This window comes from Dermacentor silvarum, chromosome 1 (assembly GCF_013339745.2).
Source record: "Dermacentor silvarum isolate Dsil-2018 chromosome 1, BIME_Dsil_1.4, whole genome shotgun sequence".
NCBI classification, from domain to species: domain Eukaryota; kingdom Metazoa; phylum Arthropoda; class Arachnida; order Ixodida; family Ixodidae; genus Dermacentor; species Dermacentor silvarum.
In genome coordinates, this window is record NC_051154.1 from 60628683 (window position 1) to 60772861 (window position 144179).

Sequence of the window (144179 nt, forward strand, 5' to 3'; positions counted from 1 at the left end):
GAAAAGCAGAAGATACCATCAATTTGATGATGTTGCAGTTAAGCATGCACTTGCGTAAACGTTTTGTGCCATGCGCGGTGAGCCCTTAGGTTGCGCCTTATCGCTGCTAATAGGCATTTCTAATTGAAAGCCACCCGTGGAATATGCTCAACGTTATATTGTTTTACTGCTGAACACGAGGTTGCAGGTTCTATTGTCAGCCGCGGTGGCCGTATTCCTTTGGGGCCGGCACGCAGGAAAGTTCCAATGTTTAGATTTATGTGAACGTTAAAGACGCTCGGGTCTGCCCACTATACAACGTATCCCACCGCCCAGATGTTGTTTCGGGGCGTGAAACCTTATTAATCTACCAATACAATTCACAACTCGTCTTTGCAGATCATCAGTGATATTGTTCCGACAATGAAGAAGTACAGCCGTAAGCAGGCATGTATTCACAGTAGCAATTGCTGCATTAGATAGTAAAACAGCCTCGCGAGCGATGATGGTTTCGACGTCGTCTCATCGTCTTCGTTCTCTTTGCAACACCCACCCTCTCGGTGGGGCAGGTTCCTCCCGGTGCAAGCTTATGGTGGAAGCCGTGCGGCGGGAACGTAGGGTTTGAGTCTGGGCGTGAACACAATTGCTTTTTGTGTTGAGATTCGGGGAACTATCGCAGGCCGGAGCCGTCTCGTAGGCCACGTCATAAAATTGACACAAAATCTCGTATAGGACCAGAGTAACATAGAAGCAGTTTTTCGGACAGGCCGACACAACGCGAGGGAGTTTACAGGAACGCAAGGAGTTAGGCCGAGAAATGGGCGTCCCGGTGCGGGCGGTCGTAAAGAGACTTTTTGGAATCTTGCGAGGCAGTGACACGATCGCTTGCTTCTCGCATCAATAGTTTGATATTCCGCGGAGTCACTACGCTGGTTATCGTGCGATACTCCAGGAGATAAGGATGCACGTCGTTGAAGCATGAATGCTGAGGTATGAATTGAAGACATCAGCGCAGCCTGCGTATGCTGTCCGCCGTCAACGAAATGATATTCTGTGCTCTTCCTGTCATTCGATTCTATTCCTTTCTAAACATTTTATCACATCCGGCCATCAGGGAAATTGCAATAAGTCATCAGGGTGCGCGAGCATCGGTAACACAGGTTGCCACCTGAATCGTGCCATATCAAAGTAGTGTCCTCAGATTGCTTTGATGCTGTACATGTGTGTAAGCACTTGCTTTTGTCTAAGTGGAGTACGGTACATGCGCCCTGTCAATAAAAATTGCTAATGCCCATTCTTACAAACTTATCTGAAGCGCCCTGCTACAGCACGTTATTTTTAAAATGATCAGGAACAAATAATTTGTTTTCATACGCGAAAAATAGGCGCGTCGAAAAGAAAAAAAAAAAAAAAGAGAAATCGCAACCTCTCTTTAACCACCGCCAACTGCTTGGGAAAATTAATCTGCACAGTTATTGGCAAGAAAAAACAGAAATGGAATGGCTTGATTTATATTAGAAAAAGAGAAAGAGAGGGAAATACAAGGAGGTTGATTTGGTGGCACCTGGTTTGTCACCCTACAATGGGGGAGGGTAAGCGAAAAAAAAAGAAGAAAAAAAAAGAAAGGGATAAAAAAAAAACGATCCACGTGCACGCACAACAGAATATCCTGTGCGTTCAAAGGGGGTCGCAGAGCCCAGTCTATTTAAAAAGAGAGAGAGAGAGAAAAAAAGAAAGAAACACAAAACTGGCTTAAGAAAGAAGGATAAGTTGCAGCACAGTGACAAGAAAAACATCCCGACACTTGATTTAAGGTTACGATGCAAAAATAAAATCAACGATGAGGAATAACACGACTAGATGAACTATTTGGCACATATTTGGGAGGAAATAGTGACAAACGGATGACAAAGAACTGGAAGACACATGACAGGCGTTCTTTTGGCCCAACACGCCCAACATTTCTGCAAGTGTAATTCCGCTAGCTCTAACAGTATTTTAAATAAAATTTTGCCGACATTTGGAGCAGAAATTCACCACATCTATATTAGCAAAAACAGCATGGCTGCAAAATACTACAGTCAAACACGAAGAGGGATTTGTTAAAGCATGTGAAGGAAAAGTGCTCCATGTCGAAGAAATTAGCCCCAATAACTTGACTAGATGGGCTAATTAGAAAATATATGGGCAATTCTACTAGTACAATTTTAAAAAAAGAAAAGAAAAAATAAGAACGTAGAGTCTTGTATGTTCTCATTCTTTGTTCCGAGTTTAGCGTTGTTTGCTAAAAAAATGTATATGCTGCAGCCCGCTGTTTGTACAGCTTTTACGCCGACACCGGAGGCGTTAAATGCGAGGCTACTTACTTAACATTCTGAAATTATTACTTCTGGATCATAAATGTAATTTCAACGGTTGATACCTGATGAGGGTTACTGTATATACGTATTTAAAAGTTTCAAGCGGAAATGTTACGCCATTTGTTTACAGCAGCCATTATAAAACAGTTTACTGCTCGAAGAAGTGTTTTAAAGGCACTGGAGGCATTTTGGAAACTTGCTATGGCAGCGTCAATATATCTACAACTTTGAAATTTCACCAGCGTATTTCTCTTGTGCGCTTTTCCCAGCGCACAGTATTGATACGAAATTTCATTTTTATCTGCATATAGCATTTAGCCAACGGCAAATGTTTTAGTCCCTCGGCGGGCACCAAGAAGAACCCTATAGTGTAAGGTGAAACTTGATAACTTCCTACGGCATCCTCAAACTACCCAGAGCCTTGATAGTTTCTCATAATGTTAGTCCTAAAACACACTGAATTTATACGTATACCAAGTTTCATCCTGATGAGCCCAATATTTTTTTAACGACGCAATGTCGAACATTCCATGGAGCTCCAAAGAGTGCAATGAACAGTATTTTGTTAATCTCCCATCGCGCGCATAGTTACGCGACATACTGCTAAAATTCTCCACCGATCTCCCTTAACAGGCCCAACATTTCTGCAAGTGTAATTCCGCTAGCTCTAACAGTATATTAAATAAAATTTTGCCGATATTCACCACATCTATATTAGCAAAAACATAATGGCTGCAAACTACTTTTAGCTTTCTTATTTGCAAATGAAAACTAAGGCATCTTGAATGCAGCCAGACGATGGCCGTGATTTGACAGACGCAGCAGGTCTTTCCGTGAACATCCAAAATTAAGCTGCTAGAATATATACAGAGAGGGAAAAACGTTCAGTGAGAGGAAAAATGGCGACGTTGATCAGAAGATATTTGTAAATGGCGTGCAATCCTATCAGAGGACCCTCACATTTTTCTGAAGTTCCGTACTTCAAAAACGTGCCATTCCAGAATTTTTCAAGTTAAGCTGTATAAGCTTCAAATTTTGTATGGAAGAGTTCATAAAGCCTTTGACCAGGGACGCCGCTTCTCATCACGTCAAAAAAAGGTGAGTTACTGCTACATCCATCTGCGGCAATTTAGACGTCTACTCAACAAATTATTCGGTCGAAGCAGTGATTTCTGCTCTGCCGACAAGACGGCCAATTGCTGAAGCATGGTGTAACATAATATTAAGGCCGATCTACCGACCCACAAATTTTGCGCTAAACAAAGAACACATCGGTGCATCGGAGAAAAACACGGAATGTTTTGTTTCTTTCTCCTTTGGAGAGCAGGTATGCATAGTTATTTATTCATAACATTAGAAAGTGTCTTTTGCAGATACATGGTTTTTTATATATATAAATTGTGGACTGCACTTCCTCCGCTCTTTGAAAGCTTTGTATAGCAAGCAGCTACGTTAGGTGTTCACAAAAAAAAAAAAAAAAAAAAAAAAAAAAAACATCAACACTACTGCACAGGGCCACTGCTAACAACGAAAGATGAAGAGGCGAAAAAATCTGCCAGTTGTTTCCATCAGGAGTAATCAAAAACGCTTGTGCTTTGCACTCACCACCGGTTAATTAAAAAAAAAAAAGCTCGAACGGTGCAAACGCCATCGCGAAACATGCCATTGACCCTTTTTGCACGGAAGAATAGGAATTTGGTTCAGGAAAGTTAGATTCATATTTCTCCGTACCGGCTTTCATGAACCTCCGGCTCTATCGTTTCAGCCGTCACAGAACCCTCTGCATATGACAACTTCAATTAACAACTTTACTTGACAACTTTACTTCAATTAAAGATAGTCATACATGAAAAAAAAAAGACAGCGGCACAGCAACGACAATAAACAACAAATGATATTTTTTCTATACCTGTGCAAAGCTTCGGAGCTTCTCCAGCAGTGTTATATAGAATCCAAAACACGACCTGACAGCATGCAACTCTCTTATTAAATAAAGTTGTCCATGCTCTTTACTGTGCGTCGGTAAATTACTGTCATGACGTATCACTGGCCAACTCATCTCCGTCGCGGGCCCCTTCTCATCTTGAACAAGAAGGGCATTAGCAGAAGGAACAAAATTTCTCAGCAAATTCTGATAATGCGTCGAATGACCATCTTCGCAATCGCGAGAGTGCAATTAATTGCAGACATCGTTTATTTATTGATCTACCCAAAGTACCTGGTCCATAAGGACACCAAAAGGGAGAACAGTAAGGTGAGTATGCTCGTTAAGGTGTTTATCGGAAGCATAGTGTCGGGCATATTTCGTCTAGCTAACCTCCAAATTTGCTCTGACGCTGTCGAAAGGAAAGATAGAAGAATCGAAGAAAGCGTGGAGTTTAAACAGATGTGGATTCGGTTTACCACTTTGCACGTAGGCAAGGGTAGGCAAGGCAGAAAGAAGACGTGGATATAATTAAAACGGTACAGACGTCTGTGATAACGGACGCGAACGAGAGGAGGCATGCCGCACTGTCAAAACCTATCTCGCAACTCTGTAAACCGCGCGAAATGGTATAGCATATTAACAGTCTTCAGCGCATACGTTCATCTGTACTACTGTCATATGACGTTTTTGTTTTGAAAGATGGCGACGGTCTGGTTGAACGAGTTTGGTACACGGCACCTTCCTCTTTGCTTCGACGTGGACACACGCAAATAAATTGCGTGACTGCCTCATCAAAGTCGCAGCTGTCCCGGGCAGGGATGTCGAACATTCCTACAAAACATTAGGTAAACCCGCAAACAAAAAACTGTTCTTTGTTCAGTGCGTGGCAATCCACGCAGAGGGCGGAGCAGTAGGGCAGGGGCCAGGAAACGTAGGCGAGAGCATATAAAAGCGTTTCAGTTGCGCAAGGTCAGTGCATGCTCACGTAGCTTCACGCGAAGTCTGTACTGAGTCCGTCCTCGAAAGTGGAACGGAAACACAGAAGTATAATAGGGCTTATGAACAGTCGTGTGTAAATGGCAGCGTGTAGGCCAGTTTGTTCACTTTCCAGACAGTGCGTTACGTTGTCGGAGCAGACTTCGTTCTCATTTATCTCTACGACAACGTTGAGGACTAAAAGAGGCATCGGGGCGAACCTGCTCAACATTTACAATTAAATAGTTCCGTCTACCTAAGTGCCCGCCGCTTAACATTAGCACATCCCACTTCGTTGTCTCGAATGCAGTCCAAGCTATGTATACACCGTAATACTCGCATCACGGATCGGTGAACGCGCGCAGGTAAAGCAAATACGACCAGTTTTCCAAGCTCAAACTGGGTGAGATTGGATTACGCATAACTTGGAGTGTACCAGGAGGGATTTCCCTAACGCCTGGCTGTACACTCTTTCCTCTTCGTAACTACATTTCTGCCTCACTCGCCCTTCTCCCATGCTGTCGCAGGGCGTCGCCTGCGTGCAACGGGAAAGTACGCTTTCGTTCGTTCCTTTCCTAACTCCGCGCAGCGGTTCTCATTACCCGGGCGCAGTACCGCGAGGTGGGGATCACGGGCGCAGCAGTGTGGTTGCCCATCGAATTAATTCTCCCGCTCGCTCCTCTTCCACGCAACTCGGCGAGGCAACAGAAAGTCCTACTATCGATTACAATAAGCTGCTGCGCATCCGGAATCCACACCGCTGAAGGCTCAGGAAGGAGAGAGGGAGGCTGACTGGGAGGGATAGAGGATCAGAGGGAGCCAGACCACACCACCAGCAACAGAGGATCAAGAAAACCACCGCGTCAAGCACGATGAAAAGGAAATGATCCCCGACGCCTCCGGGCTTTGATAGAGGGAGGAAGGTGGGGACAACCGTCGAAGAGGGCGGGGGAATCCTGCGGGGGATCGATGATGTCCCGGCGCGCTCGGCCAATCAGAGATGTGGCATGACGCAAGGAGGGGGAACGCGGGCGCATCCCAGGCTTCCCGAAGAGCCCAATCCCCATGGTTGCCGCGGGAGAAGAAGCGCGATGTGGGGCCACAATGGGACGCGCCTCGTCATCAGTGGCGCCCGGCCCACCCTGCGTTCGTTCGGCCGAGAAGGTGGGACTTGGGTCCCCGCGGCCGCACTGCCTTGCACTGAACATTCTTCGATCCATTCTTCTCGTGCACCACCACTGCAGCTTTTTATTTCCTTTTTTTTCTCGTTGTACCTCTTCTTCTTGCCTCTCCACATCCTGCTCTTCAACTCCCCGCTCCGAACCCAGGCACGCCGGAGCCCTCGAAGACGTCGACTCCCTTCTGAAAACTGCAGAAATAAATTCAGGGAAGGACGCTAAATCTAATAGAGTGCTAGAGAAGGGGGAGCAATTCGAGGGGGAGACGGAGGAAAAACAGGGGAAAAAAGACGTCAGGGGAAGGATAGAGGGGAGGGGGGGGGGCGGCATCCCACATGCCCGGAGCTGCACTCGAGCCCGGTGCACGTGTCACTTTTTTTTTTTCTTCGTCCCTTCTGCCTTTCTTCACTTATGCGTCCACTGCTTCTCTCATTGCCGGCGCTTCGTGACCGACTTCCATGTTTGCTTTTGTTCGGTGGTAGGCGCTGTCACGTCCCCAGAGAATTGTGCAAGGGAGGGCCTCTGACCACCACTGCCAATGCAAATCTTATCAGCGACCAGCAGAGTTTGCGCGCGGGCGATCGGGCAGCTGTAGAGTTATAAGTTATTCTTGAGCCGTCTATTTAGAAATACCAAGAAGATTCCTGCACAACTACTTCCAGGCGAGGGACACGTTCCAACGGCACGGCCAGCGAGAAAGTATAATGAAGCGCTTGCTGACCAACTTTCAGGATGATTTTGACTCCTAGCGAAAGTTGGGCTTTATGCGTACATATGAAGGGGAGGGTCAGGAATGCTGGCAAAAGTACAACATCGCAGTCGTTTTTCTCACTCACCGTAATCTTACGTTTTTACCTACGGCAATTTAGATAATACATTTTTGTTGCTTTCATCATAGAGTAGCCAACCGGCTATTAGCTCTGGTCATCCTCTTTGTCTTTCCTATTTATTCCCTTTGTTATTTCTATCGGTAGAGTTTTAAATAATTCAACGCACCTCTTATTCCCTGTATACTACAAGGTTTACAACACGTATGCATGACAGGAGAATACATAAATGAAAAAAAAAGTTGGCAGTTCAATATCAAATAAGGTCAATATACCTTTGTTTAGCGCGCAAGGAGGAAAACGTCGGAAGCAAGCGATAGGGTCTATTACGTGGAAGGCATAATTAGGTAAGCGGTGATTCTACGCCGTTAACAATACGACTTCATGCGAGCATAATGTCAAGACAAAAGAGCTTCACAGGCATCAGTAGTGTGTTGACCAGCCTCTCTGCTGAAAATCTTCTTAGTTGGCTAATGACTCTATTTCAAGTGATGAAACATCTTCAGGAAGCGTTTGTTCCATTTGGAAAGACGTTTAGCACTATGTGTCATTATATCCTTGGATGTGACATTCCCAAATGACTAACGACATGGCTCACAATTCTAGTATACAACTTGTGAGCCGATATATACATGCACTATTCACAAAATTAGGTGCTTGAAATCGGTAACAATGATCTTACAGATAAGTACAGGCTCGCAAATATTTGACAGATGTTAAATGAACGCAGCTGAACGGTCGTAAATGAAAAGCAGCGGAAAGCTAGCACACCATCACAATCGCTTTTCTCAGCCGCCCAGTCTTTTAATGGCATATTAGATGGAAGGTTTGCCACTCAGATTTGTGGACTATATACCTCCCCTGAAGAAAATTAGGCTAACACTTAAGAAACAAACATAGACGAATAATTCAGTGCATTTTTGCGCTGATCGGTACAGGTAGCCGCTTGCAGTGATAACGTCAAGCCATGCCTGTCCGTATAATACTCCACTATGGCTGCCCATAGCCATCGGCAGGCATCAACTACTTGGACGACTCGCCCTCCGTAGCTGCAGTGTATTGTTTAGTTTTCTCCCAAGTGCTGCTTCTGCGCGTTCCGCCCACTCATTGTACTTTCGTGCTCAATGCAGCGAACACAACATGTAATGCCCGGAATAGGCGGCGCAGAACATGGATCAGGGTTCGCAGCCATCGCGTCCGAGCTATAGTTTTCTTTTAAGAGGAAATTTGTTTGACCTTTTGAACTTTCTGGTTTACTTAATGCGGGTGTATTCGAACTATGTGCATTTTGTAAGAATTGTGGACGAGTATGTTTTACCCAGAATGGACTCAGTCTGCGTACGTCCCCAGAATTATCGTCATGTACGGGAAGCACTTCCGTTCGCCACGTGCATTGGGAGCTTGCTGGCAAGCATTTGCAGAAGCAAATGCAAAATACTTTCCATTTCAGAATGAGACGAGCATGACGCGGTGACCTGCATTTGAAAGCACGCACTTATCGTCCACGTGATTTCTTAAATGACATGACGACATAACCATGGTCCACCAGTATAGCAACGCATCCAGGTGCGGGATCATAAAAATTAAAAAAAAAAAACAGCAACACAGTAATAAAGTCAGGAGAAGTACAGCTACATTTGCGGTTAATCTTCTTTTCCGAGCGTAATGACAGTGGTTTGATCAAGTTTATTTTAGGATTTTTATTCAGTAGCCCTTCAAAATTTAACAGCTTGGCAAAAAAAGAAAAAGAAAAATGTCCGATTAACTTTGTCAGATAGCCGTTTTTTTTTTCTTGAGCCCATCTTGGGCAGAATTTTTCAAAGAAAAAGTTCGGTTGGCACGCATGGGCGTTTCCTTTTGTGCATATGGAAAATTGTCTGTGCATCTATATATATATATATATATATATATATATATATATATATATATATATATATATATATAGAAAACGTCTTATGCTAGAATTTCTCACAAGAAAAATAAATTAGGCAATCCTGATGCTGGACGTAATATTAGGGAAGGCAGCTGGCCAATCACAACGAGCACTTACGAACGCAAAGCTTTTTGCATTCGGCCCCTGTTTTTTTCTTTTCTGTTTTTTCTGCGCATCCATCCTGCTACACTTGGGCGCCTAGCCAGTTAGACTTGTCACAGTCTTCTTAGCAGTGGCCACGTCACTTTCAGAGGTGTCCCAGGCGGCCTGATTCATAGTCTGTCACCAAACTTCCCATTTATCTTGGGACAAGACGGAGTGTGCAATCCATATCCTCTCCGCTTTGAGACAGGGCAGCCGCCCGCGAAAGCGCTTTTCACACAAAACTGGGAACCCTTGACATACGTTATTGCGTTGTGTGCTGCGATTGTTAGCACTCCCACACGTGTCTTACCTACCGTTTCTCAGCGGCCAAACGCTGCTGAAGCCGTCAGGAAGACCGACCGTTTTTGTTTGTTCGTTCGCGTTTTGATACACCCCGCCCCCCTTTTCCCTCCACAAATTAATCTAGAACTTGAATACAGCTTGAGCCTGACGTGAAGAAATTGTTTCCGGAAAGTTTCCTGAAATTGTTTCATGAAAGTAGGACTGAATTCGTTTAGGTATAGGTGAAATGAATAAGCACCTTGTTTCGCCATAATATTTAGCAGAACAAGGAGACGAATCTATACGTTTTCAAATTACAAACTAATACATCGCGTACAATTATCGGGAGCCGATGCGATGGTAAGCAGCGGGGCATTTGCTTGTCAAACATTTAGGAAGCTTGGATTCTCGATGCAACGATTCTACTGGACTTTTTGATTTCGTGCTCCTTTGGAACAAATAGGAATCGGGGTAATTCCAAGGAAGTGCTTCACTGATGCGAAACTTGGCCACATTTTTGTTAAGCGAACCTTTATTTAGCCTAACCTACTGGATATATATATATATATATATATATATATATATATATATATATATATATATATGCGCCCAATGCTAGTACCAGCAAATGGGCCTATATAAAACCTTGTATGCTGACCGACAAAGTAGCTCGAGAAAGCGCACGTCGGTTCTGCGTAATACAAAACTAATTTCATTAATAAAACCTGCACATATAATGTCGGCACAGAGGTATCTCTAAAGCACACCGACCCCTTAATGTAATGACGCAATATAGTCGCCACAATCTTTTACTTGATTTTCCTTGATTTAGCCATTCGGTATGTGCCACTGCGTGTTCGTGGTCAATCCTCCGGAACGGATATGTGCCACTGTGGCACAAGAAGTACTCAATCCTTAAATGCAGCGACATACGTGTCGTACTTCTCTCTCTCTCTCTCTGCATCACCATTGCTCCCTCGACAAGTGTCATGCACAAGTTTTCGTCCTCGTGACATCGCTGCGCAGACGTCTGACAGCAGCTGCGCATCCACCTGATTTTGTAGTTTCAATTCGGCGCAACTTGTGAGCAGTGTAGCGCATGATGATGATAAAATGCTCTTATTGAGGAATGGCTCGAAGGCCTATTATGTGGGATAGGAAGGAGATAAAAAACAAAAATTGCACGAGATTAAAGTTGTGACCTTTGCGCTAGATAAACATTAACTTTGCGTGAGGCTGCGCACTGCGTAGGATGAAAGTAAACACAATTGTACGCATCGCCGTTAGTTGTGCAGAATTTAACGCACAACGTCTCACATGGTTCCCTACGTGTGCGTTGAATCAGCATATATATATATATATATATATATATATATATATTGTAAAGGCGAAATGAACTTGGCCGCGCGCGCTCGATCGCAAGGCGGGCGCTAGAAGAGAAGAAAGACGACGGGGAGAGAATAGAACCGCCGGCCCAGGAACGCGTGCTTCCTGTGTCTCCATTATTGTATTACAATGGCGCAGTCGATGAACGCCAAGTCTTAAGGGGCTTCAGCCTTAAGCACCTTCCTGCGGAGGCCTTGCGTCCTCCGGTATCTCGCCGTTCAGGGTCCTTCCGGCGAGGGAACGCCGTCAACGCTTCCCTTCGCATAGATGCCGCGCCTGGGACTACGTCAAGGTCCGATCCGCCAAGGCATGCCGTCCAGGCTGCCTTAGACATGAATCCTCGCCGTCGTACATTCCTTCTGCGGCCAGGGAACGCCGTCCACGCTTCCCATGCCCTTTATCCCAGCCCCATGATATCATCGACATCTCAGCCAGCTAGGGATGCTGTTCACGCTCCCCTGACCATGCTTCCGGCTGCAGTGAGTGCCACATACGCCACCAGTTCTGGCTCAACGGATGCCGTTCAGGCTCCCTTGGCCACTGGTCCGGCTGGTCCGAGTGCTGCGGACGCTGCCGCCGCCTCAGGGTACGTGGATTCCGCCCCTGGCTCTACGGGCGGCTCAGCCGGCAGCTTGACCGACGCCATGCGAGCCATCTCGCTGCTGCTGACACAACAGCTCGAGGTTATGACGAACACCTTCGCATCCCTCAGCGGTTTTGCGGTTGCACCTCACATTGAGACAGCGCTTCGGCCCCTCCGTCATGGACCCGTCCTGCCTGGGAACGCCGTCCACGCTTCCTTGGCGAGACTGTCATGCCCGGCACTACTTCGACTCCTCAGCCAACAAGGTATGCCGTCCCAGCTTCCTTGGTGGTAGAACCGGCTGTCGCTCCTACAACGACCGCAGTGTCCGTGGACACCGGCCCTAGTTCCACGGGAAGCTGGACAAGCAACCTGGCGGAGACGAGGCGCTGCGACTTCCAGCAGCCGGCTTGCGTAAGAATACCGCCGTTTCGCGGCTTTGAAGATGACGTCACCCTTTGGGTTCGCACCATCAATGCCTTGGGTGATCGGCATGCTTGGCCAGACCACAAAAGATGGCTGGTTGCAGCCAAACGACTTTTTGGTGCCGCAAAGGCATGGGACACCTACGAAGGCGTCAAGCAGCAGTCCTGGCCTGAATGGAGCGCAGCGCTGATAGCTGCTTTCGGCCGGCATCCTTGTGCCTGCGTTAAGTCCGACCAGCCCATTTCTGCACATGGCGCTCCTGCGAGCTACCGCTTTGACGCTGCGGCAGGTGTGCCCTGCAGCAGCCCTCAGGCAGAGTGGTGCGCCGCAGACACCGGCTCATCGGGTGTCGCCGTCGGCTCTACCGAAGACAGTGGGAAGCGCATGGCGACCACCTCTCCTACTTTGACATGGTTATCTACGCCAGCCGAGATTCTGCGACTTCAGCCCCACGAAGCTCGGGAGCAACACCAAATCGCCGCTGTCGACAAAGTTTTGACATATGGGATCATGGCCTGCCCAGCTGTAGACCCCGGTTGCCAGCTACTTTTGCCACCGCGGGTCTCGGACTCTGCTTCGGCATCAGGCACCACACCATCACTTCCAGAGCCCGCAATAACATGCTATCCACAGCAGTCGGTGACGCGGTCTCCAAGCTCGCTGTTGGATGTGCACATGAAGGTGCCGTCTCACCGGGTGACACCGTCGGCTCCATCCGAATTAGTGGGAAACGCCGGGCGCACCTGCGCTTCCGCTACCATCCCGCTTCCGCTAGATCCACCTAGTATCCCGGCCTCGAACTTGGACAGCTCAACTGCACACGACGTGGCATCGAACACCTTGAGGACCCTTGTTCCGTCAGTGGCAACTCTGCAAAAGCGCAAGTTGCGTCCCATGCGAGCACGGATGCTCATCTACTCAATTAAGAAGCCGCGTCGTAGACCACATCGATGCGTTGCGACCGACCGCGATCAATGCGACCATGCGCGTTCAGTGCTACAAACTGTGGTTTGGCGTCAAGAATTTCCTGTCGTATTTTTTCAAGAGCGACGGGATAATCGTCGGCGAAACCTGCGACCAGCGCGCTGCAGTCAGTGCCGCCCACCAGAGAAGCTGGTTGCGCGCTGGACGCATCACCAACGACGACCTGAAACCCTGGACAAGTTGCTTAGTTGTAAGCGCACCGGAAACTTGCAGCGTGGCCGAGTGTAAAGGCGAAGTGAACTTGGCCGCGCGCGCTCGCAAGACGGGCGCTAGAAGAGAAGAAAGACGACGGGGAGAGAATAGAACAGCCGGCCCAGGAACGGGTGCTGTCTCTGTGTCTCCATTATTGCATTACAATATATATATTCTAATTAAATGTGTGTGTAAGAGAGGTTGACAGTTATCGGTAATATCAGATACTTCTTTTCGCTGAGCCAAACATACCTACCAAACAGTTGGCTGCTCAAAAATAAATAAGAATCTTATTATTATTATTATTATTCGTTAGTTCGTGGCGGAGGTATTCGTCACTTCTCTCCAGGAGAATTTTAAGAGCGTGACAGCGTGTTCATTTGGGCTGGTTAGAACATCTTGCCACACCGCAGATTACTTCAACACTGCGACACACAACGCAGGAAAGAGGCACAGGAGAGAGCGCTGATGTGAAAATTTTAACTTACGTGCCGTAACCACGAGACTAAAGTTTACCGATAAACTCGAATTACACCTGCCGGTTGACGGAGAAACAAGATCCTTGGCCATATAAGGGGGGAGAGAGAGAGAGAAATTTATTTACAGAAAGGCAGAGAGGTCGGCCTGAGCTGTAACTTGCTCTGGCCTGCTACTCTATACTTGGGAAAAGGGACGGGGAGGAAAAGGGTTAATGAATGATGATGATGATGATAAGAGGAGGAGATGTGTATATACAAGTTTACAACGTTGTGGCATGTCTAAAGCCGTGCGTCCACTCCAGTGGGGTTTATTAACAAATGTAATGTAATGTAACAAATTATAATGTAAGGATTCTTTTTGATCGATTCTATTCCTTTTTTATCATCCACATTTCCGGTGATAACGTGGCCGGAGTGCCACTCGGACCACTGACGAAGCGCGAAAAGGAATAGCATCGGAATAAAATCGTTACATTATCCCAGTCCAGGAAACAGGACGGTAGAGGCAGACTAGAGGCAGACCTGGGCCATGTTTTCGTAGGAGCCATTTGATTTCACATTATTCTCGCCCCTCGAATCACACGCCGCAGCGGCGCCGTTATCGCTTGGATCGGCCACTCACCACGACGCACAATTAAAAAATAAGAATGGAGAATGAAATTGAACGTTACAAAATACGGTTCAGAAAGGCCAGAAATATGCGACAATTTTATTGCAATTTCTTTCGGCTCTTCGTCAGCGATCCGAGCGGCGCTCCACTATACTTCGTCACTGTAGGATCGGCTGCTCGTAAACGGTGGATGATAAGAAAGCAATAGATTTCCGCGAAAGGAACCTTTACATTATGCGCCGGCCCTGTTTTGTGAATTGTGTGGCATTTGTTAATAACTAGTGCATGCACTAACTTCCGCGCATTTGGCCGGATTACCGGGCCCTCAACGTCTGTATCTTTCGCATTGTGATGTTGTAATAAAGTGATTTGATTTGATTTGATTTGATTTGTTGATTTGTGGCCAGCAGGATGCGTTTAGCCACTTGATCTATGTCTCTCTGTATCGCCATTCCAATCAATAGCGATGGCGGCAGGTGTCCGACAACTTGTCACTCCTTACCAGCCATGTAATATAAAGCCCGCGGCGACGCTGGTAAATTTGGGCTACGTATGACACAGTAGCGTACAGTGAAACTGATTCATTGCAGCAAGCGACTGTGGAACACAGAAATGAGTACAGTGGTAAATCATTTCATTCCTTTTAACGAGTGTTTTCTTTTAAGGTGAAGCTTTCTGGGCGAGCCCTCCCGGACTTTGCTGACCGTGGCTTCTGGGCGCTGCTGCTGCTGCTGCTGCTGCTGCTTTTCCGAATAACTCGCACACAGGACAGCCCTCATATTACGAATCAGCTTGTATGTAGCCTCACCTATAATACCACTGCAGATGTTCCCTTGGTCGGCTGTGTTCTGTACGGAATTAAGGAATGAAAAAAAAAAGGGTATCTCGCATTGTTATTATTAACAGGCACTCTTGATTACATGTTTATTGTGTCTTCGTGTTCATGTATTATTTGTGTCTTCGTACATGACTGTTGCATTTAGAGTGCGGCATTCAAGAGGGACCTAATTCGCAAGTGCCCAACATCTACTGTGTGAACATCTTAGTTTTGTGAACATTTATGCTGTGTGAACTCATGCGTTGCGTGTGAACACTTCGGTCTTGCGAGTATTTATGCTATGTGAACTCTTCTCTTGCGCGAACAGTTATTTATATTGCAGTACTGAGACTTAGTACGTTAATTTTCGTCCGTGTGTTTATTTGTCCAGTTCTGTGATTGTTGACAACTTTCCGACGACAACTATCATGTAAGCGAAGAGGAGTAGCCAGCGCCACGCATAGGCACCAACCTCTCCTTAAATACGTTGAATAAAAAAAAGGGTACCTAAATATCCTGAGTTAAACAAGCACGCCCTTCGCGCGCATAATTCTTTTATTAAAGTGAAGCTTTTCATACCTTCTTGCTCAGGGTTTGGCGCATCTGTTCTCTCCGGCAACGGTGGACCGGTCCTGGAAAATGTGCAATAGTAAATTGGGCTGATCCCGGAAATGGCGTGATGAAAAGAGGGCCGATCCCCGAGACTGTAATTCGGGGTCGTGTGAGTGACGTAGGTGGGTCACGTGGTGGGGGTTTCCGCGTCTGGCTGATTTGCCGGGCAAGCACGTAATCGCTATGCTGAAAAACGCATTGCAGAAGATGAAAAGTTTTACAGCATTTAATTATCCGTTTCACGAAAGCTTCGCTTCGCGTAGGTTTCAAAATGTGGGTTCGTCCTGCGCAATTTTTTTTTTTACTTTGTAATGTATCGCATCATTTTAGCACAATTAAGAGAGACTCCGGAAAGGTTTGCGGTGCACTGAAACCACATTTAAAACCCCGTGCTATGGCCCGTCTTATGATTTTCTTAATTTATACATGACTATGTCAAAAATTTTATTATGGTAACTTACCATCACTGATGTAACTAAAAGTACATATATAATCTCCATTCATTGTTTTTTTTCCTTCCCATAACAAGTTCATGAAAGCAATTTGAATTGCTATCAGTATCTTATATGGATGTGAGAATATTCGAAAATTTTAATACGAATCAAATACCTAGTCATTTCTACTAGATGCGCATTCGAATCGATGATTTACTATTTAAAGTCAAATATTCTCTTTTGTTCGAATACTAAGAAGAAAAGAGCGAAATATAGTAAGCAAGGAGAGGAAAGGCAGGGAAATGAACCCTACGAGTGTCCGGTTTGCTACCCTACACTGGGGGTAAGGGGGAATAGAAAGAGGAAACAAGGAGAGATTGAACATTGTGTGTGCACAAAGAGCCGTGACACCAAAGTTCAGTCTAAGCAGCTGCTATATGTTGTGTATGACAGTTACCTTGGGCTGCCGTAATTCAAACAGCACATATCATGGTCCGCGGCAAAGGACGCAGTCAATCTTGGTACTTCCCCATAGCTGGTGATGTGCATTGAAGACACATGGGATGACCCAGTGGTCAGTGGTCGATAGCTTTATGTCTCAGTATGTCGCAGTATGTCGTTAGCAGTAAATCGCGGCCTTTTTGACTTCAGTGCGAAAAGAAGGCCGTGGGCGAGCCATGGGGCTAACTCGAGATTTTCAAGCACTAGATTAAGACCATCCAGCACTTTCACAGCACTTAGCGCTGACGAATTACGAAGCATACTCAAAAGTATGCCAAGGTTATTCATGAGAGATAGAAGCATCGCAACCACTTGCTGGTCTTCTTCTGGCAATTTGCCGGGAGCAGCCGCTGTGCGCCAGCACAGCGGCGCAACCGCGGAGCGCTGTGTCACTTGAACTGGCTTCGGCTGTGGCTTCGGCTGTAGCTTTGATAGCGCGGGACAAGCTTCAGTATTTATTCTGTATTCTTTATTCAAACAAATCCCGCAGCGCCAACAGGTATTACTGTGGGGGGGCTTAGAGCATGTGTAAAACAAATCGGCAGAATTTCGGCTCACGACTTCGTCCTGCAACAAATTCATTTCTGTTATATTCCTAAGAAAGAAAGAAAATTGAAAATTATATGTCCTGTGGATGTACTCCTTAACCTTACAAACATGGTCTCTGCGTCCAGATATGTAACGTGGAGGACGTAAGTATATGACAATGCCCCAATTCCAGTTTGGTTATTATAAATTGAATAAAAAAGCTTTAAACGAAGATATTTTGCGGCGTTCGCTTAGGGGAGCCCATCCTAATACCTTTTTAAAATTACTTGCACTATCAGACCGGTTGTACCGCCCCAGGACATACCTAGCACCGCTGGGCTGGGTGCGTTCCAGCCCTTTAATTCGCACAGAATTGGACATATTCCATGCAGGGCATGCTCTCTAACACGACCTTGTTCGCAGATTTATGCTTGGCTCAATCAGGCCTAGGGGGCAGAGAAGGAGGTGGCGTCGGATGTGGCGTATGTGTCTCGTTGTGGCTGCCGTTAAAAAGCGGCGCTCTCGATGCCGTCGGACTTAAAGGAACACCACGGGGGATAAGAACAGTTGCTTCAGTATACAGAGAGAAAGGCACATGCAAGTGGAGACTCGCTTGAATGATTCAGCTGTAGGATAACCGTGGTTATTGCTCACACGCCTCAGCTTCTGGTGAGTGATCGCATAGAGGAGATCAATTTTGCAGAATAGCTTCTAGCCGTGAAATAAGTGTGCCTTGCCTTAGACGCCCTATGAATTTGTTGTCCCACCTTTAACAAGGCAATTTATTATTTCACCAAACTCACCATGTTTGGATTCCACATAAAAACGATTTGCGCTGCTGTAGTATTACACTTAGCTCCTACATCGATCACAACACTACATGTCTGGAGACGTATCGCAAATGCTGACGCGCCTTTGTCATTGTCATGATGCACCAGCTAGGTACGATCACCTTTCAGTTGTTTTTGAAATGGCTTCTGAAACGTTGGATTTGATTTGGCAAAGCAAGGAGTCCTTGAAAGAGCAGACTGTCCGGATTTGGCTGACAAGAGTAGCAAATTATTTCATGCATTGGGGTTGTTATCAAGCCAACAACTTCTGCAAGCCAGTCGGTGTATGTTCACAGGTTGATCTCCGGGGCCCGTGTTCACAGAACCTAAGGACATCGCCTCATTTAGTATTGTTCGGGCATCTGCCACTCATGATAGCCATAGGAGTGACAGCGAGATGGCCGATATTTGGAGTGTGTGTGCAGCAACGTACCACGTGACGGAGACGCGCTGTCTGTATACAAAGAGAGCATGACATCCTGAGGTTGCCATAAGATGAGAGCCACCGTGTGTCAGCAGGGTTACGACATTACACCCTATATTAATCCCGGGCTCAAAGCTGCACTTACGAAGAAAATCACCCCCGCAGCTCGCGGCGCCCTTGGTTGTTATGCCTTGCGCATCTGACAGCCTCGAAGAAGCCGGAAGGAAGCCGGGAGAATCTTTTCGTCTATACGGAGCGGGCTTAGCGGCGAAATCCAGGAAGAAGACCGTGCTATATACTTGCAAGCTTGCACGCTCCCTCGTTTTAATTCGATAGGATTATACAAATAGAAACTGGGCCGTCACTGTTGTATCCGGATTTGTAACGCCGGCCGATCCTGGAGGCAGCGTAAAAATGGGGATGGACCGATCCTGATGAAAATTAACGATCTGTATCTACGCAAACATTTTAATCCGATAGTATCCGACAATGACGCGATATAAGGAGGTACGTCCTCGACGAAGCAACTGACCAGGTGAGAGCGATAGAGTGGGGAAGGAGGAGCAGCCCGAGTGTTTTGCCGAGGAGAGCGGAGGTAGGTGCGTGGGTGTGCGGCGGGCGCGCAGAATTGCGGAGTGCTTTTTAGAGGTGGTTGTAATGAAACGATAGCTGTGGTTCACATAGATGTATGAATGCGTGGTTAATAATAGGGATAGGTATGTAGAGTGAGTAGTGTGTTCTACAGCGAAAACCCCTGCACAGTATGTTATGTAAGGATATAGTTATGGTAACAACAACAAACAGTCGTGCTGTTGCGTTTCTGTTGACCCTAGGTTACGATGTAGACTAGTAGAAGGCAGCAAGTAGACAGCGAGCTGTAGATCATATACATGCTGTAATAACTCACTGATAACGCGTAAGGAATACATCATGAAAATGTCGATAGATAATCACAGTGGTAGGATCTCAAAACGCCATTGCGTTACGGTCACCCGAGGGAAGCATGAGGATCTGTGCGTTTTTGCGCATGGCTGCTCCTTGAGGAGGCGAAGACTTTATTTAATTTTTCATTGGCAAGACGTATACGTCACGTGACGGCGCAGCCGGGAAAGAACAACACGGACAGATCACCTGACTGTGCCGGACAGGTGACATGACGATGCCATCGAGGGACAAGAAAACAACTGATATAACGGCACGACGTGTCGCAAAATACGATGGCTGTCATCCGTTATTATCTGACTGGAACTTATGCTTGCTTAATATGCTTTTCTTTTTCTTGCTTTCTATATTTGCCTTAACACGGAAATAAAATTTCAATTGAATTTGCCGACGAGAGCGTCACTCCTTCGTGCTTGGCTACCAACACGGGACAGCGGCGACCTCTGAACACCGGCGTGGCAGAGAGACGTGGAGGCGTCCTGTGCCGTCCAAGGCCTGCTTATCTTGTCCACCGCCAAGACAATGGCCAATTTGCGGGCGGCACTTCCATAAGAGAAGTTTTGTGAGTCTATGCCCAGAATTTTCACCTCAGCACCAAACGTTGAGGGCCTGGACACCGTTTTGTCCCCTGCTATTTAATCGCCAAAATGTAAGATAGAACATGTGCTTGCCTTCAGCGCGCACGGAAGCAGACCTTTTAATGCGATTAACATTCTTTGACTACCTAAGGCACTTTTAGATCTGTCGGTGTACCTCTTTCACGGCGCTCTTCAACTGCTGCGAGCGCACTCCACTGATGCGTGTCCGATTGATATAAGTGAAAATGCCGGCCTGCCTAGGTGACAACGAATAAAAATATTACGCCTAAAATAGACGCCTACGCAATCGCGTCGTAGTTCATTCGAAGTCAGATAAGCTGAGCCCTATTTATACAGTGCCAGTGGGACAAAAGTGCCATGGCTGCCTTTAGGAGGCCACGGCTGCGGGACAAAACTTGATGCTGTTAGGAGGCCGTGTTTAGTGAAGGTTTCTTTGTAGCGTTAGAATGTGTAGATGCTATGGTCTGGCCAGCGAGACAGAACTGGCTGTAGTTGAGATGCCGCGTTTAGTGAAGCTTTCTTTGTCGCGTCTGAAAGTGTGCACGCTGTGGTCTGTGGTGGCACTGTGGCGCATGCGTGTACTAATGCGAATAACATTCTTAGCGCACTTCGTCCACTATATATTGTAAATAAAGGTGTCTTCAGCAATACGGTTTGCCACTACATTACTTGAATGCTAATCGCATTAACGTCGACAATCATCGAAAGATGGGTTCTGCCGGATTTTTTCGCTGTTAAAATGAAAGCCCACTATAAATAATTAAATTTAAAGGTCTCTCATTCTTCTGGTTAGGTTGTCAGGAGCTTTGTTTGCATTCACGTAGCAAAAAATGGCCAACCCTTCCCCTACCGAAAAATGGGGGTAAGCGAAGCTTGTCGTGTGTTTCTTCGGTGTTCCTCGGAACGAATTGCACTGACGAGTATCACGTTGTGCTTGAACCACAAACGGTCACATGCACTGCAACTGGCTCCGAAGTTGCGGTTGAGAAACTCGCATTGAAACATGGCCGTCGCACCGGGGAAGTTGGCGCTAGCGTTGCCGAGGCGTGCACCACCGTTGTCGGGTTCGTGGAGTGTAAGACGATGCTGACGTTTGGCCTCTGCTCTTCACTGCTCTTCGCTGACGTTTCGCCTGGGCTTCGGAAGCCCTCACGCTAGAATTGGCACGTCAACGACGAGCCCTTTCCCGAGCGAGTTCGCGGCGCCGTTGCTCAAACGCAGCCAGCTCCTCGGCGGAATGCACCACGCGGGGCCTTCCCAACCGGGTGCCGAGACTGATCTCAGGCGAGGAAAGCTCGGAGGAGCGCGCACCAACCCCCTCTCCTTCCCTTTCCCTCCCCGCGACACACTAAACGACCATGATCGGCCGCACGCGTCACGTGATCCGGCGCCGGCGCAGCTGGAACAGCTGCTCTACTCTGAGAGCAGCCGGATTTTTTTTCGTGACCACAACGCCACCGAAACTTGTCAGCCAATACAAGCTTCGCTTGAAAATGTGTCGCTTGTTCAACTAAAACCGACTGGCTCAGAGCACAGGGCGAAAGCTCTTGTGCACTGAGTTATTCAATGAGGGGTGAATATGCACCAACTCGCCTACCTTCCAAAACTTTAGTTTCGATTGTAACGTGGAGGTGATGTTCGCACGTAATTATTCCCTCTTCACTGAAATGGCGCTCACATCCCCTCTATGCATTAACTTTCAATATTTTGCTCTCTTTTTTCGTACGCTGGGTAGCGAATCTTTTGGTTAATGTCCCGTCTTTTACATTTTGTCGCTTTCTCTGTATTTCAATCCAGGCAGTTACTAGTATGACGTCTATGAACGCAGGAAACATGAGGCACTTCGAGAGGAGAAAGTTACCCCATCCTCGTCATACATAATTTGGGAGGGATTTATACTGCTGACAGCAATGATACGTTCACCAATACGGTCTAATGATGAGTCACTTCACAATGCACCTGCGTGGTCTTGTAACAGTTCTTTTATGTGACTTTGACGGAAAACGAGAGTACAATCGCAGTCTAAAGTACCGTTTACTATGGGTGCCGTGAAAAAGAAACATAAAAAAAAGCAAAAAAAAAGAGAGAGATTTTTTTCCGCAGCCCAGGCATGTAGTTTTCTGCTAGTATCCCAACGCACATGTCCATGCTTAACCAAAGTAGTACATGCCTCAATTCTACGCCTCCAACCCCCCCCCCCCCCCCCCCCGCCCACACCGGAACAAAATTAGAAATTTTCGCGGATGCTCTGGTCCCCTAACATTTTGCTCGCTCTACGTAGTACCAACCCTAGGCCGTGGCGTGTGTTCTGTTGGTTAAGAACTGAACTCGTTAGCGATGCGCTTACATCTATACAAATATTTACATTTGCCAGGAATCTTTGTAGCTGGTGGTGAAGCCAGCGAACGCACAAGGATAAACGTCGGACACAAAGGGCCGTCTATGAAAGACGCCGCGGGATCTCAACATGCAGCACGCTACACGGACACAATCTCTATATACGGCGGAGAACGCCGCGTAGAGGAAGCAGCACGGGTTCTCACCCGACGGCGCTCGCATTGCACAAGCACATGTACGTACGTAGATGTGGAATGGTGGCGAGTAGATCTAGCGACGAGTCACGCAACCTGTACTTCATCTTTAATGTATGTGGCCTTCGGCCGTCCTCAAGAACACTTTTATCTCCAAATATATCCCTAGTATATGTGCTCTGCGAATTATGTTTTCAGTCATCCCATCCATGTGACCGTGCGATCATTCGTATTATACTCACAGAAGTTTAACACCGACGGTTGCCAGGGAAAATAAAGAAGCGCCTGGTTGTTCTCGTCAATTGGGTATATTATTCGTATATCGGACTTAAATGTACAAACCGTACCTTGTTGTACTGCCACCGCTTAGAGGTCTCTAATTTGCTGAATCTAGAAGTCAGGGGGCGGTTATTTTAGATAAAATTGACAAGGCCACTTGTTCTTGACAATACGGCTGCTATATCTTGTCTGAAAGGTTGTGTGTTCATTGCTGGCAGCCGCAGTTTCTTATCACGGTTGTCACAGAGTTTAACACTCGACAAGAGTTAACCGTATACGACAAAGCATTCTATTAGACGTGCTTCTGCAGCAGTCTTTTGCTCTTTGCTGCTATTCCTGCAGCCAAAAATATTCCCTTTCTCGCTCTCTCTCCAAGAAGAGGCAATGAATGCCTTAATTGAAAAAGGAGAGAAGGAAAGATAGGGATGATAACAGACAAGGTTGCATCCAGTCTACCTTACGCTTGAAAAGGAAGAGAGGTGGCAGAAAGACAAGAAGATAGAAAAGAGTGCCAGTGCGTTGACACCTGCAGATAAACGTTCGCTGACCTAGTCGAAGACGGTACTGCAATCCACTTGCCTTGAAGAAGAGCAGTAGTGCTGTAGTGTCTCTGTGCGTATACATGAGCGCATAATTCACGATAATTTCTTCCGAGAACGTTCTGTCGTCCAAGCGGCTGAAACAGTGCGCAGAGAAGGAAGGGCATAGTGGCAGAGAAGGTGCTGCACAGCTTCCTCACATCCTCAAGAGCTCAATGCGGCTTTGTTTGTGCATGGCGATGACCTAAGCACACGCAACACAATCAAAATCTTTCGGTACGGTAAGCCTAGATGCCGCACGGCAACTTCACTCCCCTGCTCGTTGCATCACGCTTCGGCAACCGCATTCAGCGAGTTTCGCCAGCTCTCGCTTGCATTCACTACAGTATACCCTCACTTGCGACTTCACCATATTGTCAAGTTGATTGACTGTGATCGCACTGAAGATGAACTGCTCAGAATCTACGTGAGAAGAGAATCGACGATGAACTTGCTCACGTGGATAATCACCTAACGCTGCAATAGAAGTTTCATTGAGTGCTTCTACAAGATGGCAATGGAATAACCCGAATTTTCGCTTTAGGATTGCGCGTTGCATTGCAGCCCTGGGACAAAAGACGGGCCGGGAAATGTTTGGCGGCCCAGATAACTGCTCCCTGCGTGGTATAGCACACACCATATAGGTTACGCATTGCTTTCCTCTGGGCGTTCAGGAACGCGCTGCAGGGACATTCGAAAGCTACATCGCTTGCGCGTGCCGAGACAGCGCTTCCAAGTGCAGGTTAATACAGGGCTAGTGATGTGCGCTTGCTGTACGTCGGTCGCGACGCGTGGCTCGGTGGCGAGCGGTCAGAACCGAGGTCGAGCGGTGGGTGTGCGCGGAGCCGCCCGGTCATCGTCGGCGGATTTCGGCGGCGCGCAATTGGTCGCCGGTGGCCGGCGGCGCGCGCCCGCCGACGACGGCGCGCGCATGCGTTGGCCGGCGCTGTGCGAGGTCCCCCGTCCTTTCTCCCCGCCGCTTCCGGCAGCCGCCGCGCGCTCCGCGACGGGCCAATGTTATTCCTGCTTGCTCCTCATCCGGATTAGCGGAAGCCCTACCTGGGGGATTGGACCACGGAAAAAGCCGGTTTTCTTTTCTTTTTCTTTTTTTTTCTTCTCTCTCTTTCCTCGCCATGCTAAAACCTAATCCGCAAAAGGAAAACAAGCGCCAGGGCGCATAACCAAAAGGGGCGCCTGTGTCCGTCTGGCGCGCCCTCCTCTCGCCCGCGCTGCGCGAAGCACGGGGGAAGAGAAAGAGTTTTCGAGAAGCAGCCGGAGGAAGCGCGCTTTTGGGGACTTTTGTTTGTTGTAATAACAAACTTATTTATTTATATGGATCCCTCGCAGGAACACATACACAGGCACACGTATATATATTTATATATATATAAAAAGATATATAAATATCAGACGCAAGAAGAAAGCTGTTACGGGTGGTCTTTCCAGCAGAAGACCTCATGAGGAAAAAAATCGGCGGCGGCAGAGCTTACCGCGACTTCGAGCCATGCAGCCGCCTATTCGGAAGCCCTTCTCGCCCGAGCAGCGAACGCGGCCAGGACCGCGTCGTCAATCGGCCGCCGGCATTTGGAGCCGTCCTGTCGACGCTGTCGGGCCGCGCGCACGCCGGCGCGTGCCACGGAAGAGCCGCCGGTGGCCGCCTCCTCGCCGATACTCACGGCAGGTCAGTGACGCTTTTCTTGCTCGAGACCCGAATTTGACGGGGCCGTGCTCGAGCGTCCTGTTGCGCTCAAGTGCATGCCACGAGGGCAGGTTGCTTACACGTGTGCAGTGGGCCGACAACCAAAAGATAACTGCGGTGCCAAACAAGGGGCTGTGCGTGCGTGTGCGCGTACTCACGTGATTCCATTGCTGGTATTGACGGCTCATGTTGCGCTTAATTGAGACACAAGACGAGAGACGAGAGGGGTGCACAGCGTCTTCGGGAGTACGTACCGGTCCCGTCTTTTCTTCTTGTGTTCTGCATCAGCTGCATCTTTCCAGTTGACAGCTACCAAACAGGTATCCCGGGGCACAACATGATATAATTGTGACGTTTTAACTGACTTAAAGGAAGCGTACCCGTACGTGCATCATGGTCAAGTCGATTCCGCCGCATGACTGCACTCGTTGGAGCTCGGAAAAAAAAAAAAAAACTACAGAACATAAAAAAAGAGCGGGAATAATTCAGAAATGGGCGCGCACTTGGGATGTCACTCCGCATCTGTCTTGCGTACCCTGCAGCGCATTGACGGTCTTTCGTTGCCTGTGCGTTAACGGTCCTAGCGTTAACGCTAACATTACATAAAACGAGTCTTATTACGTGCACGTAAAGTTTTGTAGTGCCATATTTGTAAAACTGCGTACCAAACCTAAGGTATTAGACTACCCGTTTCTGTACAATGTGATGTGTGCCGTAAATGCATGTCCGCGCACCAGCGTGAGGCGGTCGGGTGATGCATGCGCGTGTGAGTGTTCCCGCATTAATAAAACCTGTCGGGTGCATCGTAAAGTCAATTTATGTCTCAGTGCATCCAGTCAATGTATTTCTCCGCCGTAGCATTTTCCCATTTTCGAGATGTTTTTGCGCGTCGCGCAGTATTGAAAGTAATGTCGGGTGACAAGTGGTTGGTTAAAGAGCCATGCTCGGCTACAATTTGTGGCGTACAGAAAGAGTGGTGCTCACTTGTCCCTTCATGATGGTCATGTGCGTCAAGTCATTCGCTTCTCCAAGAAAGTGAACGTTGCAAGGAAGCGGTATTTAAAATATTCAAACCTGCAATGCGCAAAAAAAAAAAAAAAAAAAAAAACAGAAAGGGATGATTGTGAATAGGCCGACATTTACGCTGCGCGTAAACAAAAACCGTCTAGCAGGTTTTTCACAATTTTCCTACCAACTGCGGAGCAGCTATTGCTTTCCAAATATTTCCATTCCTATAAATAAAAACGTGTTTGTTCTTTGTATGTCTCCTGAATTTATTCGCTGCAGAAATAACGTTTCATTCTACCTCACCCACAAGGAAGGCTTCTGCACATCTTGACTTAAGTTTACTTAGATCATTTCAACGATTCCGAAGCAATTGATTGTTTCAGCAAAAGGCACGTATTAGCATGTTTAGATGCTATCGGAAATACATTCCTCAGTTCTTTTTTTATATTTCTTTTTTTTCTTTTTTTCCTTTTTTTGTGCGAGCAAAGCGAGTGACGTTCGCTTACCCATAATTTGCTTCCTTTCAGCAGGAGGACGAGGTACCAGGACTCATGCTATTGCTTTTGTCTATTGAGTTTTCCGCGTTATTCAGCGTATTTCTTATCCAGGATAGCTGCGCAGATGGCATTGCGATTAAACGCCGTTTTGCGTGTGTCTATAACGTGGCGGTCAATAGTCCTCGAATTACGTTATTCTTTATCCATCCACGTCGCCTCGTGACACAGTCTATTTTGTAAAGTGACAAATTACGCTTAACCAATAGCTAATTAGGAAATTGATGTCATGACAAGTTTTCCTGGCGCTCTTAGGTGGAAATTTGAATTCACCGATAAAGAGGAGCCGTGTTTTCATACAGATCTACTAAATTTTTTCCCGTATACCAGCGTAACAATAATCATTATTCTCATACTTATGCGTACAAAATGGCATCTTTCTGGCATTTTTTGTGACATTACGATACATCCTGGGTTCATTCAGCGTCTGTATTACCTTAACTTTTTTTTTTAACGGACACATAAACGGCAAGCTTTTATGAGCGTAACGTGTTAGAACCAGGATCTCACGTGTTACGTTAAATAATAATTATGGGCTCACATTACAGAACTGTACGTCTGGACAATCAAAAGTGCCGTAATGTAGAGCACCGACACTCGCTTTCGGATATATCGTGCTAGATAGAGCACGCACCAGCACACATACTTAGATTAAACATCTGGAAAATTTTGAGCTTTCGAGTTACGGATCAAGAGCCGAATTCACAAAGCTTTTCGTCCGCATGTGTTTTTCGTCATAGGCCGGCCTCCTTCGATAATAATGTGCCCACCATCAGGATTGCCTGAAATTATCTCTTATTGAAATTATCTCTTATTCTATCGTAAGAGTTCTTTGTGAATACGGGTCCGGATCGCAAGGAGTGAGGTGAAATAGCGAAGAAAACGCTGAAGGCGAAATAAAAATAAAAGCCGCCCTTTTAATAGTGAGGGCAACTCCGCTTCCCGTTAGTGGGCTTAAAAAGAAATTATATTACTGCCTCAGCTCATTCTCACAACAGAACTCCATCGACTTCAGCAGCTGCTACAAGCACGTGTGCCTGGGAGTTCAACAAGCAGCGTCCAGTTCACTAACACTAACAGAAGCACAGCAACCCCCTTTGTTGTGGTTCGTAGCGTGTAGAGATGTTGCCACTTTTTTTTTACTTGTCATCCAGCACTGTTCACAACCACTTGTTTTCCGAAGTGAGAGTTATCCCAGAACGCGGATACGGGGTCTGTCCAATGTAGACTATCTAGCACCCTGATCTAACCCTCCCTCCCCTCCCCCCACTCCCCCGGAACTTCCCCCTTCCTTCCCGACTTCAGGAACTATCATCAACTGAAACGTCAATTCTAGACGTTCGCATGAAAAAAAAAAAAAAAAAAACACGTCCCAACAGTTGCAGTGACGCAGTTGGCCTCATGTCATATGTTTAACAGATATGAAGACTTTATTCACGTGTACACTGAGGACTTCGTCACTTAAGAAAGATCAACACCGGCATATGTCATCACAACTATGCAAGAAGAATGCGCATGCCGGCATGAACATCTCTCATCGTCAACAATATTGGAGCTAGTAGCAATTTTATTAGCCGTCGCTTCCATCAAAATATCAAACAGGCCATGAAAGTGGGTCGTCATAAATTCTTTTGGGGCTTCCACTTGTATTTAAAATACCACTCAAGGACAAATAGAAGCACGTGTGACTTACGCTGTAGTATAATAACTTAATCAAGCTGCAGCATTAAAAAAATTCGTGGGACCGCAACATTCATATGGGGACGGATTAGCTGCGAAGTTGTTTAGGCTGCCTACATGGGTTGCATACATTATGAAATCATACATTTTTTTATTGCGATGGCAATTATATGGACACTCCAGGCGCATTTCTGCCACCGTCGTCGCCATCACCGTCGCCGTGAGGTTCCGTGTAAAGTCCAAGGGCGATCAAATCGTTGCCGCGCGGTACGCTGTATGTGCAATAAAAAGCGTGCGAGGGTGAGCCGGCGATCGCGGATGAATCTCGCCCGCGCTAAAGGGAGGAAAGTTGGCAGGAAGTGCGCCATTTTCCGTCAAGCGCGAGGCATCCATCGTTGCGAGGCACCGGGGGAAAGGGAGGGATTGGGGGCGGCGTTTTACTGCGGCTGCAACTGCGTATGTGGCGTCTGCGCGCGGCGCGGCCTTTATCTCGAGAGCGATCTGCGTTGAGGGCGCAGTAGGTGCGTCGGTGGCTCGTAGCTTTGTGCGTGCTGTGTGTCCTCGGCGCTCAGTTTGCGTTGAAGCGATAGACCGCACGAAGGTCACTTCGCTCGCTGCTGCTGCTGCCGCGTTTCCTCACGCCAGCGTTTTGACAGCGAGTGTCCGCGGTCATCGAGCGTGATGTGTTCATGTTTGCTGTGCGCGCTGACACCATGCTTCATAATTTAGTTAGCAAGCGAACGTTTACAAGTTGATACGGCCGACAAAAGTACTATCGTTAATTCGTATGGCTCTCTGCTAATTTGCTATCGCAATCGATGCTTCGTCTTTCGGGCGAAACTGCGACTTCTTTCATACGGCACCACACTACGCCGACACAAGCGCCGTCGCGGTAACCGCACCTCCCATGCATCTGCCGCAACTGCTGCCGCAGTGGCGCCGACACCTCCGATGCTCGTGACGTTATAACCACAGAAGCGCAGGCCATGGGCACTGCAGGCGCCGTCGCCACACTCTATCCCCCTCTCATTATTCGTCACACAGGATTTAAAACAACTAAAGCGCATGAAAGCCAGCTTGCTACACTAAGTGCACTTTTATATATAAATATATAATTTTACAACGCCGAATTTATGTGATTCTTTTGGATCCATGATATTAAACTTTTTTTTGGAAGTTGTCGGAGTGCTTGAAGCCTGCTTCATTGTCGCCGCGGGTCGGCCCGGAATTGCACTATATCCGGGATTAGCAAACGCATTCCTGTCCACGCACCGTTATAGGGACGTAAGCCAGCCAGGATACCCCCCCCCCCCCCCCCCCTCCTGGGATCGCATGCGGGGGATGCATACGGGGGCTAGAGGTAAACAGCTTCGCTGTAAAAAACACATGGTATTTCAGCGGGTTCCAAATCACTGCAGAATCAAAACAAATGAAACAGCGTGTCTATTGGCTAAAGCAGCTCATGACTCCTCGGAAACCTTCAATATTCCCCTCTCCAATTTGGACACATGGTGCGTATTACGCGCCCTCATGAAAGGATGCTGTTTGCCGATCTGGTTTACAGAGAGTACAAAGGAATCTACCTGCTGCACCTTGATTACCAGATAGATCCTCAGCTTCCACGACGCCCCGACACCCTCTCGCGTCGTCTGTGCCTCGGAGCTGCCTACACCAAGCACACTCTATTTCTAACTAAGCGTGCGTCCTCTCCAGCATGCATGTCCAGGAATGTTAAAAAATGACCCTTCGGCTATCTGTCAAACTTCACCGCAGTACACCAGAGCAACTCAGTGGGGAGGGGGGGGGGGGGCATTAAAAAAAATGATATTTCAGAATGCCGCCCGAACTTCAGCAACGTTGACTTAGGAACGCTGAGAGGGTAAGATCTTTGATTAACATGTGTATTCACAGAACTTAGTCGTTGCGTGTTTGCTGTGTTACAGCAGAACATTGGTCAGGATTAAATCACTGCCATAACACTGCAGGAAAATTACCAAGTGCCGTAAATAGGCATGTTATTGGAAGGGCGTACCCTCTCGACGTTGCTATCTGGACGTCGTCAGAACTCGGGCGGCCTTTTTCGAAATATCATTTTTTAGAACGCTGCCCATTGATTTACGTTGGTGTATTGCTGTGAACTTTGACAGATTGCCGCAGGGGCAGTGTCCAAAACTCCTGGGTATGTTCGCGCAGCTACGAAGACAAGAGCGCGTATGCGACCAGTTTCTCGAATGCCCCAAGCACACTACACATAAACAGCGCCTTGAATAAGAATTGCATTTACTTGACACTTATCGGCCTTTTTCACTTGCCATGTGTTGGATCCATGACCATCAAAAGCAGTGGATCGCAAAGCAGTGAGCGCACTTTAACGCATCTTTGAAAAGATTAATGTAATTGATGAACATTGATTATAGCTATTCTGGGTGCCAAATTTGTGTGCCTGCGTGAAAAGTACTCGTCTGCATCCGACATCTGCGGACTCTGTTTTAACTACAACTTTTCGCGGACGACTTCTACTCGTTGAGCCGCTAAATTTTATTTTACCGTATTTGAGTATTAACTAGTGCACGAAGTTATACATTTCCTTTTCGTGGTGCATCGTTGTGTTTTAATATTATTATAATAACTTAATGACAAGGAATAGCCGTCGTCAGATAGGCCGACAAACATTTATAAATGTATTTTCATCTCAATAATAAAAAAAATGAAGTTTGTCTGTTAAAACGTTATTCAGCAGTGCATCTTATAATTTCTTAATCATTCGCGCTAATGCTATTGAAAGATTTCGCATCACAAGAAAGTCAGTCTGGTACTAGTAATTGGGGAATAGAAATTTCGGGTGGCGTACATTTTTTGATTGTGCGTTTGCCCAGTGATCACAACAGTGGATAAGTGGGTTTCCCCATTATTGATGGGCAGATTGAATAATTGATACATCGATTGACTAACTGAATAATTGGGAATAATGGAAACTTGTCTCCCTGTTTATTCCGAAACAGATTATTTTCGTATGGTAAGACAAAAATTTATTGAGACATACAGAGAAAGAATGGCAAGCACGTAATCGCGGGCGCTCTTAAAACAATATATTTAAGCAGGAATATATTAAAAAACATTTAAATTCTGCGCTTTTAGACGCCAAAACCACGATATAATTATGAGACCCGCGTACTGCAGGCGACTCCGGATTAAGTTCGACCACTTGGGGGTCTTCAACGTGCACCAGTGCACGTCCGCGTCCGCGACCGCGGCAGCACAACGCCATAATAGAGAGTTTTAGATTAGGGGGACGCAAGCGTAGGGGCCCGCTAGCGCTTGAGGCCGCGGTACTGCGCACGCGCAGACTGGTCTGCGCGTGCGCAGTACCGCGGCCCCAAGCGCTATCGGGCCCCTACGCTTGCGTCCCCCTAATCTAAAACTCTCTAGTAACTACGACACCAAGGCGAAAGAGTCCGAAAGAGCTCCTTTGGGTGAAAGAGTCCTCCATGTACTAACGTGGATGGAAGGTTCAAACGCACCACTCAGTTAGAGCAATAGTAACAGTACAGAAAATACCATGCATCATTACATATATTGTTATCCAAAACCACTAATCGCAAGGCTTATTTTGCCCTGTTGTCCCCTGAGATTTCTTCTAAGATATGAGTATTTTGCTGCAGTTTACTCATCGAGCTCCTATCTCGCGTCCAAAAGTTTGTGTAACTTTGACACGAGTATTTTTCTGTACCGCCACACATTTATATATGTTTTTGAACACTTTATAGTGCATATCTGCGTCTCGAAGTATTCATTTCCCATCTTCGTAGTCATTAAATCTACATAGGGTTTCACCCTGCTCATCTCCTACAGTGTAGAATAGTGTAGAACTTACGCTATACTATCAGTATGTACCTGTAAATTCCACTTCAATTTGCAGTACTTGCATATTGTGGCAAGGAACACGCGATCAATTGTATCCCCTCCTTAATATAGGCTTACCCTTCGCAGTCGGAGGCTCACGCGTCACGAGACAGAGTGTTAACACAAACGCAAAGTGATATATTGGCCAGAGCCAGTTTGCTTAACAGGTGAGGGGTAAAGACAGATGCGCTAAACCACGCGCAAACTGTCAATTCTTGCATGTTGATGAAAGTATAGCGCATAGTTTTTTGTCTCTAGAGTCAGATACAGCCGAGTACCATGACCTGGTATCAGGGTGTCGAACCGAACCGGAACTGAACCGAAAACCGCAGCTGAACCGTTATTTTCAGCTGAATCGGAACCGAACTGAACCGTTATTTTCACACCATCTTGGAACTGAACCAGAACCGGACTTTACTGGAGGAACCGTTCTAAACCAGTTCGACAAACGGTTCATAAGGCCCTGTAGACCAGTGTTGCCGTAGCGATTTGGTCACTAGATTTAGCGACTTTGGTGTCTGCTGAGTCCCAAATTTTTCTATTAGGCGACAGGCGACATTTTTCGCCACTTCAAAATTAGAGAAGTTTCGAAAAGGGCCTTTTAGAATGCACTTCATTATTCAAAAGCTACTTGTAAGCGGCAGAAATTAACTGTACGACGCGTGGGCTCTCTAGCCATGATGAAGCAACACTTGCTTTCACATCGGTGGTCTTCACACTGTGTTTTAAAGCATGGTGGCCTTCACATGATTCACATTGGGCTCACAAAATGAATGTGTTTTTTTTATTATTTTCAAAAGACATTTGAATGGGTCTTAACGTGACGGGTACAGCACATTCACTAAATACGTTTGAGTGGTATATATTTGTAAGCGTAGCCGCAATAAACTTAGAAAAAGGTATTGTAATAATTTTATGGTGAAATTTAGAATGCGGTATATGTGTATAATAGGACAGATCGACTTTATGAAGATGTAGGTATCGGAGCGGCTTGGTTCGTTTATGCCAGACTGAGCACACTGCTTCCACTGCTCATGACTTCTAGACATATCAATACTGCCTGGAACTTTCCGGTATATCAAGGGGTGGCAAATACTCAACACGTATTCATCATTGACGACATTATGTAGAATTGCCATCGAAATTAAAAATAATTGATGAATCACAATTTCATCAGTGTTACCGTTGTTCTAGCTTTGCGTGTAACTCGAGGGACTTTGCAGAATGATGCAGGCGTAGGTGATCGCTGCGTCCTAACTACTGATGAGACTTGCACTTTGTTAGAACTTGCCCTTCCAGCCTCTACTTCTCATTCAAAGGACCAGATGCACGAGAAAAACATCTGTGGTTCCTTAAATTTCAGTCATTGTGGCATCTCTTGTTACGTCAACGCAGAAAACGAAGGACGGGACAAGCGTAACATTTCTTGTTACGGAACATATTCAGTAACGGGCCGTCTTCACTTTCCCAGTGCAACTGATGTTTGTCCGTTTTGTGGACGATTACTTGTACGTTGTCTAGCAGTCCCAGCCAAACAGTTTCCTGTGGCACCTGAATTAAATGGAGCCGACCATAACGTTTACAGGCGAGTATGGGAAAGACAGCTTTCTTCTTTTCTTGGGCGACATTATAGTAACAAGAATAAACCATGAACTACGCTTTTCTATGCGTAGGAAGCAGACCCACAGAGAGCGCTATATCTTCATATTGATTCAAATAATCCGACTTACCGCGAAGCATCAGTCGTCACATTTTTAATCAACAGTTCAAGAAGAATTCGTTCAACCAATAAAACACGGTAAACTGAACGGAAGGACAGAGAGAGAGAGAGAAAGAGTTGCTGTCTTTAATAAAATGCGGGGTATTTTTACCTGGCTGATGGCCCGGCATGCTACTCCAGCCGTTGAGGGAAAAATATGATTTACACAGTGATCACACAAACACCTGACACGCACGCATACTCAAACTGTTCATAAAGGCTAATTAAGGCTAGTAGTTTTCAAAGATACCCGAAGTGCTTTCATTGAGCGATATCCACTAGCAGTGTTTTGGCACGGGCCAATAATGTCCAGGACTTTCAAGCTTTAGTCGCAGTACAAGTGCAACACAGCCTTTTGGGATTATCTGTCTGGTTAGTCGTGCAGTCACATAAACAAGCTGTAAGCCATCATGAACATTGCAAAATTAACACATCGGCGAGTCTAACGACAAATGTTTTCATTAAAAGTAGCTGGTATATTCCACGTTGAGCCTGATGCGGTAAAGGGATGCTTGGTATTGCCTACTGAGGCCTCGCGGCGTGTTAAACTCACAAGACGGATCAATTTTAATAAAAGGTCTACGGCAATGCGATCAGCATGAACATTGCCTTGTATGCCACGGTGGCTATGTAACCACTGCAACGCAATGCTGTGGCGCAGTTGACACAGGTGGCTGGTGCCTTCGACAAGATGCTCTTGTGTGCATTGCGACTTCAGCAACTGCAGGACCGCTCGTAAGTCGGTAAAGATGACCCATGGTTGAGCTCTTTAATATAGCATATAAAGAGCAGTTGCCGCAGTGCAGCTAGTTCAGTGGCACTAGCTAAAGTTCGGTAGCTAAGTGGGGTATTGATGGTCGTGGAACATTCACGCCACCACCGGGACACTCAACCGGCCGGTGGGTGCTTTGCCACTCGCTTACACGTATATAGGGTCTTCGCAAGAACGCCTCCCGCAAAAACACAGCCAGGGTCGCAAGGCGGATCAATGAAAATCCGCTGCAGCTTACTGAATCCACGCCTTATGAAGGGGTCAGAAGTGGTCCAAAACACTTGGTTAAATTTAATAAACCTATAGTTGGTTGGCAACCCCCGTGGTCCTGTAGTGACTTTGGCGTTGCGCTGCAACGCCAAAATGCAAGAAATGCAAGAACGCCCATGTACCATGCACTGGGGGATCGTTAAAGAACCCCACGGGGGGTCCGCGGAATAATTTTAAATACGCGCTGTTCTTTAACGTATAAAGAGCGGGCATATAGTAACGATTCCATCCCGTTCCTTTTCGCGCTACGTCAGTGGTCCGAGCAGCGCTCCGTCTTCCCAATCACCAGGATCTGCCGGTCCTGATCGGTGGATGATAAAAAAGGGATGGCATCGAGCGAAAGGATGATAAGAAAGGGATATGGCATCGAGCGAAAGGAATCATTATATTATATACAGACCCAGGAGATGTTACCAGTTTGCCACCACTTTTCCCTATTGAGCTATGTTTCTTGTCTATTTCGCGTGCCGATCCCGGAGATAGTGCAGCATAATTTGACCCTATATATATATATATATATATATATATATATATATATATATATATATATATATATATATATATATATATATATATATATATATATATATATATGAACATAATGTTTGCCGGCGCGATCCACACCATCCGCTCCGCTACATCCGCTACACTACACTTGAGGCATGCCTCAAGAGGCTGAATAGAAGATCCGTAAATTTCCGGCATGCAAGCCAGCGAGTGGAAACGCTTGGCGCGTTTTACGAACGCCGACGGTTTCGCGTCGGCTTCACTTCGTACGCCGTCGATGTGCTATGCTTGCAACACCACTGGCGGCTCTCTTCATCACGCCGGCGTTGTCAGACGTTTCGTGGCTGACAGGGCGCTGTGACTTCTATCTAGCAGGAACCACCGTAAGTGCTGCGTCGCGCTAAGATGTCGCACCCGCGTATACGTTGAACACCGTCCGAGGAGTCCTAGCACAACTCAGAAACTTACTATCGCTGTCAATGGTTCGCTGTGTAGGCGAAACTGCCAGTTTTTTAAAATAAAACGCCACGGATCCTTCTCCACAACAACGGCGTGCCTCATATCAGGTCGTAGCTGTGGCATGTAAAACATAGGAAATTACTTAAATTAATTCACACGTCAACGTATGTCAAAATGTGGACCGATCCCGAAAATAGTGCAGTCTAAAAATGCAAGCCGATCCCGCATGTTGTGCTGTCTATAAATCTGTGCTGATCGCTAAGATAGTGCAGTAAACAAATTTAACAGTCCAACGTTCCTCCTACTCTCCTCACGTGAGGGGTGACGCGATACAATGCCGTGCGCAGTGACTCCAGCCCTATCTCACCACCAACTCACTCAGGAAGACTTTTTCTGTAATCGACTTCAACTCAAGGTTGAATCGCCCTTCAACTTTTTCTTTTTTCTTTTTTATATTCTTCCTCCGTAGGAACGTCGCCACCGAAGGAGGAAATTGAACGCCCGACTTGCTCAGCAGCAGAACGCCATGATGATGACGATGATGACCTTAACCCCACAAAGCTTAAAGGCTCATACTTGACACGCCGACTTTGATACCTCGAAATTCTGATTTAAGAGCGAGGAATTTCAAAACAAACGATATAGAAGCATTTATCACACGCTAGAGCGAACCTTCAGTTGTAAATAACTCAGCAAAAGGACCACTAATTAATTTACAACTCAAATAACATTTGATTTATTTAACAGCGGAGCTGTTTAAGCCGACTGTTATTCCGTTAGTCGTCCACAAAAAATGTGGGCCGATCCTGGTGGTAGTGCAGAAAGGGTGCAAGCGCAATGGCACGTATACCCCTGTGAACTAGCGAAGCTGGGCCTGACTAAGTCTAGCTAAGCATGGTTGGGACTACTAAAGCTTAGTCAGTCATCGATAGCCAATAGATAGCTAATCAATAGTTAATCGATAATCGATCAATAGCCAATTATGAATTCCGAAAAATGCTGGGGATCACTTGGTAGTGCTTAGCCTAGCCCAAATACGTGGCCAATATCTTGCGATAGCCAATCGATAGCCAATCAATAGGTAAACAATAATCTATCAAAAATCAAGAAATTCCGGAAAATGCTGGGGATGACCTGGTAGTGCTTGGCCTAGCCCAAATACGTGACCAATACATTGCGATAGCCAGTCGATAGCCAATCAATAGATAATTGATTATCGAACAATAATCAATAAATGCCGGGAAATGCTGGGGATGACTTGGTGGTGCTTAGCCTAGCCCAAAAGCCAGGACTAGCTAGGTGCCCATCAGCTCCGCTCTCTAGCATTGTGCCTCCAGTGCAAGCTACGATAGTATTTAGTGCGAATGTACTCTCCATGGCCATAAATAAACGGTGATCAAGTTGTTACAATTTTCCTCTATGTGGAATGGTGTTTGGGCTTTGTGGGGTTATAGGCAGTGGCACCATCCCGCTCAAGGGGACTGGCTAAGAGTGGCGTGGACTTCATAAATAAGTATGAGGGATGAATTAAAAACGTATAGCGACATTAATTATACTTAAGCGAATAGCAAGAATAATATATTTTATTTGAACAGTCAGCCTGAATGAACAGCGATGCACGTATCTAAAAAAAAATAGAGGACCAAATGAACAAATGACCAATAAGATTAGCAATGAAATCGGTGTCGAAAAGAAACTTCGCTATGACGACGCATATATATATATATATATATATATATATATATATATATATATATATATATAGGGGTGACTCAGAACGAAATCCTTGAAAGACAGCAGAACAGGAGTGTCCAACGAAGGCCAACCTGTCGCAGTGTGATTTTCAAAGTCATTTTCCTCAGCGAGGAGAAACGACGATGGTTCATCCACTCAGACACTGCTGCGGGCATTTTTGGCTTTTACATCGAGGCATCGTCCACACATGTCTTTCGAGGAATTAATATAGCTGAGTAGGATTGTGGCGATCACTCCAACTATTAGGCACATCATTTGTCCGTCCTTTATTACGCGCACTGCGAAATATTTGCTGGTTACGGGAATTTTCCATACATTATGTTTATTTTTCACTCATGTGCTCAAGCATGGTAAGAGACACGCGAACATTTTTATAGTTTTATAAATTATTTTATTTCTCAGTAGCAGGCAAAAAAAAAAGCGTGGGTCGCTATGCAATGTTTTCATTAGGGAGCTCCAACACATTAAAGTAGCATGACCAGGCTATTATATTCAGCAACATTTTAAAAACATGACGACACTTGCATTATCTGTCAGGTAAGGATGAAATTGCTGAGAAAAAAAAGGATAGGAAAATGTTGGCGGTTAACTGTGTGTAACTAGAAGAATGCTATCGAGAGGCATTGATGTATTTAACTCGCATGGCCCGTGCTTTTCTCGCCTTGTGGTTTTTCTTGCACGAGAAGTCGATTAATGTAGTTTATTTGCAACAGCTCGTATTATAGTGCGTGGTGCACGGTTGCAGGTCGTTTAAAACAAGATGTTGACAAAATACGCATTTCACAAGGCTTGATTTGAACTCTATTCTGGGGGTTTACGTGCCAAAACCACGATTTGATTACGAGGCACGCCGTAGTGGAAGACTCCGGATTAATTTTGACCACCAGGGGATCTTTGACGTGCCCCCAATGCACGGCCGCGACACGGGTGTTTTTGCATTTGCTTGACAACTAGCGCTTGACAATGTAGCGCACCACATTAAGCAATTATTGAAGAAATTATAAATAATATATTTTATGTTGGCTTTTCATTCTCATTGAATGTCCTCGAAATGACCAAGTAGGCGAGAAAAAAGGTGGATGGGGCGGGGGGGGGGATGCAATATAGTTTGCCTCCCCCCCCTGATGAAAAGCCCTTCGCACGCCTATGTTGCTAACCTTATTAACACAAAGAAAGAAACGAAGGAGACAAAGTTATAGCGACGGGTTTAATATAGATAATTGGCAGCGACGTCGGGCGGCGTCGCCGCAGCCGTACCCAAGGAAGTATGTTCAGGTGGCGCCACGGTGCGCCATTTTGCTGTCCTAGAAGCTTATCTAGCTTATCCCCGGAAGCAGAGCTTCCATTGTGCTTCTAGAGATAAGCGGATCGAGAAAGAGAGCAGCTTTTGACCGTGTTGGCTGTACAACTAAATGGCGGCCTCGATGACGTCAGTGCCTTCATATCGTCATCAGCTATGAATATACCAATAAATTATAGGTAGAAAGTTAGGCGCCAAGCTAGATTGAAGCCTACGCTCTTCGCTGTGGGAAGTAACGCTCCAACTGAGGCGTGCTACCCTGGAGGCTATTAAATTCCGTCATCTTGTCTTCACTGGCCAACAGGGCTGCGATGGCCTCTCTGACTGGCTCAAAACGCCAAGGTGGCGGAATCCGACAACATACTGGAATGCGACAATGTCTTGAATAGCCCTCCTGACTGGCAGGAAGCCGGCCCCACCTTTGCCGGTGTCTTGGTAGCGGCAAATTGATTTTTCATAGATGTGCGTTTATTTGACCTCTACAAGCGGTCGAAAAAAATTGCGCGTAAGAGCAGCAAATTCTCGCGGTGCTGCCGCTGCGGGGCGAACTACGAGGCACGAGGCAGAAGTGAAACCAGCACGAAGTAGTTCAAAGTAAGGATTGTGCCACTTGGTACAACGCAGGATGGGAAAGAGGGGGAAGCAAGAGGAGCGGTTCTCCAGGAGATGAGCAAACGGTATGGTTGCATCGGAGAACATACAAACAGAGAGAGAGAGACAAAACGGGTAAATGAACTAAGTTGCATCTAGTTTGCTGAACATATACTGGCGGAGGGGGAACCGGAAAAAAAGAATAAGAAAAGGGAGAAGAAAAGGGAATAACAAGCGATGCGCGCGCGCATACAATAAAAGAGCGTAGTCGTTCTTACAAAAGTGCCGCAGTGTTCTGGTGGCTTTCAGTGAGGATGACGGTCGAGTGCACGGTCCCGATATCTTTTTTTTTTCGTGAACTCTCTGCCGTCCAGACAGCTTAAAGCGCACGCCCACTTAAAGCGTTGCACACATGCGCGTAAGAGGAAACGGCGTTGTCACGTGGGACCTTGTCGCTTTCTTTTCTCTGCATTGCACACCCCTGCATTAACCCTGGCCACGCGATTCTCCTTCGTCTCGGTCCCATGGACGGTTCTCAAATGGTGTCGAAATGAAGTATATTTGGCTGGGCTCGTCTTCAAACGGACAGCGAAGGGCGGGTTCGTGCGCAATTGCAAATGTTTTCTGCAACCGACATTGCGTGAAACACTGCGAGTCCTTACTGCTTACATTGCGCTAGCTATATTGCCATGAAAGCCTCGGCCTTTGGGCGAAACAATGTAGATTGTCTCAGAACAGACATAGCAGCATAAAAAAAAAAAAATCAGTGACCGTCCTTTTTCTAAGCATAAAATATAGCCCAGTGCTTCGGTCTGACCCCAGAGAAAATTGCTCTAGTTTATGCTAAAAGGGCTGTTCTGTGACAAACGAATGGGTCGACTTTCAGTACGCTGGCTCACCCACCTACTTCACCCAAGCTGACTTGAGATACACTGGACGTAGTGAATGAGGCTACATAATTTCATCAACAATAGCACCACGAAACGCATCTGTATTTGTCGCTTGTTGCTCGGCCCCGCTCCACTCACCTGCCTGCCCACCTGCAAGTGCTGCGTGCTTAGATGTGGCCATGAACACGATGTACCAGGCTCCGAATTCACAAAGCTTTTTGGTCGTAAATGCTGTTTGCCAGGGGCCAGCTACCTTACCTAATAATATGCCCGTCACCACGAATCTACTCTTGCAAACAGTTCTAGTTTAAGAACATTTTTGTCAATACGGACCCAGACTATTGTGAGAAATAAAGTTCAGATTATTATTATTATTACTTTAAAGAAGTTACATTGAGACAGATTATGCGTTAACGCAGAAAGCACTGACGTCTAGACTGCCGGTGTTCGAGTGTTGCGTGCGATGTTGGTAAAGCGAGTAGACAAACTTTCATCGCTGTGATAAACGTTTTACTAGACGTGTATTGTAGATGCAATACTTTCCTTTATCGATTCCCAAACTTATTGCTTTTTCTCAACAGCCTATCCAGACTCATACCCTGCCATGTCCAGGAATTAGGGGCATTGCCCTCTTCGGCTATCTGTTGAACTTCGCCGCAGTGCACCAGCGTAACTGAATGGACAGCATTAAAAAAATAAAATGATATTTCCCAGAAGGCCGCCCGAATTTCAACAACCTTTAGTTAGCAACGTCCAGAGGGTACGCCCTTTTATTAACGTGTGTATTTACGGTACTTAGTCGTAACGTCTTTGCTGTATTATAGCAGAATTTTGTACAGGGTTAGAAGACTGCTATAACTCAACAGGACAGCTATGAATAAGTGCCCTAAATACGCATGTCATTAGATGGGCGTACTCTCTCGACGTTGCTAACTGAACGTTGTTGAAATTCGGGTGGCCTTCCGAAATGTCATCAAAAAAATGCTGTTCATTGAGTTACGTTGGTGCATTGCGGTGAAGTTTTGCAGATGACCGCAGGGACAATTACGAAATTTCCTGTGTATGGCCATATAAAAAAGCGTGTTTCACCCAAAGCGCGACAGCACCGACAGCTATAAATAGCGCGTTATTGCACCTTAGAACTCGAGTTGTTCAGGACTGCATCCCTTGCAGAAAACATTCGCGACCTGCCTTGAAGAGCCATGTGTTTCGCTCTTCTTCTATTTTATAATTTATCTGACTTGCCACCGCCGGCTTTGCGTAATTTCTTTGAACACAATGATGGTTTGTTATTGTCTTGTGCCCCATAGTGTGCAGCGCAATCACTGCCTCACGAAGCAATGCTGCTCTGAGCACTCGCGCTTCGGCGATGACATGAAAAAAAAAAAAAAAGTTTAGGTGGCGCAGCTGGTTGGAGCGTCACTTTTCGGAATGGATGTGCCCAAGCTCGATGCTGGCCTCAATCTTTCGCAAACAGCTGACTTTATGATTCCCATAATGGCATCATAATATGCGGCGATGCCGCGTGTGTAGCTGGAAAGCTATAGTAATCGCTATAACACGGAGTCGATACAACCCATTTTATAACCAGAGGTGAAGCGTACGATATTTCGCGATAAAGTCTCATGCGCGCGATAAGGGCGGGGGATGTGCGTGTCAGATATGCAACACAGCTCGTTTACCCACCACGACGTATGACGTACAGTGTTCAGCGGTTGAAACGCGATACTCGGAACGCATGGCTGCCCGGCGCTTTTTGCTCCAACCGCGGGCGCCTGGGACATCGAGCTGATGCATCGTGGGATACGATGAAAGCGAGTGCATTTGTGACGCATTGTGGCTGCATTTGGTACTATAGCGAGGGAATAAAATGTTCACCACGCACTTACTCGTGGCGCAATATAATAATAATAATAATAATAATAATAATAATAATAATAATAATAATAATAATAATAATAATAATAATAATAATAATAATAATAAATAAAAAAAAAAGCATAGGCACTCACGCGCTTCGAGTACCGCGTTTCGATCACTGAGCAGGGAGCACTACACGCAGAATGTCTTGTGCTTCGTGCGAAACATTTTGGAGGAAACTTGCTTGCGGGGGCTCAGTTTGAAGAAACTTGACATTGCTAATTCCCAATTTAATAATATCAGCGTTTCCGCACGCCTGTAGTTTGCCTCAGTGAGAGCTAATTGTGTAAAAGCGCAAGTAAATTAACGTCATTCAAAAGTGAGGTGTAAATCATGAAGTCCACAATCATAAACATTATCGCAAAGTTCTGTTATTACAAGCTCGATCTGAAGACAAGGCTAGCTCGTTCGAACAAGCTGTCCCCGGCCTCACAGACTCAGCTTGTTGTTTGCATCGACTTAGTCCAAAGAGCAAAATGCCACTGCAATATTACGAAGATTCTAAATATGACACAATGCTTATTGAGAACTGATCCTTATCGTAGTAAGTTGCTTGTACACATAGGGAACATAATTAAATACGTGTAAATAACATGTAAATACGAGCCTCTTGCGACGGGAAGCCTCCGTCGATAGTCAGCATTCAGCCTCTGCCTTTTTTGTGATGTTGTAATTACATTACAGATTGTTTAAACTTAATCGAAATGAATCAATCAGCTTAGAAACAGCCACTTTTGTAATATTGCTGCTTTTATGCCACAATTCGCGCCTCAAGCTGGATGCGTGCTTGCGCGTGTTTCTGTCTGTATATTTGCGTGCTTGCGCATGTGTGTACTTGCGTTTATATGTACTTACTTTTACACTCACTCACTCACTCACTCACTCACTCACTCACTCACTCACTCACTCACTCACTCACTCACTCACTCACTCACTCACTCAATCAATCAATCAATCAATCAATCAATCAATCAATCAATCCTGACTGAATCAAGAAGCCACTCAGCAGCCGAAAGATGGCGACAGTTTTCGACGTCCCATATTTCTGGGCATGCTTATCTTGACATTTGCTCATTGATATGTTACAGTGTTTTACCCAGAAGTCCCCTTGAAAAAAATTTCACTTGAACCATCTTTCTTCTCTGCCGGAGTTATTCTGTGTACCTGAATTTGATTGGTTTGAGCGAAACACTGACCTACAAGCAATAATGTCACAATGATGGAATCAATGAATGTAGCAAAAATGTCCCGAGAGAGAGAGAAAGCACTTTATTTGCACCCGTCAGAGAGTATGGGTGATCGGGGTGAGACGCAGCTCCCCCTTTCACCGTCTACCTCCCCCCTAGACGTCGGCCGGAATCAGTTGACTTCCGGCGGCGGCCTGGGCTTGACAGATGGCTTGTTTTTAGGCTTGTTCTTCCTGGCTATGAAGGGAGGATTCCCATGACTCTTTGTTCCCATGTAGACCATTTAGCGCTGGGCAAGCCCAGATCATGTGATTTAGGGTCGCTATGCCTTCACAGTTTTTGCATTTCGAAGAGTGCACCTCAGGATGCCATTTGTGTAGGACATACGGGTTTGGGAAGGTACCCGTCTGCAGTTTTCGTCAGATTACTTCTTCTTTCTTTCTGAGAGATCTATGGGGGGGGGGGGGGGGGGGGGGGGAAGGGTTCTCCTGCCCATTCTATAGTGTTGTAGAATTTCTCTGTATGTGGTTAAGACTCGCTTTTTGGACAGGGAGTAGCATGCCTGCGCTGGGGCCCGGTGTGTAAGTCCTCGGACGACCTCGTTGGCGATCTCGATCCCGGTGAGTCCACTATGAGCGGGCGCCCATATTATTCTAATTAGGTCATTGGGTACGTTCTCCTTGCCAGCTTGCAGAATTTTGGCGGCCTCTTTGGACACCTTACCAGTGTCATAGGCTTTGATTGCAGTTTTAGAATCGGTGATGATTATTCTGGTTGATAGGTTTATGATTGTCAATCGCCGCCATCTCTGCTTCCTCTGGTGAAGAGTGTCTCACGCTACAGCTCGAGATTAGCTCGCCTTTGTCGCTCACTACTACTGCAGCGTAGTGCCCTTCTCAGTACTCTGCCGCATCGGTGTACACTACTCCTTGTTTTTGGAGGATGGAGCTTTGGAGTCTTTGGACTCTGCTTCTCCTGCGTTACTCGTTGTGTATTGGGTGCATGTTTCTTGGGATGGGGGGTATTCTTAACCTGTTGGCAAATAAAATGTCCCGAAGAAATCCTTCGACTGGTTTCGGTGGAAAATAGAAGTGGCAGACAATTAGTGAAAAACTTTTCATGGTCAAAATAAACTATTAAATGCACTCATGAATCCACAAACGCCCATAAAATCTGAATCCATGATGATCCAAAAATTGCTAGACCATTTGCAACGAGATGACCATACTGAAATTATTAGGCTATGGATATCACTCAACGAAAGCAGCAGTGCGGGCTGGCGTTCTAACTCTAGGTGACCATGAGCTGAAAACAAGCGTTATACGTACGATGAGTGATACTTTAGTGAGGCTTCGCTGTGCTTCCCGTCTGACGAGAAAATCACACGCCTGCACTGCTGCTTTAAAGGGACACTAAAGAGAAACAGGAAGTTCAGCTGGAATAAAAGAGGGACCTTCAGGAATGCATGCAGTTTTTGTTGGGTGCAAAAATATGAGTTATTAGCGGAGATATTCGTAAACAAAGACCAAATATCTCTTCCTCAATTTCTCTCACCCCAGATTTGGCGCTGAAGCAGTGTCGTCACAGATTTCATTGCTCTCAGCGAATCAGAATGCGCCATGATACGTCACCGCTTGCGTAAACGGCCGAGGCGCTGGATGCATCATGGCTGCATGCATGGTCGCTGCGTTTGCGTTCGCCGCGATGGATACCGTTGCTGTCGCTGAACCTTGCAACGAAGAGATCGCCAGGGAAGCAGGACTGCATTTTAGCGATATTCAGTGAAACGGAACGCGAAATGATCCTCCGTGCTCGAGCGGTAGGTGCTTCCGCGTGCGATGGGGGTGAGCCGCCGGCCGCGCCGGCGGAAAGCAGAGCTTCGTTTTCGTCGACGGAGGCGAAGCGACGAGTCGACGGAGGCGACGTTTTCGTCCACCAGGCGACGATGTTCCCGACAGAACAAGCGTAGAAAGTTGCGCATGTACTCGGTATGGTTATTTCGTGGCTTTATTTAATGACATTCAGCACTCACCGACCCGCCAGTTTGCTGCTGCAGGGGCACCGGTAAAGGGTTTGATGAAGGCCGCATTGAGGGAACAGCTACTCGAGAAAGGACTGGCCTCTGGGGCACGCCAAGATACTTTCCGAGGGCAAGATTATACACATAATCTGAGGGCGAGAAATGCACAGAGCACACCATCGGTTTCTCTGGCTCTTTTGCCGTTTTATCATCGGCAGAGCACTGAGCCATTGCGAACGCCGGGGAGCCGGGGCTCTCCGCGCGACACCACATGAAAGGACACAATCGAGTCAACACTGCCGCTGCCCCTGAGCAAGCGCCTTGGGACATTTATACAGCCCTCAACACTACACACACGAGGCATTTTCTGGCTGTTTCCCGCGAAGTCAACGTTTTTCGAGCCACGCAACACGCAACCAAACACCATAGAGCGGAACAGGCGCGCGCAACGATGCATTGACCAAAAACGAAACTACGAAACTATCACGGCCCTATGTATCTCCATGCCATTTTTTCTTACTTATTTAATTTTGTGCTAAACTTGTACTTCCTCGCTTGAAACGGTTTAAAAAGTTGGCAAAAGCTGTTTATATACGTTTAAGGTGTATTTCATTTTGCGTTTTATTAACAGCGATAAATTGCTCTCGACCAATCACGACCGGCCTGCATTTGTAATCTCCGACGTCATGAACGTGTAGTGCGGGAATTTCGAAGGGGCGTCAGCACCTATCCTTCAGTTTTTCGCTATTTTCTCGCTTATTAAACATCGGTTTGCAGTAAGAATGGTATGGCTGTGATCGTGAAAGGATAATCTACCATTTAAGCTCCACTTCCGGTTTCTCTTTAGTGTCCCTTTAAGCGCGTCTTAAACTTAACACGTCGATATATGAGGTGGTTGATTGACCGGTGAAACACTCTTTGAATATTATTTCCTGCTTTAAAACCAATGTTTTAGGCACCAGACCAGGTATAGCAGAGTGAAGAATAAGAACAGATCGTCTATGCGTCGCACAATGTGCGCTTGACCAAAGTATACATTGTTAGAGAGTGCACTGCGCATCCGCTCTGATATGACAACAACGCTCATCCGCTATTGGAACAGCCGCTTTGACGGTCACTACTTCAAAGAGAAGCTTTCATCTGCCTCCCCCCCCCTTGCCTCCGCTCGCCCCAGATTCGCAGTATATACGCTTCGCAGCTTGAGTTATCCCCTCTGGTTCGGAAGTTATATCGCTACAAACCCAGGATCGAACATCGCTACTATAATTAGAGAAAATGTGCAGGCGCCTGCTGAACGCGGAGAAGAAATAGGCCCCGCTGCGGGCGCAGTCTGCCCGAAGCGCGCGGTTCGGTGCCCAGCCGGCGTCCCTCGCGCAAATATTGGCGGCGGCCAGCGCGGGGGCTATTTTGCCCGGGACAGGCGCGTGCCGCTTGCGCCGCGCGCTGGGCGCATCGGGCCGTCGACTTCCGGCGTTGCGGCGCGAGCACGGATCCAGGTCGTCTGCTCACTGTCGTGCGCGCCAGAGGGCCGCCCTGTTTGGATGCAAGCGCCGGAAATATCCGCCACCAGACGGATCGAGCGGCTCCCGATCCTCCGCGCCGCGCGCGGTGAATTATTGCTCTGCTGAGGCAGAAAACTCCGCGGATGGATCAACCGCGCCCCTTTCCCCACTCGGAAAGAGCACCCGAGGGAGATAAGGGCGAGAGCGGTGGCTCGCTTCCAAATGGGCTGCCGGGCTGCCGTCGATAGCCTGCTGGCGAAGATCCGGGCCCCCATGACGTGCAAAGGGTTCGCTCCTTGAGCGGTCCCTGGAAGACGGTCGCCCGCCGACATCCCCCCCTCCACCATTCACGCGCGGCCAACGGTCGCGCGGCCGGAAATGGAAATGGCCCGCGCACTAGACGCCTCGCTGGGCGCGTGCGCCTTCGTCGTCGTGATCGTCGCCGCCGTACCCGAGCCGCGACGTCGGCTCGTTTCCCATACAGGCGCGGCCTCAATGAAACGAAGCCGTGAACAGGAGTGGGCTGAGTGCCATGACCTGCACGCTACTGAGGAACCGGCACTTTGCAAGATGTAGCTCTGACTTAACATCCAAGTGGCTTTATTTTCGTGTGACGTGTAACTGGACTCCTTTAAGAAGTCATCTAACGGTTAGCGACGTGGTCGAGTGTAGGACGAGTTTGTTTTTTTAGTCACTTTATCCAGAAACAAGTGAACATATTGTGCAGTCAACTAGGGTTGCAATGCAGGCTTGTTGGTGTGCCATCTTGGAGTACTAGTGCAGTACAAACAAGACGAGTACACGGCAAAAGCACATGAACACATGGAGACAATGTAACAAGGTGAAAGAAAAGGACACCTGAAGGTATTTGGCCTGTTATTGCCTGAAATGCAGCTGCTGTCACAGTTTTGAAGATATAAATATTCTAGACAGGTATTGTGCGAGTTGGCTCGTCTGATTGTGGAACCTGAGTGGATTGCCAAAGTTGGTGATGCGTGTGTTAGTAAGCCTTCCCTTGCCTTGTCGAATAAAGAACTGCAAATCCTGCACGTCAGCTGAGATCAAACTATGAGTTTCAACATTTTCATTGGTTATTTATGTTGCTGTTTAAGTGATTACGCTTTTACACGTGTTCTGTGACGCGCGAGGCAGTATAGTATAAATACGGTGTGGTTCCAGAAAATAAAGATGTTGTTGGAAGTTAGCGCCTTGTATGTGTGTTCATGCGCTTCTCTCATGTCCTCGTCTTGGTGGTCAAAATTTCCGGAGTCCCCCACTACGGCGTGCCTCATAATCAGATCGTGGTTTTGGCACGTAAAACCATATAATTTAATTTTTCGATTTTTCGTCTTGTTCACAATACACAAGTATTCCGAGATATCATGCAGAGCAGCCACCAGGGATAAGTTGGTAAGTTTAGTGTCTAAATAGAAATGGCGCATAAAAAATTATATGACGTTATGAAATGTAAGTATAACAACATGAGAACTGCATTTTGTGCGTACAATAAAAACAGATTTTTTATTCGTTGTATAACTGCAGTGTTTTGATGCTAAAGTGTAGCCATGGCAGGGTACGAGTTTCACATCCCTGCATTTTCGTTGTTCCGAATCACAAATTTTATTCCCTGCCCGATTGTTCCAACTGCTGTCCATTCCAGACCCGAATTGTCTGCCCTGGTGTCGCATCATCAAACGATATCAGGCGCACACTTTATTCTTGGGAAACAAATCCGAAAACACGGCATACGCGGCCATTCATTTTCAATCCTTTAGTTGACCAATACGTGTTGTGTATGAAGGGCCTATTCCATAATCCAAATAACACACGCTGTGTACCTGTGGTTTGAGGGAACTACGTAATGAACAAGTGAAAACACTAAAGTTAACATTCACAAAGCTTGTCGATAAAGTGACCATTCATCATCACTCCCTGACTACAACGTCCAAAGTACGAAGGTCGCTACGGCTAAATTATACCTACTCCCCTCGCTATGACGCCTATCGTCATTAAGTAGAAGATGTGTGTGTATGTCTGCTTACTGTGACTCACGTGATCATCCCAGCCGCATTAGCATTTTCTTTTTTGCTATGTGATCATGGGTCAGTTTATAGACTGAAGAGTAGTATTGTCCTTATACAGTTCTTCTCCTCCTTCTTCGCCTCCTACATCTTTTATGGCACCCGCTCCAGCACATGTTGTTATTCTTTGAAGGTAGCATAAATAGCAAAATAAATTAGTTTAGTCTGGTGAAGAATTTTTTTCAAGACTCGATTTGCATTTAGTTTGAAGGAAAAAGGTTGCATGCTGGAAAAAATGAAGGAGGAATATTGTTGAATTTCGGGCCACGACTGCAGCACCGGTTCGTGTATGATGCCACGGATTTCAAAGTATTTCAACTTGTTTTGGCCGTCTTTGTCGACATCATCATCTGCCTATTTATGTCTTCTGCACGACGCAGGTTCTCTACCAGCGATCTCCAATCACCCCTTTCTTGCGCCATTTGCACCCATCTTATGCCTGCAGATTTCCTAATTTCATCACACCAAGTACTTCTATGTCGTCCTCAACTTTGCTTCCATTCTCTCGGAAGCCATTCTGTAATTCTAATAGGCCACCTGGTATCTGTCATACGTATTACATGACATGCCCAACTTCATCTCTTCCTCTTAATGTCAACTAGAATATGGGCTACTCCCGTTTGCTCTCTAATCCACGCCGCTGTCTTCCTGTCTCACAAAAGATTCACGAAAGGTTCGCGAAACCACCTTTATGAGTTTGGTTCTTAGTTCCTTAAGGATCCAAGGCAATTCATGCTGACAAAAAGCTGTTCCGAGCAAACGCTTTCTAAATCACGTGACGTCACGAGGAACTAATGCGGGAACAAGCCTGTATTTCTTTATTGGATCTTTTCTGTCTTACCAAACTCCAAGTCACGTAAAAGTGGACATTTCTGGTGTTCCATAAGTGTAGTCTAGCCAATCCAGCTTAATAAAGCATTCCCTAATTTAGTGTCCCCTTATACAGGATTAACAAAGGAAGGCGAAGTAACGGCTTTATATCGCGACCGAGCTGTCACATTTCCATATTTCAGCCTGAATTTGTTCAATTTAAATGTTAGGAACGCCACCATATACCGTCCTCACGTATAGTCCGTAATTTAATGCGCATGCTTTATCACCGTCGATAAGCCCGCATCTCTTGAAGTGAAGCTCTCTAGGTGAACCAACCCGGGCTTTGTTGACCGTGATTGCTGCTGCCGTCTTGCCGAATAGCTCACACACAGGGCAGCACTTAATTAACAAGTCGGCTTACATGAAGCCCCATATGAACTATAGCCTTACAGATGTGCCGGTGGTCGGCTCTGTTCTCTACGTAATTCTACGGTGAAGCAACAAATTGAACCTAAATATCCTCCAGTGCAAGAAACATACGCCTTCAGGCGCATAATTCATTTAATAAAGCGAAGTTTTCTATGCCTTCTTTCCCGGGGTTGGTGCATCTGCTTGGTTGGATTCTTGCCGCGTAAGATGGCCCGATCCAAGAAAGAGAGAAAGAGAGATAAACTTTATTGTTGTATAAACTGGCACCCGGAATTCACCGCCGGGAGGCCTCGGTTTTAGGTGCAGCTCTCAGCCCGGGACCCCATGTGCCGCAGCCGCCCAGCGCGCTCTCCTGACCAGATCGAGCTAGTCCGGGGAGTCGACGCTGGAAAGATTCCCACTGTTGAGCTTGGTATTGACTTAGCCAGCTAGCACTTTCATGCGGCGTGATAAAGCTTGGCCGGTGGGCTGCAGTCGGGACAAGTATATGAATATTGCTACACGCGTGTGGTATTTGATTGTTTGACCGAGGCGCGCGGGCGCCATCACTCGAGAAAAGAAGAGGTAGAACGAGCTGGGCTCGCGCTGTGAACCTAACCGGTCAGCGCTGCAACCGCTGTTGTAAATACATCTTGTAAATAGTTGCCCGTCTTACTGACTCGTTCTTCGCGTAACAATATTGTGTGGGACACATTGCGTGATATCGAGTGTGGTGTGGGAATTTGTTCGTCTGTAATTGCCTCCACGACACCGCCTGGTCGCGCGCGAGTGATGCGTGGGGCGGGGGAATTTCCGTCTTTGAAGTTTGAAGTGTTGGAAGATGGCGTGAAACTGTTTGGGGATCGGTTCTAGCCTCTATCCTTCACTGTCATCTCGCTGAGAGGCTCCGCGGACGTGCGCTCGAGCCGAAGCATAGGCCTTCAGATTCCCACGCGATATTTGTTACCGGGGGTCCAGATGATCGTAGTGGTTGTCGGAAGGGTAACCGTTCTGAGGACGAAAAGCGCTACCTGAGAGATCCTACTTCTAGCGTAATTTCTGCAAGTCGCTTGTGAGTCGATGCGCACGATGACCTGATCTCTGCCGAAGTTTGTGCCAATGGCCAACGGAATGGCCGCTTCTACCGCGCCAGTGCCTGTGTGCGACACTGTCGTCGCGACGATCTCCCGCCGGTCTTGGTTCACAACGCCAATGGTGTGAGCGTCTTAATCCAATAGTAAACTGGGTTGATCCCAAAGGTGGCGTGATGAAATGGGGGGTCGATCCTGCCATGGAGGCAGTGTAATCGGTGGTTGCGTGGATCACGTGGGTCGCGTGGTGGTGGTTTCCGCGTTTTGCTGATTTGTCGAGCAGGCACGTAAGATAGACTCCAATGTGTACGTTAAATCTGCATAATCTCTTTTTATCATCTGCTGATGGTAGCTGCACATGCCTATACCGCGCGCGAAAACATGTGGCCCGCTGCATGAGCAAATTCGCAACAAGCACGTCGAGGAAAATATTCGCAAGCTGCATGGTGACTGATAAACAGCTAAAAAAAGACGTGGACTACGAAGAGATATGAATGTAACAGGCACTGACCTCAAACCATGGTTTATTCAGAAGCATACACGTCTTTTATGCACATCCTATCACAGTGATCTCACCTAAGCAAACCGAAAGAACAAAAACAAACAAACAAACAAACGAACAAAAACTCAGAAAAGAATAACACTCTAAACCACAGCGTTGTTCAGCGCAGGCGCGCATTTTAGGGTCAACTAACAATGAGCATTATCAACACCATGCGTGAGAACAAAATAACCAGCCTCCCCTCAACTTTTATTATCTATTGTATAGGTATGCCATTTCATTTTCTAAGTGCATGGAACGTTGGCTCAGGCACGTGGCGCCCTGCACTCTTTAGGAGAGGAGCTTCAAGCTTCGTCTTTTTTTTTTTTTTTTTTTTTTGCACTGCATGTTTAACCGTCGCCATGCAACTTTACCAACTGGCCCAACTCGCCGCACTTGTCATATCGACAAGTATACTGTCGTCATAAAAACGAACACTGCCACACTTACAATATTTAATTAAATTCTATGTTCTTACGTGCCAAAACCACGATATAACTATTTGCCGCACCGTAGTGTGGGAACCTAAATCTAATAACACGAGTATGTTTGCATTTTGCCCCCAAATAAAACAGGGCCGCCACGGCCGAACCTGTAGCTCAGCAGCGCAATGCCGTAGCCCTGCACTGGGCTACCGCGGTTGGTAACACTGCCCCTGTTAATACAGAGAGCACTCACCGCGCTGTGAGACAACCCAAGTCCGCCGCTAAAGACAAGAATCGAAATGTCTTAGATCCCGCAACATGGGAATGAGTCATGCATAGTAGAGCACTGCACGGGCCGATCAAAACTTTTATGGCGAGACCCGGGCCCGGCCCGGGCCCGGGCCCGGAAATAATCTACGTTACCCGCCCGGCCCGGCCCGCCACCCCTTTACCTTAAGCCCGAGCCCGGCCCGAGCCCTGCTCGAAACCGGCCCGAACCTGGCCCGAGACCGAAAATACATGTTTTTCAGAGTTGAGAAGCCCGAGAATAACTCGCAGAAAGCCCGAGCCCGGCCCGGGCCCGCGTCAAAAAGCACACGCCATGCCCGAGCCCGGCCCGAGCCCGTGAAAAAACTGCTCTACCCGGCCCGGCCCGGCCCACGGGCCGGGCCGGCCCCGGGCTTTCGGGTAAGCCCGAGCCCGTGCAGTGCTCTAATGCATAGCAAGTTAATGTGACGGATGGGCCGCGCGATGCGGTCTTTCCAAAATTCATTTTTATTCCGGCGTGTGAACTCGGCCATAAATATTGCCACGGGGATGAGAGCAGCAAAAAGGGATAGGAAAATTATATTTACAAGATATATACAGAGAGAGACGGCTGCAGATAAGATGGCAGAACAAGAACACGAGCGCTGCCCAGATCGTCGTCTTCACCGTCTTTCTGGCGCTTCTTCCATGCTCGGCATAGCGCGTAACAATATGATCGCTAACTTTTTCAGTGCGAAAATTGCACAAGGACTAATGAGACGGCACGACACGAGCGCCGACTATCAAGTGAACGTTTCTATTGAAATAAAGGTTAAAGAAAACAACAATACCAACAAATGCACACTTGTATTGCGCACAAGGGATTTCAGTGGGAGGGATTAAGTTGTGTTAGGGAGGTAAAAACACGAAAAACAGTATTTGCGGGGAATAAATATCATGCATTAAGTTGTATAGTATATACTCTAGCTGTCGCTATAAATAATTGACGTAGACGCAAGACGCCAACACACAAGTAATTCGCTCAAGAGACCAATCCTTATCGGTAGCTCAGCGCTAGGTAACCAGCTTCCGGAATCTTTGAACATGAAGCAATGCTAGATTGTGTGTGTGCCCAAGAAAAAGAAAGAGACAAGACAGGCAATACAACTCACGTCTGGTAAAAGCACACTATACATTTGCGGCACCGCTGGCACCGCTTCAAAAAGCGATACAACGTCCAATTAACTGCCTGCATCACTTTCACGTGGCACGATCACGTGCCTGCGGCCTTATACTTAAACCAGAGGTGAGACAAAGATACTGCCACACAAAGTCAAGCCGCTTCCACGCTCGACATGGCCGAGGGAGGACAAACTGCCGAGACCGATACGCCCCTGCAATCAACGCCCATCATCGGTAGACAGCGCGGCGGCCGGCAGACGCAACGCTCGTGCTCCGACAGCTTCTGGGCGAGCCCCGTGTTCCACGTGCAGGTGCGCAACGCGTACGGCGCGCCGGCTGACGACGACGAAGAGGATGCTGTCCCGCTCTCGCCGATCCTGGCGGCCAACGTGACGACGAGCAGCGGACCCATCTGCCGCATCTGCCACGAGGGCGACCACGGGCTACCGTTGCTCTCGATCTGCCGGTGTTCGGGCACCATGGGGCTGGTGCACCTGCTGTGCCTCGAGCACTGGCTTAGCGCCAGCGGTAGCGAGGCCTGCGAGATCTGCCACTACCGCTTCAACGTAGAGCGCCGACCCCGGAGCTTCTGCGAGTGGGTGCACAGCGCCAGCGTGCGCCGCGGCTTCTTCGGGGACCTGCTGTGCTTCGGCCTGCTCTCGCCACTGGCCTTCCTCTGCGGCGTGCTCTGCCTGCACGGCGCCGCCCAGCAGGTACTTCAACGACGGTTCTGGGAGTCCATCGGCCTCGCCTCGCTTGCCTTCATGCTCTTCACCGTGTACAGCGCGTGGACCGTGCTCACTTTCCGCTACCACTACCGCGGCTGGTGTAAGTGGCGCTTGGCCAATCCTTACGTCAAGGTGGTCGACCCGCCGCGTAATCCGCACCTGGCTGTCGAACCTGACTGCAAGTGGCCGCAGGACCGCGGTCGCAACGCCACCATCCCCGTCACCCTCGTGTTGCCGCAGACCGGCACGGGCAGCTTGGCCTCGGCATCGGGTCTCGATTCGTCGTTCGAGATCTGCTCTCCAAACACCGTGGCTTCCGGCAGCACTGTGTGGGAGTACCGCACGACACGCCTTTGAGACGAGTGCTGCGCACTTTTAATGTAAATTTTATTATTTTTATTTTCATCACTCAGTTGTGTGCTTTTATTCTTGTCACATGGTGCCTGAACATCACATATATGGAAAAGCGTGTGTGTGTGTTCTATGCAATAAATCAATGCGCCGTGAAGTAATCTCGTTTTCGGGGCGGCTCATTCATATTGAAGCAAGGCCAACCACTCGGTATATTCTCCAAGGTCGGCATTTTCTAATCCCGCTTCATTTTCCCTTTTTCCTTTCGCCCCACCCCCGTTATTCACTCGTACGGGGCGCGGACACCGTCGTTATTGCTGGGATGAATGACAACATGGAAGGTTTCAAGTTACAGCCCCTAGGGCCATGTTTTCCAACTGTCCTTGGTTTTTTTTTCCCCTATTCTTCTCGGACTTCGTCATTAGTTTTGACGCCTCTCAACCACCGTCCCAGCTGGGATCAGCCGAGACGCATGCTACGAATGAATAAAAGAATTGTTACAAAAAGTTGCACCACTGATTTCGTACCGCAAGAATACGGTGCGCAGCTCACGTATACCGGGGCTGCTTCACATAGTCATGTCTTACGCTGTTTTAGAGCAGCCCTGTGGCACTTCAGCATCTTTTAGAACCCCTTTGTGAAAACGTCAGCAAAATATTAGTTGACCCACAGAAGATGCACTATAACTGGATATATCCCCCGTACTTCCCTGCTGCCCCATTTAATCCGCGCTACCATTCGTTTATACTATTAATTACCTGGCGGCCGGTAAAGGTTCCTCGCTTAATAATTCCCGAGTACGACCAGTCATTCCCAGTCCACAGACAGGTGCCACGTACAGCGATGAAAGAACTCTCGTTAAGGACGATCTACTCGAATCCACTGTATAAACCTCGCTAAGGGCGCGCTAAGTTATTATACGGTGTCTTAACACTCATGGGCAAAGGCAACTGCTAAGTAAAGATTAAAGAGAATGCGTGCATAATTTCTTTTTGTGTGTCTCAAGGTCTCTGTGGGTTGCTCATAAACTCTACAGCGACCGAGCTCGTGTAGTTCTACCTGCAATGCTTGCATCACCCATTGAGCATTGTCCTGTACAGCGTGAAGCATTTTGTTTATCGGGACTTTTTACCAGAAACTTGCTGTGTACTGTCCTGCTGCGGAATACCTAGTCCACTTTGAGCGACAGCTACGGGCCGGTGGCGACCACTACTCTTCAAAAACATTTTCCTTCTCCTCCTCATTGCACGTTTCTTTATCTGCTATGAATGAATGAGCACACGTAAATGTTAATTGCAAATCGCTTCTTAAGCGCGCCTACTTTACTGTCCGTTTTCGTGCTGGCGTCGGTAATTGCTCATAAGGATCTACAGTGTCCGAGTTAAGAACGTGGAACATTGCTCTTGGAACGGAAAGAACAATCCGGGAGTTATGACAACTGCCATGAGCAGCAGAGCTCGTGAGGTTTCAGAGCTGTCGTCACCTGCACGCGAGCGCGGACGACACGGTTGTGCCATCCCCGCTCAGCCAAGACTCGACGCAAGTACGAACTTATTGCTGCCTTTCGACATCCATATGCGCAGACGTCAAGCCCCCGAAAGCGCAAGTAAGAGTAAGCAGGAACGTGTCAAACTGAAATGCGCGGGAGGCGCAGGAATAAAAACGTAGAAAAGAGTGAAGGGGGGGGGGCTCGTGCGCGGAAAAGTCCGCGACGACTCGCGTGAAGCAAGTGAAAAAGACGCAACGGGGTGCCATGCGAGCGCGCGGCGTCGGCGACCCGTTTTGTCCAGTTGCCACCGCGAGGAGTGCGGCGCGCACTTCCGCGCAGAAAAGCGCGGAGACTCGGTTATTTAGGGACGTACACTTTCTGACAAGGCTTTCAGGCTTCCCAATATTTGCGGCCGGTGCATCGCGCGGCCGGCGGATGCCCTGGAAGGCACTCGCCGCGGCGTCACTGGGACCCCGCGAGTGCGCGTTCCGTGGCCTCCTTGCGTGCGTGGAGCGGACGGCCTTCTGGAGAGCGTCCAGGAGATCGGTATTTCGGGACCGCGCTTAATGGACTGGGATTAACCCTTTCGGCAACCGGAGTAGCGCGGTTTGTCGCGATGAATTAGCAGAGGCGCCGTTTCTGAGCCGGGCCTCCGACAGGCTACGTGTGAGTCAGGCGAGGCTCCGCTTGTCTCGGTGCTTAGAAGGAGCGGTCCCCGTGGAAACGCTCAATGATAGAGAGCGAGAGAGAGAGAGAGAGAGAGAGAGAGAGAAGAGAGTGCTTAAACGCTTGGAGATTCAAGGCACGCGCACATCAGTTTTTGCTATTGCCACCTGGCACGTTATGGTTTAGCGTCCGCCTACGTTTCTGCGTATTGCGACAGAGAGCATTTAGGCATTCACCAACACTTACCAAAGCAACGCAGCTCTACCAGGCTCTTATCAGCATGGGCAAACAATGTCGCCGGCGTTTATAATTTTTTAGAGAGAGAAAGAAAGGGAAAGAAAGACAAGGAGGTTAGCCAGTGTAAATACCGGCTTGCTACCCTGTACTGGGGAAAGGGGTAAAGGCAATAAAAGGTGATAGAAGAAACAACTAAAAAAAATTGAAGCAAGAAAATTCCCCCAATAATTTTTAAAGGTGCAACACGCCATAGCTGGTCAGAAAATATAGTCAAATACACATTTTTACCAGGACGCAAAGCTGTTGCTTGTTTTAATCAAAATTGCTATGATGGGCTAGTTGATGGGGTGCGCTTTGTTGGCAGCAACGCTTGGAAAAACTCCGCTCACGAGAACAGAAAAAAGACGTCACGGATGTTTTTCTTTTTTTTTTTCTGAGCATGTGTGCGTATCTGCGCATATGTTCATTTTATTTTTAACGCGATAGCGTTAAAGGCCCCGTGTCGCAGAAAATCCGGCGTTGGCGTCGGCGTCGTTGGCGGAAATAATCATGCCGAACCACACTATCCCGAACCACCCCGACCGGGCAGGCCCTTCGCGTGGCGCAAGATATTAGTGAACAAAAATTGAATTTCGTAAATCGTAAAGTATGACTTAACCACAACCTACAGACGTGATAGCGTCGGATTGGAATTTGAATATACGAGAAAGAAGCCTGATAAGCAGCCAGGGATCTTTCAATGCTATCGCGTTCCACTATTAAAGGCGAAACTTAAGCGTCCTCCAATTTTTTTTCTTTCTTTCTTGCTTGCTTGCTTGCTTGCTTATGCTTGTATATTCGTGTCCGTCGTTAGTCTCAAAATGTGCTGTGAAATGCATTGCTGTTCCCGCAGCATATTTTTCCACACTGCGGAAACCTATTAATTGGGACAGCAAAGCATTTTTCTGCAGACTTCGAGTGTACTTACTTCTCGTAACTGGCACTAGGCACTTTATTTCTGTCATTCCAATATGACGCCTAAAGTAATCAAATAAAGGTTGATAAGTAGAGCTTCGTTAATAATCGTATTGGAGATTATCGAGCAAATTATCATGTCCGTGGCTGCTATGAAACTTGGTCAACAAAAAATATCATTTAGACTCGCATTACCTATTTCTATAAACTATGACAATCTTCTTAGATACAGGCGGTATGCGCCTACGATGCGCAAACAAGTTTTGGGCGAATAGTTGAAGCTAATATAGGCCCGTTTTCACGCACACTGAACAGCATAAGAACAAACATTGAATGATAATATGCATCAAAACACATGGAAAGAAAATACACGTGTCCTAGTAAACGAACCAAAAACTTCACGGGGAATACAATAAAAATTTCAGACTAAGTAAAATGCAGCCTGCTTAATGTTAAACATCGAAAAACGAAACTAACAATATGCGAAAATATAACAGATTATGCAACATAATAAATAAAACTACGCCTGCTTTCGTACTACTCCTGAACCACTTTTATTCGTGGAGCCGGTGGACGTTATGCAACTATATGTACCACGTTGTGCAAGTATGTACAGCGCTATATGCAACTATATATATATATATATATATATATATATATATATATATATGACAATATCAAATTATACACGACGCTACATTTACTGCCATGCAACTAACAACACGCAATGAAACAATTCACGATGAAAGGCGTTTAAGTGTGAGTGCAAGCCGAGCAAGCATAGTGCTCTTATTCTCTTTCCGCCGCTTCTCCCACGCCCTCTGCGCGCGCGAGACTGTATCTGTTTCTCTCTGTATGTATGTTTTGCTGAAAGAGCCGCTGTTTTCATGCAGCGTTTTGTCGTGTTGCCTATACTATCATACCATGTTCCTACCATGAACGTCGCCCATATGGGCTCCGTCGCGAAAGACAGTGTACAAATACATGAACTGATGATACAACAGGCATTACGCGTAAGAAAACGCAGCCTTTTATGGTCTTATACCACTGTACTTACCTGTTTCGAAAAATAAAACAAGGTTGTTTCACCATTTTTAATTCCAAAGGCACCAAGGTTCATAATTTTACTCGATGGTATATAGAACGTTGAGCATCGGTATTCTGATTTACTCCCAGGTTGCAATTTATGCTTTTACCATTTTCAGTGTCTTCATTCGGGACAATGAATAAGTTTAGTGGCAGCGGGCGATTACTACGAAGAATGCGGTCGTGTTTCATGCATGTTACTTCAGAGACAAGTATGATGATCATATGTCAAGTTCTCTAAGTTGCTGTGGATTTAGTTCATAGACGCTCTGGAACGGTATTGTACTCATAGCCCTTTTCTGTAGGCGGACAAGGTCTAAATATATTATTAATATACATGTCCATTATTCCCAGCAAATTGTTAGATGAAACTGAAGGAATGAAAGGCAGGTTCTCCTTAAAACAGAAATACCAAAGTACGCCCTTGTTCTTACGAGTGCTAAGCAACTGAAGGCATGTTGAGAGCATATGTTTGTTGATCATGCCTAGCTTTTGGAGCCCTCGGCGAATTTTAGACAATACTTTCCGAGCGTTTGGGTGCACGTCCAGAAGGCCTGTCCGTCGGTGTTTCCAATTCGATTTTTGTGAATAGTTCTAAATGAATGCCTCGTTCGAACCGCCATCGCTGTTCCCGTGCACGTTACGAGGCATATTGAAAGGAATGTTCGTTGCAAAGAGCCCAACGTTTACGATTGCAGTGCGTACACCTACAAAGGGATCTGATATAAAATCCCGAATAGAGCAGCATATGTGTCCAGAGCATGGCACCCTCAGAGAAGGCGTTACGCTTGGAAGTTACGTCACTGGAGAACGAATGTTTACAGTGCACAAATTTCTGCCGGAGACAGATTCCCGTTTAGCCCGTGCCTCGTCTCTGAGGAGGTCCTGGCGACTGGGAAGGACAGGGAGAGGCGGAAGCGTGACTTCTCTTTTTTGCCTGTCCCATTTGCCAGCGCGCTGTTTCCGAAGTGTTCGCACAAGCGTTCCTATGGACCTATTTGTTTCCTGTTTTCGTCACTTCCCGAGTGTTCGCGGCCGCCGCGTCCTTTGGTCCTGCGAAGCTCGTCAGAGACTAATGATTCTTTCGGGGCTCAAGTCCGCCTCTCCCCCTCCCCTGCCAGTGTGGGCGCAGCTACAGCTTGCGGCATTGATGTATTACCACCCTCACTGTCTCCTTGCGCGGAGTAGCCTCCCCCCCCCCCCCCCCCCCCCCCCTGTTAACCCCCGCCTCTGAGCTCATGGTGGGTCAGGCGCGTTCCCGCAAATAAAGAGCGCATGTAGGGAGACCGGCTTTTCCCACACCTCGAAGACGGGCGCGTGGGTGGCGGCTTCGCCTCTGCCCTGCGCCGCCGCCGCCGCTTCCAGTCTTTTTTGCCACGCGGCTTAAAGCGTGCAGATGTTTTGTATTCTGGCCCCCGAGTCTCACGGTTGCCGCCGCTGTTGACGCCGTGTCCTGCACGCTTCATTCTGGGGCGCTCGGTGACGGGACGATGCACTGCGAGCCAAGCACTTCTTACGTTGCTCACGAAGTGGTGCGCGGCGACGTTGGTCGGCCACGTCACCAATGTGTAAGACGCAGGAAGGACGTTGTATACCAGAGCATCACGTGCATCGTCTGAACGGGAACTCAGCTATCTTGGCTTACGCTTAGGGCGTAAAGTAGCAGACCGACCAATTGAGTATACTCGTTTATTTATTTATTTATTTATTTATTTATTTATTTATTTATTTATTTATTTATTTATTTATTTATTTATTTATTTATTTATTTATTTATTTATTTATTTATTTATTTATTTATTTATTTATTTATTTATTTATAGTACCGTACAGGCCCCTGTATGGATGGTTTTACTCACTTGCTCCACTCGGTTTATAGACATATGGCGTCATCTTCCACCTTGGTGGGATGCTGACACGTTTAGCCTATGTATACAAATGAAATGCCGCAGCTGGATGCAAGTTGCTTTTTACTTTCGCAGTTGGATCCACTCCTGTTAATTCTACCTACGTACCCATAAGACTACGCAAGGGCTTCGGGTGTGTGTGTGTGTGTGTGTGTGACACACACACGCACGCGCACTTAGCCTCATGCATTGTTGCCCTGCACCGTTAGCAAGTTGTGCCGGAATGCACACACAGTTCGGGAGGACGCACATTGTTAGACGTCGACGCAACGATGTCACGAGGATGAAGTCCATGTTTGATATGCGTTGAAGGAAGAAGTGGCGAGTAGAAGTGTACGACACATATGTGTGTACATTTGAGACTTTTACGCTCCTTGTGTTACAGCGGCAGATACACATTCTGGGGAATGGACCATGAATGAACACATATCGGGTGGCGCATAGTATAGCCAGGAGCCGAAGAATGGGGTGGGACAATGCTAATTAACAAAAATTAGTTAACTATCTTATTTTATTTGAAACTCGATCGGGGCCAGTTGTTTATATTGCAAATTTGCAGGCAGTCAGATTTTTTACGCCCCCAATAAAAATGTTGAATTTCGCAGCTAGCTAATACGAAATATTTAGAATATAATTTTAATGGCGATTTCCAGGCAATATCGAAACCAAGCGCGCCAGGAGCGCATGAAAGGCAGTGCCGCCATCAGGTCCGACGGAAGTGCCCCGGGACTAAAAGCGCGACGGAATTCGAATTACTGGGTGTCACGGAAGATCTAATGCGGTGCGTTTTGCCTGGAAAGCATCCCACGCGACGTGCCGTATCAGTGTTTGTCGCGGCATTTAATCATTGAATATTCGTTACGCGCACTCCGTCACGGGGCGTTTCAATGTGACGTAATCGTGGTTCTGCCTTGGCTGCGTTCTCGGCGTGCTCGGTTTCGTTTACTGCCTGGATGGAGCGTTGAAATTCAATGGTTAATATATCAAATTTGGTGCGCTTAAAATTTTGTTTTCAGGTTCAGGGTGCATTGAAATGTGACTGGCTTGAAGTTTGCCGTATAAACAACTACACCCTAGGTTATACTAATCAATCAATCAATCAATCAATCAATCAATCAATCATGTTTATTTAACGTGCCCAGGAACAACCCTAAGGCCTGAGTGCTGGCGCACGCATACATTACAAACCAAAAACAAAACACTGCAGGGGAACATCATTAAAAAATAAATGAATAAAAATAAAAATTGCGAGAAGAAGAGAGTACCGAGAACAAACCGCAAATTAAATGCAAAAGAAAAAGGAGGAGAAGGGCACTTGAACAATGCATGAAATTATAACACAAGGCAAAGCTCGGAAAAGAACGATGACAAGGCGTTATGAAAGATACCAAGATCACGAAAGTAAGCGTTATAAAGACTCTGCAACCTGTGGACAGTTGAGTGTTCGGATGACAGGCAGGGACATGAAAAGGTCGATGTTCTCTGTTAATCTTGCGTGGGATACGAAACATGGCACAGCTGAGAAGTTCGGGACACGTGAGGTTACCGTGAAGGAGTTTGAAGAGAAACAGGAGGTCAGCGCGATTACGTCGGTCGCGAAGTGAGGGCAATGACAACAATCCAACAGTACTAGTACAGGATGCAATGTCCAGGTTAGCAAAGCGATGATCATATGTGCTTAGAAACCTTTTCTGGACACGATCTATAATGTCACTGTTGGATCTAGAACAGCCATTCCAGACGACCAACGCATATTCGAGTTGAGGAAGACAGATGGTTGTGTATAATTTGCGGAACGGTGTAGGAGACTTGAATTCCCGCGATAGTCGGTATTACAGAACCAAGAGAGCGCATACCCCGCATTGCAACACGTTTAGTGTGAGCCGAAAAGTGTAAGGTTGCATCAAAAAGTACACCGAGATCATTGATCTCGCAGACCTTATACAACGGCACAGAAGCTACAGAATAAGAAAAAGAAATACTCGCTGTTTTGCGCGTGAAAGTCATGACTTTGGTCTTAGCAGCATTCAAGGTAAGGTTATTATCCTTGCACCATTTAGAAAAGGAAAACAGGTCAGACTGCACGGCGTGACAGTCATCAACAGTGTGCATTTTCTTTAAAATCTTGATGTCATCGGCATATAAAGGAAAGAAGAGTTCCGAATAACACAAAGAACGTCATGAATAAAATTTAAAAAATGAGTGGTCCTAATACTGACCCTTGAGGGACGCCGCCGCTAGTTGCCATGTAAGAAGAAGACGTTTGGCCATTGACGTTAATATAACACGATCTATCAATAATAATAATAATAATAATAATAATAATAATAATAATAATAATAATAATAATAATAATAATAATAATAATAATAATAATAATAATAATAATAATAATAATAATTTATTTATCGTTCCCAGGAACAACCGTGAGGTCTAAGTGCTGGCACACGTATACATAGATATAAATCATAAGCAATTGCTTTCAACTGGGAAGGCAAAATGGAACTAATCTTGTTCTGCCATCGAACAACGCCGTGGCCATAAAATATCAACCTAATGGAGCACCCTGTATTCTAATGCGTGTGTGGAAGTTTTGCATACAGAAAATGGGCTGTTGTATTTATTATTGTATGACAAATTAATTAACACTTTTTATCATTAGTCGTTTGAAACGTTGCGCGTAAAAGTATGTCCGCCTCGCCTTACAACTCATCTGCAAAAACACCACATTCGTTGCGCTCATAGCCGTTTTATAAATATGTTTCGTCTAAAAGAGAACCGGTATAAGAAATTTAAGAGAATTTCAAAGAAACACTTGATATCAACGTACACTATACTGCGTACATTATAGAGCGGAAAGGGGCGGCGTTCTTAAAGTCTACTGTGAAGGCCCGTAGACCACAGGAACCTTATTAAGGCGAGTTTATATATATATATATATATATATATATATATATATATATATATATATATATATATATATATATATATATTATAGTGTGTGTGTGTGTGTGTGTGTGTGTGTGTGTGTGTGTGTGTGTGTGTGTGTGTGTGTGTGTGTGTGTGTGTGTGTGTGTGTGTGTGTGTGTGTGTGTGTGTGTGTGTGTGTGTGTGTGTGTGTGTGTGTGTGTGTGTGTGTGTGTGTGTGTGTGTGTGTGTGTGTGTGTGTGTGGTGTGCGCGCAGGGACGGCTCACCGAAGGTCAGCCGATGGGCGCGGAGCAGGGCCGAGCAGGGCGCATGTGAACGCACAGGCAATGTTTTGGCGGACACAGGGGCTGCATACATTTTCCATAGGACACGGTTTTTCCAGATCGTTGCGAAGTGTATTTACCGACTAGTTCTCTTGCAGAATGCTTCAATTAGTCTCATACCGGTGTCACACGGCCACTTTTGATCGCGATCGAGCCCGAATGTTCGACCGCGATTGGCTCCCTTCCGCAGATTAAGCAAATAAACAAATCGCGACCGAGAAATTCGATCCACTTTGGGCTCAATCACGATCAAAAGTGCACCGTGTGACCCCCGTATTACGCACTGGAATGAAGTCGTGTTTCAACGAATAACAAATGTAGCCTCTGCCACTACATACGAGAAAATATTGCATCGAAGATTCTCGCAACTTATTGGGAAATGTACCGAAAAGGCGTTACCAAAATGCATTATTTAACTGATGTTTGCATTGGTTCATATTAGACTGAAATTCCAAGTCCTCAGGTGATGCAGGAAACCGGTGAAGCGTAAACATACCACATCGGCAGTGGTATTGCGGAGCGCAGCGTTGTGGACACACTATAGTCCCCAAAATTGTTACTTTCCGCTGGTTGTTTGTGCACCAATAAACTGCACAGTGCTGGCCTGTAGCCTTGTGACGAGTATTTGCCCTTATTTACGAGCGTAAGTCATTCGTAACAAAAATAAACGGAAACATGGAAGGAAAGCTACCACTCTCCAACGCAAGCGCAAGGCAACCTCACAGTCCAGACCAAACAGGCAACACTGACACATACTCTCGACGCCAGCCGGTCGGAAGCGCCCTCGTGAAAACTTTTAGAGAGCCTGTGTTTCTCAAGGGTACTTCCGAGAAAATGCTACATTGTCATATTGAGTTTACTTTGGACTATATTCAAAGGTCATCCGTAGTTCCGCCGCTCTCTCTCTCTTCTATTTTCAAGACGTGTGTCCATCTCTAGGCACTCGTAACTCGATCTGCAAGAACACCATCGGAAATGTGCTCTACAACTGACAATATTTGAAACTTGAGCTTAATTGAACAGCAGGCGCCTGTCTTCTGAAGCCGAACATTTTAAACAGGGAACTCTAGCACTTCGTTATTGTCGTTATGACGCGTCTATAGCGGCATCTTCATTGGAAAAGGCTTCAAGTCATAGCAAATATTAATAATAAAAAAAGAGGTTAATGTTTCGATATTTTTGAGCACGGCAGCATTGGACAGGTGCCAGTAACGTCAAAAAAAATGGCATACAATTTCTGCGAAAATGCTAAATTTCAGAGCAGTTTTTCCATGCAGCTTGTCAAATCGCAAGTACCGCGGCAAACTGCAACTGTGTATTCTGTACTGCTTGCCCATGTATTAGGTAAATTGAAATTTCTCGCAGGTCCAATGCCTCGTAAACTTCTGGCTCTGACAGTACTTACACGTTATTTTAGAACATCTTTTTACGTCTTCTTCATTTCTCCCAAATAATATGCCTGCGCCCGTAGGGTCCCCTAAGTGCATGTACTCATCCACTACGCCTGTACGAGGTTTCTCTTAAGGGGTTAAGGAACAACGAAGAAGAGTTGCATTCACCAGGCAGACTGTTCGTTTCAGCCGAGAACACCGGGAGCCAATTATTCATCTGATTCACATGGCCCGCTTAGGCGGCGCTTATCGCCTCAGCCTATTTTTTGAACATTCGCTGCGTGCAGTGTTTACATTAGTCTTCTACAAGATGAGAAAAAGTCCCCAAGTTGAAAGAAACAAAGAACCGAGTGAGGCGCGTTCGCTGAGCGCTCGCGTGTCGAGAGCAGCGACACTGAGCATGGCGCCCCGGGCGACAGGTGAACGGGATGTGGAGAAAGCACGACGGGGGGTTCGGCTGCTCGAAACTTTTTGAATCTGGCAGCTGGGGATTCCTTGTCCCCCGAGGGCTTTGCAGGAATGGCGCTGACAGCCGCTAATTGATCTGCGACGCGGGGCTTATGTTTCAGTCTAGGTTTCGTGCTATATAGCGTTGGACGCCGCACAATGGATTGTTTACCGTGGCGCTAAAAACGATGGGGAACTTTGCCACTCCCCCCACCTCCCAACCACTGGCACCTTCTCCCCCTTAACGCCAAGAAAGATGAAATAATGAAATTAGGTATCATCGGCACAAAACATGCACGGAACTCTACACGTAACAGGGCAGAAACGATATAGCATTGCTCGGCCGATCGCTGATATCACGTCACAAGTATTTTGTGAAGTGAAGCACGTTTTATAATATATTTGATAGCGTTGGCGCTTGTGAGCTTCCGTTGGCTGAATTCGAGGCGTTAAGTTGGTCATTTGCGACTACAAACTTAGAAAAGCAAAGAGAGCGAGGAAACACCGCTTGAGAACACATTGGTTAGTTTCAGTTAAGAAGGCTACATGCACGCTTATATTGCTAGCGGAAAAAATCTCAGCAACTTGTAGGTAAACCATTAAAATCGATCATACTTCTTGTTCTGCGACATCAACAGGAGTGGTTGCCGAGTGTACATTTCACGCTTTCCACTCGCAGATGACGCGCAAAGAGTGAGCAGTTGAGTATACGTATATGCTTCGCCGTAGCAGTTTGTAACGCGACCTGTATACACCACGCTAGTCACTATGTCGGAAACGCGCATACCTTGTTTATAGAACGCGAGTGATTGCGTGCAGTCTTGATCTCAACTCGAAGGAGGATCAGGCGGAACAATTGCTGGCTATGTATGCCAGGCTAACCCCGCCTGCTTCAACATCACCACCACCACCACCACCACCACCACCACCACCACCACCACCACCACCACCACCACCACCACCACCACCACCACCACCACCACCACCACCACCACCACCACCACCACCATCTTGATCGCGTTTCATTTTTGGCGGAGCAAAAGTGAATAGCCAATGTAAATCTACAAAAGTTGCTGTTTGCAGTCGGGAGGATGGCACTGTACACGTTACCGCTTTAGCAAACAGTGGCCAAATCCAACTTGTTTGTGGGGCAAACACACTAGAGTTACGCGTGTTGTCTTTGGAGATCGGTGTATCGGAGTGAATTTTCTGGAATAGCGAAGCACATATTGTAAAGCAGCTTGCAGAAGTAGCTTGCAAGCCTTGTGAAAATACGAGCTTGTGACCAAGACGGTGACGCCCGAAAGAAAATATGAACGAAGTGCCCGCTTTTTTCCTTGCTAGTCGAAGCGCAGCTACGGAATGCTTACACGTTTCAGCCATTTGAAGACAGCTAGAGGTCGTACTCAGGACACGAGCCGAGGCCCATGTCCTGAGTACTACCTGAGCTGAGTACAAGAGTTTCACCGTCCTAAAGTGCCATCCTCGCGACTGTTTGCAGTCACGAAGATGGCACTATATACATTACCACTTCAGCAAACAGTGGTCAAATCGAACTTTTTTGTGGGGCAAACACGCTAGAGTTACGCTTGTCGTCTTTGGAGATCAGCGTGAACACATAAACAGACGTTTGAGCACCTAAACCGTGCGTGGAAAATAAGTTATCAAACAAAGGTAAAACATAAGTGACACGTTGCGAAGACTCGCGCAATTGAAATATTACATAGGTGTTTGCGGGAACTAGCATGTAATGGTAGTGCACATAGTAATCACACCGAACAAGTGTAATGCATGTCGCCATTAGTCACTTCCTTATTCCCCTCATTCCATCGCTCTTCTGTTTCCATCTTCCAACATTGTTTTCCTCACTCCTGTGATGATACTTAAAGACGTTGGCTATGGAAGCCGACTCTACAGCGTAGTTTGGGCCCATATACCAAACAGTCTTTAACTGTCCCTATTGGCTAGCAGCTTTTACGACTAGATATGTTCTCTCGTCTAACGAGTTCGACCCTGACAGTCCTTTCCTCACCAGCCCCCTCACCACGAGTTCAGGTAGCACAGCGTTTTGCCTTTTGTCGGAGTTTCGCTTGATTCTTGCGCGGTACGTTGCTTGGCTTTCTTCATTTCTTTTGGCTTCTGTAAGTCGTACCGTCTTGTCCACTCCCAATGTCGTGTCTGCTGGAAGATATGTCGGCTTCCCTGTAGCGACGAATGCGAGTACATCCTAGGCCCGTTGTGTAGGATCGGTTGTTATGGGATAGCTCAGCTTCAAGGTAGCATTTCCATCCACCCGGAAGCGCCGGGTACATGTCCATGTGCTGCTTAAGATCACGAATGGCTCTTTTCGCTTAGCTGTTAGCTGCTGGGTGGTATGCTGCAGTAAACCTCAACACGATTCGGCGCTGTTCGGCCAATTCGTGCAGCCGACGGCTCATAAGTGCTGGCCTATTGTCGGATACCAATACCAATACTGAAACACCTTTCGGCTCATGAAAGCAATAGCGCTGTTATTTTACATTCATGGGGCACTTGCACATACCTCTCAGTGTGTACTTTAACTTTCGACAATGTAAATCGTTTTGTGTAGCTTCATGCATGTTCTCCAAAATCCACCATGGCCGCCAAAATGAGGGCTGCTATATAATTCAGATCTAAAATTTGTGAGACAACCGTTGGAGGCACTGCAGTTATTCTGTTCTCAGTGGGTTGCAAAATTTTGGTTCCCCCCGATACCTTGGCGACGTTTATTTTTCCCTGGTGAGCTTCCTCAGGTATGACCAGCAGCCTGGATAGAGCATCAACATCTTTCATCGAAGCACCCGGACGGTTATTCACTTGGAAGTCGAACTGCTGAAGTTCGCCTACCTAGCGTGCGATCTCGCCCTAAGGTTCGGTTATTTTCAAGATAAACGTAAGTGCTTCGTGATCATTGAACCGTGTGAAATGCGTTCCTTCCAAGTATGACCGAGAATATCGAATGGCGTTTCGAACGGCTAGTGCTTTTTTCTCTGTTGTGGTGTAATGCACTTCTGCCTTCGTGATTGCGTAACTGTGGTAGCCAACTAAACGAAGTTGTTGGTTTCTTGCTCGGCTGCAGTATCGCTGGCACAGAATTGATCCGGTTCCATAATGAGAAGCATCTGTACTGAGTTAGAAAGGAAGGACAAATTCGGGAAGGCAGAGGACAGGATAAGAGAAGATCACTTGAACCATTTGTCTGTAGGCCGCCTCACAATCATCCGTTCAGAAGAATGGTGCGCCTTTTTGTGCCATCCTTGTCAAGCATCGTGTTTTCAAGGCATAAACATTTATAAATGCTCTAAAACAACCAACCAGTCCCAGAAACACTCGGAGGGTCCCCATGTCATATAGCTTCACTAGCTTTGTAGTACGTGCCACAAACTCTTCCTTTGTGTTTTTGATGGTTCCGTCCAGTACCCTCCCCAGAAAAGCCACTTTATTCTTGAAAAATTTTCTCCTCTTAAAGTTGACTTTCAGAGCCGCCTCTGAGAGAGTTGTGATCACGTTTGCCAGGTGTACTCCATGTAAGTGCTCATTCTTGGAGTATAAAATGATGTCGTCCGCGAAAATGTTACAAAAACGGCCAATGTAAGGTTCCAGAACAGCATTCATCATTTTTTTGGAACTCTCATGGCGAATTCCTCCAACCAAATGGCAGGCGATTGTATTCATATAAGGCAGAAGGGGTTATAAAGGCAGTGCGCTGCCTTTATAACCCCTTCTTGAATTGGTATTTCCCAAACCCTTTGCAAAGATCAACCCTAGAAAAACGCGTGTAGCCGCCAGTTTTATCGATAATGATATCTAGCTTGGGCATAGGAAAAGGAATCAGGTGTGTTTGGCAGTTAATTATCCTATAGTCCGTACAGAGCCGCAGGCTACCCTCTTCTTCAGGGGCTATGGTTATCGGTGAAGAAAACGTAGACACGAACGGCCAGGTGATGTTGGCATCGAGCATGTTTCGTATAGTTCTTCTTTGAGCCATGCCTTCTTTTCCCTCGTGTATGACTTCTTTCGTACCATACTTGTGTCATTTAACTTGAATGGGACTTCAAACTTGGTTGTGGCCGGCGGGTATCCTCCTAAACAGAGCGGTCCTGCAATAATTTTGGTGAATGACGTCCCCATTATTCGATATACGCAGTTGTTTTGAACTAGGTTCTGTATTTGTATTATGCACACCAGGATACAGCGACACAGTGTCATCCCAGTAAATATTCAATTTCATTAACGTCATATCCAGCCGGGAGAGCAGGAAATCATATTACACTTTTTCAATCGCGAAAGCTAGTACATCTGTAACCTCTAATTGATATTTAAATTTTACACGTGCCCATTTACGGTGTTTATGTTATTTGACGTGATAACCCCGCATGATTATTGATTTGCCTGAGAATATATATTCTGCTTTTGCTTTGGTTTCTTTATGATCGACACTGAAGATCGGCTGTCCACAAGAGATCGCATGCGTTATCCATTCATATCTAGCTGGAGATACAAAAGGCTTGACGACATCAGCAGTCAACAAAGGCACACTTTTGATGCCTGTTGCTTAATTTTGGTTTCGTTTGCCGAGTGATTGACCACATGATGTATTAACGAGTTCTGAAACATCTGAACAAAGGTTGGAAGCTTCCTTCTGCATCTCCTGCGAGAAGTGCTGGTAATTGGTGTGGAAACTAGAACTTGATATCCCATGATGATGTTGGCGATGCTTGTTGATTCTCTTCATTCAGTACTGCGCAAAAGCTTGCAACAACTCTAGCATTACTTCGAGGTTTCAGGACATTTAACCTGAACCAGCCGCTGCATTTACTTTGGTATTTCACACGTAAAGAGCGTTAGCAATGATTTTAACAGCAGCTTCGACTCAGCAATTCGAAGAAGGCGTTGCTTTTCGAGGAAATATTCTAATTGAGAACCAGACTTGAAGTGATAATACGTTGGGTGGTCCCATCGTTCAACCGAATTACCTTGAAATAGTGTTACAAAGCTTGTTTTCCATTTGTACCATGGTTCAAATTCGTGATCCAATAACCTAGACTCGTGTCATTTTTTTCGCTAGTCCAGCGAGAAATGGTCGCATGTTAATTATACTGTTTCTGTGGGCCTTCCATCCATTATATTCAGCAGCCTGCTCATAGAAAGCTATCCAACATGGCTGTCAGAGACGCTCTCGAATATCTCTGGTCGCACAATTTCGAACCGGTGGCTCTTGCGAAAGTTCACTGCTGACATTAAGGTTTCAATGAGTTTGCTTTGCTGCAACATTTGCTGCTGTTGTGCTTTCATATGACTGCAGAATAGCTGACCACCCATAAGATGGCAATCGCTTCATGTTAGGAAACGTTCGAAGCCGCGTCAAGAGAAGTTCGCTGAATAAGAGTGCCGGAATATTTACATTTGCGGAACCTTTTTCGAGAAATTCCATGAAAGACACGGAGGCTTCAGCCATGACAATGCCTATCAGCTTCCCATTGTGGTGATATGTTCAGGAATGTCGATGGCAGATTCGTCTTTGACCTGGCATTTTTTAAACACCACGCGGCCTCCACAGTCTTCAGCGAAGAATGTCACCCACATCACGGTATGCATTATCGGTTGCGCCAAAATATGCAATGGTATTGCACTTAGTAATCACATAGAACAAGTATAATGCACGTCGCCATTAGTCAGGCCTTCTTCAATCCCCTCATCCCGTCCTTATTCTGTTTCCATTTTCTTCTTTTTCTTCAGATCGCTTCATAGCATATACCGTATAATGCACATGCGTAGCTGCAAGCATAACCTTTGCCACTCATCTTGTCATTAGTTTAAAAAAATACCCGTAATCCAGATTCCTTAGTCAACTTATCAGGAGAGATAAGCATATAGGTACGAGACAGCTTGATTTTTTAGATATATCAGCGCAGTTACAAAATACACCCATTTTAAAGAACTATACGAATGAACGGGCTGCCACTGTTTAAATACAGATGTACATAAACTATGGCTAGAAGCCCACTTTCTGCGAAGTATAGCAGCACGCTTTCGTTGAGTTCATGCGGTCACTCAAGCACTAGCTTCAAGCAGAAATTTTAGCGGTGGTTGCCATCTCAGCGCTGTCCTTTATTCCTTTTTCGTTTTGTTTTGATGATATAGGAAGGGTATACGAATACGTATATATAGACCCACACGCAAACACATGCACCCCCCCCCCCCCCCCCCCGTTTCCTTCATTGACAGCGCAACAGGAGAACAGCGATAACAACTATGTATATGCAATAATGCGGATTTAATCTCGGTAAGCACTCATTAGGAGCAGGTGGGGTGAACAAATTACTGGAATCCTTTTAGATGATTTCTTTGTATAAATAAATTTAGAGAGACGATTTTATTATATAAAAGCAGCCAATTTTGTGGCGTCCTCACAACCCCAACTTGGTTCGAGGTATTTAGTGCTCCTCGGTTAGACTATACGCCGCAGGTATGCACAATACAGTGATAAAAATGAAGCGCCAATGAGTTTCATTTGGCCGAAGAAAAGCTGAATGGCACGGGAACGCCAGTCTGTGTGCGATCGTATTTCAACATGAAACACTGTTTGCGCTGCACCACTGCCCCTTTGTAAGAAACAACTTTTCATGGGTGTTTTGACACACCGCAGAGGAAACCTATAGCTAGCGCTGGGTTCCCGCGGAGGCATTTCAAAAAGCAAACAGTCCATGTTTTCTTTTACAACGGCGCTTCGTTCCATCGAAAACACTCTTCGCGGGTCGCCGCTGCGCCGAACAAACAAACAACGGTGAGTGGTGAGCAACCCGTGTAGTCTGTGGAGCCAGAGGTGTCCAATAGTCGCGACTCAACTCCGTGCATCCTGCAAAGAAGAAAGAAAAAAATGCAAACGCGGAAGGAGACAGAAATCTCTGCGATCGGGTGACGTGGCTTATGCCTTGACTTACCAGTCCTACGGGAACGTCCGTTCGCTTATACGGTCATTCATAATACCATGGCTGGCCTTTTTTTTTTTTTTTTGATGGCAAAAGTGGCTAAATTTGACGAATCAGCCTGCTTTCATGGCAAAACCTATACGGAAAAGCGAGTGCAGATGACAGGAGAGTCCTCATAGCAACTGACGAATTAAAAACTTTCATCTCATTTTTATTTGGTAGCTAACATTTTAGCTTAACGTATGTGCCATTGTTAAGCGTCTCAGAGGAGAAATAAAAAGTGCAAAGACGTTCGCATTTACCTTTCAATACGATGCGCTATAGGGAGGCGGACAAAAATGTCACTTGCACTTCATGATTCCAGGTGGTCCTTTTATCGTTATAAAAAATAGTAGGTTACCTTTGGCCCTTTCTTCCAGTAAGGAGTGACTCAGACCTTTGCACAAGTTCAATTCATCACACTGGGCGGTGCGCTGCCTATTTCATTGCACGGTCATCAGTATTCAAAATTATTTTGTTGACGTGAAAGCAGTAAACTGAATTCGCATTACAAAGGGCGAAACAATGGGTTATGGAACAATGTGCGGCTTTGCTTACTACCTCCACAATGGACGGTGCCTGTCTGCCATAACTTCAGAGCATCATCGGCAAATCTTGGATTTCGCGGTTAAAAGCGCCGACTATGCACCACGGCGGTATAATTTATTCACCCTTTGATTGTTTGCTCAAAGAATAATCCTCATCGTTAAAGGAGCTAATGCGCAAACTAAACATAGCCGACCTTGTTCTAGTAGCGGGATTTGAAGATCCTTTTCTCCGATAGCTGCGTGAGGTATTGTTGAATAACCACTTCGGTGTCAGCCTTGGTCGATACCTCGACGGGAGAATTAAGCACGCTATCCTGACGGAGGTGCACGGAATTACTATCGCATGTCTAGCTACGGCATCGATAGCGCAGCGAAAAACATTTCTGAAATGAATAATTTGATGTTGGCGAATAATTTTTTATAAACTAATTAGAAAAGTGCAGACACCGTTTCCTAGTTCAGAATTCGAAATATACTATGTAATGGAAGGTATAAAATTTGGCCCTTAAACCTAACATTGATACTTGCGTCCTGCCAGGTCAATCACGTCGTGTTAATCTCCTCGATAGCATTATTGACGAAAATGAGTTAATTCGCGTGAAACACGTGCATTGAATGTGCATTTGATCTTAGAAGCACCCGCCGTGGTGGCTTAGCGTCTATGGTGTTGCTCTGATAAGCACGAGGTCGCGGAATCAAATCCCGGCCGTGGCGGCCACATTTCAATGGGGATGAACTGCAAAGGCACCCGTGGCCCGTGCATTGGGGGCAAGTTAAAATTGCCCAGGTGGTCAAAATTAATCCGGAGTACCCCACTACGGCGTCCCTCATAATCAAATTGGCGTTTTTGGCACATAAAACCACAGAATTCAACTTCAGATCTTAGGAGCGACGCATCGAAACATGAGCACGGCGGCTGGTAATCGTAATTGGTTTTCAACTTCAAGTTCAACTTTCAACTTTAACTTCAACTTCAACTCACACTACAGAAAGAATCATCTGTTTATCTGAATTCTCCCGTTCATTTTATTTTTTATTGTTTTAGGTCTTTGGGTTGATTACAAAAGGTGCAATTAATGCATGCTTTGTTTACGTAGATACTTATCATCAACGAAGCTATCATTCTCACGTACTTAAGTTACACGGCCGCAGCGCGCCTTCTACTCCTTCTTTGCCGCTGGGACTGCCCCTCGCGTTCCTGTGGAGCCAAATGCCCACAGCCCCCCTTTTCTTTGGCTGCTCTGTTTCTCTTCCCTTCTCTTTTGCACACGCGTCCTTCACCGAGGCGCTAACTATGAGGAGGGGGGTGGCAGAGGGCCAGTGGCGTTGCAGCGCGTGAGCCCCCAACAGTGCGCTGTCCGCGACGCAGCCCTGGATGGAGCTCTCTCGTTCGCTCACTTCGGCGCGCGAGGTTCAGCAAAATGGGTCGTCTTGGGGTCGCGCACTGAAAGCCTGTCTTGTGTTCTCCGAGTGAGCGCCTCTGGTGGAAAAAAAGAGTAGGGGGAGGAGGGGGGCCGACCGACCCGAAATTCCGCACCCTGGCAGCTCCGACTTGAGGCGAGTCAGGGGTATATGGAAAACAAGGGGGTCCCCATGAAGCGCCACATCTGGTTTTTACATTGGGTCTCCGGGAGGAAGCGCGGGAGGGAGGCGAGCAGCCGAAAGCCGGCCCAGATGCCCGCCGCCGTCTTGGGAGCTGTCGACGGCTCGGCGAGGGTAAGCGCTGCGCGCGTGCACGCCACACGGGGAGCGTCGCAATTCTGACAATGAGTGACAGTCGTATTAGGACGCGTGAAAGATTACACTATCCGCTGAAAGCCCGCCTCCGTCAGAGGGGCTCCTTCGTGCGGGCGCCGCTAAAAGATCGCTTGACCCTGCCGCAATCAGTAATTGCGCTCGCTCCGTTTTGGGTTTCGCGCTCGCGCTATTACGATGGCGCCTGCGTGACGTGTCTGTCGCAGACAATCGCCGCCGACGCCTTCAGTTGCGGCGTAGCTGCGCGTCGCACCGTTTCAACTTTCGCGCCGCCACGGCTGCTCGCTCAGCCGCTGGCGCCGCACAACCCGACCCGTGAAAGGCGGTTCTTGTTGCGGACGAGACGCGCGAAGGGGGGGTGTCCTTAACAGGGAGCTCGATCTGCTTCTTTTTCCTCTCGCCTACCACGAACAGTAGACAGGAATTTTGTAAGGAAACATTCCGTTTCCGCATACAGCTGCGAGGGAATGCTGGATGTGCACGCTACGCTACGTTGATATCGACAAGGGCGTCGAAAGAATGCTTCTTTTCCTTTATTTATTTCGTTCTTTCTTTATTATTAGGAAGGCCTGGTGTGTCTCCTTTCCCTAGAAGGAAGAAAGATAGGTTTCAGATGGCAACGTGAAGTGAGAAGTGCGCCGTGCGTACAGCGCATTCTACATATCAGAAAAGTGAGCGAGTCTGTAGAGGCTCATATAAACGTTCATTTCTATTTTGTCCTAGTGATTACACCCTAGTTCGTACTATCTATCAACATATCTGTATAAAAACGCTTTACCAACGTGCCAAGAATTGAATTCCTCCTGTTTCTTCCAACAGCTGTTTCCAATTAATTTACAGGGTCGCTACTTTCTATAATCCTGCTCGTCTACACCCGATAATTCTATACCATTGCTGCCTCAGCTTTTGGCTTTCAGATCCTCTTTGATATTGTTTCGCCACTATTTCTGTGAACATCGGACTTCGAACGAAAGCAGCCATTCTGTTCATGTGTCAAAAATGCTTATACCATCTTCTCACACTTATATGAAGTAATCTACCAGCAATGGCATAGGAGTAAAGCTGTACGGTTCGTGAACCACAATAATACGCCGGAGCCTAAGGTTAGTTCTTGATTGTAACAAGTACGAATAATTAGGGCGGAGATAAAGGCCACGACAATCTATGTGCTCTCGGTACCGTAGAGTTTTAAGCTCGCAACAATCCGAACTCTACATGCGATATTAAAGAAGAAGAAGAAAGAAGTGGTCTTTTCTGCCCTCCTTTCTGCACTGAAAAATCGGCACGGGTCTAGACGGGTGAAAGCGAGAGATGGTGTTCTAAATGATCCAAACAAAGCTCGAAATCTGAATTCGTGATATCTGATCCGCCTTGCATGTAATTGTGCAAAGGGTACGCAATACTTTTCACAAATATACAGGAATAAATGACTGGAACGATGAATTCAGACCAGACCTTGTGGATTCCTTGCTAATACATGAGTTTAGGCTATTTTCGAAATCATGGTACTTAGGTAATGACATAGATTCATCAGGCGGCATTTCAAACATATGTATTTTAGGAAGTAGGGTTATATATCGCCATTGGATAAATCAAATTCCATTCTTCCAAGTGCTACGCAAAAGATAGAATTGGATCATTCTATCAGTAAGCGCGTTGAGACGTAAGAAAATCCTGCGCGAGTGAAGGTTCGCGTATTCTTTTGAGGAGAAGCCGGCGCTCCTCGCTCTCCTCATCGCGGCTCCCGTCGCAGGCCGGTGAAGAGCAGCGCTCCCTCACGTCGACTGAGCGCATTCAAAATGTGGACTCACTGTCGCGGGCGCGGTGCCTGCGTGGATATACGAGAGCGTCTCGCCGAGCTCGCGCTTCGGTGGTCCGACCACCCTGCGGAACCGCGGCCGTCAGAAGGATGGCGACCGTGGCAAGGCAACCGAGTGACGCAGCCTGATGAATTGGCGCGCAAAAAAGCCTTAGCGCGGGCGCGCGCGACCTGCGAGCAGCCCACGCTGTTTAGAGTTCCAGGACATCACGGGGACGCGGTGGGTTTCATGCCCCGCGGCGCCTGGTTCTCGGGCTGCTGCGCGGGTGCCTCGGAATAGCCGAAGAGCAGCAGCGCGCCCGGACGGCCCGCGGCGCTGCAGCGGATGCCGCTCGATGTGCGACTAAACCCGACTCAACTTCATCATCGGGGCCGGCATCGTCCGCGCCGTTTCCTGCCAGCGTTTATTTGCCTGGCGGTCTTTATTCGCGCACTGCGCTCCGCTCTGGCGAGAAAGAAGCGTCGCGACGCTGCGCGCGGCTTCTTTTCCTTGGAGCGCGCGTGTGGCCGGCTGAGCTGGCGTGTCAGAAAACTGCTCTCGCCGCTTGAGCGCCCAAGCTAAAACATGCTTCACGAGAGATAGACTGCTTCCATCTGTCATTTCAGGCATCCGGCAAGAACGATCGCCAACGCGTTCTAATATTTGTTCGCGTTTTGCGATAATATGCGCGCCGTCACGGACCGCAGTTATTTCTGGTAGACACGAATGGTGATCTCTGCTCAGTACTACTGTTAGTTGTGCGGTGGTTGCAGAAAGCTATCCTCACTCTCCTGGTGCAATCAGTGTGTTAAGAGGAACGATATAATAAATACCAGCATACTTTCGCGAGCCGTTTCTAGTTTTAGTCCAATAAGCCACGGACCTATCAAGGACACGTGGCTTGGTATGGTGTAGAGAGCGTTTGCACTCGTGTGTGCGTGTCTGCGCGTGTATCCGCAGCTCTATAAAGGCAACCTGTAAGTGGCCCAAATGATTTAGACATAAAGCATAAAGAAAAAGTGCTTAACAGAAATGCCCGCAAAAGTAATGATTACAAAAGATTGCAGAAATGTATCCTACCTATAGCTAAAGTTATTTTGATTCACAGCACTGCCGCGCAGACCGCGCGAACAACAGGCATTCGAGATTAGAGAACTAATCCATACCTAAGCCCAGAAAGGACACCACGTTACATTTCAGTGACTTCCAAGTCACTGTGGCGTCATAGGTAACGAACACGTCGATAACCTGCTCGACCGGCGATTAAAGGCACAAACAGAAGTCGATACCATTATCAAAGACAGATGCCGCTAAAATTTCAAATATTCGCGCGGGATATCACGTTCTCCGTGTGGAACACCCCAAGTTTTCAAGGCAACCGGCTGCACCACCTGGACTATTCTCACCGTATTCGCATCCCAGCTGGACTCTGCCGGCGCGAGCCTACCCTGAATGCTTTGTCGGCTATGGCTATGGGAGTGGCTTTTACTAGTGTCTTTTGTATTTCTAATCGGATCGGCCGACAACGCCGCGTGTGATGAGTGCGGTAGCGAGGAAACTCTTCAATACGTTCTGTGTACACAGACTGTCCTCGCTTCAGTTTACAAAAACGATCACTCGCAATCACGATAGCGTGCTTTGATCAAAGAGCGTTACCAGAGGAAATCATTTTAGAATGCCGACCTCACAAGCCATCGCAGTTGAGGGCGATGAGGACAGTGTTACAGTCTATAAGGCCAACAGACTGCACAAGCGGCTGTAGCCTGAATTCGTGTTCATAGTGTTACAAGTGCTTCAGTGCTGTAATAGTCTGCGGTGATAGTGACCGCCTGTTATTGTGCTCCCTTTCTCTCTTTCTCTACTTTCTTTTTTCCTTACCTCCCTCTCCTCATTACACCAGAGTATATAGGGGGGCAAACCGGATTCTCCCCTTCCGGTTAACGTTCCTGCATTTCCCCTTTCTGCTCTCTCTCTCTCTTGATTCGAAACATGTCATTTTTTAGGCTGTAGCGTCAGTAAAGGAAGTAAAAAAAAAAATCAAGATGTCCAAGTTTACACACGTCACAGCTATGTCCTAAAGAGCGCGAAACAGCAAGTAGCTAGTACACGTGTGCATGCAGTTCGGACACTGCAACACTTAATGAGCCTTTAAAATAACTCCGTAAATATTTAGGTACATGGGACATGAACTCTTCATTGTGTCGGACAATTCAACACAAGAAAGAGGTAAAGACACATACACACACACGCACGCACGCACGCGCACGCGCGCGCGCGCACACACACACACACACATACACACGCACGCATGCACACACGCACGCACACACGCACGCACGGACTGTGTCTGTCTTTCAATATACTCACCGCGGTGGCCCAGTGGCTACACGTTCTACGGCTCAGCATGAAATCGCGGGTTCCATTCCCGGCCGCGGCGACCACATTCAATGAAAGCAGGAGAACTAAAAGAAGAAACGAAGGGCAGGAACGTCAACCAGACACACGTCTGGTTTGCTACCCTACGCAGGGAGAAGGGGTTTAAGAAATGAAAAATAAGGAAGGGGAGGCAGCCGAGGAAGGTAATGCGAACAAGTGCGGTAGAATACAGTAGCACTCAGGCGCTTTGCTTTGGGTGCACGTTAAAGAACCATAGGTGGTTGTTAATCCGGGGGCCTACGTACACTACGGCATCTCACAGAACCCGTGAATTGCTTTCGGTCGTTAAACCACATAACTTGACTTAAGTTTAACAAAAAAATGAAAGAAAGAAAAGAAAGAAAAAGAGAAGACCCGACAAAGCGCCAAAACACTACAAAGTTTCTTCTAAAATAGACCATTTCTGAAAGTTTCACTCGAATAGTATGGCAAAATTCTTCGTTTAATACTATATATATATATATATATATATATATATAATACTTATCTCGAACTGTAGACGGAGAATTGAAATAAGATAATCGACCAAAAGAATATTCCCAGTACAATAGAACAGGCACCAGGGCTGGCGTAAAAGGTGGGAACCAGTCAAGTTCTTTCTACTGCGAAACGGCATTGGCAATTTATTCTCCGCTTGAAGCGGTAACAGCGCACACAGACGAGGACAGAGTGAAAAAACAAAAGGACACAGCACTTCACTCTGTCCCCGTCTGTGTGCGCTGTTATCTTTTCAAGATGCTTTACCAACTAGCCCACCAAGACATTCTTGTGAACTTGGTTATCCTCCGCGTCAGGTGTTGCTAGTGCTCGGAAATTTCCGAATTTATTTTCTACTTCTTCCTTGCTTGAATAGGTGAAATTAACATTAGCGGTTTAAATAAGTCGTAATGCTCAGAGGAAGGGAGTGTAAGAGCTGAGCATTGTCGTATAATTCTTCCCAGAAATCATGTTATGATTAAGCCGAGATATTCTGTACTTATTGGAAATGACGGAGAGGAAGGCTGTTACTACAAATGTTTTGCTGTTGAGGATAAAATACCGACATCGCAGATGTTTCAAGTACGTCCATCCTTTAGACGGTTGGTGAATCTGCATTTTCGTTGTAGTCTTAAGTCTGCTTGATATTCCAGGGACCAAATACGCAAAGCTTTTCGTTCGTAAGTGTTCTTTACGATTTGCCAGTCGCCTTCGCTAATCATATGTTCAGCATCAGGATTGGCTACAATTTAATCTTACGAACAAATCAGTCGTAGAGGCTTTTTGCGAATACGGGCCCAGCTGGTCTTCATTTTATCATGACCTTTGTCCGTATGCACCATGAATTGAGCCATGCTTTACCATTACATGTTGTAAAGGCTTTACGGGAAGAATATAATCGTTTTCCACAGCGGACTAACTCTCATTGTTCGCAACGTTGACAGATGAGAAACAAATTTCTAGTGATTAATATTAGACCGCATCCAATAAACATTGACGCTGAATGTAGCGTTAGAAGAGTTAATGTTAATTAAACGTTTACTACAAATAAATAAATAAATAAATAAATAAATAAATAAATAAATAAATAAATAAATAAATAAATAAATAAAAACTTCAATACACGAGCATCCTTAATAATGTAAGATCATTATTTTGTCCATTTGTAATCTCGAGATTTACTTCTAAACCTATTTTGTTGATTGCCACTTTTTTGTTTATTTATTAGCAATTACGTAGCTTCGTTCAGGCGATGCCCATCCCTATTAAATCTGGAGAAGCAGGTGCAAAAATTTCAACATTGCATGCACTGTCACCCAGACGTCGTTTTTTAGGCCTTTTCAGGCACACGAACCCTCCGCTCACGATGTGACTGACTATTAGCGATTGCAGAACTAATTTATCAGTCTTGCTTAACTTCGTATTTTTTTTTTCGCTTTTTTTGGGGCCGCAAAATACGTTTTTGCGGCGTGTAGGCAACTAGAGGAGTTGAACTGGGATGGGCCTTCTTTTGAGTATGAATATATCTGCACTACATCCGGATTTACTGTCGCTAGGTTGTAACAATTGTGCATTTAAAAGCGCCAGTTTTACGAACCATTCGAAACAAGCGATATAGGGTGTTGAGAGAGGCAGGGAACTTAACCAGAGGCAGTTCTGGTTGGCAACGTTGCACGAGGGAGGCGTAAGAGAATAGCAAGGTATAGAGAGGCGAGCACAAAGTAACCCTGTACACAACTCAGCGGTAGCAGGTAGCGTTCTCAAAACTTATTATGTAGACCTGCGGACCTTAGGAACTCGAGCAGCACATAATGAAGCTTTCTGCGCGGAGTTACTTTGGGAGCACTGCCATGGAACTTTCTGTTCTGATAGTGGACGATTGTCCAATCTATCATTGTCTGTCGGCACTATAACGTGGCCAGACCCAAGGAAAGTGGGTGAATGTATCGTCACAACTACATACGCCGCACGTGGAGCATGTCTGTTGTTGGCCATTCCAATGAGGAAGGCATAGGAGTTGGTGAATGCGACGCCGAGCCATAAACGGTACAGCATGGTCTGCTTGAGCCGTTTGGCGTTAGACGTGCAGGGTGTGTTCAGATAAGGACAGACTAAGGAGGGTCTGTCCAGTTTTCAGTTTTCAGCGAAATTTTTATATGACATGGGGAAATGGTCTATCTAGAAAGGATTCAACTTTCGCTTTGCGAACATTGTATGGATCTCCTGAAAAATATTCGTATTTCACTAAAGATGGAAAAGAGCGTTTTAACGACTTGAAGTTTTTCCAAATTCGAAGGCCTATCATTCTAAAATTGACGCATTGTACAGCGCCAACATTTTTTCGCTAAATGTACACCACTAGTACTATTGGCCCACGGGAATTTAAATCTGAGGTCCCTCACAGTAGGGTTGATTTCATCAGTAGATGAAAAATTGCCAAACTTTGGTTTCTGAGCAACTGCCTCTGGCTGACCCCGAGGGGGTTTTTTGGGCCATTTTAGCTTAGTCGATGAAGCTAAAAAATATTTTCGACAAATCTTAAAAAGCTTTCTCGCAAACTAGAAACATGAAGTATGCAGCTACACCAGGTACGTATTTTGTTGTAAAATCCCCAAAATGACAAAATTGCAGAAATAGCTAAAATTGGGACATTTTAGAGAGGTTTAAAAAAATGACCATTGCGGATTTTTATGAAAATAAATGCCCACCCAGGACTGGTAAATTGATTACTGCAAAAAACATGTTGCATTATTTCATTTCAATTGAGAAATTGAGCCTACTTTGGGACCCATGTATGGTCATCCCAACGATGCCTCGTTCTAATAATAAAATAAAGATCACACTCATATTGAATTCTGAACTCATTCTTTTTTGTTGTAGTGAGGAAGAGTGACTCAAATTGTGACTTTTTTGCCTATTTTTAGCCATGAAATGAGTTGAGCTTAAGTTTTCAGAGCTCCTGCATCCGTATTCCCACTAAAGTGCGTTGAGGTAGCACGCACGCGAGAGCGCGTACAGCAAGTTTTCTAAGACTAGTCGGGGAAACCTATTTCTGCCATTGATCTCTAATTACATCTTCTGTCTGAACTGCTCCCCGTGTACATGAACGATGCACCAGCCTAGTGGGAAAGCGCGATGACGGCATTTAAGCGGATGAGCCAGCTGGGTATCGTCAGATAAGGACAGCCGCAAAACAGATCCAGAATATTTTTCGTTTTTTACAGAAATTTTTGTATTAGGCAAAATTCCTTCCACACCACAGAACCGCGACTACTTTTGCAACACACCTTTTTTTTTTTTTTTTTCACACACAAGAAGTCTTAACTGTGACAAGGTGCAAAAATCCCGTTATCGAGTCGCGAAACGTTGCAAATTTTAAAAGCGCGTGTTATATAGAGCAGTTTTCTACACGTTAACCCTTTTACTCCATACCTATACCAACTCTCACAAGGAATTAAGGCAAGCGGAATACGCGAAAAAGTTAAGGGCTTATTTGGAGGTGTTTTTTTTTTAAGGCGCCTTGGATAAAGCGTTCAAGTTCAATTTTTTTCTTCCTGTGTTGTTCGATAAGTGTTAAACAATTTACAAAATAGTGTGTTCAACAATTTCTTGCTCAAATTAGAAAAAAGAGGGCATGAAAAGTAAGGCTTACGCCTGTCTTTTACTTCAAATACAAATATTTCCAACTTCTGTAAAATTACTTGAGGACCATCTCTTAATGAACTTTTTGCAACAATGTATTTCTATACTCCAATAATAATAAAAGTATTCGATGCAGACTAGTAATTTTGATCCCCTTAACTGCTCAACGGCGTAGGTAATTATCATGGTCAATGGCGTACTTATCCTGATTTTGTTTATAAGGCAACGAATTTAACGGTGGCTGGATTTGATTACAATAATGTACAGGCAGCTCTAGCATTATCGTAATACGGGGTTATTTAGAAGCTATCACGAGGCTAATAGAGATTGACCAATTTATCATTCGCAACGTGGGTTGAAAGGGAGCGTGTGAGGAAGTCATATGAAAGCGTTAGAACTATAGCTTGAGGTTCTGGATTTCTGAAAGAGTTTATTTGTGTTATCCATGACCAGTAATAACCAGTTAGGCAAACAAGCTTTGCAAACTGCAGATTCACAGCTTCTTCCATTATGTGTTTACGCACCGCACTACGTACAAAGAATTTCCTCGGTCAGATTTTACGTTGTCTGGATTCCTTGCACCCGCCTGACAACTTTCTACTACGTATTCGTGTACTACGTATAGTACTCGTATTCTTTCTTCCGTTCTCTGAAGGCTTCTACTTCATTCTTTTTCATGTGCAGTAAGAAAACGTTTTTAAGTTTACCAGCTAGAATGTTCATAAAATCTCTCGGTTTCTAAAGTGCATTCAAGAATGATCGAATAACAAGCATCAGTCTTTCTTGGTGTTAAGCTAAACTGCGCAGTTTTTGTTTATTGTGCTGGAATCCCCAAAGGCTATGCGACTGAATATTGCAGTCCTGTCCAAAGAAGCTGTATTGTGAGACGCGTTCCATACAAGCACGTAAAATACTGGAGTCGCATCTTTTTTCTTAAACTACTATCACAACTGGTTTTAAAACCCCCAAATTCCCGTCTTTTAAAAAGAACATTCGCTATTTTTTCCGCACTGTGTTAAGACTAATTAAATTCAATTTGCCTTAATTCCGTGTGAGAGGTGGTACAAATGTGGAGTAAAATGGTTAACGTGTGGAAAACTGTGCTCTCTATACTACGCCAGTCACTATACTTAGCGACTCGATAACGAGTTTTTTGCACCTTGTCACAGTTAAGACTTCTTGTGTGTGAGAAAAAATGCGTGTTGGAAAAGTAGTCGCGGTTGGTGTGGAAGGAGTTTTATGCCTAATATAAAAAATTAAGTAAAAACGAGAAATATTCGGGATCTGTTTTGCGGCCCGGCTGGCTCAACTGGCTACATACCCAGCTGGCTCATCCACTTAAATGACGTCATCGCGCTTTCCCACTAGGCTGGTGCATCATTTATGTACACGGGGAGCAGTTCAGATAGGAGATGTAATTAAAGATCAATGCCACAAACATGTTTCCCCGACTAGTCTTAAAAAAACTTGCTGTACGCGCTCTCGCGTCCTTGGTGCCTCATGCACCTTAGTGGGAATACGGATGCAGGAGCCCTGAAAACTCAAGCTCAACTCATTTCATGACTGACACAATCTGAGTCATTCTTCTTTACTACAACAAAAAGAATGAGTTCAGAATTCAATACGAGTGTGATCTTTATTTTATTATTAGAACAAGACAACATCGTGGAATACATGGGTCTTAAAATAGGGTCAATTTTCTCACTTAAAATAACATAATGCAACATGTTTTTGCAGTACTAGATTTAACAGTCCTGGGTGGGTGTTGCATAAAATTTTCATTAAATTCGGCGATGTTTTTTTTTTAAGTGTCGAACACGTCTAAATCTCGCTTTTTTGTAGTTATGACATTTTTGGGATTTTATAACGAAATAAATAAGTGGTGTAGTTGCATACTTTATTTTTAGTTGGCGATAAACCTTTTGAAGATTTGTCAGATATATTTTTCAGCTTCATCGCCTTAGTTAAAATGACCCCCCCCCCCCCCAAAAAAAAAAAAAAAAAAAAAAAAACTGATTTTGGGCTCACTCAGGGGCAGCTGCTCGAAAACCAAAGTTTGGCAATTTTTCAAAAACTTACTGGAAGTGACATAAATTTATCTTCCCGTGGGCCAATAGTACTAGTGTTGTAGATTTACCGAAAATATTTTGCCGCGGTACAATGCGTTCCTTTTAGAGTGATACGCCTTCGAATTTGTAAAATCTACAAGTCGTTAAAACACTCTTCCCCACCTTTAGTGAAATAAGATTTTTTCCCAAGAAATCCGTGCCAAGTTTTGCAAAACGAAGGTTTATTCCTTTGTACAATGACACTTTCCCACGTCATGTAAAAATTTCACTGAAATATAAATATAGTCTGGATCCCCCTTAAAAGTCTGTCCTTATCTGAACACACCCCGGCGCAGTTGTCCATCCGGAGACAACGAACGTAAACAAGACATGGTGAAAATGTTCGAGTCCCACAGGGACAATTCACGCTTACGGGACAACGAGCGTAGCCCAGCTACAGCGTCTGAAATCAAAACGCACAGAGCACTTTCATGTGCAGGTCGGGCGGCTTCGTCGGCGGGGTGATTCCCACTGATACCGCAGTGTCCCGGAAGTAATTAAAAATTACTTGTGTCCCTTGCCATGACAGTGGTGATAAGCTGGTCGAATATGCGATGCAGTTGTTAATTAGGCCCGCAGTGCATTGTATTTTGTACATGCTTTGCAGGGTTGCCTTCGAAACGAAGAAAAATGTCAATTGCTGGGCTGGCTCCTGATTAACGAATTGAAGGGCAGCACGGAATGCACCAATTTCTGCACTCGTCGATGTAGACACACAAGATGCTTTCAACTTGATTCCTACAGATTTCGCCGGGACGATGGCTACAACCGCAGATCAGTCCAGCTTCACCGAACCATCTGCGTAAACATGTTCCCGAAATATCTGCACGTCGTAAACATGTTTCCAGGTTGCTTACTTTTAAGCTTAAAACGATGCTCCAACTTTCTTCTCGATATTTTGTATAGTCACTTGTATCTGAGATTGGCGCAGACACCACAATGGTGCTAACGCTCGAATAGCAGGGACGAATTCTGCTGGCAAGTAGGTCTGATGTTAGCAGTAGTGTTGGCGAATGTTGAATGCGGCCTCTTTACTGTCAGGCAAGGAAGATGGCGTGATGGAAGCCGAGTCATGTGCCGAATGTGCACTGTCAGTGCATCAGCAGCAATGTGGACTGCGATGAAAAAATCTCTGGCGATGGTCCCTGTCACGATTGTTAAAGGAATTCTTGGCAGGCCATAACACCACAGTGAGTCGTTTCAGATGTTTCTGCGGCAGAAGTCACAAGGTAAATAATGCTCTCGATGAATGTCAGCATCGAAAGCCAGCCATTACCTTTGTATATAGTATGGTGCAATTCTCCAAGTACAGTTCTAAGCGCGTCAGGACCGTCCTATCCATTATGATGCCGACGCAGCTTGCCAGTACTATTTGATGGTATAGGTTAAAGGTAGATTTTCCAGGCTCCAAGAGCGGGCTTAAGTGACTGGATTTCCACTTGGTGAAAACCAAGCCATCGCTTCATGACGGGTTGTAAAGGGCGAGAAATGCATCTAAGGCCTCTTGACCAAAGTTTTCAAAAGATGAAGCGCCAACAGTGACAGCACACTAAGAAGGAACAAAGACAGGACAAGCGCCTTGTCCTGTCTTTGTTCCTTCTTAGTGTGCTGTCACTGTTGGCGCTTCATCTTTTGAAAGCTATGCACCAACTAGCCTCACAACGTGTTTTACTGGAATGACCAAAGTTTGCAATCTCAGAGTAAGTGACACCACCGAGTTCTGGCGACGAAGAACGCCTACACGGAACGAGTTCGGCCTCCAGTTCTCCAACGGAAAAAAGTGGCATTCATACGCAGATCTCGGGTGCCAGGGGTGGCAATATGGATAAGTCTGCAAAAATGGAACGTAGGGCCGGCTATCCTTGCTCAGAAATCTTTCGCTATATTGCTCTATCGGCATCCTTGACAGACTTAAATGGGTGGCGCTGTTGAGGAGCTGTTCGCGGTGAATTCATTGTTCTCCAGACGAGTGGCAAAAGCTAATGCGGATTGAGAGATTCGCAAACAGATTTCCAGCGTTGCGTTGAGATTAGAACATGGTAACGGCGATGCAGATTTCTTTTTCTCAGTGCGCTTAGCCTCTGTAAGGTCCTGGACTGATTTCCTGTGTCTGTATCCTCCCTGCGCTCGCCGGAGGATTGTGAAAAGCCGTTTTATGCAGATGAAGGCGTTGCCGATGGCCGAAATGAGTGCATAGCATCCTGCATGACCTCCGTGATCTGGCTTTTCAGCAGGGACGAAAGGCTCTCGAGGCATGCGTCTTCCATGAAAGATTTAAACGCGGACAACAACATTGTTCGTCGAATATTAGGTGAAACTGATTTGGCTGGACATTTTATCTTCATGTAGGTAGAAATGTGCTCGCTTCAATGCATTTCTCGGTCTGAAACAGTGGACGCGGCTGGTAAGACATCACGAAACAAAAGTTAGGACCAACCAACTACTCAGAAACAAGTATAAAAAATCACATATAAAAGCAACACCAAAAACAAAACTACTTTGTTTTTAACCAAGAAAACATCACGTGAAAGCATGCAGATCGCAGAGAAGTTCCATACTCGCCTCATGCAAGGATTCCTTATTAGGGCACAAGGAATAACTTTGTTTTGAATATGGGCTGTTTCCTATCCACTTAAGGCGTGTCGTATTTACCTAAGTATTACTCATTACGTGACTCCATGCAATATACTCACTACAAACGATGCAACAATGCGAAGTAGGGCGAGTTCAATACCTATACCCCTGCATAGCTGTTCTGAGCACTCTGACGACGGAAACATTCAAATGAATGCGACCTCTAGCCTACCTCAGTTGAACTACCTTATTAACTTAGACAAAACTAGGTCATGTTGATTTTATTTGAAATCGTTGAATACTTGGTAATTATAATGCGCAGTTAATGTGCCATATACTGAGCGTCAAGTTCGTAAAGCGTTAAGTTTGACGGCAGCAGTGGAATACCTGCCCCTAGTGACAACGTCTATGAGCTCTCAATATGCACCGCTGGATTTCTTAATTGTGAGCTAAACACAACAGATTACTTTCTGGCGTTACCTTCCGCAAGCAAACCAGCTACTCCTGGTTTTATTTCGTAGATATAGCAAAAGAAAAAGTGGCAACCTGAAATCATTCCTCACGAACGTTACTGAACATGGTCTACTGCACCAAATAATGTTCCGTGAAACTGTGCGGATATTGAGAGAAGGATCTTGAAGAAAAATATGGCGCGAGCGCTCAAAGAGAAGATAACGTTTCAATTGTTCCCAGCATTCATTAGCACCAATAGTCTTATGAAGAGATCAGTAAACCAAACAAAGCTTTTTTGCAGTGAAAAATAAAATGGACGCCGACCAAAAAGAACAAAAATATAATTTTCGGCTCTCATTCGCAAAGCTTTGCTCACAACGCTAAAGAACTATCAAACCTGCGCCTACGACGACTCGCTAATTGGCAACAGAGAGTCGGTCAAAAAAATAAATAAAATAAAAAAAGCAATGAATGTTAGTCTAATGGAAAATATGCAAATGTCGTGATGATGTCGAGAACAACATATAGCCAGCCCAACTGATGGTGGGTATAAAGACGGTGCGCTGACCATTATACACCCTACGAACACGCAGGTTTGTATAAAGGTTTGCGACGGTCATACGATTGTGATTGTGCGCTGTTCTTTGACACCTGGCGTGTAAAAAAAAAAATCTGTCTCCTTTTTTTTGTATTTTCTTCTCACATTCATTGCATGTTGCCGTGAGAAATAAATAATATTATAAACGACATAAGATAACCATTTTAACGACTACCCTCGCAATCTAAGCGTAGCGGGAATCTAGGCGGCTCAGATACTTGTTCGCGATGCATCAGACCTTAGGCTAACAAATAAGACTTCTAGATACCCTCAACGTCTTCTAAAATAAGCCATCATCAGTCAGTTTCAGTCTTTATGGTCACCACCCCAAATGTCCTGTATGACGAATAAACTCAGCAAGCCAGAAGCCCACGTGCTGTATTGCCTCAGCACTGGGCCAGCGCGTACATGGCTAAACAAGATTAGACTTGCCGCATCGCCCTTGTGTGTAACCTGTACGACTCACGGAGAAGTTTAACATTACTTGTTGCAGTGTCCTAGACTCGGTTACAGAGCGCACTTTTTTTTTTTGTGTTTGAGCGCTTCAGCGTCGATGCGTTCCACATGCTAATGCTAGACAACTATAGTGGTTTTCGCGAGGACACTGGGTATATTCCAGGCGGGAGGCGTTGCGTCTCTTACTGAAGTTATTAAGTGACGTGGTCATAGATTGTGATTGGCAACGTTTAGCAGACTCATTTCGGGGCGTTGTATCGAGAGTGTGTTGGTTGCTTGGTCTTGCTGGCGAAGCATCTTCGAGGGTGTACAGCGCAACGGTAACAACAGGGACAAAAAAGGACACACGGGCGGGAGCGCTGACTTCCAACTGAACTTTATTATCGAGAACATTGAAATATATACAAAGGGAAAGCGAGGCTCTGGTTATCGTGAACAAACCAGATAAAATGAAGGGAGAAAGAGAAACATTAAAAAAGATGAGAAAAGATTAAGATTCTTTGGTGACTATATCTTAGGTTTCTTAACCTCTGCTGTAAAGTGGCTTTAGGGTGGAGCTATTCCCGTAATTTTAGCAAGGTTATCCGCTTGCAGCCAGCAACAGCCAGCAACAAGATAGGTAACAGTGGTCAAAATTACGATCGAGGTTTGGAAAAAGGATTCAAGCTTCAGCAGCCTATGACTCAAAGCACGTTGCGTTGCCCAAGTACAATGGCAACGGCATCTTTGGGTGCGCTACGCTTTTAGCGTAAATATGTTTGCACCGAATATTAAGACTCATACTAAGACATGTTTACGACCGAGTATTAAGGCTAAAAAATATGTGATGAAATCGCTCCAATATTATAGCTATACACACACATTTGTTGTGCACTTCTAACTAAACAGAGAATGTAAAGCCCTTTAGTTTCTCAAAAGTAAGCACCCCTTCCAATGCTAAGCGTGCCCCCCTCCCCCGCCCTACCCACTTACCCACATTTTCCAGGGCGGAAGAGGGCGAAGGGAAACTTGTACGGGAACGCATGCACTTTTCTTTACTCTTTTTTATTTCATAGAATAATCTGTTGGCGTCCGAGCCACTTCTGGGCGAAGTCTTTCATAAGTGCGACTGACAGTCTCTGTAAAACAGAAATGCAGTGTTTCATAAGCTACCGACAGCAACAGTAGCTGCAACTTGAAAGGCGGCGCCGACTAAGCGTCAATTAAAGTGGCACCATGCGAGTGGTTATAAATTAGTGTGGTGACAGCGAGCAATAATTTACTCAGCCTGCCATACAGTTGACGTATTTAGCGTTCAAACTAACTTTGCACTGTTGAATTTTGAGTTAATCTACAAGAAAATTGAGTTTCTTCCATGGACTTATTAGCAGTGGGCGAATAAGGTAAGACAAGCCAGAAGTTAACATATCGTCACGGGGACTTGCCTTCATTATGGCAACAGCGGTTACCCTGACGGAGACAAATCCCCGGACCGAAAAGTTGGCTCCACGATGACGCTTTCCTTGTTCGCTCACTGTTAATCAAGTCAAGTCTCCGTCTTTCTGCGACTCCTTTGTTCTTCTCGGACCGTAAGCAATACTGTTTTGCTTTGCTCGATCGCTGACTTCTTGCCGAACGTGTTTAGGCATTCCTCGCAAAATAGATTCTTAAGGCATGCCACTGCTAGATACACAGTTACTTTGGTTGAGCATTTTAAAACTCACGTTACCAACAGTTTCTTGAAGGAAAAGCAGCGCCCGTTCTCGAGATGCCGCGGTCGAAGCACTTTTCGCAGCAGTTTATTCAAAGCCCGTATGTGGAGAACCACACGTATACTATGAGCGAACCCCCAACCAGTTCGGGGCGTCCAACTATTCATCAAGAGGAAAAAGAGTGAAGGAGAAGAAAATTTTTGCTTGTTATCATTTAGTCGATCCCTCTGCCGCACGAAGATGTTCAACGCTGACAGGTGAAGTTTACAAGAGCTCCTACGGAGAGAGCTCCTTTCGGGTAGCCGCGGACGAAAGACATCACACGCAGTACGAGTCTTCGGGCGCTCGCTCAGGCGCAGAGAGAGGGATAAAAAAAAAAAAGGGATAAGATGGGCTCCTGCACGCCGCAACTAATCAATAAAAAGCGTGCCCGGCACGAATTCGTTCGAGATTGGACGCCGATTCTATTTTCGTAGCGCGAGCGAGCAGTGCACCGCGCGGGTCTCTCTGAATCCCTGCATGGAGGAGTGGGGAGGAAGAGCCGGTGACGACAAGAGTTTGAACCACGGGTGACAGCTCCGGGGTCAAGGCCCGTGCACGAGCGTCCGTTGCCGGTGCTAAAAGGAGGCTAACTTCCTTCTCGCGGGCACTTTATCCGGGAGCCCTCCTCCGGGCCGCGCCATTAGGTCACGCCGCTCGCTCCATCGCGCCGCGCGAAAACTACCGTGGCCGACGACGCGCGAAAACCTGCGTCCATTTCGCACCGCGCAAAGCGATGTCACCCACTCCTCGCCGGCGAGTGAAGCCAACCGCCTGCCGGCAGCGAGGGTGGGGGCGCGACGCCGTTGCCTCTCGAGATGTGCACCCGCAGCTCTCCTTTACTGCTTGTCTCTACGTGGGACTTAGGTGCTCCACAGCTACAACAGCACGCGTGCTCCTTGTAGACGGTCTGAAGCTTTTGGTGGATATGACGTTACAAGAAGCCGAATGCATGACTGAGGTCAAATTCAGAGAAGTGAATGCAGTTCTCGCGTTTTGATTATTATCGCGAGCTGTGCCTAATCAGAACTTGCTTTTGTGCCCGTTACATGGCTGTAGGGGTGGGTTATCGGCTTGCGACCAGCTTTGTCTTACGCAATTTCCTTCCGTTTATATCTCCTAGCATTAGTAAAATACCAAAATATTAAAAATATGGGCAGTGGAGAAGGCTCACTTTAGATTTGTTGCAGCTTATTAGCCGCGGCAAAAGGGAAAGTTTGGATGTTAAACAGCCCGATATCCCAAATCATAGCTAAATACAAAACACAAACCAACGAAAATACAGATTGAATTCAACAGAACTCATTCGCTGCTTTGCGTCGACTCCACAAATATTCTAGTCGGTCTTGCAAGCACATGTTTTCACAGATAGCTTGTTATTTCCTTGTGAAGGTGACGGGTGCGTATAAATGTCTTTTGTTTGCGTTATATCGGCTACCTAATTAGATGGAAAACCATCACCCTACACCTTAAAGCATGTCCCGTGGTCTGATGTACCAAGTAATCACAGAAGGTGCGGCCAGACCGCGTCCTGTTCATCGGTGTATGTACGTGCCGCATATGTCGCCCGACAATGGCTCTATACACAATTTTAATTGATGAGAAGAGCACCAACACTCATTTCACATTGGTCATATTTGCTCCACTCACAACACCCGACGCCCGCGATACACGACCAATCAGGTGCAAAACTGGTGCGTCTTTCTTCCGTTTCGCCGACGTGCGTGTGGACATTCTGCGGCTCAACAAGAGCTATTAATGGCGGCTTCCATCATCTCCACTGATGCCAACATGTGCGTCGCTGGCCCTTCCTGGTACATTTGTCGACAAATAATTGTGAAAAACCTGAAGCGAAGCTAGAAAAATTAAAGAAAGACATTTGAAGAGAAAACGCGCTCCTGGAACTCTATGCCAAATAGCTCCAAACGCCTTGCGAGGCACTGGCAATGAGCCAAGACCATTGTGGCGACACTGAGTCGTGGAGAATGCCTGCGCTGCATTCGGTCGAATCGTTAGCCGGTATATCGCCGAAGCTCGTGGTCGCTGCGTCACCTACTTCTCTGTAGCTGCGTGTAAGGAGCGAACTCGGAACGACATGGCGACGCGCAACTTGTGCCCTGGCTATAGTCGCGACCCGCCACGCCGCAGTTGCACGCCGAGGCGTTCACGTGACGGCGGGCGTTACGTCCCGGGTCGCGCGAGCGGCCCGACCACCGCTTGGCTGGTGGAAGGCGGCGGGGAGTCTGGTGCTGGGTAAATAGAAGCCGTCGCCGCGGACTCGGGCGCCGGGTGACTCTGCTGGCACTCGTGGACGCGCGAAAGAGAAGGGGGCGCGCCGCTGCTCCCTCTCGTGGTCGGTCGTGTCCCTTTGTTGGCAGGCTCTCGGCACGCACGCCCGAACCGTCCCCTTAGATCAACATCCCGCGGTCTCCCCTCGTCTCCCCAGCAGCCGAGTGGCAACCACTTGAGGATCGGTAGGATGGAACATCGCCTTGCCCGTCAACCTTTTATTATTCTTTGCCACCCTCCACGCTTCCTTCTTGGAAAAATAACTGCAGGGCATTGTGGTATTACTTCCATTTCCCTGGCGCGCTGGGGGCTCCCTTTCTCCGGTTAGCAGATCAGACCTCACCCCCCCACCTCCTCCTGCCACTCGGGCTCTCGAGAGCTGGGCGTCACGCAAACACCTTCTCCGCGGCCTTCTGGCTGCCGCTGCCGCTACTGCTCTTTTTCTTGCTTCCCCCGAACTTCTCGCCGCTGTCGAGTTTAATCGGAGACAGAAAAGTGGCAAGGCGCAAAAAGAGAGAAAGGAAAAAGCTCGCTATAACTACCAGTGCCAAGCTCGAGAAGAGTAAAAACGACGAGAATCAGAAAAGAGTAGAAAAAAGCAGAGGAAACACGCACACACACGCACAAGCGAAAAAATCAAAATAAATAAAAATGCTATAAAAGAAACTACTGATCGTTAAACTAGCCCGTCAGCTCAAAACTGAAAACAGTCCGGTGAACAAAAATCCCGCTCGAGGACGCCGTGGGTTGGCGAGGGCGAGCCTGATTCAATCCACGCGGCTCGACAGCGTCCACCTGCTTACGAGAGTAGAATGGGGCTCGGTGGTGGTGTGAACTCGAGACCGCCTGTTGTGAACGATGCGAGGCTGGTCGCCACCCTCCCAAAACCCCGCGTGGACACAGGCGGATTTGTAACCCCATCCGTCTGAGCTTTCCTTTCTTTAGCGTATATTTTTTTCTTTTTTTCTGGACCAGCTTATCCGGCCAAGCGGCCGCCGCCGCCGTTTATTTTTTATTTTTTTGCCGGCGCGCTCCAGAATCGAAAGTGGCCGACCGCCCTGACAATCTCCGAAATACAAACGCAGATTAGTTCTGGTCGCTTTGCCTGGCATGAGAATGCCACAATCGACACGTGTATATTGTGATAGCCGGTTTTCTTCTCCTCGTGTCAATTTTAGTTATTTTTTACATCCGTCTTGAGTACAGTGCGCGCTATAGCTTTTGTCGAAGGCCGCTTTTCTTTGAAGAGGAATGTGCGATGGCGTTCCTTCTTCATTTTTTTTTTGTCACCGCTAGGCGTTGGGACCCCACGTCTTTGTTGGGCACCTTTCCGCCATGACAGTCACTCCTGGGTTTGATCGCGCAACTCCTGCATCAGATCGAGAACTATATACAAACACGTTCAGTCAATTCAGTCAATATATTCGCCACAATAGATAATAATAATAATAATAATAATAATAATAATAATAATAATAATAATAATAATAATAATAATAATAATATAATAATAATAATAATAATAATAATAATAATAATAATAATAATCCAAAATATAAACTAAAGCTCTTCCCCATTTTAATAACATTTACAAACAAAATACCAAGGAAGCGCTAAACAGAGTGAAAAAAGGTGCTATATTGCATTGTCAAACAAAACACATCACACTATAACATGAATAGACACTCTATTTGCACATGTTCTAAAGAAAAACAGCGAGATAACATTGGTTTAAAGTCTAAACCAATCATAATACTCACACAGACACAAATAAAGGTTAGCTTCATACGAGTATATATATTTTTTTTTTATGTCCCCTTTTTTAAGGCGTTCTTTAAGCCGGATAAACTTCGTTGCTCCAGTACTGAAGTGGGGAGTTCATTAAACAAATTCGGAATATAATACTTTCGTTGCCCTTTACCATAATTAGTTCTTGTCCGAGGAACAACATATCTGGAGGGATTGCGTAGATTCATGTGTTTTTTAGCAGGTACGCGAAAATTTTCATTCCAGAAATATCGCGGCACAACAACAGAAAGGAACACTGAATCAAAGTTCGGCATTTCCAGGGACCTGAACAAGTTAGCCGTATCAATGTTTGTGTTGTAGGCTACACTTTTTAGAATATTTTGTAATAGCCTGTTTACCTTGGATTTCCAAAAGCTACTGCAATTAAAGAAACAACAGATACCATATCTTATATGTGAATAGGCTAGCGCATGAACGATCATTTTCTTTATTTTAATAGGAGCATAGCTTCGGACGCGGTAAAGTAAGCACGCAGCTCGTCGAAGTTTTGCACAAATGGAAGCCATATGAACGTTCCATGATAAAGCATTATCAAAGTGAACTCCTAAATATTTAATACTATCAACATATTCAATCGGCGTACAGTCACAATTCAAACAATCGGAGCCATGCAAAATGACAGGCAACGTGGCATCAATAACTTTTAAGGGATTTCTAAAACAGACTAATTGCGTTTTTCGCGAGTTAACTCTTATTTGATTACTTTTACACCAGTCTATGACATTAATTGCGTCGATTTGAAGCAGATCAACAGCCTTTTCATATTCCATGTGTCTTGAGACGAGCAAAGTGTCGTCCGCGTATTGAAAAATAGTGCTTGTCCCAATTACCTGTCCCAAGTCACACACGTATAAGTTAAATAAAAGTGGTGACAGCACTGAACCCTGTGGCACTCCTGCTGTGAATAATAATAATAATAATAATAATAATAATAATAATAATAATAATAATAATAATAATAATAATAATAATAATAATAATAATAATAATAATAATAATAATAATAATAATAATAATAATAATAATCAGTCAATCAATCAATCAATCATGTTTATTTAACGTGCCCAGGAACAACCCTAAGGTCTGGGTGCTGGCGCACGCATGCATTACAAACCAAAAACAAACACTCAGGGAAAAATCATTAAACAATAAATGAATAAAAATAAAAACTGTGAAAAGAAGAGAGAGTACCGACAACAAAGCGCAAAGTAAATACAAAAGAAAAAGGAGGAGAAGGGCACTTGAACAATACATGAAATTAGAACACAAGGCAAAGCTCGGAAAGGAACGATGACAAGGAGTTATGAAAGATATCAAGTTCACGAAAGTAAGCGTTATAAAGATTCTGTAGTCTGGGGACAGTTGAGTGTTCGTGATGACAGGCAGGAACATGGAAAGGTCTATGTTCTCTGGTGATCTTGCGTGGGATACGAAACATGACACAGCCGAGAAGTTCGGGACACGTGAGGTTACCGTGAAGGAGTTTAAAGAGAAACAGGAGGTCAGCGCGATTACGTCGGTCGCGAAGTGAGGGCAATGACAGCAATCCAACAGTGCTAGTACAGAGTGCAATGTCCAGGTTTGCAAAGCGGTGATTATATATGCTTAGAAACTTTTTCTGGACACGATCTATAATGTCACTGTTGGATCTAGAAGAGCCATTCCAGACGACCGACGCATATTCGAGTTGAGGAAGAGAGATGGTTGTGTATAATTTGCGGAACGGTGTAGGAGACTTGAATTCCCTCGATAGTCTGCATACAGAACCAAGAGAGCGCATAATAATAATAATAATAATAATAATAATAATAATAATAATAATAATAATAATAATAATAATAATAATAATAATAATAATAATAATAATAATAATAATAATAATAATAATAATAATAATAATAATAATAATAATAATAATAAATCATTTATTTATTTATCGTTCCCAGGAATAACCATAAGATCTAAGTGCTGGCGCACTTATACATAGAAAAAGAAATACAGCAGAGGAATATCAGTAAAAAAAATCAATGAATAAAAAATAACAATCTTGAAAAGAAAAGTGTACATACATGTAACAAGGCGCAAAATGCATACATAAGAAAAAGGAGGAGAAGGGAAGTTGAACAATATGTGAAACTAAGAGACAACAACGCAAAGCTCAGAACAGAATAATGACAGCGAGTTGTGAAAAATATCAAGGTCATGAAAGTGGGTGTTGTAAAGACTCTGTATTCTGTGGGTGGTTGAGTGTTGGTGGTAACAGGCAGCAACATGGAAAGGTCTTTGTTCTCTGGTCATCTTGCTCGGAATATGAAATATGATACAACTCAGGAGTTCGGGGGACATGAGGTTACCATGAAGGAGTTTGAAAAGATACAGAAGGTCAGCACGATTACGTCGGCAGCGAAGTATAAGGGCAATGGCAATAATCCAACAGGGCTAGAGCAAGGTCCAGCGTCCGTGTTAGCAAAATGGTGATGATATGTGCTTGGAAACGTCTTCTGGACCCGATCTACAACGTCACTGTTGGATTTAGAAACGCCATCCCAGATGACCGACGCGTATTCGAGTTGAGGAAGACAGATTGTTGTGTACATGCAACTTGCGAAACGGTGTAGGAGAATTGAATTCTCTCAATAGTCTGCAAACAGAGCCAAGAGTGCGCATACCCCGCATTGCAACGCGTTTAGTGTGAGCTGAAAAGTGCAAGGTTGTATCAAAAAGTACACCGAGATCATTGATCTCACGGACCTTACACAATGGTACAGAATCTACTGAATAAGAAAAAGAAATGCTTGCTGTTTTGCGGGTGAATGTCATGACTTTTGTCACAGCATTCAAGGTTGGGTTATTAATCCGGAGCCCTCCACTACGGCGTGCCTCATAATCAGAACTGGTTTTGGCACGTAAAACCCCAGAAAGAAGAAGAAGGTTATTATCTGTGCACCATTTAGAAAAAGAAAGCAGGTCAGACTGCAGGATGCGACAGTCATCAACAGTGTGAATTACCTTAAAAATCTTTTGTCATCGGCATACAGAAGGAATGAAGAATGCCGAATGGCGGAAAGATTAACAAAAATTTTAAAAAGGAGTGGTCCAATACTAATCCCTGAGGGACGCCGCTAGTTGCCACGTAAGAAGAAGACGTTTGGCCATTGACGTTAACATAACATGATTTATCAATAAGATAACTCTGCAAGAGATTTACAATTGACGATTCAACACCAAAGTGTGTAAGCTTGATGAAAATCAGTGAGTGGCTTAGCACATCAAAAGCTTTACTGAGGTCGCAATATCTGGTGTCAACTTGCCCCCTTGGGAGTACTGGCGAGGAGATCTGGGTCATGAAACTTGTGAGATTTGTGATAGTGGAACGGCCGATGAGGAATTCATGCTGATTCGGGAATCAGGAATGCAATCATGGATTCAGGAATCCATGCACATAATAATAATAATAATAATAATAATAATAATAATAATAATAATAATAATAATAATAATAATAATAATAATAATAATAATAATAATAATAATAATAATAATAATAATAATAATAATAATAATAATAATAATAATAAAAGCTCACTGGCAACACCTACTTTTTATAATTCTGGTTGTTATGAAATCAATGAAAACTAAGCTTTCGACTTTCGTTCATCATGTCATGTTTTCCAGGAATTAACATGAGAAGACACACTTTTGGGAAGGACGCAATTGGCAGCCAACTCTTCACTCAGAATTTTTCGAGCATAAGTAAGCGTCAAAATAAAGGCACCTCCATGAGATTATGTGCCGAAGGTATCCATATACCCCATATATTCTGATTGATTGATTGGTTGACTCGGTTTAACGTCCCAGAGAAACACAGAGGGCTATGAGAGACGCCGCAATTCAGGACTCCGGAATAATTTTGACCACCTGGGGTTCACCCAAGGCATGTTATACGAGTGTATTTGCATTTCGTCCATATCGAAATGTGGCCACCGAGGTCGGGAATCGAAGTCGCGACCGCGTGCTGAGCAGCCGAACGCCAAGGCCACTGTGCCATCGCGGCGGCTAACAAACGTTTCTAAAAGCATGCAGTGAGTGGCGCTGGTGCTCATTGTGCTAGATTTAGCACCCGTACGTAAATACCCAAAAAAGTGGACGAGGGCCGCAGTCGTAACTCAATTGGTAGAGCGTCGCATGCGTATACTGCAGAATTTGTGGGTTCGGCTCCCTCCGGCGCCGCCGCCAAGTTGTCTTTTCTTCCACTTTCATTTTTCTTTTCGTTAAAATTTCTACATATCAATTAAAAACTCCGTTAATGTACCTGATCCCTTCTTTGGTTTTATTTTCTGTTGACTTCATATGTGTTGTTAATAACAAAAAAAAAATATGTATATCCTCAGCACATGTGGGAAGCTATACGAAGTTAAGCATTTATTGTCATCCTATGGAACATGTAATCTCATGCAATGTTGATGTTTATTCACCGCACAGGTGACAACTTTAATGTCATACAATGTTTATATATATATATATATATATATATATATATATATATATATATATATATACATACTGTGAAGAAGACGCGCCTCCGTCCAGCGGCACCGCCAACGCTCGGCCCACCTCTTCTCAATACATACACTGTTCCCAAGCTATGCTGAATTGCAAACAGCCGAAGTTCATGGGAATGCACACTTTGAGACGCCGACGCATTGATGTCACGGGGACGAAGGCGATGTTTAGTGTTTGTCGAGGAAAGAATGGAGAGGAGAGGTTTATGCAGAGAAAAAATTACGACGTGAAAGACTGTAGTTAAGTTGACTGTCATTTGCCCATTTCATTACAGCGTCTAAGGCCCAATAAAGCTAGAGCTCACGCCCACGTGCTACGTGGTATGAAGCACGTATACAAATCCTTTGAAAGAGCTACTAGGCGTTGGCATGACAGAAGAATGCATGCGACTAGGGTTAGGATAATGGTTAGAGCATCGGGCTCTTGTGCTGGGAAACCGAGGTTCGATCTCACCATCAGGCACGTATTTCTTACGTTTTCTGTCTGTGAGCTATCCGGCCAAGACAACAGCAGTAGCAGCTGCGGCAGCCATACACGGTCAGCAAAGTCTGGGAAGGTTCGCCACAAAAAAAAAAAAAAAAAAAAAAAAAGCTTCGTTTTAAAAATAAATAATTAAGCACCTCGCTTCCTCTGATTCTTCCAGTTGAATTTTTCTAAGTAATACAATTTCCTGTCACGTGCATGCAGTAATGATGTAAATGTGGTCGCAGTTTAACCTTCCAGGTTAATAAAATACCCCAAACCATCGAAGCTGCTTTATCGCAATAGGCTACATACGTGACGTGCTCTTTAGTTTAAATGGCACGGATATATTACGATGAAGTTGGGTGTCACCACTAATACCTATTACAATTTCCAAATCGTCATAATACTGGCCAGTCGGCATTGTCACATGGTTGTGAAGCTGAAGGCTGATCAAGCAGGGTAGCACAGTCACCGGAGAGCAGAGAGAAAACTGTTTATTGGGCGAACTTGTGTCCTCTAAACAATACTCGTACATTGGCGGCGAATCCATCCTTTGGAGATGATTTGCGACGTTAATGCGATAAGCAATCTATCGTGTGATGGTTGTATAATTGGCGATGATATGTTTTATATGTTACGATTAATCTTATGAAGAACGGCACATATCCAGCGAATCAAGTTGGCGTCAAAGAGTTTCATTGAAGAGCGACACATACGCAGTGGACCCAGTTGACGTGAAGGGAAAGCGGTTAGATCATGACACATATATTGATACCAAGAAGTCCGTTAAATATCCTGAGAATGCGAATCGCATTAAAAGAACACTTTGGTGGCGGCGATAGCAACCAGCACGTTCATCAATTGTCGAGTCGGATGGCGCAGTTCACATTAACTCATCTCTCCACACGGGCGGCATCTCTCCCATCGCAGATTTTAGATCGGCTCATATAGTTATCGCAAAAGTTACAAAACCTTCCACTTTCATTGAAACAGTCACATAAGATGTGCGACATCTGTGAACAGATGGGGCAAATAAGAGAAAACGAAGTCCGCTACAACGTATAAAATGGCTTCTTGTGCACGACGTGCAGAGCATCTGGCCGTATGCTGTGCCGCCGCAAGGCTGCGTCACTCCGTCCTGTAGGCGACTTTATAGTCCAGGTCACCAATGCTCAAGCAATCTTGTACGGTCCGAAATAGCGACGCAGCAGCTTCCTGCTTAGTACTCGGCGTCCATAGCCAGACGTAGTCTCCAAGGGCGTGTGGTCACGACGTTGCAAATTATAACGCGGGGCGTCGGTCTCCTGCTGTTATTAAAGCCGAAGCCTTATGATGCCCCATGAAGCGGAAAATCAGGCGAGCGTCCGGCGTTAACGTCCGATGGCAAGAAAATCCACGTGACCCATTGATGACGTCACGTTCCCGGCGCTGGACCTGCTGCGGCTCGCACTACGAAATCCCACGGTGAACAGCCACGGCGCCGTACGGACGCCGTGGACCACAAATAAAAAAAAAAAAATTGGCTTTTTCCAGTTCGACAAGTGAGTTGACCCAAGTTCAAAACTGCCCTGGCCCACTCCCAAAACTGACTTGGCAGAAGGTTGAAAAGGAAGAAGGTTGCTGTTGTGCCTTATGTAGAGGGCCTAACCCCGAAACTAAGGAAGATAGCCGGAAAGGAAGGCGTTACGGTTGTATGTTCAGCACCAAACGAGGCGTATTCAATGTGTGCAAGAGTCAACAATGGCCAGAAAAGTAAGCAATGTACAAAAAACCACAAGAAGTACACTACCTGTAAGACAGGGGTGATATATAGCTTTATCATGTGGCCGACGATATATAGGACAAACAGGCAGGCGTCTAAATGACAGGACAACAGAGCATGCAGCATTTTTGAAAGGAATCTCCGCTGGGCATCTCGCTTTTCGTCATCGCCATTGCCATTGCTCCGTACAATTTCACTACATTAAGGTTTTAGAAAATTATGGGGTTTTACGTGCCAAAACCACGATCTGATTATGAGGCACGCCGTAGTGGGGGAGGGGACTCCGGAAATTTGGACCACCTGGGGTTCTTTAACGTGCACCTAAATCTAAGTACACGGGTGTTTTCGCATTCCGCCCCCATCGAAATGCGGCCGCCGTGGCCGGGATTCGATTCCGCGACCTCGTGCTCAGCAGCCCAACACCATTAAGGTTTTAGAAAAAAAAAGTAAAGACAAGCTGACGCGCGAAATTTTAGAAGCCACGGCCATTGGCAGAAGCGGGCAATCATGCACAAGTGCACCATTGATACTAGTAACAGAAAAAGAAAAGGGCTACTTAGGTTAAAACGTTATTTCACCCTAAGAGACGGATAATCGGCATGACAAAAGAAAAAGGAAGCATTGGCTATCTCGTGCTATAAAAGGTGTTGGAAACGAAGAATAAACACTCAATTGCTAGTCCAGCGTGTGTCGTCGTCCATTTCTGTCCGTGTCAGTATGTTCTGCTGGAAACTATTTGTGCTATGCGCAAAAAGCGCTGACAACTATGCGCTCCGAGTATCACGTTTGAATCACTGAGCACTTTAAATCCTCGTCAAAATGTCTGAGTATCGACGGCGCTACTGTTTGGTGAAAGTGGACCCCTTGTTTACCGACGTCATAAAGTGGAAATATATATTGATCATGGAAGATGTAAAAAAATACGTGGTATATTATCAATATGGTTGGCTGACCATGTCAGCGCAACGTATGATGATGATGATGCCTCAACACTTGGCACAACCCACTGAGGCGGATAGGCCACGAACCGGGTGGTATAACGTATATATGGGGGTAGCGCTTTTTCCTCACGCTGCCTCTTTTTCTTTTTTTCGTCTGCGCGCGCACGATCGTCGGCCAGTGCATTACTTTGGTTGGCAACTATACCCTTCATGTTTGCTTGGGTTGTTTTCTGAAAGCAAAGCTGGAAGACTGCGCTCGTCTTCATCGAGTCTGTTTCTTTCTTTGTCCATGTTTCTTTCCCGCACTATATATCATTTATAGCCCCGTATGAAAGCTGCTAGCTCGAAACAAAAATCTTTCGTAGCGATTCTTTCGTGCACGTTTGTCGATGGCGCGCTAAAACATTTATCTTGGTTATTTTATGAACTTCCCGTTCCATTTTCTCTTGATAGGTTTTCGCAGTGAGGTGGTTAGTAAAATTTGCGGTGCAGCCACAATTTTGGTAATGACTTCCGAGGTTGCTCGAGCAGCGTGGCGCGTTCAAGCATCATTGATTAACGCATATGGCCATCTGATCAATAGAGTGTTCCCCGCACGAAATAGAAGTCGCGGTATAAGCGACTTTGCTACAGCAATACATACGCACTTGCAAGCATGCTTGTCGACGCACCCTTCAACTTATTTGCTGAAATTGTGCGCCTTCTTGCACGGTTTACGAAGCTTCTTGCGGGCCGTCAAGACAACGCAAATGACTACTTCTTATATGATTTTGTGGCTGTAACGTGACACCTGGTGCGGGTGGCATGCGCATGACGTGCAATATCTCCTATATACTTTGTGCATACTGTGCATCCGCCTTTCTGTCCATCTGCACTTTGTGGCTCTCAAGATACATTTCTTTTCTATTGTGTTAGTATGTAGAATTTCTTCGCACTTGTTTGCTGTAGCTATCGAGTATAGTGGCATTCAGTTCAGGAAGAAGGGTGTTTGTTAGTTGCGCACGGGTGTAGGAATGTAGCAATCTGATGACGGTCAGCCTAAGCTTCCACCAAAGTAGGCTTTACTACGCCGGCACTCGACCAGGTGAGAAATTGCGAGCGTTTCGGTGGTTTTCCGTGTATTCCATGCCACACCGTCAGCTTCAACAGATAAGGTGTGCAACGTTTCTACAGAATATATTTGATCGCGCCTACCATTAGCCGTGACATGGTTCGCATCAAATTAAAGACTAAAGATATTCGCTCCGGCAAAAAGAAGTTATGAGAGTTTCTTCGTTTTTCTTGTCTTTCTTTCATCTAAATTGCCGGAATAAAAATGAGAAATTCCGGTTGATATGCTCTAGAATATATCCTGGTGAATTGCTTAAGTATTGTGCTAGTCTTTCTAGCATGTAACATATCTTCGGCAAGAGTATTTCCCTTTGAAATTGCTAACAACAGTATTTGTTGTAGGAGTTACCATCAATTTCACTAAGAAAGTTGTTGTAAATGCGCTATAAGTTAGGTGTATGTGTTTTCTTTTTTTCTTAAAATTCAATGTTTTTATAAGGATAAGAGCCAATAGCAGGTTGGTCGCACGACACAACCGGCAGTGTAATGGTTCGTTCATTTATGGTAATTTAAGCACCGACCACGCTGTGATTGTCAGCACATATTAAATATCCAGACTGCATTGGTTCGCTTACAATAAATAAATGGAATGAAAGGTACGAACGGCTTTTTAGAGCGATGGTTGTTATAGGCACCCTCCTAGGTCGTTTTGATTTTCGCCGGTCTCCGTCGCAGGAATTACAAAGTGCTTTGGAATAAGTTTATAAAGAATGCGCCGTGTTCCACATGGATTCAAACTCCAAGCCGCGATGCGATGCCTTCCATTCGATTCTATGCTACTCTTACCATCCACCGTTCACGGCCGGCTGACCTCATTGATAGCGTGGGCGGAGCGACGCTCTGATCAGTGACGAAGCGCGAAAACCTCGAAAAGTAATAGCATAAAAGAAGTAATCGATACAAAAACGCGGCCCTCGCCTCGTCTCACTAAATGTCACTCAGAAGTTATTCGTATCAGTGACTCTTCACCCCCCCCCCTTTTTTTTTCCTTTCTTAGGGAACGTGATATTGGCCAGCAAGCCTAATGTTACTCACTTATTTGCATGCGGCCTAAAATTTTATTAAATGAATCAGTGCAACTGGCTAATATTGGTCAGCTGCCCGTCGTTTCGGTGAACCATCGCGGTTTTTTCTTCTCTTTTTTTGTTTTATTGGCATGATATAAGGAGATGTTAGCGCACAAATACGGCACCGGCTCTCTTGCATATATGGTACATACAAAATATACTTTCAAGAAAAAAAAATAATTTACAACATAGTTTCAACAATGTTGTGTTGTCACTTACAAGTCAAAATAACAAGACGAGATTGCAAATGCGCACTTAAAACGATAATTCCATCGAGTTGAGAATTACGTCACATAAACTGAGACTATATATCTTGGGAAGGGAATGACCGAAAATACTATGAGCTCTGCTTCTCAGCAAAAGTTATGCATATGAATTTCGTACGTACTTTCAGGTCACCCGGGAATCCTAGCAAGTGAAAAGGCTCACATATTGTGGAAATACGTAAAAAAATTGGAGGACGCTTAAGCTTAAGAATAGAACGCGATAGCGTTATCGGGACCCGTTCGCATCGCATCGTTCGCATACGGCAAGTAGGCTTCATACACTGCAACACTGAACGTGGGAAAGCCAGCTTACAAAGACCAGGCTTACACTGATCTCCTTAAAGTCGGCTTCACTTTTAAACTGAAATGCATTGCTGGAAAGACGTTTTTCCAGGGGCAATATAAGTGGCCTATTATTAAAATGTAAAGGCCCTAGCACCTTTTTTTAATTATTTTATTACTTGTTTGCTATTGCCGCGACGCGCGCAGGTCTGGTAGAAATGCTGGAAAGGGGGTTTGTGTTTGAGTTTCCTAGTAGCAGAATTAGGTTTTTTCGTACATTCAAATTACAATCCGACGCCGATTGGTAAACAATCCGACGGCGAATCCGATGCCGAATGGTAAAGTCGTACTTTACCATTTTTCTGACGGTTTTCACTGTGAGAAATTCAGTTTTTGTTCACCAAAACCTTGCACCAAATTGAGCGCCTGCGCGGTTGATGTGGTTGGGTGATTTTTTTTTTCCGCCACCCGCGATCACACGTCGGTTGCCGACGCCGGATATTCTGCGACACGGGGCCCTAAACGCTATCGCGTTAATATTTCCATTTTGAGTAAACACAAAGCAACAAAGTGAAAACAAGCCCAACACAAGCGGCCAGGGAATTTTACGGTCAGCCTGGCGATAGCTAGGAACCATAAATCCTGTCACAATAAGGAAAATGATATAACCCTGACGACCAGCATTGTATTTAGGCAGTGTCAACAAGATTAGAAACATCGCTGTTAATTTCAGGCGACAAGCACCAGAGGCATCAAGAGTAGTTTTAGATCAGAACAAATGCATGAATCAGCCCCTCAAGGTATACATTGAGGGGCTCTATAGAGGGGCTCTATAAGTCTGCACTCTATAGAGTGGAGACTTATAGTCAGGATGCCAATATACAATAAGAAAGCTACCAATTGCTTCAAGATCAATGGCTTGAAAATGAAAACTTGCGTTGATCTACAAATTAAACCTCCAATAACAGTTTTCAGAGGCCTCCCGTAACGAGAGCCAATATCACGTACATACTACAAAATATTTTGCTTAATAAAAAGGAATGTGTATGCGAGCTCACTATACTGCTAGTACTTTGCGCATCGTCAGGTTGCTAAATGTCTGAATAACGAGAATTGTATCAGGGTGCGATCCTTATCGCTTCATGCGTCGTGCAAGCTCCACGCGTTGCTTCGCATTTCCTTTTAGTGCCGAGATCCCTTCTTGCAATGTGCCCGATCTCTTCATGCACGAGTTGGTCCCACGAGCTGAGGCGATCGCCTTCGTTTATCGCGTCACGTGCGGTAATAACTCGGCTCGGCGGCGCAGCGCTGCGACGCGGAGCCGTTCCGACGGGCGAGGATCGGATGCGCGGCGCGTGGACGGCTCGCGCCGCGCTCGACTGCATGTGCGCAGGCTGTGTGCGGCCGAGATGCGCGCGGCACCACGAAAATAACCGCCGTCCGGCGCGCACACACACGCACCCTCTCACGCCCGCGCGCGAGAGCCGCAGATTTGTGCGCTCCCGCAGACAAAGATGCGCGGGGCTTCGCGAGGCGACGCCGCGCGCGCGAGGAAACCAAGAGACAAAAACGAAAATTAAAAGAAAAAAAAAAAAAAGGAGGAACGAAAAGCAGGCAACGAAGATGAAAGGGGGGGCAAACGTATATAAAAAAGAAAAGCGGATAGAAAGAGCGAGAGCCGCGCGGGCGAAGTGGCACGGCTCAACGGCGTCGCATAAACAAGATGGGCGTAATATAAATTTCTTCTGGCGCCCCTCCCGAAATAGAAGGAGAGCGCGGCGGAGCGGCGGCGACCCGCCTCCTCTTCCTCCGCGTCATTCACGGGAACACCAGGCTGGCGCTTCGCTAATTTGTCAGCCTCACTCGCGCTGTCCCGCATCACGCCGCCAACGGCGCTCACCTCGTCCGGGCCGCCGGCTTTTTCGGGCGCAACCGCCGCGGCGTGCCCAGGCGGCTGCAAGGTGCGGCCGAGAGACACCGCCGATCTCCCTCCTTCGGGCGGCGGCGGTGAAACATGACGGACGCGCGTGCCACGGATGCCGGTGCCCGAGCCGCGTGACGGCTCCTTGTTGTCGCGCGGCCGACTTAATTGCCGGCGTTCATGTAAACGCCGTTCGCGCGCTTGCTCCTTGCTGGTTTGCCCGATGACAGAGCGGCGATGTTTACGACCGCGCTTACGCGCTCGCTCTCTTTCTTGTTCCGTCTGTTTCAGAGCGGGTCCAAGCCCCTTCCTGCTCGCTGCTGCCAGTGTTTCGCGGAGTTCGCGCAGCAGCATCGGCGCTGATGTCGAAGAAGCTGACGGGTTACTTCCAGCGGCTGGATCACGGATGAAAGCGTCCGAGGAAACGGCAGACTCGTCATTGTTGCAGCACGCTCAATTGCCTTCACTGAGTGACAAGCTCCAAATGCCTTATTGACGAACTGCGTCCTAGATCCCAGTTGGCATGGTCGATCAACGTAGTACATACTGCTCTTTGGAGAAAGGGAAGGCATTTCCGTACGAGAGTGAATGATACAGCGAGTTATCTATTTCAAGGGAAACAGACATAAAAGATTGCCTGTGGTAAATATCGCAATTCTATCACATTACAGGCGGACACATGCCCGCCAGACAAATTGCAGAGGTAACAAACACAAACAAAGTGAGGAATATTTCCCTAATTAACTTTGTAATTATTCGCTTTAGATTCACAACTGCGGAATTGATACGAGCAGTAATCAATTCGTAGCTAGATAGCAGAAATCATGTGTTTAGCAACACTCAATGTCCAACTCTGCTACACACAGTTATGCGGTGCACGTGATCGAAGACGCAGGCTCTACAACTTCTTTTCACCCCCATGTGCATAAATAAATATTTAACCATACCCAGAAATTACATCACCCTATCGTAAAATCATATAAGCCCCGCTCAATAATCCTGTTTGTTCCTGCATGATTTAGATAGGAACAAACAGAATTATGAAACAGGGCATATATGTTTTTCTGATATAGGGCAGCTGGTTGTCTACCTAGATGCGTTACAATATTTATACTGAGTTGCTCAAGGCGACCTCATAGAATATGCCATAGATGTCATCCATTCGCGATGTAGTACTTTTCTCAGAAGTCTTCAAGTCCAAACAAACAAACAAATAAACAACCAAGCAAGCAAAAAAACTAACTAAATAACTAATAAATAAGCAAACAAATAAATGAAAGAAATTAACTAACTAACACGCACACACACACACAAAAAAAAATACAGAACGGCAAGGCTGCACGCTCCGAATAGGGCAAAGGCAGATTGCCTTCACTTGTCAATAGTCAAGTTTGAGCATGCAAACAATGTTGTTCTTGCCAAAAGTGTCCCTGATTGATGTCTTTATCTGCGTCCGCGACATCCGTATAAGTTTCGCTGCTACGGCATGTATCTATAACGGCAAAATACCTTGGCGCTGTTGCCGTTTGTTCTTGGCGGAAGTATAATATCGTAGCTGCGGCGCCAGTCGGTATGACACTTTGCGCTCTGTTGCTTCTCACACGTTCAGAATTTATTGCACATGCAAACACCCTGCACAACAATCAAAGCACATAGAAAAGGTATATCACTTGTTCGGTGCACAGAGCCAAGTCAGTGGAACGAACGTTAATGCACTGGAAATAAAGTGCGCCTTATATTTGCAGTGTTCCACTCTCGGTTAAAGAAAGTGCATGTGAGTTGGCGAAGCCGCCTCCCAGCGTCCGTCCTAGAAAGTCGAATGGAGGCGGCAGTGGTCTTCGTCGTCTCTTGTTCGAGCAGCCGAGTATGCTCGAAGAAGAGAGTGACTGAAAAGTTGAAGGAACTCGCCAAAAATAGCGACCCATGTCAAATGGCACACAGCTGACGGAAGCTGAAGATATGTCTTTGCGTATCCGTGGGCCTGACAGGAGCGCTTGCCTGCGGAGAACGAGAGCGCGCAGAGCTTGCTTGTCGGAGAATGAAACGAAGCACTGCGATGAAGTGAATGCGCCGGCGACTGTGGCACACTTACTGTGCGAAGAGTTCAATCGAACCACTTGTTCAAAGGAGGCAATAATACTCTCGCAAGAAACAAAAGGCTGACCGCTTGCTACGTTTCTTTTTCTTTTTTTTTTTTTGCATTTTTCCTTTGACCAGGTGATTCGATCGCCCTCTCACAAGCTGCAGTACACTTATCGGCTCAGTTTACGATCACAGCGGTCGTAAAAAAATAGGGGGGGGGGGGGGAATATATATATATATATATATATATATATATATATATATATATATATATATATATATATATATGTAGCTTTTTCTTCTCTAATTTGGCTGAAACGCTTCTTCTATACGCTCACTCTAGCATAAGCGCTCGTTCATTTCTAGCACATAACGTCGCTGTTGTTCTATATCGCTTGGCAAATCAACTTCTTCCCCAGCTTATCAGGTGGCTCACAGGCGGAGCATCAGGGTTACCCCGACATCGCGATAAGGCAATCACTTCAGCAATACTATAACTGTTTAAATGGCCTCTAAATCACCTCTGGTAATTAAAAAAAAACAACAATCGCGTGCTGCTCTTCAGGCCCTTTTCGTTTTTTTTTCCTCACACGTCGTGACGCCAACAGAAATTCACGTGACGTCACAGGGGCATAATCTGTCGACTGGTCCGTATGCGAGGGACAACAGCTAATATGTGTCTACTAGCATGCCTTCTCCATGTAGTCGCATGCCTACTCTTCCTCGTCATCTCGCTTGCCTATCGTCTTAGGACGATATATCTATACTGTTTGCGCTGCACTGAATTATGGGCAAAAAGAAATGTCACTCAACTGAATTCCTATACAACCAGTCGAACGCATTTCGCAGTTCTCATCCGAAGAACTTGTTCTTGGCCCAGTTGGCACTTGCTGTGGGACATAATTGCCGCTAAGAAAATGAGCAAACTGCGGACACGAAACAAAACAATCACAATGAATGAATGAATGAATGAATGAATGAATGAATGAATGAATGAATGAATGAATGAATGAATGAATGAATGAATGAATGAATGGATGAATGAATGAATGAATGAATGAATGAATCAATGTCGCCCGAGTCGTCGGGATTGTGTTCTATCGTGTCTGTCGCTTTTGTGCGTCCTTTTAGCGGCAGTTATGTCTCAGAGTACTTCTCGTCTCTAATCATTATTTGCAAAGCCACCTGAAGTTAGATTTGTATTCGAATAAAGAATGAAATCGTGTATGCTTCCACTTTATCTTAAGGGCTACTCTTTTTGTGAGTTGCATCTCTTAGTAGTAGGTAGTACTTAGAAGCCCCGTATGTCTTGTTATTCTTTGTGTGTGTGTGTGCGTGTGCGTGTGCGTGTGCGTGTGTGTGTGTGTGTGTGTGTGTGTGTGTGTGTGTGTGTGTGTGTGTGTGTGTGTGTGTGTGTGTGTGTGTGTGTGTGTGTGTGTGTGTGCTGCTGCTGCTGCTTTTCAGCCAAGAATGAAGCACTGTTCCTTCAAAGGTAAGCTTCGCACATAATTTTGACCAAGGAACCTAACTTAGACAGGGAACGTGATCGGCGCCCACCAGTGGAAAATAGTTCCCCCCAAAGCCGCACCACCTGACACATGCAGCAATTATCCGCAATTTTCTCGACTCAGTCATGTTGTTCATCTCTCCAACACCCTTTCCAGCAGACATGTCTGCGATCGTAGGTCTCATAAGATAAACGAAAAGTAGTTTCTCTCCCGCTTGGCTTGTTACGTGTTCAAAACCCCCGATATATCTGACCCTTTTTGAGCTTAGTGGGGTAATCAACATGGACAGTCTTGGTCCTCCTACAACGAGTAACAAAATATTTCTACCCGCAAATTTCCGACGTCACTCCTCAGCGTCCTACCACCCGCGCAAAATGCATGATCTTCCCTGGGCTGCTGCTGCAGCCCATAGTTGTGCAAGCTGAGCTCTCAAGGCTCAGCCAGGTTCACCACAGTTCAATAAAAACTTCCATACGCTAAGTCATGGGCTGCTCAGTACGTTTATCATTCGAGTGCCTTCAGGGGATAATCTTGAAATAGAATTGTGAAAAAGGAAGAAAAATAAATTGGCGGTGCCTTTTGTCGCCATGTAAACACTATATGATATATCGCTGCCCACAAATTTCAGATGCGGAAATTTCAATTGTAGCTCACAACTTTCTTTTTCATTTATCGGGTTTTTCACGTAACTAGAACCAAACATTAAACATAGACTAGTACACCTTAGACAAATGAGATCAACGGTACATTGATCATGGCTTTATTGAGTTACTCAGGCTATTTCCTTGAATGAGATGAGTCAGCTACTTGGTTAAGTTTCAGTATGCAAAATTTTCAATATTCATTTTAGGGCTCAAGTCATACTTGAAAAGTCGTAGAACGGGCTCAAAAACAACCAATGAAGTTAGTGCCATTATGTTGCCTCTAACTTTTTTTTTTTTGCAGGCTCTGAAGAAAGCCAACGCCCTCGAAGTATGAAAAAAAGCAACTGCGCTTTTGAGCCTCTGTATAGCAGTGCTCTCAATCGTGTTTCGAAAGATGCATGCATATCGGACAAAATAAAAAAAACACCGCATATCCATGGGGTGAATGATGATGAGTGGGCGAAGCTCCGGAGGGAATCATCGGTAAACCGTGAATCTTCCGTGTAATTCGACCAGTCTCGCCGCACTAAATCGAACGATTGACTTCCACCAACGAAACGCGCCATATGTGACGTCATTCCTATTTTATAACAGCGCCCTTCATTATAATTGCACCATCTCCCGCTTAAGGGGACGCTAGCACAAACGCGTTAGAAACGTGCAGTACTCTCTAGTAAGGGGGAGAGGCCACAGCGTCTTACGCAGCCGTTTACACATGCCGGAACGTGCACCGCGTTTGCCGACGCCATCAGCGTTTATGAATACGGGGGTAAGGCGGAAAGGCCACAGCGTCTTACACCAGCTTCTTACAGGGGCCGTAACGCGCTAGCACAAACGCGTTAGAAACGCGCAGTCTTTCGTTAATGTTGGGTATTTACTGTCATCGTGGTGCGTGTGTCCATGTGCGCTTCGTGGCGTTAGCGCCGCGCGTTCGGAAGCGAGGGGTCCCTGGTTCGATTCCGCGCTATGTACGGACACAACTTTTGGAATTTTTTTTTCATAAAAGTAGACGTGGCTACCTACTACTACTACTACTACTACTACATACTACAGAGGAGGGACAGACTCACACCCTAAGGAGCTTCGCCCCTAAAAAAAAATAAAAAAGGGCGAATGGCTACAGCGTCCAGCGTACATCAACAGCTTCGTCTTGAAGATCAACATCCACCGCGGTCCTAAGTGATAAGAGATAGGCAGGAGGCACTGAACGCGTATGCACTCGTCAGCTTTCTTTACGACGAGAATACCGGCTTCGTTCTTTGAACACACGTTTGAGTGCACTGACCTACAAACACGCAGTTGCATCATTTTTCGCGTACTTCTCGGGATTTCTTCAGAGCCCGGAAGAAAGAACCACGCTGCAGTTGACCTACTAGAAACAAACTAATTGGGTGTTCCTGAGCAAGTTCTACAGCTTTTACAATACGAATGATGCCATTTAACGATAAAATTTAGCATAACTTAACTAATTATGCAACTAAGCACACTTAAAGAAATAGTCTGAGTGATCAAGACGACTACGAACAGTATTGTACCGTTGGTCCATTTGTCTAAGGTGCACCACTCTATCGTTTAAGTTTTGCACTATTACGTGAAACACCATGTATACCATGTATACATACGCTCGTATTACATACACTTACAAATATCAAATTCAACGCATTCCGTACCTGCGCAGTCGCATAGCACAAACAAACGCATGTACGCACGCGGCCATTTCGCTCGCGTAGCCCTTGGTGCTGCCGACTGTTGGCTCCTTCCTACATTAACACTTCTTGCGAGCGGACAATGCACAGCGGTATCTAAAACGTTTTATTTTAAAATGCTCTTGTTTGTTTGTTTACGAAATCTGGCGTAATGTAACGTTACAACGACAGAGGCAGATCTTACACTGGGAAAGTAACTGCGCTAACCGAAATACCAGCTTATCTACCGTATTGCCTTCTTGCTCAATGTGTCCTTACTTCATCAGTTTTATTCCGAGAATTCTTTCACACCTGAAAGCTGCATACGCCTACTCCAGCCCAACCAACATAAAGAAACAGAAACGAAAAAAAAAAACACGAAAAAAACACTTAAGATTAAGGGGAAAAAACATGACAGAAGAGACTGGACTAAGCAATGAAAGGTGAGCGCACTAAATCGACATTTTGACTTTCTCTTCAGATGTTTGGCATATTAGTGCTTCGCCCGTAAATGTGATTGCTGGTTCGGATACAGAAGCTTCTTTTAGCGCATCCATGATTAAATATAGGTGAAGAAAAAATCGAAAAAAAATATTATTCGATACCATGACATGTAACCTGAAATTGAGACTGGACTTTCAGGTTACATGCCATTAGACTGAGACTTGGCATTGCAAATATCGCAGTACATGTGTCGCTTTCAGGTTTGCAGTAGAAGTTGCCCAGAAATTCATATTTTTCGCAGAACCCATGGTTCGCATACGCTTGATCATGGGAGTACGACTTTTTTTGTGACGTCAGGCTTGGTGGCTAGCCGTATACAGCTTCCAGCTTGGCGAAATGTTTCAAAGCGACTGCTTGCGTGACTGTATCTCTGATTTGACCACATAACCGGATCCCTGTTAATGATTCACTGATCCTAAGCTCTACAGACTCACAAAGAGAGTTGCACTCACTATCTAATACTAACACTTTACTCGTAATCAGATTATGTGGCCAATGCGTACATCCTGTTACCTATGCCACCAGGCCAGTGCCTGGTGTCATGGCGCCCCCCAGCCTGTGGCCGGAAAACATACTCAAGTTAAGTGTGATTGGAGAGGTACAGGGGACCCCGATAACAGGACTAGCAGCACCTCTTGTCACTTGCGCAGTGGCCGCAAAGGTTTTGGCTAATACTGTACATATACCTATGTTGTCTGATGCGTATGATGTATGCATGGGTCCCAAAAGCATGCCATTAACTCACTACGGTTATCGTTATCGCCTCTGTCAGGCGATAAGCGCTTGTGTTCTTCAAATGAGAACAAATTCCCTTTCAGCTGGCACCTATGTAGATACGGTGCGGTAATGCAACGATATGTAAAAAAAAAAAAAAAAAGCGCTTGCTAAAACCGTCTACTGATGGTTGTAAAGTGCTAAGCGATTGAAACGCGATACTTCTTGCCCCACAAGTGTGTGCTGAGTGGTCTCTGCGGGGCCAAATGCAGTCACAACGCATCACAAAGGTTCTCGCTTTCTTCATATACCACAAAGCATGAGCTCGGTCTCCCCTGCGTTGGCCGTAGGCACAGAAAGGATCAGCAGCCATGCTCTCGATGTATCGTGTTTCAATTGCTGAGCATCGTACATAATATGTTTCCCAATCCTCATATGGTGGCAACAGGAAGTACACTGCCTGTGTGCACTTCATTAACGCGGTGTATAGGCATAGAAGTAGAGGAAAGTTCACATGGACAAAAAGAAAACTGGACGAAGAAGGTGTGCTGACGAAGAAAAGCCATGATGCAACTCTCATCGTGACCAGCACAATTATCTTCATGATAGGCTAATGTTACGCTACGATTACGCAAGCTATAAAAATAGACACGTATGTATAGTGTCTAGTTAAAGTGTGCATATTTTTGCGAAATATATTTATATTGAGGTGCCTATATGCATAGAACGACAGAAAGCTGTGCAGGTTTGTCGATATTTCCGTCATGAAAAGTACCCGACCGTGGTGGCATAGTGGATTTGGCGTTGCACTGCTAAACCGGAGGGCGCTGGATCAAATCTCGGCCGCGTTGGCCGAATTTCGATGGGGGCGAAATGTAAGAACACCTGTGTACCATTCATTGGGTGCACATTAAAAAATTCCAGGTGGTCAAAACATATCCGGAGTCCACCACAACGGTGTAACTCATAATCATATTGTGGTTCTGGCACATAAAACCCCAGAATTTAATTCTTAACGGTATATGAAAAGGTAGGCTTACAAAACACGGACGCAGTATAAACGAAAAAGGCGACAGAAATGCTGTCTATCAACTGAAAGGTCCCACAGTGGCGGAAAAGAGGGAAGACACATAACCTACCTGCGCATGCTCATGAGAAGAGAGCGCCAAACAGTCAATAATGGACACGCGAGTGCACTCTCGACAGATATCGGCTGAGGACTGACACACACACGAGCTACCGCTTTTATTGATGCGCCACACCTCGACCATAAGAAGCACTTCGTTCTTATGTCGGAAGGGAACTATGCTGTCTGCAAATATTGGAGTACACTTGCAATCGCGACAGTGCACCGAAAGCTGCAAAAAACTGGCGAACAAGGCGAGTAGCTGTAGTTTAATGAATTCATGCAGGCTGGAAAGATCAGGCATTCATACAGTACTCTGAATGCTGGAGTTCTACGTTTCAAAGCCACGATTTAATTATAAGGCACGCCATAGTGGAGGACGCCGGATTAATTTTGCCCACCAGGGTATCTTCAACGTGCCCCCAATACACGGGATACGGACGTTTTTGCATTTCGCCTTCATCAAAATTTGGCCGCCACGGCCGGGATTTGATCCCGCGAACTCCTGCTTAGCAGCGCAACACCATGGCCGCAAAGCCACCGCGACGGATATACAGAATACTGGAGTGTGCTTGGGTATCAGAGTGGCACCCACCTTAAGTGATATCTTCCTAAGCAAGATAGACAGAGTACTAGCTTCAGACTTGGATGGCGTCACATGCCTCCCGTTACGCAGACTATCCATTTCTTTTTTTCGTTCATTTCTTTCTTTTTTTTTCACAGAAGGACGGATTCTCTGTAACCGCGGTAAGTATCCTTAAAGTCTTCAGAGAAAGAGAACAAGGGCTGCATTTTACCAAAAGAACATAATATTCAGGTCCTGGATTTGAACCAAACCACGTTTGCTAGGCCTATTTACCAAGACGTCTAAACCTCTTCTGAATTTCAGTTTCCAACCTTGTCAAGAACTACATTGCCGAGTCGTGTCTGAAGTCCGCTATTGCGCGTTCTTGTCGACACCTGATGGAAGAGAGCTTCAGGAGACAAGTCGAAAGAGTATGACAGCAGCTGGATTCCTTGTTGATCTTTTGGGAAGAATTTAAACAAACAATCCGCAAGGCTAAGTATACGTCCAGTCATCCTGTAGAGCAGAGGGGTGAGAAAACACATAGGAAACTGGCCTGCCTCCCGTTTGTGCTCTCTTTTTCGCACCGACTGAAGAGGATTGCAACCAAACACGGCGTTGATATATTGGACGCAACAAGTTAGGAAAAGTGTGTGCACAGATGGTGCAACAACAATTGGGTAAAGAGAGTACGCGTGATTAGTGCAGAGTGTAAACAACATAAACCAATTCACAGCCTGACATAAATCTACTGTGTACGACAATCCGTGCACATAGGGCAGACTGGCAATGCACGCATAAGCGTCTAAGACAACATAGGAATTCACTGGAAGGAACGCCAATTTCTGAATTGTGTTGTTTTTAGGTGCACGTTAAAGAACCCCGGGTGGTCCAAATTATTGCGGAGTCCCTCGCTACGGCGTGCCTCATGATCAAATCGTGGTTTTGGCACGTAAGACCCCATAATTAATTTTTTAATTGTGTTGTTATTGTTGCTGTCGTTGGATCAACAGCTTAGACTGCGTTGCACTTGTCAACAACAATTGTCTGTGCTCATTTAATCGCTGATGCCATGGCTCGTCTGATCTACATAAAAGCGATCGAAGCTAAAGATAACTTTACAAACTACTCCTATACGGTATTCTACAACATGTTCGTATGCTTTTTCCGTTCAATTGCTCGTTCTTTCTCTGCATGGCGGCGAATATGTTTCCTAACTTATTGGCAGCAATAGCAACAGCATTGACTCGGTATCGACTGTAAATAAATAAATAAATAAATAAATAAATAAATAAATAAATAAATAAATAAATAAATAAATAAATAAATAAATAAATAAATCCAGTTTTGAAGCGGGCTTCTCCTCATAAAGCCTCTATGTGTGGAGAAGCCAGCTTTCACAACACTGTTTAGCAAGCTTCATGAGCCACGTTGCAAGTAACAGGGTCTATAAAAGTAACAAGATCTGTAAGTCTGTAAAAGAGCGCTGCCTCCAACGCGGAGTGTGGGCAAAGATGTTTCTTTTCGACACAACACATGTAAGACTAACTTGTGAGACTAACAACAAAACCGACAATTACGCTTCTCCACACACCTGCTTTCACCCGACCGAGATGGCGTACCTCTGACTAGAATCGTAATTAAGGTGTCAGCATGAGGGGCTGATGACATCATTCCTGCCACCCTCAGTTTCTTGTACCAGCCAAGCTTCTGAAACCCGTGTCTCAGTTTTGACATTGCTACTAACAAAAGTACAGCCATCTTGGTTAGGGCGAGTTTGATGTGTGTGGAAAGCCTGCTCACGGAATTTCGCATGTCGATACGCCCACAAGTTTAATCACAGACACCACGCACTGAAGCTGGCTACCTCTTTTACCTGCTCTGGAACTGAGGGCTGCCACTCCGAAACGTTGTGTTTTAACATTTGTCCATACGGCAGCAGCGTGATGCTGGGGCGCCAGTTTGGCGGGAAAGCTCGGCTTGGAAACTGAAGAACTTCCGCTCTGCGCTAAAGTATTTGCCTGCTTGCGGAAAATTAAACACACATTAAAGCAAATATTAATTTAGGATAGAATGGTGTAACAATCAACCTCTCTATATGGCTTTCATATATTATGAAAAGGCACTTGATTCAGTAGAGATACCAGCAGTCATAGAGGCATTGCGTAATCAAGGAGTACAGGAGGCATACGTGAATATCTTGGCAAATATTTACAAATATTCCACATCTACCTTGGTTCTCCGCAAGAAAAGTAGGAAGTTGCCTATCAAGAAAGGGGTCAGGCAAGGAGACACAATCTCTCCAATGTTATTCACTGCATGCTTAGAAGAAGTATTCAAGCTCTTAGACTGGGAAGGTATAGGAGTGGGAATCAATGGCGAATATCTTAGCAGCCTTCGGTTTGCAGATGACATTGTCCTATTCAGCAACAATGGGAACGAATTAAAACAAATGAATGAGGGCCTGAACCGAGGAAGTGTAAGAGTGGGGTTGAAGATTAATATACAGAAGATAATGTTCAATAGATTGGCAAGTAAACAAGAATTCAGGATTGCCAGTCAGCCTCTAGAGTCGGTAAATGAATGGGTTTATATAGGTCAATTACTCACGGAGGACCCTGATTATGAGAAAGAAATTTATAGAAGAATAAAATTGGGCTGGAGTGCATACGGCAGGCATTACCATATCCTGACTGGAAGATTACCACTGCCGTTGAAAAGAAAAGTGTACAATTATTGCATTCTACCGGTGCTAACATATGAGGCAGAAACTTGGAGGTTAACAAAGAATCTCGAGAACAAGTTAAGGACCGCACAAAGAGCGATGGAACGAAAAATGTTAGGCCTAACGTTAAGAGACAGGAAGAGAGTGGTGTGGATCAGAGAGCAAACGGGGATAGCCAATATTCTAATTGACATTAAGATAAAGAAATGGAGCTACCGGTGGACCATTAGAGTTATAGAATGGATACCAAGAGAAGTGCAGTCGAGGATGGAAGAAAACTAGTTGGGGTGATGAAGTTGGGAAATTTGCAGGCGCAAGTTGAAATCAGCTAGCGCAAGACAAGGGTAATTGGAGATCGCAGGGAGAGGCCTTCGTCCTGCAGTGAATATAAATATTGGCTGCTGCTGCTGCTGCTGCTGCTGCTGCTGCTGATGATGATGATGATGATGATGATGATGATGATGATGATGCTGATGATGATGACGACGACGATGATGATGATATATTTAACGTTAAGAATAATGGTGAGGTAACATTTTCCGAGAATGGTGCTTGTTGCTCCAGAAAACGACGTCAAAGCGGAGGGCGCGTCACCGACGACATGTCTCAATTCCTGCACCAGTTCCCGGTGGCATCATGAGTTGTTGTTACGCGTGGCTTGAACCACCTAACTGCATATTAATTTAAATGGGTGCAATTTCTATGAGAAAAACATTGGTTGATCCCTCACCAGTGGTATTCTACCAGTGGTCGAGGGGTATTGGTCATACAACAGAAATGAGACGTATTCTAAGAAGCAGTGGCAGCTTCGTTGCACATTCACAAATACAAGTTCATAAATGTACACAGCCCCTTATTAATTATAGTTTCGCTCGAAGGGCGAAGCAATGACAACGATAGCAAACACAAGAGGCTTGTGTTGCTGGAGGCCACCCGGAGCATACCAGGAGTCATATAGGTATATTGAACGCGACGGTGAGTGTGTATGTGGCTAAACTGCATCGTTAGAGCTCCGGCGGCATTGCTCGCGAGCGCCCATACACATGTTCAAAGGTGAGCAGACGCACAAAAATGGCGTGAGCCGTCCCCGTGCCCCCGAGCGGTGGCGGTTGTCGGAGATTGCCTTCGAAAAAGCGCCAGAAAATCCGTCGCCCGTAGACGCCGACTGAGTTGCTACGCACGACACTTCCAAGCTCTACCATCTGTACTACCCTTATAGGTTTCCAGGCTGCCGACAATGTTGTCGACAATAATTACTAGTGATAAAACAAATAATACCCAAATATCCTCATTACAAGCAAGCTAGTAGACGTCCTCAAGAGCACAATTTCTTTAATTAATAAGGCAAACATTTCTAACCTTTATTTGCCTACTTGCTTAACCATTCGGTATGCAAAAAACGGCAAAGTATCGCCATCTCGAGGATTTTCGGGACGATGATTGCGTGACGGACGTATGCAGTCACGTGCAATATGAGCTGCAACACGGTGCCCGTGGTCGACGGCACCCCAATGCTATACAAGGCGGCGCCGGCATACGAAAAGTGGGTTTCATAAATCTCTGAAAAAATTGCTGGTTTTGTCTGCCCTCTATTCCCCTCTCCCTCCCCTTACCCCACCGTTCCTCTCTCCCTCCGACTATACTTATGTTCCCGCTATCTGAGCAATAAATTTCGTTAGTGTGCACTCTGTCCTGTCGCCTTCTTCCTTTCTTCAACGTTTTGCGCAATAAAAGGGCTTTTCTTGTCTGAAGTAACGCCGAAATTATCGACGCCGCTGTTTGCGCAGGAAATTCAGGATGGGAGGCTCTTGCTTCAAGATGGTGGGTCATACGGCATGTCTTCTTGAGACCCGAAGACAGCTCAGGGTTCTTATTACCAACTTGTTCGCTAGGAACGTTTGTTTAAATAGCATGTTTAAATACTGAAGACATACTTTTTCTACGTGGAGAAAGTATTTGTCTCCTCAAGTCTGTGGTTGTAAGAATAGCCTTTCTTTTTTCTAGACCAGGAGGTGAAGATGTTGGATTGACACATTGATGCTACTTCCAGGATTTTCATGTCGACTCCGGGTATTCTAAGCGCACTACACGGGTGCTTTCCCTTGTCTGTGATCACAACACAGCACTGGTATATCAAGTTCTTCTCAATTATCATGGAAGCTGATGACAAGAATGTAATTAAGCCACTTCGATACAGTTGCGCAGTTACCCAACTTTATATCCCGGATGAATATTTTGCGTAATCTCGTCCGAGTTAATTATAAAAATAATTGAAGGCAATCGGCATCATAATGTACCCTAGGTTTTCCGAGAATGTGAGATCGTTTTCCTTCTTTCTTTCTTTTTTTCATATAGAAGACATGTGTTTCCGTTTTTCTTTCTCTCTCTCTCTCTTTCTTTTTTGTTCTTTTTCCTTTTTTTTCCGAGCAAGCGCAGAACATGTTGAAAAACTGTAGTCTGACCTGGCCTGGTCTCAGTTTCTTTCTGAAGAATAAATATTTAGTGGGAACTTTTCCCCGTGTTATTTAGGCAGTATTTTTGCTGCTGCCTGAAGATCAGTTTACCCCATTGTCACTGCATCATTTCTTACTGCATCATCAAAAGAGTAAAGCGACGCGTCATCAGGAACTGCCTGAAATGCGCCATCTGCCGTTTGCCTGTTAGTGTATAAATGAGCTGGATGTCGCATTTCGTGACATCAGGATGCGTAGTGAATACCTTCAAACGCGTCAGCGAACTCCACCGCTAATTTCCTTCTTTCCTTCCCTCCTCTCTCTCCCTGTCATCTTTGTGTTCCCCTTTCCCATTCCCCCGGTGTAGGGTAGCCAACCGGACGTTATTTTAGTTAACCTCCCTGCCTTACTGCCTTTCTCTTTCCTTCTCTCCAGGGCATGTGGTTCTCGATCAAAACTTTAGTCAGGGCTAGTTGGTTCATTGCTCTAATGATATAAGACAAAAGTAAATACACATATAGGGTGTCCTAGCTAACGTTAGCCAAACTTTCCAATGAAAAAAAAAAAGAAAGGTTAAAGAAAACACGGTGCAAGATACAATTTTAAGACCTACGGTGTACTGACAGTCGAATACATTAGCTCATATAATTGTATCTCGCACCGTGCTTTTTTTTACATTTTCTTTTCCATTGAAAAGCTTCGCTAACGTTAGCTTGGACGCAGGGTATAAAACACGGCCGTATGTGGCGCCTGTGGGTGTGTTTTATATGTGCCTTTCCTCCTGTCCACGTCTTTGTTCCGCGTCGTTTAAGAATCCGTTAGAGCAAGTGATTCTCTGTTGCCGAAATTCATGCTTACATGATACAGTATTTCCTGCGTAGTTCCGCCACGTGTATTCCGCCACCATCGCCTCCTTTAACTTAGCCCCTTGTCGTCGGGAAATCCGTCGACGCATGTCAATCCTCCGACTGTGGTGATGAGCAGCGTTACCTGCAAAGGGGTTTCTCAAATAAAGCTTTTCATCTCTCGTCTTGTATCAATCCTCTGACTTTTCCACAAGTTCTTGTTGGCCGGAAAATACGGTACGTTCACTTCCCAAATCTCAATGGTAAGTGCCATCTTTTTAGGCATAATGTAAACTCCTTTAACAGGATGAGATAGAGGCGTTTACCTTGGGGAGTGGGAAGGATGTCAGGCACGGCAAGTTACGTAAACATATCAGCGAAGCTTTTGAGCCTCGTTGTTATGCTACCTTTAAGTAGACCACTGATCGCCTTCCTTTTATTCTTTTGAAAGTACAGCTCTAGAACAAGACGTACGCCATCTGAGTCAGCGGCGTGACAGCTTTTATTTCTACCTCGCAGCGGGTGCCATTGCTGCTGCGGCTATTTCCGTACAACAGTTGTTTGGTACGTAGTAGTTGCGCAATGAATGGTGTAATTTCGAACAAGCGTGTTCATAAATATAAAAAGCGTACTTTTAAGAGAAACCGTGGATCAGGTTTGAAGCAATTTTTTTGACATAGTTTTGTCAACTACGAAACCTCATTTTACAAGAACTGCTAGTAGTTTCTTTGCAGCCTTGCTATCATCAAGAGGGGTGGCGCTTTTTCCTTCCATACACTAAATGTTGCTTTTTCAGAACTCATAGGCTCTTTGCGCTGGCGTTTTAATGAGAATGTCTTGACAGCAACTTCAAGGTACCCCCAAATTTAGAGGTGGTGGTGGTAATGATGATTTTGAAGCAGGCGAGGTCAGCCTGGCATACATAGCCGGCAATTGTTCCACCTGATCCTCCTTTGAGTTGAGATCAGGGGTGTGTCACCAGGTGTCGATGAACCCCGTGTCTCGCATGGAAGGCAATCAGCAGTCGTTGCGCTATCTGCCTGATTGCTGTGGGCTTTCCGAGGAAAACGACGTTTTCAAAGGTCCTGTGCCTAAGACCACTCTTTTGCAGGCTGTCGATCATCGCTTTTCCTTCTGTGTCAAATTGCGGGCATAGCCAAATGAAATGTTCGATGTCACCAATGTCACCACAGAAGGCACAGAGGGGGGAAGCGCAATGTCCAGTCTTGAATAACCAAGCCGGGGTGTACGCAGAGTCGGTTCTGATGCAGTACAACAGGGTCTCTTCTTCGCGAGTAAGTCCATGAATCACACAACTTCGTGTGGAGTCTTGTGGATCGCACTAAAGTGAAAGCGGATTGCGCGCTAAGGGTTCTGAAATCTTTTTGCGCTTTCACTACTGGGACACATGTCAGCGCTAAGCGTGCAAGAGCGTCAGCTTTTTCATTTCTTTCAATTCCTACGTGGGATGGCATCTATTGAAAGTTTAGGTTAAATGACTTTCTGATTAGGTCGTTAATCAGTATCAGAGATTGCCTTGTAAACTTCTATAGAGGTAGGCCACGATTTAATCTTTGTAACGCTGAGTCCGTCAGCACCATGACATCTCGGTCAGAAAAGTGTTTCCGCGAAGCCAGGGTAATTTCGGCGCTTTCTACTGTTGTAGACGAAACTAGACGATCCAGCCGGCCAGACCATGGCACATCAAGGGAGGGTATGCAGAATGCCGCTGCGCAGCTATCTGTTTGTGCACACACCAGCCCGTCTATGTACACTTGTAGGTGGCTAACCTGGTTAACCTCTCTGCCTTTCACCCTCTTATTTTCCTTCCTTACTTCCTTCCTGTAGGTGGGTTTGAAACGCTGTGCTCAAGTGGTTCAGCACAATAAACTTTGCTTCGGCAGTTGAAATGGTGCGTTTCGGCAGTAGGTGGGGCACACTGAGGCTGCAGGTAATTAACGTCCGAAAGAGACCATGGTGGGTCGAGGCGACTTAATTTAGAAAATTTTCCTCATAACTAGGGATGTGCGAATATTCAAAACTTTTGAATAACGAATCGAATAGTGTCCTATTCGATTGGATGGAATTATTCAAAACGTCAGCTGCGCAAATAAACATTAAATTGGAGCAAAACTACGGTAAATTTTCACTACCGCGGGCACAGCATAGACATAAAACATGAGAACTTTCGTAGTGGAGCAGGCTACGTCAATTAGGTAGCCATACTTTACAGGCTATACAGCGATCATTCGCTGTCTCTCTCTCTCTCTGAACAGTCCTGTACATGCGAAGAAACTATTAGTTTGCTCCTAATGCTTCATTTCTGCTTTTAATAAACAATGCTTGATACCGTATATGTAATGACAGAAATTTGCTAACTTTAAGAATACTAACTTTAATAATTGCGATAACGGCTGATCATTATTCGAAACATATTCGAAAACTATTTGATATTCGATTCGATTTGATTCTGGCACTAATCGATTCATGTTTGATTCGGCCTCGAAAATCACTATTCGCACCCCCCGGTACTTATAAAGTATTTTGAAAAACAGCCGGCGGATGAAGAACAGCGTGCATTTCGGCGCACTGCGTTAGGCAGCTAACGGGATGTAGAGCTCGCACACGTGAGAAAAATTTAATTAAATTCTCGGGTTTTACGTGCCAGAACCACGATCTGATTAGGAGTTCTGGGGTTCTTTAACGTGCACCCAATGCATGGTACACGTCTTTTTTTTTTCTTTTTCATTTCGCCCCCATCGAAATTGCGGAATGTGAGAAAACGGCAGGCATAGGAACATAACGAACTGGCCAAGCGAAGCATTCGTTCGTTCTGTTCCTACGCTGCTTTCTGAAGCGTGCAACATGCACAAGTTAGCCCAGATCAGCACCTTTCTGATGTATCGAGCTTCGTTTAGAAAAAAAAAGCAAAATAAAAGGTCTTGGCTGTTAGTCTCACGAAGCCCATAACCAATGCTAAAGAATGCTAGCGCGTCGTTCATGCCAAACGCGGGAGAATTCTACTCCGTCAAGCCCACAAAATGATTGTCGCCGCCTTCGGGTTGTGTAAGCAGCCACAGTCTAGAATGTAACAAATAATTTACTGGTGTTAAGTTTAGGCCTCGTTGACTTGGTTTGAGAACTGTGCAGTGTGGACCGGCGGTAACTCAAGCGATTCCTCAAGCGATTCCTCAAGCGATTCCTCAAGCGATTCCTCAAGCGATTCCTCAAGCGATTCCTCAAGCGATTCCGCGCCACTGCTGTAGGAATAAAATGCGTGATAAAAATGCGTGGTTAAGCACACTTTGTGAAGAGTTACATTATGCAGTTCTTTAAACAAGTACTCACAAAAGAGTATGCGTCGGATTTATTTATTTATTTATTTATTTATTTATTTTCATTCGTTACGTAAATGTAAACTCCGCAAAAGTGGTAGCACGCTCGAACGCGCACCAAATCATTATTTATATCGTCTTTTAAAGCATCCAGCCTAAAACGCGCGCCACATGCAGCGCGGCTACTTGGGGTAGTAGGACTTCTAAATAGATCACGAGACTCGAAGGCAGTATTCAAGTGATATCACAAACCGCTGACCGTCCGGTCAGTCTGGTGCAGCGGTCGCAAACAACACGACATCCCTGTCACAGAAAACTGAATGCGCGCCGCATCGACCATTATTAAGGCGAAAACACGCTTTAGGTGTCTGTGTTGGCGATGCCCTTGGCGGTGACCTTGGCAAAACTGCGCCGTGACGAAATGTGGCCGACGCCGCAAAGAGTAAAAAAAACACGTCTAAAAATGCTCGGATTGACGTCACATTTCTCAGGGAGGTTCCTGTAAACAAAGTAAATTAGTGGCTTTGAAATGAAAATTTTGTACACTTCGGTCTGGGTTGGAATCGAACTAGGGCCTCGACGGCGCGAGACGAGCACGCTTCCCTGAAGCCACGTCTGCTTTTTTTTTTTTTTTTTGAGCATGGTGTTTATTACAATGAATAAAATGTTGTATGTACAGGAACTATTTACAATAATATGAGCACCACGTGGACATAAGTAGAGATGGGCAAAACGGCTCACTTCAGTGAGTGGCTCGGAACGGCTCAGCTCACTGAAATGAACCGGTTAAATTGAACGGCTCACCGGTTCACTTAAACATGTAACCTGTGTTATGCATATTCTATAGTTATCTGGCTTTGAAAAAAAAAACGATATATGCATAATTTAATAACCGTGTTATTGGTATTTTTGCTGTTTAGAGAATATTTTTACATATATTAAAAGCGTGAATCTTTAGTTGTAATGAAACTTTCTTCTCTGATATTGGGGATAAAATGCTTATGATACTGTAACAGGCAGAATGCGACGTACTTTGTTTCAGAAAAAGACATATGTAACTTCATCGTCATTACAGAAGCTTGTTTGTTTTTGTGGTACTTTAAAATCAACTTTCGTCAAAATAAGAACAGAAAATGATTGTACATTATCTTGCAACTTTATTCATTTATTCACATACGCACGTTCACTATAATATGAGTGAACTGTAACGCTATGCAAAATCAATGTAGAAATCATTTCTTTAAGTACAATACAAAAATCATACGAAAGATCCGCAAAACTGCCGCACGTACCTTCGTTTTTTTTTCCTTTCTCGTTTTTTTTTTTTTTTTTTTCTTGAACCCACGCGCGATACTGGCGATCATGCATCATGCGCCAGGACAAAAAAAAAAGAAAGAAAAAGAAATGAAGTTCTATTACAACACAACAGATAATTGGCCTCGTTTTAATGACCTGCGAATGATACACACTCAGAAAATGCACTGAAGTGAATGTCATGGGCGACATTTTCATCACTACACTAATTAGCACAAATGAAGACCAGGACGTAAACTGTACGTTCACCTGTTGTCTTTAAAGACACGGAAGGCCATCTTCAAAGTGTTGTTGGACCAGCGCACGATGTGCAATCAGTGAGAGTCGTGAGACAGACATCGTTCGAACAGCAGCAGGCAACGAACGGTACCATCCTTTGCCAATTAAGGCTTCTTTACTTCTCCCCTCGGTGGCATCGGGTGCTACACCATAGGACACACAAAAAACCAAAGGGACTGCTGCGCACACCACACACTGCGAGCGAGTATCAGTAGCGCGAGTCTGCCCACACCGGTCACCATTCGTCGGTCAGAAATCGAAACCTCGAAACCCAGCAGAAGACCCGGATTTGACGGAACGGTTCGGCACGGCCCTTTCAACGAGAGAGAACCGGCTTCTTCACTCCGAAAGAACCGCCGCTCACTTACTGAACCACGGCTCACTCGCTCTCCAAAAGAGCGGCTCAAAAGATCCAGCTCGCTCCTGAGCGCTCTCTAGGAACGGTTCCTCACGGCTCACTGAACGAGAGAGAGCCGGCTTCCTCTCTCCGAAAGAACCGCCGCTCACTTGCTGAACCACGGCTCACTCGCTCTCCAAAAGAGCGGCTCAAAAGATCCAGCTCGCTCCTGAGCGCTCTCTAGGAACGGTTCCTCACGGCTCACTGAACGAGAGAGAGCCGGCTTCCTCTCTCCGAAAGAACCGCCGCTCACTTACTGAACCACGGCTCACTCGCTCTCCAAAAGAGCGGCTCAAAAGATCCAGCTCGCTCCTGAGCGCTCTCTAGGAACGGTTCCTCACGGCTCACTGAACGAGAGAGAGCCGGCTTCCTCTCTCCGAAAGAACCGCCGCTCACTTGCTGAACCACGGCTCCCTCGCTCTTCAAAAGAGCGGCTCAAAAGATCCAGCTCGCTCCTGAGCGCTCTCTAGGAACGGTTCCTCACGGCTCACTGAACGAGAGAGAGCCGGCTTCCTCTCTCCGAAAGAACCGCCGCTCACTTGCTGAACCACGGCTCCCTCGCTCTTCAAAAGAGCGGCTCAAAAGATCCGCCTCGCTCCTGAGCGCTCAGGAGTGGTAGGGGGCGGCGTTCTTAAAGTCTATCGTGAAGGCCCGTAGACCGCAGGAACCTTAGTAACGCGAGTAAGGCCTTCAGCGCGGATGCTCTTCCGGAGCACTGACCTAAAGCTAGTCATAGAATTTTTTCTAAGCAGGCATGACTTTACTAATGCCCGGTTTCAATTCGCATTTGGAACATGCGCCCTAAAAATAATAACTGAAAAGTTCATTAGTGGGCTTTTTAATTAGCCATCTGGACATTGCGATTTGTCGCGCAAGTAACGTCCGCCTCTTCAGGTAATCCACCTAAAAAGGCCGAATTGCGCTGTGTTCTAAAGGTGATTTTTTGTTATTTGTTCGAAATTAAGAAGAAAAGAAAATACGGTATCTAATGCTCCACAGAAGTTTTGATGCTATTTAAATGACACTTATACCGGCTGTTTCACGTAACTTGAACCAATTATTTTAAAAACAGTGCTTGGCCACAACTTAATAAAACCAACGGCATCTGTTTTGCCGTCACGTGGCGCTCCTTAGGGTATGTTTTATGTTGCGCCTAATTTGTTAATCAATTAAAATAAATTACGCATTAAGTCAACCAAAAGAGGCAAAACATAAAATAAAGGTTAATGGTAAAGTTATTGAAGACGCCCACATAATTGCTGAGCATTTTAATGATTACTTCCTCGGTGTGTTCTCTGACCTGGACGAATTGGAACGATGCAATACAAATAGGTATTTCTTACGCGATATTATGATTTCCGAGAAGTTGTTTTCGATATGCTCCTTAATATCAACGTTAGGAAATCTGCAGGTCCTGATAAGTATCCGAATACTTTTTTACGAAGGTTTGCGCAACAGATATGTGTATTCTTAAAATAATTTTTCAAATTATCCTTACATTTAGCAGAGATAATATCAGACTGGCGTAAGGTAAGAGTTGTCCCTGTTAATAAAAAGGATGATGACCTTGCAGTGTCCAATTATCGTCCTGCTTCTATTACAAGCACTTGCAGTAAATTTTTAGAGCATACTGTCGCAGGCCTTATTCGTCCGTATTTGACCGATCACCATGTCCTATCTCAACTACAGCATGAGTTTAGAAAGGGATTATCGACCTCAACTCAGTTTGCGTCAGTTGTTCATGAAATCTCTGAAGTATTTGACTTGTTCGGAGGACAAGTTGGCATGCACTTTTTTTTATTTTAGTAAAGCAGTTCGATAAGGTTCCCCACGGAAAATTAATCCACAAGCTCGAGTACATTGGTCTTCCTTCAAATATTATGTCATGGATCCAGGCCTATCTCTGACATAGGCCTGGAAATTAATAAATTATATTATTTAAAAAATAATCAATGTTCCTGAAGTGTCCGTCAGGTAACTTCAGGCGTACCGAAAGGCAGCGTATTAGGACAGCTTTTATTTTAACAGCGGAGCTGTTTAAGCCAGCCGTTAGTCCGTTAGCCGTCCACAAAAAATGTGGGCCGATCCTGGCGGGAGTGCAGAAAGAGTCAAAGCTTAATGGCACACACCCTTGTGAACTAGCGAAGCTAAGCCTGTCTAAGTCTAGTTAAGCATGGTTTGGACTACTTAAACTTAGTCATCGATAGCCAATCGATAGCCAATCAATAGGTAATCGATAATCGACAAATGATCAATAAATTACGGAAATGCTGGGGATGACTTCGTAGTACTTAGCCTAGCCCAAATACGTGGCCAATACCTTGCGATAGCCAATCGATAGCCAATCAATAGCTAATAAATAATCGATCAATAATCAATAAATTAAGGAAAGTGCTAGGGATGACTTGGTAGTGCTTAGCCTAGCCCAAAAGCCAGGACTAGCTAGGTGCCCATCAGCTCCGCTCTCTCTTTAGCATTGCGCCTCCAGTGCAAGCTACGCTAATTTTTTGTAGCGATAGCTACATTACGCCAGGTTTTCACTTCTTCACCGTCGCCGCTTTTTGAGCCGTGGCCACACTCTGACGTCACATCACGGCCCTCGATTCTCCAGCAACTGGGCTCGTCGCGGTCGCCGCGCGGCCACCGCTCCTGCCATTGGACGCTCGCCCTTGACGATGTCGCCACAAAAGCCCATTACTTTAAGGGTCATAGAAGCGTATTCATTGGTGTGAAAAATGCAGTTTTACCCGTTGGTTGACCACAACGTCTCTCCTTTCTTAGTCTAGTAGGAAACCACTAAGTTTAATAACATGTCTAACAAACAAGCGAAGCCTAAGCGCAGCCGGGGGTCTGTAGCTATCGCTACTCGACTAGGCTTAACCAGAGCTAAACCACAGCCAATTTTATTTTATCTTTATTAATGATGTAATAGAAAAAATCCACGATGATTTGCATCGTGGATTAATTTATTTGCGGATGACTGTGTCATTTTCAGAAGAATAGCTTCACGAAACGATGCGAAATTGCAGGAATCAATTATCGCAATTTCCGATGGATGCAAACTTTGGGGCATGAAAATAAATGTACACAAAACAGTATTGCTACGAGTAACACGAAAAAAGGAACCTAGTATATTTTCTTATGTTCTAAACGACACAATAATAACTGATGTTGAAAACAAATACTTAGGCGTCACTTTCACTAACAAATTCTCTTGGTCAGACCATATTTTCCGTGCATGTTCAGCAGCCTTGCGCAAATTATGGTTCTTGAAAAGGAAACACCGGTAAATAGCAAAATTTTAGCATATAACACATTCGTGCGATCGAAACTCGAATACGTGGCTGTTGTATGGGATCATCATACCAAGAAGGAGATTATGAATTCGGAGCGTGTACAAAGGAAGGCCGTTAGATTTATCTTTGGAAAATATAAGAGAGAGCATTCCCCGTCTTTACTAATGCTTAGAAATAAAATCAGTTCACTAGAACACAGGCCTAAAGTTACTAATCTCCAGTTTTTGCATAGCATCATAAATGGTAAAATCAGGCTTCAATTGCCTCATTATGTAACGCCTCTTAATGCACGAACAACAAGACATAGACACAGCTTTTCCCTTACGCCAATATTTGCTAAAACAAAATCTCACATGAATAGTTTTTATGCGCGTTCTATAAACGATTGAATTCCCTCCCTGTTATGTTCTACAATCAAGGAACTTCGCAAAAGAGTTGGAAAACCATTGTTCCCATAAATTATCACAACCTTAAGCAGTATTTGTAACTATTTTCTTCTCGTTTTTATGTCAAGTTTCCTGTATTTTGTTCTGTTTAGGGCTCTATTGTTGTTTGGTGCAGCGTTTTTAATCCATTCTTGTGCCCGTGCGCATGTGTCATTTGGTATGTGCACATTCTTCGCCATTGTGACATAACGGGGATAAAAGCCTTAAGTGTATTTAAATATGTGTGGTACTTCTCTCTGCATACACGTCTCATCAGCATTTTTGCCTCGACAGGCATTATACATAGCCTTTGCCCTGGTGGCACAGGGAGCTAAATGCTACAGGCGACGATGCCGTGCGCGTGCCAACCGCTGCTAACTTGCTAACTCAAACAAGCTTGTCGTCAATTATACTCCTACATTACGTTTGATCTGCATTGTTTGTGGTCACAAAGTACTTTTGGAAATTGTTAAGGGAGCGCCAAAATATTATTTAATGCCAGAACGGGTGCGAAATAAAGCGGACATTCAGCCGTGTGAACACAGTCGCCCTTGGAAGGCCTATTGCGGTGATTCAGAGGTGTGGTCATAAAATAAGGAACCAGTTGAAGTTGTGGTTAGTGCGACCGTAGTTGCTGTCAAAGAGCATTCAACTCAGGGTGAAAAAGTGATTATTTGTGAGGGAACGCGGCTTGTCATCTACAAGGTAGGGTGTTTAAAAGAAGGTACACTAGCGTCACTTAACTCAATCGCTCCAAGTTGTCTCTCCATCCACATTTATATAAGAAACAACAAACATACAATAGTTGTAACCAAGTTATCATCAGCTCTTCTTTGCATATCAATGATGCGGAGTGAGGGATTTATCTGGATGAAATTGTAAATATTGGTGACTATTGGGGTCGCGGGCTTCTCCGCAAACCACAAATTGTTGAATAATGAAAGAACGATTCTATGAGGCGATATGAAAAACGCTCGCTCAAAAAGCAAATTTTCAAATGTGCTTAACAGCTAGTCCGTATGGAAAAATATTTTCAAAGAAACAGCAACAAAAGGTGCTTCTGCAGTTTCTGAAATTCAACTCAAGTCAGTCACTCCAGTCAGTCAAATAATACAAAACGAATAAAAAATGTGCAAGCTCATGCCAAACGTTAATACATAGATACGATATCGCTTTCATTAAAGATGGTCATTAACGCTTTTAGAGTAGATATCTGTAAAGACGCGTTAGTCCATGGCCTATGCAACTTTTCTACACTTTTCAACCATGCTGTCTGGTACTTTGTCATCGCTTAATTGTTGGGGGCTCAAATGTGTGCAAGCCGCCCGCAGTCATGTAAAACAAATTTTTAAAATTTTGTATCAGTTGAACAACTCATATATGGTTAAAGAAACTTTTTTTTTTTTTTTTGATAGTGTGGAACAGACTAGCCTAGTTTACTTCCGTGATATTCAACACTGCTGTGGGTCGCATTCAATCAGTAAAAACGCTAACCTTAAAGTAACGACAAGGTTACGTTTACATAGTTATACTGTCTCAATTGTGGTTGGAGGCCTGAGAATTCTAAAAGTCGCGCTCTTTTCCGAGCCCGGAGGAACGATCGCAGCGGAGCTATACGATCATGCCTGATCGGCACGAGCTGCTCGCCATCTCGTGGGGCTAGTCAGAAGCGCTCATCGTGCTCTCTTATTCAGAGGAATGCCAGAGGGCGCGGAGAGGGGCCTTCGCTTTCGCCGGCCCTTGAAATGCCGGAATCATGAATGTAGTGATACTGTGCGTTGTCACAAACGTTTGGGAATTAAATGCTCATTCCAAGCATTCTTCTTCTTCTTGTTTTATTTGGATGTTTCACACATGTATGTTGTGATGCCAACGTGGTGCCTTTGAAAGAGAAAGAAAGGAAAGCGTTCAATAAACTGGAGAATAAGACATCTGCAATACCCGCTTAGAAATTGTCACTAAGTAACAGCGGAGAAACAGTAGCGCCATTATTGAGGCAATGACCTACCATTAATTATTTCATTAATTACCTACCCACTGTATTACTGTTCCGTTGCAATTATTCGTGGGTGATTGTGCCGTATATAGTAAGATATAGTTTTCCGATTATCAGTTGTAGGTTAATTTGCGAAAAATCATACACTTGTATGATCAATGGCAAATGGCACTCAGCCCATCAAATTCAGTTTCTATGATGATATATAGAAAAAAAGTAGTTCGTGGCTATAATCGTAGTATCAGTGGTACTGAAGTTTTAAAGGTAACAGAATATAAACACTTAGGCTTAGTTTTCGCTCAAGACTTTAGGTGTAATGCGCATGTAGTTACTGCAGTAGCGCACCCAGGATCTCTTCCAAGGGGGGATTAAATTTGTGTGTGTGTTGGGGAAGGGGGGGAGCAAGCACTATGCATAATTTGCACTTTCCTTGCGTTAGCCAGAGCAATCCAGCAGCAAATAAAATACCTAAGAATTATAATAATGACACCAAGGATGATGACGATGTTTATTTCTTCAGCGTTTTACTGAAAGCAATTGAAGAGTGAATGAGTAAATACAAGACAGTGACAGAGTGTTTTTGTTAATCAGGAAAATTCGACCTCAAGCCACAGCCACCTCATGAATTGCAATGACAATGTGAACAGAGCGATGAAGGTACACGTTGGACTGGTGGGGCTGGACGCGTGGGGCGGGGGGTCAACTCGGCCTCAGGGGGGCGGGCTTACAACACCCGAAATCCCCCCCCCCCTCCCCCCGTCGGTGCGCCACTGAGTTACTGTATGCAACAGCACAAACAGATCTCTGGGGAACCTCAGGCGCAACCCGTGTAGTGGAACCCCTTAAATAAAATATTGATTGATAAATTTTTACATAGAAAAAGAGTGGCTCGAGGGCCTTTATACGGGATGGGGTAAATACGAGGGAAAGAGGAGGATCACAAACGATGGTCAATTCCCGCTTCGCGTGCAATGTCCCCGAGAGACAACAGCGTCGCGGATAATGGTGTAATCTGCGTTAAGTAATAAATTTATCTTCAGGAGAGGTGGTTGTAATTTACGTAAGTGTTGACTAGGAATACTTCTAAAATACTGCCTTGTGCTACACGGCATGTAAGTAAAAGACCATTCAAATAAAAAGCATCTTAGAGAAATGTGTTATTTCGATCCTTCAAATCTCAGCGGATAAGAGATGCGGATACACCATGGATACGGTATCGCTCAAGGCTTTTTTTTTTTTTTTTTTTTTTTAAACGAAGGTTACGATCTCTGCAATTGAAATCTTCGGTGAACTATACGAATAGGCCCGAATTAACAAATTCCTTTGTAATAGATGCAGGATGCATTATTTTTGCGCAAGTAACGCTGACTCTCTACTTAAGGCATTACGGAAACCGTACTGTAAGTAAACTAGCTGGTGATGTCTCTGTTCAAATACGGTAAACAAATACGGTAAAATAAAAGGTTGCAGTTTCGCACATAATGCGAAGCAGTGACGCGACAGCTGGCGCAATATCACGCGCACTAAGTCTGGCACTGTTTCGTCTGGCATAGGTTGGAGTAAATTTCGCAGGTGAGCGCAAGCAATCTGCTTTCGAGAAGAATAAATTTTTCTTCAATGTCGACTGTAGTACCTGCCATCTTCGTTTGTGGAGGAGGCGCTCCCCGGTGGTGGCGAAGAAGAGACATGACTTCTTCCTTCCCTTTCCCATCCTGCCTTTCTCGTACCGCTGCCTTCGTTTAAATTCTTTGAGCTCGGTGTTGGTTTCCACATAAGCTGCTTAGCATGGAATCAGCAAATCATAGCCCTCCTATAGTGCATTATTCTTTTCTGTTGTATAGCACAGGCAGAAGCGCTATATTATGCACAGGAAGTCTTGCACAGTTTTGTGCGGTATCGATTGGAGTATTAAACATTTGCCGCTGCGGGTGAACGAATCTCCTGTAGGAAGAAAAAGAAACTTCATTCGCTGGTAGCACTCTCCGGAGTGAAACATGGCTTTTTCTTCCCCCTTTTTTTATCTTGCATTTGCCATCTTACCGCTGGCTTCATTTAAGTTTTTCACATAGGTGCTGGTTAATAGGTAAGCTACAGAGTGTCGCGTCATCAATCATAGCAGCGAGCGTCGTGACCGGGCTCTCCAGGCGCAATATATTTTTCTCTCTCGTAGCATTGCTAGAGTCTAGCTGAGAGATAAAACCTCCGACTGCCACTCTTACAACCGCAGTTCTTGAATCCACTCGTGGCACTGTGATATTTTTTTCAAATTTCATTATAACGTTCTGACAATGCACTTTGAGATGCTAAGGCAGCAGTGCAGAAAAGACAAAGCACACAAGAAACGTAAAACTGACGCCAAGGGCGATGATACCTTTTAAGTCTTACGTTTCTTGTGTCCTTTGTATTTTCTGGGCTGCTGTCTTAGTATGTCAGACCAACTAGCCCATCAATTCATGCTGATTTCAGGATTGGCGTTCCAGTTACTTTTGAGCTTGAATGCATAAAACGACGTTTTGTTAAGAAAGTAACTGGAATGCCAATGCATTTCTCCGCAAAGTTCGGGAATTAATATCTCGAAGCTGGTGTCATCCTGAAAATTCGTTCCAAGTGGCTCCACCTTGCGAACTCCACGGCTAGAATTTGTAAATTGCAATATGGGTCATACGGTAATTAGTTAAAAACTTAATTAGTGAATTTTTGTTAATTAGTCGATTATGCACTTAACTTTTTTGCAAGTAATGTCCTCCTCTTCGAGTAGACCAGCTCATGAACTATAATTGTTCTATCTGCCACAAGCAACCTTTAAACATTTTTGAAAGTGTTCGCTTAAACACCCTGTGAAAAGGGAAAGGACATGGTGCAATATTCCTACTTGAAATCCGTCAATGGCTTGTGCGCTGCTAATATTTAAGCTTCGTATTCAGACACGTCCGCTTCATTAACAGGATCAAGAAAAATCGTGTTGGTATTATAAAAAAACATATTCAAGGTCATTAGTTATACTAAAACAATCAGCAACGCTTGCGATGTACTCATTAAATGCGTACAACATTTTCTTTCTTGATGACCCGGTTCCATTATTTGTTGTTATCTTGTGAATGCTATCATTGTCAGACTTAAACGGTAACATTGAGTTTAACCTTCTCTGGACGGTCTCCTTGGAACAGGAAGTGGATGTGAAGATGTCTGGCCATGGTCGAAGCATACCGCTTGCATAGTGCCGGCAATACCTGAGGTAGTCTGGCTTGCCCTTCCGAGCTGCACGTCTGCACGATGTGCGCAGTTGTCTGGGATAGAGTTACCAGCTCAGATCTCGTCTGCCGGAACGGGAGAGGGCTGTGCTGGCGCCTCAGTGGTCGTAAAGGGAGAAAGAAGTCTGGGCTGGCGTCTGCGGCTCACGTTCCCATTTACGTCACACATCCAGACACCTGAAGACTTCCGCAGCATACATAACACAAGCATTATTAAGGCTGGCATAAAGACCCGTGGTTATTTATAGACAGGAACGTACCGCACAGAGCGGGAGCCACAGACACACATCGAATATTCCAGCTTTCTGTGCAACATATTTGTCATTAAATTGAGCGAATGTAGGGTTTAATTTGATAATATCGCAAGATTATGTCAGGTATCTGTCACTGCGAACCCTGAAGGCATTTTAAAATCAAGCTCCCACGGTTTCATTGATCTTGCTTCAAACAGCATAGCGAATTCCCAAACAAGGTGGACTGAAGTACAGTTCCTCTATGTTGATTGAGAAGTTTGTGCGTTGTTGCTTTATTGCGGTGTACTTTGAGTTCAACGCCCGTTCTCTTGCATAGAAAAAATGGCGTCATTGTTTATAACAATCACCTGCAGTTCTGAAAATGCTACTTCAGTTACACCTACGAAATAACCCAAGAAATCACTATTCACCGTTTATCTTTCCATTCCTGATATACCCAAAAAGTCTGGGGTGCTATAACGTAAAATGATTCCAAACTGTTTTGATTCCAAACTCCTGACGTCAAGTTTGCGTAACCACCGGCGCAAGCATCGGGCGGTGACCCGCATCGTTGTCTGAACAACCCAATCAAACACTCTTCTCGTTTACAGGAGGTAACCTTTGTTCGCTTTCAAAACCAATAACGTTGTCTACACTCTGCGGTTTTTGTTATCTAATTGGCTGACAAAAGGCGAGGAGCACGCTCTAGTGGAGAGAGTTTCAATGGGGCCGAGCCAGCACAGTGAAAATAGATAACCGCAAGAAGAGGGTGGTGCCGGCTTCTCCGATTGGTCCGCTTCGCCTTACTTAGCTTGCGGTGGCTGGTCGAAAATCGCAGAATCGTGCAACGGAAGGATAAGAATGCCGCTAAAATGGATCCTCAGCAAGTAAGAGTTGGCAGAGTGATGTCGTATGCATGCCGAAAGGGCTCGATAACGTTTTACTGCCACGCAAAAAGGTTTATCATGCGCAAATAAATACATGCTCACTGGCAGGTGCGAGTATCTTCTATTCTATTCTAATCTTATATTCCTTTCGAAACGGGGCAGTCTGTGGCTATTCAGAAAAATTTTTCAGTTTTGTTTGGCTTATTAATGCATTTTTTTTCGCGTACACGTCACTTTGACGTGGTGAGTTTTCGTGAATTTGTGAGGTCGCGTGTCAGACAGGCAAAGTGAGCATAGCCAGAAAACATTGGACCAATAGCAGAGGGCTAATGGTGAAAAGGCGTCGAATCGGGAATGATCATTTTTTTCTTTTGTGCGTTTTATTCATGCATAATAAGTGTGTACACGTTATATCAGATGGGGAGCAATCGCGGTTTTCGTGACGTCGCGTGACAGACAGGCGAAGTTGGGAGTGACCCGAAAATGTTTTCATCAATCGTGGAGGCTGATTGCAGAAATTGGAATCAAAACAGTTTGGAATCATTTTACGTTAAAGCGCGCCTGAACTGCCTGCTCCGGCATTATTCCAAATGGCCAAGCCACACTTGTTCCAAAGATATGAAGATTATCTTAAAGTATTTACGGACACATCTGTACACAGTGACAACAAAGGTGCATTGGCACCTACTTTTGCCCTTCGACTGAAATCGGACAGGTGTTTCGCATACCACATCCAGCCTCATCAACAACTGCAGAGCTGGTAGCGATTGATGCTGTTCTGAAGTACGTGCAAGATGAGTTAAGCACATCGAAGGTTGTCATCCTTACGAACTCCCGCACTGCCCTTAGCATAATAAATTTAAGAGAAGTGACCCTGATCGCCCAGTTGTCCGTGTAGCATCATTGAGTCTGCTAGCAAAGTGACATCTAGTGAATCATAGAGTACCCCTCGTTGGTTAGTGGATATCTTCGTACAGGGATAACACCGGAAATCAAAATACTTCCGCATGTGCTCACAACGACTGTGAGTGCCTGGAAATTTCGTGTAAGCTTGATGACGTGCGTAGGCTGATTCGTCACTCCCTCCTCAAGCAGAACCCAGACTAGTGTGTTGGAATTGCATCGTTTCCTCCCCGTTTTAGTGGTCGCGGCTTGTGCTAGAGCACATTGTGCTAGAGCACTACTACTCAAGTTAAGAGTTATCTCTGTCTTGGTGTGTGAACGTTTGTACCAACAATGACGTGTGAACAGTCGGTTGTTTTCGTCTTGTGGTTTCTGTGAGACACTTGAACACCTTATATTAGTGTCATGATTTCCTTGCAAAGCACATGTCACTCACTACTCAGGCACTATAGTATACTTGGCCTGCGGTGCATGACACTCGATAATTTCCTGTATCCAAGTGGTTGTGTTTATCGACGCGACCAGGCTGATTGCGCCCTGCTTACTTTTCTACAAGAAACTGAGTTGGCTGCCCGTTTTTAGAGCAGTTTTTTCTTTGCCAGTGACGAGACCTTTTTTGAATTTGCTTTTGTTTTGTTTTTGTATATTTTTGTATACTCTTCTAATTAATGCAGCCTGCGGTGTTTGTTTTGCTCCTACAACCACACTTTATTCTTTGTCGTTGCTTTACTTTAAACTTTATTTATCTGTCATCTTGTTCTTTCTTTCCTCTTTGCTTTCCTCTCTGTCCGTTGTATACGTTGTCACAGCGAATAATAATAATAATAATGTAATGAAGAAGACAAGACGACGACGAAGCAGTCAGCAAGCAAGCCACAGTGTCAGTGCTAACCACGCGCCCCGAGCTTGCGCTTGCCCGGATTTTGGCTGCTGGTCGCCTCGCCGCTTCTTGACGTTCGCCTGACGTTTCTCGCATTCCTTGACGTTTACACGTGAATAAATCGCTTTGCATTTGGTGGAGGCTGCGTGGGTCCCCCGCACCAACCTGGAACTCCGCTCCCGGACGCTCCCTTCGGTTCCTGCACCCATGATGGTCAACGACACCTCGACACAGACTGACCCTTCGGCAGCGCCTGCCACCTGCAGCGCCGTGTACCGTGAGCGGGATCCTCCCATCTTCAACGGCTCAGGTGACTCCGATGTTGAAGACTGGTTGTCGACATACGAACGGGTCAGCGCCAATAACAAATGGGACGATTCATCGAAGTTGAGTCACGTCATGTTTTATCTCGCGGACATCGCGCAACTGTGGTATCGCAACCACGAAACCGACATACCCACTTGGTCCGTTTTTAAGACTTCCATTTCGGACGTCTTTGGTCGGCCTACGGCCCGCAAGCTTCGCGCAGAGCAGCGCTTGCGTGAACGTGCGCAACATCCAGGGGAGAATTACACGGGCTACATCGAGGATGTGCTGAATCTCTGCAACCGCGTCAACCCTACCATGACAGAGGGCGAGAAAATCAAGCACATCCTGAAGGGCATCGAGGACTGACGCTTTTCAGATGCTGCTCGCGAGAAATCCCACCACAGTCGCGGCACTCGTCTCCTTGTGTCAAAGCTTTGACGAGTTGCGTAGGCAGCGCACGATCGCCCGCCAAGCCCTCATGACGCCAGACACACTATCGAGCTTGCAGCTAGCTGCCCACTCTGCCGATCAACAGCCGCTGCTCTCTACCATCAAGGACTTTATCCGGGAAGAGGTAGCGCGTCAGCTTTCATTGCTGCCTCTCACGCACGAGCCTTCGCAGTCTTTGGCTCCGGACCTTCAACACGTCATTCGGACCCAGGTTGCTGAGGCCCTCCCGCCTGTGACTCACCAACCACCCGTCACTGCGCCACTTACCTACGCTTCCGTCGCGGCTCGACCCCCTCAACATCCTGCGCCGTATGCTCGACCTGCGATGCCGACCCATGCCTGGCCGACGACCGCGAATGCTGCGCCGCTCGCCTTCGCGAGACCTTCGGCTCCGTTCCTCCGCCGCCCCGACGCGTGGCGAACGCCAGACAATAGGCCCATCTGCTTCGCCTGTGGTGTCGCTGGACACGTCGCCCGCCACTGTCGCCGATGTCCACCTTCGCCATTTGACGTCATTGGCAGGCCTGTCCTTCCTCTGCCCGGTCGCCACCAAGGTACGTCCTCTGACGATCAGCCAGCCTATGCTAACCGCCGGTCCCTATCTCCGCGACGACGCTCCCTATCACCCATGCGTCGCCGACCTCCTACGGAGGAGGGAAACTGATCGCTGCAGTTCCGGAGGCAAGAGCTGCATGCGCGTCGAACTGCCCAAGGCCTCCATCTATTTCGCCGCAAAACATTATCGACGTCGACGTTGAAGGAACCGCCGCATTAGCGCTTATTGACACGGGGGCCGCTGTTTCGGTTATCTGCGAAAACCTATGCCGCAAGATCAAAAAAGTGACCACGTCGCTCTCGGGACTAATGCTCCGCACTGCCAGCTCACAGTGCATTGCGCCTTCAGCTGTTTGCACCGCACGTGTCGCTATTCAAGGTGAACATTATGTCATCGAGTTTTTCGTGCTGCCGTCATGCTCCCACGACGTTATTCTCGGATGGGACTTCCTTTCACGTCATCGCGCCGTCATAGACTGCTCCCGTGCAGAAGTGGCCCTTACGCCATTGCAAACCTCTCTTTCGGTGGATAATCATCCCGACGCTCACAAACTGGTGGTTGCTGCGGACACAGATATTGCCCCTGAAACGTCGACCCTTGTGCCTCTGTCCTGTACGGCCGCCCCTGACGGAACTGTTCTGTTTGCCCCATCGGAGGTACTTCTCCGCCGTCGCGGCCTACGACTGCCGTTTGCTGTACTTACGGTTGAATCGGGTGCTACTACTATGTTAGTTTCCAACTGGCTCCCATCCTCCGTTACATTACTTCGTGGAGAATCTTTGGGTCACATTCAAGGTGCCGATCTCCTGCGCTCCCTCGAGTTTGCAGAGGACCAACCCCATCTTGAACTGAATGCCATGACATCACCTGTGCCCAAACCTTCGGGTCCAGACAGTTTCCACCCTTCTATTGCTGCCGATCTACCGTCAACACAACGCAGCGAACTTCTGGCCCTTCTTCGAGACTTCCGCTCCTCCTTCGATTGCGCTCAACCATCTTTAGGTCGTACAACAAGCGTCACACACCACATTGACACCGGTTCCCATGCGCCCTTACGCCAACGACCATATCGAGTTTCAGCGGCAGAACGGCGTATTATCAACGAACAAGTGGATGATATGCTTACGCGTGGTGTCATTCAGCCATCCCAGAGCCCCTGGTCCTCTCCTGTTGTACTTGTGCGCAAAAAGGATGGCTCTATCAGATTCTGTGTTGACTACCGCCGCCTCAATAAGATAACTCGGAAGGATGTATACCCGTTGCCCCGCATCGATGATGCTCTCGATTGTTTGCAAGGGGCAGAATATTTCTCGTCACTGGATTTGCGCTCGGGTTACTGGCAGGTTCCAATGGCCGACCCTGACCGACCTAAGACGGCTTTTGTCACCACTGACGGACTGTATGAGTTTAACGTGATGCCGTTCGGATTGTGCAACGCCCCAGCTACTTTCGAACGGATGATGGATAACATCCTTCGTGGCTACAAGTGGAATACCTGCCTCTGCTACCTTGACGACATCGTCATTTTTTCTCGCGATTTTCCAACTCACCTTGTTCGTCTTCGTGCGATTCTCACGTGCCTCACCTCTGCTGGCCTTCAACTTAACATAAAGAAGTGCCACTTTGCTGCACGCCAGCTGACGATACTAGGCCACGTCGTCTGCAAGGAGGGAGTTCTTCCGGACCCCGCGAAGCTCCGTGCCGTAGCCGAATATCCCAAGCCCAATTCCTTGAAAACGCTTAGAAGTTTCATTGGGCTGTGCTCGTATTTTCGTCGATTTGTGCGCGACTTTGCTACCATCATCGCGCCTCTTACCAACCTTCTGACCGCCTCTAACGGCCTGTCTGCTTGGTCAACAGAATGCGACGAATCTTTTCGAACGCTACGGCGCTTACTAACATCGCCACCAATACTCCGTCACTTTGACCCTAATGCGCCTACGGAGATCCATACTGACGCCAGTGGTGTTGGCCTTGGTGCGGTATTGGCTCAAAAAACACCAGGATACCAAGAATACGTCGTTGCCTACGCGAGTCGCACGCTCAAGAAAGCCGAGTGTAACTATTCTGTCACTGAGAAAGAGTGCCTCGCTATAATTTGGGCTTTGGCTAAGTTTCGTCCGTACCTTTATGGCCGCCCTTTCGACGTCGTCACGGACCATCATGCTCTATGCTGGCTCTCGTCGCTGAAAGATCCCTCGGGACGCCTCGGTCGTTGGGCGCTTCGCCTGCAAGATTACGACATCCGTGTTGTGTACCGATCCGGCCGCAAACACTCGGACGCTGATGCACTGTCCCGCTCGCCGCTAGCGTCTGACACGGCTTCTCCGTCAGCCTCTTCGGCTCCCTTGTCGCCTATTGAC

The 144179-nt window shown here is 45.7% G+C and overlaps 1 protein-coding gene and 1 long non-coding RNA gene across 2 annotated transcripts; both read left to right on the top strand.

Annotated features, from left to right (window-relative positions):
• The first annotated feature begins 24835 nt into the window (after positions 1-24835).
• LOC119442321 (uncharacterized) lies at positions 24836-109693 on the top strand. The gene is made up of 2 exons (XR_007467414.1): positions 24836-25021; positions 108746-109693. It is a non-coding gene; the product is annotated as an uncharacterized LOC119442321 (long non-coding RNA).
• LOC119464209 (E3 ubiquitin-protein ligase MARCHF2) lies at positions 53839-55380 on the top strand. Its single transcript, XM_037725086.2, has one exon. The coding sequence runs from the start codon at positions 54077-54079 to the stop codon at positions 54986-54988; it is 912 nt and encodes a 303-aa protein (XP_037581014.1). The 5' UTR covers positions 53839-54076; the 3' UTR covers positions 54989-55380.
• Positions 109694-144179: the final 34486 nt, after the last annotated feature.

What these genes read in the sequence shown, in the direction of transcription:
- LOC119464209 (XM_037725086.2), top strand. Translation starts at nt 54,077, where the DNA reads ATGGCCGAGGGAGGACAAACTGCCGAGACCGATACGCCCCTGCAATCA.